The sequence below is a fragment of the Sapajus apella genome, unplaced genomic scaffold (genome assembly GCF_009761245.1).
Source record: "Sapajus apella isolate SASKATOON/1434 unplaced genomic scaffold, GSC_monkey_1.0 scaffold2, whole genome shotgun sequence".
Taxonomy (NCBI): Eukaryota; Metazoa; Chordata; class Mammalia; order Primates; family Cebidae; genus Sapajus; species Sapajus apella.
The window spans coordinates 29018853-29163031 of record NW_022436942.1 but is presented as its reverse complement, the minus strand read 5'-3'; the positions used below and the strand labels follow the sequence as shown (position 1 = coordinate 29163031).

The 144179-nt window shown below is 37.8% G+C and overlaps 3 protein-coding genes across 11 annotated transcripts in view; 1 reads left to right on the top strand and 2 right to left on the bottom strand.

The window, feature by feature from the left end:
* The window catches only part of MYRFL (myelin regulatory factor like), a 126179-nt gene extending 100432 nt beyond the window's left edge, over window positions 1-25747 (bottom strand). The window contains exon 1 of one of the 6 annotated variants that reach the window (XR_004274151.1): window positions 24772-25747. Coding sequence is in view for 5 of the 6 variants with exons in the window: in XM_032295543.1 (XP_032151434.1) it covers window positions 24772-24817 (46 nt within the window). In the remaining variant the exon portion in view is untranslated. The remainder of the gene's footprint in view (window positions 1-24771) is intronic. The other 5 variants (XM_032295543.1, XM_032295528.1, XM_032295508.1 and 2 more) reach the window with 5 other exon arrangements.
* LOC116562978 (60S ribosomal protein L29-like) lies at window positions 12564-13207 on the top strand. Its single transcript, XM_032295559.1, has one exon. It carries the CDS (start codon window positions 12597-12599, stop codon window positions 13071-13073), a length of 477 nt encoding a protein of 158 aa, XP_032151450.1. The 5' UTR covers window positions 12564-12596; the 3' UTR covers window positions 13074-13207.
* Window positions 25748-33284: 7537 nt separating the features above from the next.
* On the bottom strand, window positions 33285-99163 carry RAB3IP (RAB3A interacting protein). 4 transcript variants are annotated; one of them, XM_032295482.1, is made up of 11 exons: window positions 98813-99163; window positions 76404-76679; window positions 75400-75658; window positions 57400-57495; window positions 46469-46546; window positions 45651-45854; window positions 42556-42684; window positions 41189-41301; window positions 37097-37196; window positions 36942-37011; window positions 33285-33970 (listed from the first exon to the last, which is right to left on the bottom strand). In XM_032295482.1, the coding sequence occupies exons 2-11, from the start codon at window positions 76652-76654 to the stop codon at window positions 33888-33890; spliced, it is 1383 nt and encodes a 460-aa protein (XP_032151373.1). In that variant the 5' UTR covers window positions 76655-76679; window positions 98813-99163; the 3' UTR covers window positions 33285-33887. The 4 variants fall into 4 exon arrangements, with proteins under 4 accessions (XP_032151373.1, XP_032151368.1, XP_032151381.1 ...); XM_032295477.1 differs by lacking the exon at window positions 98813-99163 and adding an exon at window positions 97941-98462; XM_032295490.1 differs by lacking the exons at window positions 57400-57495; window positions 98813-99163 and adding an exon at window positions 97941-98464.
* Between the last annotated feature and the right edge of the window lie 45016 nt (window positions 99164-144179).

Below are 144179 nucleotides of genomic sequence, written 5' to 3'. Positions count from 1 at the left end.
TATCTCAGAATGTATCTTTACTACCTAAACCTGTACCATTTGGTAAAAAAAAAATGCTTTTCAGTGATTTTTTAAAATCCCCTGTCTTTAATCTTGGAAGAATCCTTTAGAACTGATACCTTTAACAGTAAAGAATTACTTTCTTCAGAATTACAATTCTGTAATTCCTTTATTTTTCTTCAAGTTCTTTTTATTCTGTTAAATTCAAGTAAAATTAATATTTTATATTAAATTTAATGTTTTATGAAAATAGTGCATATAAGATCATTTCTTATAAAACTATTTCTTATGGTTAAATTCAAATTATACATCTATCTACTTACCTATTGTATTAGCCCATTTTCCTGCTACAGATAAAGATATACCCAAGACTGGGCAATTTACAAAAGAAAGAGATTATTAGACTCACAATTCCACATGGCTCACAATCATGGCAGAAGGTAAAAAGCACATCTCACATGGTGGTAAACAAGAGAAGAAAGCTTGTGCAGGGAAACTCCCATTTTTAAAACTGTGAGATCTTGTGAGACTCATTCACCATCACAAGAACAGCACAGGAAAGTCCTGCTTCCATGATTCAATAATCTCCCACAAGGTCCCTCCATAACATGTGGGAATTATGGGAGCTACAAGATGAGATTTGGGTGAGGACACAGAGCCAAACCACATCACCCATCCATCCATCCACATATCCATTGTAGATGATGAAATAACATCCCATAACTTTTAACACTGGTTAGATTATAGGATTGAGAGCAACTGATCACTGTTTTCAGGTCCTAATTTTAAACTTTGAAAAAATATTTTATACAATTTTGGATAAAACTATTTTCTAAAACAATTAAAAAATCAAATTGCCAAAATCAACTCAAAAATAAAGAGGATGTCTGAAATGACAAATAGCCCTGGAATGGTGAAAATTTTCACCCATAACTTTCACCCTACCCCTGCATAAACAAGAAGTTCCAATAACATCATGGCTCATGCTTCTAAAACTTCAACAACATAACTTCCACCATTTTCACAATTCTAAAACAGAGAAAGAATAAAAGCATCCAAAGTATTTTCATGACATTAGCACCAAATGAATGCCAAAATCTGACAGAGATGAAATACATAAAGAAAACCATAGACTAATATTATTTGTGAAGAGTATATTCAAATCCTAATTAAAATGTTGTCAAATGAAATTCAACATTAAAAGAAAAATTTATCATTAAGAAACACAAAGATGACTCAACACTAGAATTCATATATCAAAGGTAAAATAATATTTGACCTTCTTAATGCTAAAAGGCATTAAAAATTCAACATCGATTCCAATGAACACATCTTTAAAATTATATATATCCATATGCACATATATATTGTACGTACGACAGAAAACTAATGTCAAACAAGAGCCACTGGGCACAGTGGCTCATGCCTGTAATCCCAGCACTTTGGGAGGCTGAGGTGGGCAGATCACTTGAGCCCAGGAGTTTGAAATCAGCCTGGCAAACATGGTGAAACCCTGTCTATACTAAAAATACAAATATTAGCTGGGTGTGGTGGTGGGCGCCTATGGTCCCAGCTACTTGGGAGGCTGAGGCATGAGAATCGCTTGAACCTAGGAGGTGGAGGTTGCAGTGAGCTGCGATCACAGCACTGCACTCCATCCAGCCTTGGCAACAGAGCAAGATTCTGTCTCAGTTATCAAAAACAAAAACAAATAAGAGCTGGTGTCATGTTTAATGATTTCAAAAATTAAAAATACTGTATATTCATTATGGTAAAAATAAAATAAGTATTTTAGTTACCATGTTATTACACAATACATTGCTAAATGCACTAGCATCCCATTTAATCAAGAAAAGGAAGAGAGATATGAATGTCAGAAAGGTGGTAATAGTTTGCAAATGACATATATTTTAAATGTATAAATCAACATCAATTAAAACTTCAAAATAATAGGCAACTTCAATAAAAAGACCATCACAAAAGTAATGTATAAAAAATAGATTTCTATATTAAAACAACAGCTACTGAGAAAATATAATGTAGAAAAGTCCATTTATAATAGGAATACAATTTTTAGGAATAAAATTAAATCAGAAGAAACTCTAAAACTCTAATATAATTAAGAGAAGATTAATAAATTCAGAGTATATTTTGTTTGCATAAAAAAGGCAATAGTATAAAGATGTAAATACTCCTCAATTAAGTTATAAATTTAATATATCTATAATCAAAAATTTCTTAAGGAAACAAACTGATTCTAAAGTTTATCTCAAAGAATGCTAATGTGAAAATATTCAGGAGAATAAAAAGTCTGTGAGTAAGAAAAGGATATTCACCAACAAGATGTACAAAAGTAATATAAATATTGTGTTCCAACAATAAGCAGACCAAACTTTTGAACATAATAAAGTCTAGAAATAAATCTAAAGATATTTATGAGAATTTAGTTTGTGATAAATGTATCATTTTATGTTATGAGAAGAAAGCTAAATTCTATACTAGAATCTCACTTCTACACCAAATTCCTAGATGTATAGAAGATTTAGACAAGTCGTAATATTACTAGAAGAAAAAAGGCACATATGTCTTTATGTTTCAGAAGAAGAAGACTCTTAAACCATGATGGGAACACCAAAAAATATACAGAAAAAAAAGGTCTATAAATTTGACTACATAAATATGGAATTTTTGAGACTACATAAAAAGCAAGGTTGAAAGCAAATGATGTTTCTAAGGTTTTGGACTAATAATTCCCAAATCAAAACTTAATGATTGTCTGTATTTTACCAAAAAAGTTTCATGAGGGCAAAAATCATAGTTGTCTTATTTGTCACTGTAACTTCATAGTGCTAAAGCTTTTTTTTTTTCCCCCCCTTTTTTAAAGAGAGAGAGAGGTCATTTGAAGAGTGAGGTAAGTATTTTCTAGGGCTTCAGAGCCAGCTAATGAGGAAGTACATGTGTCTGGATAACAAATGCATAGAAAAGCCAGAGAGATGGAATCCAAAATGTTCATGGTAATTATCTTCAGTGATAGTGCTTGGTTTTGTTTTCTCTTCTTTATAATTCTGTTTTATTTTTTAAATGTATTACTTTTGTAATCATGAAGTTATATAAGAAGTTCATCTCAGAGTAAAAATAATCTTTTTCTTTGAAAAAAAAACGGTGTTTGTTGAATGGATGGATGAATGAATAAATGAATGAATATCTTCACTAGCAAGAGCTGGATTGATGATCCTTAGTAAAGAGGTGTCAAAACTAGAGCATATGCTCTCTGTTCTGTATGCCCTCCTTCACCCCATCCTTTCTGCAGTTTCTGAGCAGAAGAATACATTAGCACCCAACAACAAAAGGGCCTTGAAATGTGAGTTTCCTTTAGAGCCCTCTGACTAAATCTTTGTCTTACCGCAGCAGAGTGGCACAAGAACCTCCCACCCCACCAGACAATTACCAAAGAATGGTAGCTCCTCATTGCCACTATTGGCAGTCAATAGCCAATATCTAAAAGCCAACATCTAAGGGTTAAACTAAGGCAAGGAGTTTATTTGTGCTAAATGCAGAGGAGAACCCGTTTTGGGGGAGTCAATCGCTCTCTAAGCTGCCACAGAAAAACAACGCACAAATCCCATCATTTACAAGGGTGTCAAGAGCACCGTCTGATGCAGGTATTATCTTCGGCAACTCCCAGTCTCTATTCTGTGAGGTACACTTTGCTTCATGCTTTGCTTTGCTGGAGGATTATAATATTCACATCTGTAGAATCTGAAATAGCTAGGGTTTTCTTTTCCCAGCAGTGGAAATTCACACTGTTGGGAAAAGTGAAAATCTGAAATAGGTGATAGATAATTTAATGAGGTCTTAATAACTTTTGTGGGTGGGTTTTTTCCAGGTACAATTTAAATACCTCACAGTTCAGCTTTCTATCCCCCACACCAGTACTCCTCAAGTTTTATGTTAGCTTCATAAAGAGAATTTGGAGGCTTTTCTTCTTTCTCTACATTCTAGAATTGTGAAGATAGTGCAGGAGAGACATCACCAACCCAATTTGTTGACATGAGCGAAGAGGAAAATGAGTGGAATATATCCCACATGCCTCCAGGATTCACAGGAGAGATTCCTAGAAATTTAAATGGAAAGAAATGACCTCATAGTGGAGTTGAGTCTTGAGCTGGAATTTGAAGAAAGGCTAGGATGGGCAAGACATATTGATTCTTTCATTGATTCACCCACAATTTACTAAGTACCTACCACGTGCCAAGCATTGCCCAAGGGTCTGGGGACATAGCTGTGAAAAAGAAGAAGACAACCCTGTAGAGGGCTTGCATTCTAACAGAGGGCAAGAAGGCGATATTGTGGGTAGGGTAGAACACACATGACATATAAGAAATAACAAATAAGATATTTTCAGAGAGTGAGGAAAACAAAACAGGCTGGCGTAATAGACTGTGATGGAGGGAGCGCTTTTCTATGTGGATACCTCTCTCAGAAGGGAGCCAGCCATGCAGAGATCAAGGACAGAGTGTGCCAGGTGGAGAAAATGGCATGGCAAGAAACAGATCATCTAATGGGTTAGGGCACAGGAGCATGAGAGTAGGGCAGGAAGGCAGAGCAATAGGAAGCCTTTGGAGAGTGACATCATATGCTTTATGTTTTTAAGGGTCATTCTGGTTGCTTGTGGGAAGATTATAAGGGGAGAAGAAGAGAAGGGAGATCAATTTGAATACTTCTGCAGTTACCTAGGGACACTCAGAGTTTGAATTTCTCACACTGGGCCAAGCAAAAGAACAAGCCCTTTGCTTATGTGATCTTATTTAATCTTCCTAACAGCCCTAGGAGGTGGCCATCAATATTACCCCCAGTTTACAGAAAAGGCCAAGTGATTACACAGGTTAACCAGCTTGCCCAGAGTCACACAGCTTGAAAGCGACACACAGGGAAGCCAACCGAGGCTTCTGAGCATGCTCTCACCACTGCCCGTGCTCTGCTGCCTCCCCAGCAACGCCAGCCAACTGCCGGGAGGACTGACTTGCTTCTACTGCTTCACTGGGCTTTGCAAGCCAACGGCTAAGAGAAGCAGATGGAGGGAGGAACCTGTTTCGTTTTCCACTGAAGCCCCTGCTGGTGTCCCATCTGCTTTATATAGCACCCTCCCTTCCCCACCCCCCACACAATTCCCCAGGTAGAAATAGGAGGTGGCCCATAGATTCTAAGACCTGACTCTTGTGTCACTTGCTTTATATCACCCACCCACCCCCACCTGGTCCCCCAGGTAGAAATAGGAGATGGGCCACAGCTCTAGGACCTGCCTAATGTGGCCTGCCCAAACACCTTAATGAATAAGGAGAGATGATCCCTGCAGTGGCTGGCTTCCTCTTAGACTCCAAGGGAGTGTTTTTCAAATCCAAAGGAAATTACTCAACAGAGTAAATCCACAGTGTCAGATAAAATTGTTTTCAGGAGGTTTTACACACATAGAACAACTCTCAAATGGCTCCTAAAATAAATCTCATGCTTTTAAACATAATCACTTTGCTCTAAATGTTTTAAACATTTGTTTATAACACCCAAGCCTGCCAAGAGGGCTTCCTTAGGCATCTGATCCCCTGTCAGGGAGGCTCAATTTGAAATCAGATTCCACTCTTTACTTCTGTGGCTAGGAAGGGCTGCCACAGTCTTGTTCACAAAGGAAGAAGCTGCCCACGCCTCCTGGGTGTGTCAGAGAAGCTGTCCCCTTATTGCTTTTGTAAAGCAAAGCCATTCCCACCTAATTCTCTGCCTCCCTTTCCAGGCATAGCAAGAGCTACAGGACAGTAACACGTCCTGCTGCCCTTGGCCTTAGGCAGACAATAAAAAGACACTTGGGTATGAAGATCAGTCCATCAGGGAGTACTACAAACAAACCCAAGTCGCATCCACCAGGACCTACTAAAAAATCTATATACGCCTTTGCGGCTTCTCCAAGGTTGTGAGCAGGGAAGGCACAGCAAAGACCTTGCTTTCGGGAATCCCTGCCTTCTCTGCTTACCACCTGCCAATACTATATAAAGATCTTTTCTTATTTCTATCCAACAGCTTTCTTCATTACTTTCCCCAACCCTGGTGTGGCCTTCTTCTTTATTTATTCTTTCGCACTTGGTGCCACATAATAACACCCAGAGTATTCAGACAACTGGCAACATGACAAAATTTGTCCCAACAACTCTAGTTATTTAAAAGATTTAAAAAATAATAATGAGGGTCTCCCAAATGGTTACTTTCTGGATTTAAACATAAAGATAGTTTCCCTCTGACGTGCCAGTGTTCAGGAGTGGAAATATCAATAGATATTTCAAAGAAGGAGAGGAGAGGAAGAAAAGGAGATGGAGGAGAGGAAGAGAAATAAAATACTCCCCTTCTCCATTTGCTAAGAATACTTTTGTCTTGAAAATCCATTAAATGTAGTACTGGATCTAAAATCTAATGCTGGTGTGTAGAGACACAACCACTCTGGAGTTAGAGAAGGATGGCATTTTCTTAGAGATATTACCAATTATTAATTGACTAATTGCTTTATTCATTTACTTACACATTTACTTAGTGTTCACTCTGTGTCCTGAAATAAAATCAGAAACAAGCTCACAGTCCGGTGAGAGGGACAAGAAAACCAGCTATAGCAATGCAAGTTGTTAAGTAATGATGAACGTGTGCTTGGATACTATGGAAGCCTTTCAACTAGGCTGGCCTGGGGTAAGCCAAGGACTTCCTGTCAGTGACACTTGAGAGGGCTTTTTAAGGTTAAGTAGGGATTCACTAGGTAAAAGATGATAAACCTGGGAACAAAAAAGGATGTGCAAATAAATTCAAATAATCAACAGCAGGACTATGTGGAAATGTGCCTATAGTCTGACCACGGCCAGGAGGCAGGCAAAGAACATGGCAGAGACTGAGGGTCACACCCCTCCTGGACCCCACTGCCAGCTGTCCATGCTTTTATTTCAGCCACCAAAGCAATTATGTGTTGTGTATCTGTTTCTTTCCGCACAACTTTAAGCCTTTCTAGGGCAAAAATTATTTTTTATTATATAAATCCTAAGCATCCAGAACAGGACTTAGAACATGATAGCTATTCAATAACTGTTGACCTTGTTAGATGAGTGAATAACGCTTTGAATACATGTAATTATGAATGGTGGAAAGTTGTATTACGGTAAGAACTTTATCTTGAAAGTGATAGAGTCATTGAAAAACTTTAGGCAGGGGAGTGATGTGATTAGGTTTGTAATTCTGAAAGATCATTTAATCTGCAGTTGGGAGATGGGACTGAAGCTGGGCAAGACTAGTACAAAGAGACTAGTCAAGGACATTGCCGACATTAAACTTCCTACATTGCATTTCTTTTTTTTTTTCCCACATTGTATTTCTTAACACAGTGGACATGTTATATGGGCCAAGCACAGAGCTAAGGGTTAGGGACCCAAACACAAAGGAGCAATAGTAGTTAAGGATTATGGTTCTATAGTCAGACTAGGGCTTACAAACTTGCTGAGATTTAGCTGTGCAAGCTGGGACAAGTTAGCTAGCCTCTCAGTGTCTCACTTCCCTTATTTACAAAATGAGGCTAATACGAACATCTACCTCATAGAGTTGTTGTGGGAATTAAAGGAGGTAATACATGCAAAGTGCTTAGCATAGGTCCCAGCTCAATAAATGCTACCCTTTGTCATTATCATCATTTTCTGTGCTCAAGAAGTTGATAGACCAGTAAGAAAAACTGACATAAAAACATATCATAGTGAAAATGTGACAACAGAGATGCACACAGGGCATTGTGGGCACTTTAATGACTCAACAGGAGCAAAAAGGTGCCAGGAAAAGCTTCTAGGAGCAGGGGCCAATGAGGCTGCCACTATCAACAGAAACAGATCCTAGGGCCTTGAATACCATGAAAGTCTGACCTGGTGGGGTGTGGTCAGGAAAGTGGAACACTGTGCAGCAATGTGCAGGAGCCAGGTTGTACATGCTTGTGCACATCTCTTCCAACTTCGTATTTAACGTCATAGTAAGTAGCTTGAAATCAGCTACAGTGAGAGCATTTACACCATGGAAATTAGCAAATGCTACAAATCAGGGCTGCTTCCCGACTCTCCCTTCCCCAAACCTAGAGAGTTGGTTATTAAACATTTACCACATCACTGTATGTGAGTAGCATTTGGGAGGACAAGTCATTGAATTTTGTGACTGACTGTACAAAATCGAGGTGATCCCCCAGTCCCTGTCTTGATGGTCATGCTGGTGACTTGAAATAGGAAATACAAGAGAATTGGATGAGGAGCCAGGGAAGGAGCATGAGGAGTTTACCTGCATGGGGCCATGTGCTCTTTCATACTCTTGGAGATAGAAGTGAACAGCAGGGCACTGCCCCCAAGAAAAACTCCACCTAACAACCTGGAATCCTGAGAATCTCCCAGTTTCCTTGTACAGATAGACAGTCTTACATTGACCCAGGAAGAATCTAATCAGTTATTTCAAACAGAAATAATGTGACCTATTGTTGGAAATAATAACTGAATTAGAAGACTGTCTCTGGCTGGACTTTAACATGACATGAATCACCTGGAATTTATGTGCCTGATAATTGAGAGATAAAATAAAAATTAACCTTAATTCAACTTGAGTAAATAAATAGTTCAAGCACACTGTGTAACAGGATGGCAACCCCCACATGGGTTTTCTAAAACTGTCACACATGCAAAAATCTGGCAAGGATTGCTAAAATCTTGACTGCTGAACGCTGAGAACAGCAGAAAACATCCAGGAGCCTATGTGTGTCTAGCAAGAACTAGCCATGCAAATGGACTTCATTGCCTTTCCTGTTCAGCTGCCTGACTGGCAGAGTAGGACACTTTCAATGGAAATGTATATCTTTGCTTCAACTAGAACTTACTCATTCATTCAACATTCACCGCGTACGTAGTGAAGAGTGGTGTGCTAGGTGCCGAGGATACATCGGTGAACAGCACTAAGGCAGGAGAGGGGAGCACAGACAGGTCAACACACAGGAACACTGCAGTGTGATGTCAGACCCAAGCAGACATTTAGGAGGCGCTTTTGATACAACTGGGGAGTAGAGAGGAGAGGTCAAAAATGGCTGTGTTTGTAGATAAGATAGAGAAATGTAGAGGGAATTATGTTAGAATCAAGTGAATTTGTACCTGGGAGAATAACTGTCCCTCAGCAAGCTCACCTGGAGAAAATCCTAAAATTCAGCATAAAATTGCCTGCTTTCATCCTTCTCAACAGTGTTATTTGTAATTTGGATGAATATAGAGAAGGCAAACTGGACACACATTCAGACAGTCTGAAGAAAGTGGGCAGGGTACAATATAGCAAAAAGCGTCAGACTCTAATCTTGACTGACTGCATTCGTGGCTGACTTTGACCACATGAGATTTAGCAGGTTAAGCATACAGGTCTGCATTGGTGTTCTAATTGTGTAAATGTAATATGGGGAAATTTGGCTTATGAATAAACAGATGACAAACACGTGGGTCTTCTAGTTTTGTTACAAGTTTTAAAAAGACAAGGAAACTAATGTAGAGTTATAGTAATAAAAGTACTGAGTACAGAACTAGAACAGTGTGATTCCTTTCCTCTGTGCACAGGTCAGATCTTGAGGATGTGGAACCCAGGTTTTAAAAGAAATGCTAACAAATAGTAGGAGATCCAGAGGAGTTCCAGGAAGGAGCAAAAGAAATACAAGGTAAGCCATTTGAGAGACAATCAATGGAGAAGACTGACAACACTTGGTAAGTTTAGCGAACATTTATTATGTACCAATGCTATGCTAAGAATTTTACATTTACTTTCTCATTTAATCCTCACAACAATTTTATTCTATGAGATAGGTACTATGATCATCCCCATTTATCAGAGAAGCTGTCTTAGCTTACATATTGCTCAAGTTGCAATAACACAATTGTCACTGCAGGGGCTCAGGTGTTTTCTACTATAACATAATGTCCATGTTCCTGAACAACCTTGCTTTCTGCAGAGTTTTTTTTTTTAAAAATGGTAGAAGAATGTAGGGTTGAAGAAAAACACTAAAACTTAATAAAAACAATGACATGTCTAATAAAAATTTAAGACATGTTAAATTATTAAGTGCTTCAGCAAATAGCAATTAGCATTTACCCTAGAAATATTAGAACCAGTTGTAAATAAGAGTTGCAGTGCTGAATTATGAAGACGAGGGAAAAAGACAGAGGAAAACTGAGATGATGATAACTGGCTTAAATCAATTACAATCTATCTGATGGAGCTGGGTCAGAACTTGTTCTTTCTGGGTTCAAGCACTCTCCTCCTCTATCTGAACAGATTTGGCTTCCATTTGCAGGAAAGAAGGTGGGTATGCCTGCTGATGGTGTCAGCCATATGCAACTTTAAAATGTTATGGATCCACGTTCCTTTAGCATTACTGTTACTAAAATGCCACATGAATCCATCCTTCATTGCTTTTTCACAAACTTAGGAATCACTCAGGGTAAAAAATAAATGATTGCTGGTTGGCTCAATGTCTTTAGAGAGCTGCCCTTGTGGCTTTGCACAGCTTCTCAGTGAATAATCTAAACATTTTAATGGGATTCAAAGTAAGAAGGGAAAGTGACTAGTTCATTGCATCACGTAACCTCTATCATGGTGAAAGTAGTTCAGAGTCTTTAATAGTACATTATCAGGTTTACACTTCTCCTTTTAAATTAGTGATTTGAAATATAAATTAAGCATGATCCTCTGGCCTTTCTGGGAGCCTGGGAATCAATTTTTCCAGTAGTTTGAGAGCCTTACAGCTAAGCCTCCTTCCAGTCCTATGATGTGAGGATTAAACATCCATTTTTCCTTCAACAATACACATTAATGTTAATATATGCAAGAATAAATAAAACAACAACAAAAAGAAATAAAACACAACTGACTGCATGATAAGCAATATTATCTTTAGCCATAGAAGATAAATTTGGGAAAGAGAAGCTGACAATTTCTTTTAAATGACAGGAACATCTCTCACAGAAATGAGTAATCTCATTGATTTTACAACCAAGGTTTGGAAGAATTATTGTTCTGGCTTGGCCTATTAGGAAGTCTAATTTTGCCCATGGCCAAAAAAAAAAAAAAAAAAGGAGGAGGAAGATGAAGAAGAAAAACAGAAGGGAGAAAAGGAGGAGGCAGGAGAAGGAGGGAAAAAGCCTTTCAAAAGGAAGGACAGCTAAGGAGGAAACACCACCCACAGGCTCTACAGGTGAGTTGGCTCACCTGAAATGTACAGTGTTAAATATTAAATCAGTGTCCCCTGGCTGACACTACATGGCACAAGTTCAGAAAGATGTGACAAGAAAACTGCTCACCTATAGTTTTCAGGGTGCCTGTCCTGCCTCAGCAATGCCTTTCTGTCCTCCCAAGTCAGGCAGAGAGGGAAAGGACAGTCCAGTAGAGCACTGTCTGAGGACCTAGGCTTCAGCCAATTGCAGGATAAAGAAGGAAATCCAGAAGACTTGGAATCCTGGAAAAAGGATTCGAGTTTTTTATTTATTGACTCAACACATACATTTGAGTGACTGATATATACCAGTCCCTAGGCGCTGAGGCTACAGGAACAAAGAAAGCATAGTTCCCTCCTTCCAGGTGTGCATAGGAGACAGACACAGAAAAAAGGCATTCATTACACACTTTGAAAGGTGAAGTGCAAAGTCCTGTGGAAACACACTGGGAGCCCCTGAGGGAATGACGCCAAAGCCAGAACCTTGAGTGAACAGCAGTTAACCAAGTAAACAAAGCAGGAAAGTGTGCTCCAGAAGGAGGGAGCCCCATGTGACCCAGAGGTAAGAAGAACATGAGACTTGGAAAACTGCAAGTCAGGCAGATCTGGGTTAAATTCTACTCTTACTTAACTTCTCTGGGCCTACTTCCTCATCTGGATAAAGGAGATGGGTTTTACGACCTAAGAGAGTTGCTTGCAGATGAAACATGATAACATATGAATCCACTACTGGTGCATGGCATACAGTATGCACATCCCTTTCCATTTCCTCCCCTGGTCCCTGCCTCCACTCCCCCAGAGACAGGGCTCAGAGCAATAAACTGATGGTTGAACTCATGAGAAATCAGTTACATCCAAGCAGGGGGTTAGGCAAAGTCTGAAAAGATAGAAACTTTGACGCTGTCCTGGAGAGGGAGTGGGGTTGGGGAGCCAGTGGACAGTTTGTGAGCTATGATACAATGGCTAGGGGTGAGTGAGTGAGGGATAGAAAGGAGGTGATTCCCAAATGCTATATTTACTTAAGTATTTTTTCTGACATCTCACTCTAGAATATGGAAGCTAATGGGCCAATACATGTCTTTCCCTGCTCTTCCCTCTGGGTAGGCGGAGTGGTGTGCAGATGAAAAGGGCACTGGATCTGGAATGAGAAGACAAGGGTCTTGCCTGAAACTTATCAATCTGATTTTAGGCACATCTGTCAATTTGTTAAGGCTCAATTTTTTTTGTGTGTGTGACAGAACAACGAGTTGAAGGCAATGCAAGAGTCTGTAAAACGTCAAACTCGGGGAACCGCGGCTTAGGTGAAGACATGGCCAAGTCCAAGAACCACACAACACACAACCAGTCCCGAAAATGGCACAGAAATGGTATCAAGAAACCCCGATCACAAAGATACGAATCTCTTAAGGGGGTGGACCCCAAGTTCCTGAGGAACATGCGCTTTGCCAAGAAGCACAACAAGAAGGGCCTAAAGAAGATGCAGGCCAACAATGCCAAGGCCATGAGTGCACGTGCCAAGGCCATCAAGGCTCTCGTAAAGCCCAAGGAGGTTAAGCCCAAGATCCCAAAGGGGGGTGTCAGCCGCAAGCTTGATCGACTTGCTTACATTGCCCACCCCAAGCTTGGGAAGCGTGCTCGTGCACGCATTGCCAAGGGGCTCAGGCTCTGTCGGCCAAAAGTCAAGGCCAAGTCCAAGGATCAAAACAAGGCCCAGGCTGCAGCTCCAGCTTCAGTTCCAGCTCAGGCTCCCAAAGGTGCCCAGGCCCCTACAAAGGCTTCAGAGTAGATATCTCTGTCTGCCAACGTGAGGACAGAAGGACTGGTGCGACCCCCCGGGGCTGCCATCTGCATGGGGCTGGGGTCCTCCTGTGCTATTTGTACAAATAAACATGAGGGAGGAAAAAAAAAAAAAAAAAAAAACGTCAAACTCTATAAACAAGCATAACACAAATGGCAGAGTGAGAAGGCAACTTTGAAGTTGGGTTAAGAATGAATTGGCAACATAAACACATGTTCACTTTGGTGGCCGTCTATAGATTTTTGCTTTTTCTAACATTTTCACAAAAATCCAGCAAAGGGGAGGACAGGTCTCGAGCACTGTTTCACAGACCTGACCTCCTCACAATCATTAAGTTATTTCAGATTCTCACACAGAAACTTGCCTCTCTCAGGGAAAGGAAGCAAATTTTTGTTTGTCTTATACCTTACAAAGATAAAAAGAGCTTCTTAAGGAACATTTGAGATGGATGGATAATAGATTTTAAAGTGTCCCTCTTCTGATTGACTGGAATTAGTCTACTTACAGCTAGATCCTACTCTCACATTCACACAGAAAAATCGTTCCAATGAATATTTACTCTTAGCAGAAGAGCCATGACTAGCTGCTATCTTGTGGAATTATAATAATTTGTAAGTGTCATTTCTGCCTCTTCCTGCACATAGGACTGATATGGGAGTGCTGGGTAGAAGAGAGTGTAGTCCCTAGCTAGAGCTCCACCCCCATGGACCTAGGTGAAAACAGGCATTTTTGTTGCATTTCCCAAGACCACCCTGGCCTGCCATGCCCCCATCCTGTGCCTATAAAAACCCAAGACCCTAGCAAGGCAGAGACAGAAGCATTTGGAGGTCAAGAGGAGCACATCAGTGGAGGGGCTGCTGGATGTCAAGAGAAACATACCTGCACCGGCATGCTGGCTGGCAGAAAGACAGAATTTGGCCTGGGCATTCGGAGGAGAACCCAGGCTATGCCACCAAGTGGCCCAACTCCAGGGGAAACCATCTCCCTTCTGGCTCCCCCATCTGCTGAGAGCTACTTCCACTCAGTAAAACCTTGCACTCATTCTCCAAGTCCAGGTTTGATCCTTCCGGTACGCCAAGGCAAGAGCCCGTGATACAGAAAGCCCTCTGTCCTTGCCACAAGGTGGAAGGTCTCATTGAGCCGGTTAACACAAGCCTATACACGGCAAAACTAAAAGATAACACTGTAACACACATCCACTGGGGCTTTAGGAGCTATAGGCACTCACTCTTAGACACAGCTGTGGGGTCGGAGCCCCGCAGCCTGCCTGTCTCTACATTCCCCTAGAGGTTTGAGCATCGGGGCACTGAAGAAGCAAGCCACTCCCCCTGTCACACGCCCTGTGAGGAGGAGCAAGGGAACGTTTTCCATTTCAGGACCTTTTATAAGACTTATCAATAGATTTGTTTCAAAGCAACAAGTTCCTAATTCAACAATGGAAGAAAAAAGAGGATCACTGTCTCCCCTCTTTGCATCTATAGAATCCACTACATATACAGAACACATACAGGAACAAGGGCAGTAAAATTCCAAAGATGTCTAGTCTGCTTTTGCACTGTTTTAAGACAGTTCAATTTAAAAAAAAAAAAAAAAAAAAAAAAGCTATGCAAATTAAAAATTGTTTCCCATGCATGCTTTTATGAGCGGTCAAATATGAGTTGTGCTGGAATTGTTTATAGGATATTAAATAGTAATATATCCTTCTGGATTATAAGAACTTTCAAACCTTTACTTCTGGATTTTCATGAACAAAAACAAAAACAGCAGAAGCAGTTAAAAACTTTGATCCCTTTTAAGGAAGTAGAGAATTTAGTTCAGTTCTGGGCCAGCTTCCCCAAACCCTGCCAAGGCATGGCTGAACGACATATTTGAGCTCAGTAATTCACAAGGTCAGCAGATAACATTTTTCTGTATGAATTTTATGCCACCCCAGCCTTTCCTGAAAGACAGTTGATAGATAAACAAACCAGTTCCTTCAAAGTGAGAGCATCACAGAACATAGGTAACCTGAAAAAAGTTATCTCTTTAAAATGAATTTGCAGTTTCTCAACTTCAGAACTACTTACAGATTTACTATAAAATTAGAACAAAATGCTTTAGACTCTTTAAGAACAGGACAATAACAACAATGCATTTCTTTCAGCTTTGAATCCATCCACAAACAAAGCCAACTAAACCTTGGAAATATGATATTGTTTCACTGTTTTGTATTTTCTGAAAAATGTTGATTTCAAGACCAACATGGAAAAGCCAAACCTTTTGCAATAAAAGGAAATACTCAGTACTTTGTCCTTTGTTGCTTGGCAACTAAGGGCTATAAATGGATTTTATGATTATAAATTCTCTGGAATTAATGTGAACATGTAAAACTTGTAATAGCTCCCTGGAGACAGGAGTGTTTCTTTGAAAAATAAATGTATGAATCTATGTATGTAGCTCTACTCGTTCTTCTTGTTTCACAATAAATAAAGCAAGCAATTTGGTTCCTTCACACTTGCAAATGTAATAAAATCCACTACCATTTATTCTATAATTTCAACATTTTATCGTTAACCCTCGCAGCCCTAAGAGGTAGGTGGTGTTATCCCCATTTGACAGATGGAGAACACTGAAACTTTAAAAGGTCACACAACTAAGATGCAAAGAAACCAGGATTCAAAGCCATGTCTGCCTGAAGCAAGGCATATGCCATTAGCCTGCATACCACAGAGATTGCTAGGAAGCTTATTTGTCAGCTCTTAATAGTTGAGCTATTGATAGCTTTAACCCTATGAGAATGACACTAATTCTCAGTATCAAGTCACATGATGCTCTCTTCAGAACACATTACTTCTTATTGCCATATATGACATTTGTTTCTTATATTGTTAATACCAGGGTATCAACTATTGGGGTCCCATCCTGCTGGACTTTTTGTCCTGAGTCAGGTTACTCAAAATTACAAGATTAAGAGTTAATATTTATACTGCACTTCTGAGCCTCTGTATATTTTTGTTATGCACAGAGCAGTACTAGAGAAAAGATAGTTACAGTGTTCTGATAACTTCGTATTTTTATTAGTGAACTTACATTTTAAGTTTCTGGAGCTGCCTGCTCTATGAACATAAGCCATTACCTTTTTACCACTAACACCTCATCTTATTGTGCTAGAGCTGGGATTTGCAAAGGAATAATGGCAGATGGCAGGAAAGTGCCACCAGCTCACAGTCCAGAATAATTTTACATGCAAATTGTCTAAAAAAAAGAGAAAGCAAGCCCTGGTTATTTTAACAGGAGACATGAGTTCTACAACTATCTCTATAGATGTTCCCTGTGACCTGTTTAGAAGACAATGTGCACAGCGTCTAGGGACACAAGCCTTCAGAGCCAGACAGACTTCTGACCAGATCTAAGCACTTCACATATGTTAACAGCTGTGTTACCTTGGGCAAGGTACATAACTTCTCTGAATCTGTTTCCTCATCTCTAAAATACTGACATTACCATTCATTGTGTTGTGCAAATTAAGAATACACCTAAAATTTTATGTCTACCATAAAGTTAAGCATTCATCAAATAGCAGTGGTTTTCCTTCATTATATGGTAGTGGTTTTCTTATTGATCACAGGCTGTTCTCTTCAACCCATTGATTGGCATCCTTCCCCACTGCACAGAAACCTCTCTTCAAAGTCACACACAACCGTCTTTTCCCCAGATTCTATGGGCAATTGCCTGATATGTCAGAAACATTTAAAATGTTTGACCATGTTCTTGAAATACCTTTTTTCCTAGATTAACAACCACATGCTCCTGGTTTCCCTCCTACCTTGCCGAACATTCCTTTGCTAGTTACCCTCACTTGGATCCCAAAATGTTATCTGGAACCCTTTTCTCTATCTGTACTCTTCCTGGTGATCTCAGTCTCATGGTTTAAACACTACTTACACGCTGATGACTCCCAAACTGACATCAGCAGCCCCAACCCTTCCTTGGGTTTCAAATTCAATAATCCCACTGCCTCCTCGTTGCCTCCACTTGGTGGTCTAAAAGATATCTCAAATGTAAAATGTCCCCAATGAATTCTTAATTACACACACGCACACGCACACGCACACACACCCCTACCTGTTCTTCCTCTTCTAAGTACATTGTATTACCATCCATGAATTGTTGGTAATAACACCAACACCTAGGCAACATCCTTCACAGATTCCTCTGTCTTCCTCACCCCCTACATCTCACAGGCCATCTGCCCCTGCCTGTTCTCCTGCTTAAAACTCTCCACGCTGAGAATAAAAACTCTAATCTTTTACCACCCTCCCCATTGTCACTCATACACTTCAAGCACTTCCACCTCACTGTTCCTTCCTGCCCCTCTCCCAACCACTTCAAGCTCAGGGACTGCCCAGGTGCTCTTTTTACTTAAAATGTTGTTCTCCCAGACAGATGCATGACTTGCTTATGGTCATCTTCAGGCCTCAGCTTGAATGTTACTTCCTCAGAAACCAGTCCTGACTGTCTTGGTTCAAGCAACTCTCTCTTCATCAGAAGCTCTGCACCACCGTCTGGTTTTATTTTCTTCATAATTAATGACATTTTGAAATCATCGTTTTATTTATCTATTGCCTTCTTCCTTTGTCAAGAGTAGAAGCCACTATAAGGCAAGGACTCTGCTTATTCATCACAGAGTCCCTGGCCCTTAGGAAAGCAGCAGGTTCATGAGAGATACTCAAATATTTGTTGATTGTGTCAAAGCTGATTATACAAATTGGGTCATTCTTGTCATACCCAGTAAAAGACAGTCATGAGGTCAGGGGGAAAAAGCACTCAGGGCATATAACATTGCTCCAAAAATGTAATTCTCTACAAGTCTGGATGCTGAAACTGCTTGCTATATAACCTTAGACCAGTTTTATATCTAATCGTTGCTGAAACAACCTGCTGCAACTCTTAAGACTAGTTTTACCTACCACTGTCACTCACCAACCAAAGCTTGCCAGCTTCCTAAACTTTAATAGTACCAATGAAGTTTCTCAAATAACAATACATAACATTGCTCCTCCCTATAAAACCTCCAGCCTCCTCTTTGTTCTTTAGATATACCAAAGACCACCTAGTCTGCCTGTATGCTCCAAATTGCAATTCTTTCTTCCCAAATAAAACATTAAATTTAGAGATTCATCTCTACATTTTTATTTTGACTTTCACAACTGACAGAATAAACAATGTAAGGAATAAATGACCTTGCAGCCACTTACTACCTGGATAACCTTCAAGCAAGTTATTTAACCTCTGTCAGCCTCATGTTTCTCATACAAGAATGGAAATCCCCCAGGGCTGCCTTGAGGCTAAATGGAGAAAATAAGAATTAAGGAACAATAAGAATAATAACTAAAAATTATTGTCTCTCTGTACCAGGCATAGTGCTTCACAACCACATTTTGAGATTAATAGGATTATCCCCATTTACAAGCAAGGAAACTACGGCCTGCAGAGCCTTATAGACCCATCCACAGTCCCAGAAGATGTCAACGGCAGAGCTAGGATTCACGCCCAGGATGACTGACTCAGAACCCATGTTCCTAAGGATGATTCTGCACTCAGAACATACTAAGTGCTTGACAACAGTTATTATGATTATTAATTAGGTTGTAGACCAGGGTTGGTGCACTTCTTCTGTAAAGAACCAGATAGTATTTTAGGTTTTACAGGCCATATGGTCTCTGCTGGAACCATTCACCTCTTCCATCACAGCATCAAAGCAGCTACAGACAATGTGTTAATGAATGTGTTCCAACAAAACTTTATTTGCAAAAATAGGCTGCAGGCCAGATTTGGCCTGTGGTTCATAATTTACTGACCCATGTTGTAGATAAATAACTAATGATAAGAGATGCTTACTGTACATTTACTAAAAAGCACAAATTACATAAACCCATTTTTGTTTTAAAAATCACATAAGATAGACACCAAACTGAACATAGTTAGCACTAAATAGTAAAATTACTAGTGATAATTCTTCTTCTTTTAAGTTTTCTTTATTTTCCACAATTGTCCATGTATTGAATGTTTAGCTTCCAAGACATGGTGGAGTCTTCCAGAAACCCAGTTCTAACTCCAAAGTTGAAAGATGACAGTATAAATAACACAAAAGAAGGTGGGTGGCTCCTCCACGCAGAAGGGTTTGTTTGGGTGACTCTGTTCCAGGGCTCCACAAAGATGGCGATAAATCTGACAGGTCTCAAAGGTGGCGTGTATGCAGGTGACCAAAGTCAGCTCTGATCTCCTTACGGTACACTTCAAATTCTAATTAAATCACCTTCATTTCAGAGATCCCAGAATGAAAGAAGAAACGTATTTCTTAGAAACCTTCAGCTAATCCTAAATTCCTTGCATGATCTGGCTAGTTCTTCCTTGGCATGCTCTTGTTCCCAGTCTCCTGGGAAATCCATGCTGTTTCCACACAGAATCAGAGGCTACCTGCACAGATGTACAAGGAACTCCTTCATCTCTGAAATTATCCCACAGGTTCAACATAATACCTACAATTCCACCATTAGAGATTAACCAGACCTGCTCCTGGAGGAGGTATCCTTTCTGCTGCTTTTGAACAAGGCAACCTCAATGTTCTATGAAAGCACTTTGAATACAAGACTCTAAAGAGGTGTAAGGTGGTGTTAGATCATTTGCCATTTGCTCCTTCTGTGCAAGCTTAGGTTTTATTGGGACAGAAGGAAGAAGGCATAGGAAACTGGTTGTCTGAGAGAGTGGGAAAGCGGTGGCCCCAAAGACACAGAACTGAGAGACTAGCCTGAGGCCAGAGACACTCTTTACCACAAGACAGACTTGCCTGGTGCCAGCACTGTGCAGCTTCTGTCCTCTACACCATTCGGCTTTCAGAGCTTCTGATTCTTCTGTCAGAAATTCAGAAGCCAAAGTTCTTTTCACATTTTGGAGAAATAATATACAGGGACCACGTAAGACATTTATCATTTTATCTCTGGTAATAATGGAATCTGAGGCATTCTATCAACTGGCAACACTTTGTCTCAACTACCTCTGTTTGTTCTACTCGCTGGACCATTCTGCTACTGGGCGAGTTTTCCCTCTTCATACAGTTGAACTTGCTAGGTGTCCCAACCCTAGCTGGAATTCAGTATCTGCTTGTTGAATGGATTAGTCTTTTGCATTGTTCTTTCATTCATTCATTCATTCATTCTGTAAATATCAGTAAGTGCCTACTACATGCCAATATCATATAGGCACTTTTTCCAAGCAACAGCTCTCCTCTACACAGTAATTCTGCTTAACCTCCATGAAGTCTTTCTAGATTAATCCCATATGGGTTGAGTACTTCACTTGCTGCTTGTCTGCTCCAAAGCCTTCAGCATTTCCCCCATTTTCCTGAACATGGGGCACTTCCATGATATTCCTATACAGTTCATGGGCAGAAGATGTTTCTGCCTTCCCTGCATCCCCACTGCCCTCTTTTGATAATAGCTCCCTGGAGAATTTAAATTTTAAGCAGAGAGACAGGTAGAAAACGTTCAAAGCATTTTTGATGGCAGCTTCCGGAACAGACTGCTCTTCCTCGTAGATTTCAGGAGCTGCCTGGTGGTTACTGTCCCTCCACACGTAGCTACTCACACAGCAGCTACTCACACAAGCCTCAAAAAGTGAGCTGGAGTTTCTGCCAGTTTTCTTCTTGAGCCTTTACTTGTGATCTACTCTTAGTATGTAGTTTTTCCCAAGGCATACTTTTTCCTGCTCTGCTCAATCTGAGCAGGAATCTCCTCTTTGCTTTCAATGCTAAGCCAACAAACCATTTGAGCACCTACTTCAGGATGAAGAGTATAAATAAATAACTTCTCAAAAATTTCTTCTTTAGAGATTAAATATAATGAACAATACTGTTTTCAAATCATTTTTAATAAACTATTTTAAGAGCTTGGAAACAAATAATGAGACCTCTGATATCACGATAGTACAAATTAAGAGTCTAAGATTATAGCTATCAAAGATAAACGAAGTAAAATGAGGCATGGGATTTACTGTAGTTCATTTTTTAATTCCTTTTTATCTAGAAGGTTGTTGTAAGAATAAAATGATATGATATAAAGTAAATAGCACCATGCTTGGCACATGGTAAATGCTCAACAGATGTTGTTAATCTGGTTCAAACTTGAGGTGAAATTGACAATGTTTTCACATTAACTACCTTAAAACTTTGCAAACGTTAAAAGATATAGATTTCTAAAGATAAAACCATGACTCTCATAGAACTATAATATGAAGGCATGTCAGAGATTGTATTTAACTACTTAATTAATGAAGGGACCAGGAAGATGTTACAATTGTCTCAAAGGAGAATTCAAACATCAGATACCCACATAACACGGTATAGAATGAATTTATAAATAAATGCAAAAATGGCTTTTACTGAAACTATTGATCCCTCCAAGAACGTTTCATTTGTATTTCTCTATATAAAAATCTTTGCATCTATATCAGTTACCTGCAATTCACAGAGTTTAAAAATAGCTTTACTACACTGAAAGATGCAAACACCATAGAATCCCATAGCCCAGAATGATGTGATTTAGGCATAGTTTTCTATGGAAGACATCAATAATCCTTTTAATCCACGCCAAAATCTTTTACAATTTTTCTTGACACATCGATCTTAAGCAGAAGTGTTTTGCTGAATTAAACCTATACTCCTTTAAAACAAACTCTTCCCTGATTATAACATTATACATTCAAATTATAAAGCCCTTAGATAGTAAAATATAAAGAAAATAAAAATCTTCATAATCCTATCACTCCAAGGTAACTACTATTAATGCTTAAAGTATATCCATCTGTTTTTTTCTAAGTATTTGTGTGTGCACAAATGGAAATATGTCAACTGTTTCCAACTCAGTTTTAATAAACTTTGTTATAGAAAGTTATCTACATACTATCTAATTGTGTTTTTATATTCCACATTATAATTCACTCTTTTCCTTAAGATCAAAAACATTTTCCCTTGTCATCATTTTTAATAGCTACAAAATATTTCATTATATGTTAGAACCATAACAAATCCACTACTATTAGAAATTTAGGTTGTAACTAGTGTTTAGTTATTATAAATAAAGCTATGTACCCATTTTCTGACAACCTTTTTCTTGCAGTGGTATCGTTTCACTGAAAAAGCCAAACATTTCACATGGCATCTGAGTTACCAGATGTTGCGATCCTTAGAGTGCCTGATGTGCCTCTTCTGCTTTAGCTAACAGGACTACAGTGGCAGACAAGGATTTGAATTAGAATTGGAATTACCAGCTACTCAGAACAACCACCCTTGTCATTTTCATGAGACACCATAAAGACTTAGTCATGTTTGGAAGTTTAAAATAAGAACTAAGATCATCATGAGCTTTGACAGTCAAGGCCATTTAATTCAAGCTGATTTAATTCAAGATAATTTTTAACACAATAATGTTTATAAGGAAAAATACATTATCTACGGCTTAGTTTCTTAGAATGAAGAGCCTGAGGAAATGGAGAAAAATAGCTTTCAGGTGGGTAACAAATTGTCAAATATTTTCCTTGAATTTTTTTTTATAGGAGATGGTATTGGATTAGAAACAGTAATGTATCAATAGGAGCATGACATGAAACAGCTGGCTCCTCTCATTAAAATATCAGATTCAAGGAGAGGGTGTAGCTCAGAGGTAAGGCACCAGACCGCTGACCAAGAATATCAGCTTCAGTTCAGCTGTCTTCATTTTAAAAATTTGAAAAGGGTCCAGAGAAAGGAAATTATTAAAATGTAAAACAAGGGATCCAAAGTGCTACACGCTGCCATTTAAAGGAAGTGGTTGTTGAACTTGACTCAGAGTAGGTGCTCAATATTTGCTGAATAGTAGAGGTAATAAAAAATTGACATTTAGCTGTGTGATTTTCAGGGGGATGGCAATCACTTAAGCTAGTGCCTTCATTTTAATTCATAATGTCTACCACTGTTTTCCAACTATTCAAAGATAATGTAAAAAAAAAACACTGACCATTTTATTCTCCTGCAATAAAGAATGGACTTTTTCCCATCAAAAAGGCTTCAAATGGAGCCACAGAGTTTGGTTTGGACTAAGAAAAATACTATTAAAATAATGATCAGATAATTGCAACAAGCTGCAGAGGGGACTTTTAGAAACAATATCCATAGAGATCTCCGAAAATAGTACAAACAAGGATAGTATAGGGATCCCATAGAAATAAAATATTTTTCAAAAAACAGAAGGTGGACCAGATTCAATGTTCAGGTATTCTGCAGCTCTAGAGGCAAACTGAGTAGATTTTTGCATGTATACAATAAATTGCTGATTTCTCTAAAATAGACACAATGGTAAATTGAAGCTTGCTACCTACTGCTCACACAAAAGTTGCATATGATGTAAAATCAGGCAATAACAATCTAGCAACATTAGTGTGCCTACCATGTGCCAAGTATGAACCAGGTAGGCAATACCAACTTGGCCACTGTCAGAAAGAGAACACTCAATGGGATGGATGGCAGGACTGAGATAACATGATAATTCTCTTGGTCTTATGTACCTTCTCACCACTTCTGGCAAAATCCAAGCCACAGGAACTACCCCATGGTGTTGATTCCTCCCAGTAGTGATGGAGAATCTCACTATTTCTTTGGCAGGCCCTGTCACTCTTCAGTGTTCAGCATTGTTTGCTATTCAGTCCATTCCATTCAACCTTTAAATATATATTATTTGTCAGGCACTTTACAAAGCACAATACCAAAAGCACTTTTCTCAATGTGCTGCTGACTGATTCCTAGATTCTGTAAATAATAAGCAGGTCTGCCCTCACTTCTTCTCATACTCCCTCAGGCAAAATATCTTAATGTGTAAAAATAATGGCCACGTTTCCCTTCACATGGAATCTGAGCATGGCTGACAGAGAACTGAAGCCACAGTGATGTGGGGTCTCCAAATGGCACACCTAAAAGGTGCCACAAGAGGAAAAGTCTTAACTAACATTTTCAACAGACCCATCCTTTGACTATTATCTCAATTAAATATGAGAAGCTGCATTGTCGTTTTAAGTGTTTAGAAGGAAAAAAACCCATGTAACATATCTCACAGTACGCCTGTTCCTTGAAGAAAAAGATACTCAACTTCAAAAACAAATCGGTATTCAGTTACACATTTTTTAAGTATTGTGAAGAACAGAAAGATGGGAATAGGGTGGTTTGGACAGAGGCGTTCCTTGCTGTTTTAGGCTGCCTTGTATTTAATTATACTAAGAGAAAAAAAATGTTTTAAGTAAAATCTTTCATTTTTCTTGTGCTATACTCAATCATTTTAGAGATAAGACACATCTGTAGTTTTTTTAAACATAGGGTAAGGGAAAAAATAAAATCTAGCCCAGGACAGGGACAAGTAATAATAACATAAATATGCTTACTCCTTGATTCTAACAGCCAAACTGTAAGATGGAAATCCTGTTTTCTTTAAAATCTCTATCCATATCATTGATTTTTTGCTACCAAGGTAGCAAGTAACCCCCACTTTCGATATTAGGAGAGTTACCTAAGTATGATAGCATTTCTTTCAAAACAAAGTTTAAGTGAACACGGAAAAGATGAAACAGGGACAGTGAGCATTTCTCAGAAGCAGCAACTTCATGTTGGAAATTGTCCTCTTACCTTCAAAGAACTGCTGCAGGGCCTCATTTTCACCCACCACATCCATGGTGCTGTGGTCCTAGTACTACTTCCTCATAAAACAATGGTTATCAGACCTCAGGAAGTAAGTGTTGTCCTTTTGATTCAAAGCCTATGAATGCTCTTGAAAAATCTTCATTTTCTTTTTATTGGAGTGAAGCATATCTTCGGCTATCAATTTGTTCCCAGAAAGATGGCTGAGTTTTCAAACGTGATTATAAAACTGGAAGAATATGCAACCATGCATTTTTTAAAAATTCATAAAGGAAAGTGGTAGCAAATTCATCTATCTTAATATAGAGAGCTGTTTCTACTCTGCCTTTCGTCTTTAAGGACCTTTGTCCTTAGTGACACATGTAATTACATAAATAGGCAATAAATACATAGTCTTATCTCTTATTTGTCCTTTTACACCAGTGTATCTCCCCCTTTATCAACTAGATCCATTTAGCTACCACCAAGAAAAGATACTTATTTTTTTCACTTAGAAAAAAGGAATAAATCAATATAATCACTTTCATAGATACCTACAATCACAAGTAATTTTAAAAGGCTTTTGATAATGAAAAGTTAGAATTTGTTAAATATTTCCAAATTTACAGCAAAAACTTAAATACCTTAATGCAAACCTGGTTTATTTCCTCTACAGCTTATTTGCTTCCAAAGCATAAACCATAAAGTATGAGAAGTCCCTCTAACAAGCAACAAAAACTTCATTACGAATTTAATAACTCTCACAGCTGAGTCACTAGTAGCTGGACTCACTCCTAAATATAAAACCATACTCAAATAAATGTTTTATTTTCACTGCTTAGCTATAATTCATTTAATCATAGCCTAAGAAAATACAATTAGGAAATTAAATTATCCTTTCAGCCCCTCCATTTTCTCTCTTTCCCAACTATTTGGAAAAAAAAATAGTATCATAAAATATTCATATACTCTTCACCTACACTTACCAATTACTGACGCTCTCTACATATTATATACATATAAAATATATTTTTATATAAAAAATATATTCATTAAAAATATTTTATCTTTATATATAAAAAATATATATTATATATAACATATTTTTATAAAAATATATATATTATATATAACATATATATTTTTTATAAAAATATATAAAACTTTCCTTTATAAAATATATATTTTATATAATATATAGAGTATATTTACATATATGTGTATATATATATCATATCTATATATGACTTGTCTTTTTGGATCTGAGGCTCAGTGTGACCTTCAAAAGAAGCTCCTAAACATTTTTTCTAAGCTAAACTTAGTTTGCTCATTTTCAAGTAACAGTAAATGTGTGTGAAATTTTAAAATACATGTTTGAAATTATGTCACCTACTAATTCTAATAATGAAACAATAGACAAATTTGGAAAATATTATCATCTCATATATAATTTCTTCCAGTCTCCAAAATATTTTTTATGGCTTTTTGATTTCTGATTAAGGATCCAATGGATGCCCACGCACTGTCTTTGGTTATGTCTTTTTAAATTACAGAACAGTCCTCTTGTCATTTTGGTTGGTTTGTGCTCTTCATGATTTTGAGTGTTTTTTTATAGTCCAGGCTCAATGCCGTGTAGATACCCCATTTTCCGGATTTGTCTGTTATTTCATTAGAATTAGTAGGGGACATAATTCCAAACAGATATTTTAAAATTTCACACATATATATGTTACTTAAAAATGATTAAACTAAGTTTAGCTTAGAAAAGGTTTAGGAGCTTCTTTTGAAGTCACACTGAGCCTCAGGTCTATAATGACAAGTCATCAAGTTGTTTAAAGAAATGAATTTTCAACCATTGTGTGAAGCTGTCTGCTGGGTGCAGGAAATAAAAAGATGAATAAATAATAGTCCCTGCCCTCCATAAACTCAAGTCTAGGGCATGAGAAAAACACAAGTGACTGTAACTCAGGGCAGACTGATGCTGGGAAAAATGTCTCAAGAAAACAGAGGAAGGAGAGTAATTTAATCTGGGAGGAACTGGAAAGGCACCACAAAGAGCTAGGATGTAAATACACTTAAACAGTGGGTAGGGTGTTTTTTTCTATTTTAAAAATTAACAAATAATAACTGCTCATATTCATGGGGTACACAGTGATATTTCCATACATATAACGTGTAGTGATCAGAGTAATTAGCATATCCATCACCTCAAACTTTTATCATTTCTTTATGTTGGAAACATTCAACATCCTCCTTCCAGCTATTTGAAACTATGCATTACTGTTAACTACAGTCAACCTATGGTGGTACAGGATATACTAAACAATGTTTCTTACAACATGAGCAAAGCCTTGGAAGGCAAATAGCACAGATACAGAGATTGTGTGCATAGTGCAGTGAGAGAGGAAATTGGAAAATAGGCTGAAGAAAGATGGTGGTAGTTTATTTCCAATTTTTATGGACACATAATAGTTGTACATACTTACAGGGTACATATATTTTGATACAAACATACAATGGTAATAATCAAATCAGGGTAATTGGGGTATCTATCACTTCAAACCTTTATCACTTGTGTTGGGAACATTTCAAATCCACTCCTTTAGTTATTGTGAAATATACAATAAATTACTGTTAACTGTATTTGACCTGTTGTGCTACCAAACACTAGATCATATTCCTTTTATATAAGTGCATTTTTGCACCCACCTCCCAACCCCCATTACCTTTCCCAGCCTCTGCTATCCACCATTGTATTTACTACTTATGGTGGTAGATTCTGAATGTAATTTGATTATATGCATCATATTCATTCTAAATGTATCTATTGATAGTTTCTAACTGGATGGGTGTGGGGCATGATACAATCCCATCTAACTCAAAGAGATTTCTGTGTCAGAATGTGTTGGCTGAGGCAATAACCAAAGTTTAAGCGGTTAAAAAACTACTGCAAAATCCAGGTAGGCTGTAGTCAAGCTTGAAGTAAGGTGACATAGAACAAAGCACTGGTTACTGACTGGGTATAGGCAGCAAGGATGAAGTCAAATGATTTTTTTTAAGGATTTATATGCCTTTAAGTAAAATATGAATTAAGATGCCTAAGACATGTAGCCTCCGGTTAACTCTAGACTCCCAGGGAAGCTCCCAGCCAAGTTTCCTGGAGGCCACTGGAAATAAGACATCACACTATAATCCACTGCCAAGTGACGATTCTGGATCCTGTCCACCAGTTCACCAACAGACTTCACGTTCTCACCAGCACAGTGATGTGGCAGGAAGCACCACGGAGAAATAAATTAGATTTCATTTAATGGCCCGAGAAGCTACGGTTAGATTTGGGGTTCCAAACTGAAACACCTCCAAGGCCCAGCAGATAAGTGAGTAAAGTGGGTCTTTTAGCCTTGGTGTCAGGGAGACACTCCAGGATGGTGGGCCATAGAGCAAACCAGGAGTGCATGCCCTGTGCAAGGGTGTAGCCACCCAACAGGTGGAGTCACTCAACTTCACCCAAGTGTTGTCATTCAAGAATGTGGGCTCAGTGTTGTCAAAACAGCAAATTTTAAAAGAGCAGCTTTAAATGCAAATTTTAGATTTCATCATTTTTAAATGTTGGCAATTGTTTAAAAACAAGATGGACAAACAGAAAAATAAACCAAAACACTGTCAAGGACAAATAGCACATCGTGTGAAAACGTAACGGAGCCCACAAAATACCACCTTTGTGCCAAGGTCTGCAGAAAGTGAAGAGAATTGAGAAGGAAGTTGTTGGGGGGGACTAGAAAATCTCTATTACAGAGTCCAGAGCACTCTGCTGAGAGCACAATCCAGCTGGTGGAAATGGGATTTAAGTGGAAATTCCTCTGTGAATAACAAATAAGACACATATTTCCCTGATTACAGTCTTGATGTCTCTTACATTTTCCAACTCTCTTGACACCCCCATTTTGCACAGATTCAGTGAAAAGTTGTCCTCTTGAATAGTAATCTAACCTAGTTGTGGTTTGGGTTTGCTTTGGTATTGACATTTCCTAGAGAGCTCCAACAGATAAACAGGTAAAAGCTGAGCTACTTCAGTTAAATCTGGGAATGTGGTGATGAGAGCCTTGTCTCCCTCTTGAGACTGTCCCTGAGAACTGTAGTTCTAGAATCTAATCCTCATGACTCAGACGTTCCTCGGGAAGTAAACTGTGTGTGAACTTGTTCTCCCTTGAGGGAGAACAAGAGTGGATGCAAGGATAGCAGACATTAGTGCAGGAGCTCGAGTGAAAGATAATTGCTTGGACAGAGTGGTAGAAGTGGATATGGAGGGAAGTGGACAGATTTAAGATGTTTGGGAGACAGCTGATGGAATTTGCTGATAACTGGGTTGGGAGTGACAATGACAAATAAAGGAACCCAGAATAAGCCCCAGAATTTTAAGCAACTGAGAGTTCAGCTATGGCAGATTTGTAAGCACAAAAGTTAAACACAAATACAAATTCATACTGCATTGGACTCTTTTTAAGCAGTGTCTTATTTTAAAAAAACAAACATTTTATCTAGGAAAAAATGCAACAATGAAAACCTTTGAAAACAAAAGCCTATGAATAAAAGCAGACCCATTTTAGACTGGATGCACAGAACAAAAACACATAGGATTCTTGTGGTGGTGATGGGAGTAAGTAACAGGTTGCAAGTTTTTTAAGGATTAAGATCCAACGTTTAGAAACCAAATCTTGTTCTTCCAATGTGGATCCTTAGTCAAAGGCTGTGAATTGTCTTCAAGCCAAGAGAAATCATGAAGAACACTTGATTCAGTCTTTATTGGAGGCCAGAAAGGAGTGGCGACCTACTTGACCTTCCCTGTTTTCAGGAGCCAAACCTGGACCAGATTGCAGGTCTGAGTGACTCTCAACCCAAAACTGTCTCCATTAAGCCAGGCTCTCACCCCAGCTCTAAACCAATTTCTAAAAACTTGTCCAAGAGTCTTCCTCTTCAGAATTGGTAATCTTGGCAATTAAATTCTGTGTAGAAACACTCTCCTGAACATAATCAGCACTCTGGTTCTTCCTTTTCTGTTGCTTTGCTCTAACAGTTCCTCCTTTCGTCTTTGCACGCTGCTTCTTCTCTGTCATAGTAACTCAGAGCTCAGTGCTGTAATTCATCTCCAAAATGTCCCTAAAGCTCCCATGGCTAACTACTCCCAAAATTATCTCCTGGACTGACCTTATTAAATTTAGACTTGCATACCCAATACCTACTTAACATCTCTACTTTGATGCTCAGTGGGCACCTCACACTTGATGTATTGCCCAACGCTGAAATTCTGTTTTGCACGTACCCAAATTTTCCCCCACCATATATTTCCCCATCTCAACAAACTGCAATAGCTCAAGCCAAAAGCCTAAGATTCTTTCCTTTCCTCTCTCTGAAATGCAATTCATCAACAATCTTGTCAGCTTTTATTTTTTATTTTTGGAATGAAGGCACATATAATTGGGCTAATAATGCTTGGTTCATAATACACTACCGATGTTCTATGCACAATTCTTATTCATTTGTTGGCGCACTTAGTTTTTAAAAATTTTTAGAGGGGGGCATGCTCTATGTTGCCCAGGCTGGAATATAGTAGCTATTCACAGGTGAAATCATAGCACACTAGAACCTTGAACTCCTGGCCTCAAGGGATCTTTCCACCTGAAACTCCCAAATAGCTGGGACTACAGGCATGCACCACTACACCCAGCTCATGTACTTACTTTTAATGACAAATGAACCACCCCAAAACCCACCAGCTAACCCAGCAACTAAAACATTACCAGTGACTTACTCATAGATTTACTCCTCCTCTACCTCTCTCACACCCAGAGGTAACCACTATCTTGAATTTTATTACTACTTTTTAAGTTCTGTCACGTCAGTGCCTAAATAGCTGTTCAGTTTTAGCTGTTTTTGACTTTTATGTCAGTTTTCTCAGAATTGCTTTTTCATTCTGTATCATTGTGCTGCATGTAGCTGGTATTCATTCATTTTGCTGCCACGTAACAATCATTCTGTGAACACACTACACCCTCTGACATGTAAACATTTTAATTTATTCCAGAACATTCTTTCATGTGTGTTCTGGGGAACTTTGTGCATTTTTCAAGTACATACTGAAAAGTGAAACTGGTGATTCATGGGTATACAATTTTGTTTTTTTGAGTCAGGATCTCACTGTCACTCAAGATAGAGTGTAGTGACACAATCATGATTCACTGCTGCCTCAACCTCCTGGGCTTAAGCAATCCTTCCACCTCAGCTTCCCGACTAGCTGGGACCACAGGCATGTGCTACCACACCCAGCTAATTTTTTAAATATTTTGTACAGATAAGGTCTTCCTATGTTGCCCAAGCTGGTCTTGAACTTGTGGGCTTAAGTGATCCTCCTACCTCAGTCACCCAAAGAAGAGGCATGAGCCACCAGGCCTGCCCAACTTGTCTAGTGAACGGTTTTTCACAGTGGATATACCAATTGATACCCCTATCAGCAATATGTGAGTGATATTATTGACTAAAACCCTCTCCAAAACGTGACTTTGTTGTGTTTCTTCATTTTCACCAATCAAATGAATTTGAACATGTCACTGTCATCTTCATTTACATTTTCCTGATTAAGAGATAAAAACCTCTTAATATGTTTATTGGCCCATAATGCACTTCTAATTGTGCGGAAAAACTGGTTCAGTCTTTTGCCCATTTCTGTGACATTGTCCTTTTTTGTTGGTTTGTAGAATTTCTGTATACATTCTTGATACTATTACCAGCTATGTTTAGTATCTTCTCTCAGTTTGTAGTTTGGCTTTATTTTTTAATTTTTATTTTTTGGAGACGGGGCCTCCCTATGTTGCCCAGGTTGGACTTGAACCCATGAGCTCAAGCAATCTTCCCACCTCAGCCTTCCAAGTTTTGATGGACAGAATTTTTTTTCCTTTTTTTTTTTTTTTTTGTGGAGACAGTCTATTTTGCCCAGGCTCACCTCAAACTCCTGGGCTCAAGCAGTCCTTCTGCCTCCACCTCCCAAAGTGGTGGGATTACAGACATGACACCATGCCTAACCATTGATGCACAATTCCTAAGTTAATAATTTATAATAAAGCATAACTTATTTTATTTTATGGTTATCTCTTATAGTTTCTTTCTGCTTCCAGTCTAAGAAGTTCTTCCTAAAGGGAATAGGATCAGGAAGATAATCACTTATATTCTCTAAATATATTTCAATTACATTTTAACCTATAATTCCAATATATTTTCTACATCATCATCCGGTCTCAATTTTAAAGAGCATGCTTCTAATGTATCAGGTTGAAAAGTATTCTTCCCTTTATAGATTACTGAGTTATTATTAAAAGGTATACCGATTTTCTTTAGTCTTTTTATTTATCCTTTTTAAGTCATCAACAAACTTTTCACGAGTATTTGATTACCTTTCTTTCAAATCTCTTACAGCATCTCCTGGATTTGTTTCTCTTTTTATTTAGGTACTTTCTCCAAAAGTGGTTTTAGTTTGTTTGGAAAATCTTCTGAAGCCTTGATAGCACATGTTTTTATTAATGCCCTCACATTAGAATAACTATTTTCAGAACATAAAATTCTAGGTTCAAAGTTTTTTTCATGTTCAATTTCACATTCTTGAGCTGGGCATGGTAATGATGGTTTTTACTATAACATACTCCAATGTCCTTTTGTCTGTGGGCTCCCATCCAGCTAGGTGGCTGAAGTCACCTACAGGTAAGATTAACCAAATCTCTTAACAGGACTTCAGAAAACCAGCTCTTTCATACACTGCTGCTGTGAATACAAATTGGTTAACTTTTCTGAATGGCAATCTAATGATACAGATCAAACACTTAAAAATACATATATATCTTGACTCAACACTTTTATCTTCAGGCATCTACATGAAAGAACTCAACAATGTCCAAGTATACAGATAAGGCTACTCATCACAGCATTATAATATAAAAAATAAACTAAAACAACCTCATCTCCAAACACAATTAAATTATGCTAAAATTCTATAAACAGGAATTAGGACGTATAGGTTTACCCACAGGGAAAAAGTATTTAATGTTTAGATTTAAAAAGCAAAAAAGCCTACATTTTGTTTCAAAAATATGCATATGTAAGTAGAAAATACCTGAAAGCTGAAAGGCTACTCTCCAAAAATATTAATAACAGCTTTCTCTAAACAGAGACTGAAGTGATTTTTCACTTTTTCTTTTTGCTTTTCTGTACTTACTATATTTCTACCACAAACCCCTTTGCTACAATTTCTCCAGTTGAGTCAGTTTTACAATTTGGAACACAGCGATCAAGTGGTTCTATAATCAGTGTATACTTTGCATGTACCATTCTTTCAACCCACACCCCTCTAAACCCTTTTGACACACATCAAACTCATTTACATCTATGTTCCTCCAATATCATTATAATGGTCAACATATATAAAACATGAATACACTACATCAAGACGCTCAAGAATACATCTCTGGGATAAAATCTGACTGCCTTCTATTATATTTCAATCAATCACCAAAATAAAGGGATTCCTTCAATTACAGAGAGAATAATTAGAACAGCAACTTTCAAACTTTGTAGCAGCAGCAGTATTTCTTCAAATAAATTCTTTTCTGAAGCCCAATATATAAAACAGACAAAAATAAAGCCATTCTAGAGGTGGGGCCCTTGGAAAGTGAGTAATGTCCACTCAGCCTTCTTCCTTGCCTCTCACAAGGAGGGAAACTGCTGTGTAGTTTGAAAATTACTATTTAATACATTCTGCTACTAAATGCCATGTCAGAGCTAGAAGAGAAAACATACACACACTCAATCTAACATTTATTTATTTCTGGGTTTTTTTTTTTTTTGCAACTATAAATTACATTCCACTAGTACACCTGTAATTCTTCATAGTGTGTTCAACTGAAGAATAAGCTAACACAGCATAGGTCAGTTTAAAAGAAATCATAGTATTTCTTAGAGCAATTTGCAAAAGGGGAAAAAGTCTTAGGCCCACTCTCTGGAAATAAATATCAAGTAACCATAAAAATATTCAGCCATTTTTCAGTTATTCAAGGAGTTCACGCATGGTCCCACGCAGGGCATCAGAGCTCCTCTTTGAAATAACCCAGCTTTGCCAATGACATCTCTTTTCTCAACTGCATAACTTCCCAAAACATCTGATCAACTATACAAACAGAAAAGAGAGATATTTAAATCATAAAATACCATCTTCATTATTTTTAATGTTTTGCTGAAAGCTTGTTAGCTGAAATGTCAATTGTGCATTTCCTAAAGATGTACCTACATTTTTTCAATAATTCACATAAACTTTTCCAGACTTGTGACCATCCCAGTTTTATCAATAAATAAAGCAAAAGTCACCAGTTTTGTCACAATTATTTGTTAAATACATTAGAGGCTATCACTTTAGCTCAAGAAAAGGTAGCCATTTCAGTGTCCTGAATAAATGTCAATGCTGTTACCTTAAGTTAGTATATTCAGTGCTCAATTATTTGAGTTATTCTGTAACTTATGATTCTTCTTGCTCTACTTTGCTATATTGTGGCCATTTTACTCTTCATTAACACTAACAGAGGGTGAAGAGGAACAAAAGCAAAAACAAGACAATCCAGAAAACTCAGTAGCATTGTTTGTGAGTAATAAAAAGGCTTCGGATAAGGCTCAAATTAGAAATAAAAATGCATGGGGAAGATGAACTATAAATTCAATTATCTGTACTTTTTTAAGTTCCCACTCTAAGTGGAAAAACATTGGTTCCTTATTTCAGACAATAAAAGGTCTGTTTACATGATCAGATTATATTCATTTAGATTAATGGTTCTCAATCATGGAAGATTCCAGTACTACCACTGCCACCACTCCTCCGCCAGGTCGATTTGGCAATGTATAGATAACACTTTTCACTGTCCTATGTGGGGGATGCTATAGGTATCTAATGAGTAAAAGCTAGGGATGCTATTAAACATCCTACAAATGTACAAGACAGTCTCCACACAACACAGAATTACCCAGCTCTAAATATCACCAGTACCAAGTTGAGAAACTCGGCTTTAGATTTAGCTGCCCTAAATCCTTTGTTAGTACAAGGCACATATAGTAAACAGATTTTAAGACTTGTTTACAAGTAAACAAGACTTGTTTAATACTTGTTTACAATAAACACACATAGTAAATGATATGTACTAAATATCATGAAGTGGAAGAATGACAGAAACCAGAGAAGATACTGCTTTTATCATCATCACCCTCACCATTCATTACTCGTAACACTTTCTTCCTATTTTCATAAAGTAAATTATCTTTCATCTTTCCTACAAACTTCTTAAACAAACAAAAATATTCTTGAAAACTATACTTAACATAAATTTTCTGTTCTCTAGCTTAAATGATATTAGCCACTAACAGGTATTCAAAAAGATTTCAGTTTTATTAAAGTCAAAAAAAGTATTATACAGTTTAAAGACTGCTTTTATGTTACCAAGCCTTTTGAAATTCAACACTAATTAGGTTATTAGGCTAACAGGTTTTATCCCTATTGTTTTAGGCATCAAAATCTAACTATATGGGATTCTAAAGAAATATAACATTTTTCAACATACCAGACCTTGAGAAAGGCTAAACTAAGTTTTTACCAGCATGACTAATTTCTCCATAGATTTAAGATTCACTGGTTTACATGACTAAAAGACGGTAGGCTTCAACTAGCGTTTAAGCAAGATAATAAAATTCAGTGCCTAAAAAATATACAGAGGGAAATTTCGCAAAACTTCAAATGCAAACTGGCATAGACTTGTCCCTAGCCCACTACCTGCTATTTTTATTTTTATACAATCATTTGTACTCAAGAGATACTCCTTTGGAGCTGTCCGGTCATATTAGCTTTTATGCCTGATATTTAAGATATGTAGCTATAAAACCATATAAAACTGTATTACAAAATATTAACACACTTGCATGAGGTTGGTTCTCCTGGATATATCACCTGCACGTTTCTGCTGATTTAGAATATGATAATCTTTATTCCATTAAGAATTATCCTCATGACCGCTTTATTAATTCACACGTGAAAGTAGAAAATACAGGGTTGGTTCCAGGTCTTTGCTATTGTAAACAGTGATGAAAGACCTGGAACCAACCCAAATGCCCATCGACGATAGACTGGATAGGGAAAATGTGGCACATATACACCATGGAATATTATGCAGCCATAAAAAACGATGAGTTTGGGTCCTTTGTGGGGACATGGATGAACCTGGAAACCATCATTCTCAGCAAACTGACAGAGGAGCAGAAGATCAAACACCGCATGTTCTCACTCATAGGCGGGTGTTGAACGATGAGAGCACATGGACACAGGGAGGGGAGCACTACACACTGGGGTCAGTTGGGGGGAAATAGGGGAGGGAGGGTGGGGGGTGGGAAGCTGGGGAGAGATAGCAAGGGGAGAAATGCCAGATGTAGGTGATGGGGAGGAAGGCAGCAAATCACACTGCCACGTGTGTTCCTATGCAACAATTTTGCATGTTCTTCACATGTACCCCAAAACCTAAAATGCAATAAAATAAATAAATGGGAAAAAAAAAAAAAGAAACCTAAATAGAACTCTGTCTACTATGGAGACATCATCCTCCTCATACCAGCAATGATTATACCATCCTAGGGCTACTGCAATGTTCCTCTAATAAATCCTCAGTAATAAAACATCTTTTCTTAAAATAAAAAAAAAATAAAAAAAAAATACAGGGAAAACTTAATTGTTAGCTCCATCTTGGTTTCCATCAATTAAAATAAATCAGACCACTCTGTGGGCTTGCTCATTTTCATCTCTTAAAGAGTTGATTCAATGAGCTTGGAACTCTCTTCACATTTACCATCTGGTTTATCATATACCTCTGATGAGTTAAAACTAATCCTGCTTAAAATTCAAAATTAAGAGTAAAATGAGGCAAATAAAATAATTAAACTACAATATTGGTTTAAAGACATTTGTTCCCAAATTCTCCACAAATTTTATTAGAACTATAGAAGGAATTCAATATAAATGCACCAGCAATAAAGTTGATACATGCATTACTACTATGTCCTATACTTTTGAACTTTTATGTAAAGATTCATAATTAATCAAGAACACTCACCATCCTGCTGTTTCACGAGTCCCTGCTGAATGTATCGAATGTATGTAAAAAAGTTACATACAGAAGTGATCTAGGCCAAATGGAAAAATGTCGTGAATGGTCAAATGTATCATGTTAAAGCAAGCTTTATTAAAATTCATGGTTAAGTCACTTACCCTGTATCTGCAAAATGGAGAAATATAATAATAGTTGCTTGAGTCCCCTAATTTAATTCTGTGTTTACAGGACTTACTCTGGCCAGTAAGAGCACATTTTCTGTAAAATAATGATAAATTTCAGTTTTTTGAAATTAAAAGCATTTGCCCCTACCTTCTGTATAAGTTGCCTACTCATTCGGTTAGGTAACAAATATTTAAGAACCTGCTATGTACCAGGCACAGTTCTAGATGCTGGGCTACCGTGATGAAAAAGACAAAGTCTCTGCCCTTGTGAGACTTACATTCTATTAATAGTATAAGTTTAATGCCATAACATTAACCATAATTCTAGAAACAGAAACTAGGTGTTTTCCATATATGTCCCATCTTGGAACAAATTTACAAACGAGTCATCAGCTGCAGGACAGCTCTCAGCTTTCCATCAGGATTTCAACTTCTCAGTTGAAAATATCCTCATGATGACTGTTCAAGTCTCAAAGCATGTTGATAGCTTGCAGGGTAATAGTTTCCAGGTGGGGTATTTGTTTATTTGGCTGGTTGGTCGCTATACATGCATTTAATGTGGGACCTAGGGAGAAGTACAAAGGAATAAGCTGCCTTATAAAAATACTGAATCTTAACAATCGTATATCAAGTTCACTAAATTTCACACCACCCTTTCTATTTGCATATGACAAAAAGCTAAAATTTTGTATCAGGGCTTCCTGACTGGGATTAGGCTATCAGCCTCTTGAGGGCAGGGACTTTGATTCATCTTTAAATGCTGGCACCAAGCATGTGCCAAGCACACAGCACACATTCAATGACTGCTGCATAAGTAATGACCCATCTTGGTTCTGTGAGGTAAAGCTGGCATGTCTATCAGGCTGGACTTGCGGCAGCTCAGCTGTCGCTATCCTAAGCTAGAAACCTGGCTTAATGCAACTATCACTCTCCATCAATGCAAAATTAGCATAGCTCTAAGTAAAGTGAGTAGCCAATAGCATTTTATGTTGACAGTACAAATTATATAGTAAATACATTAAATAACAATATGTTTCAGCGATCCTTAAAACAAATATAATACAAATATGCCTCTATATTAAGAACACACACAACAATGTGTATTTGAAATAGGATAATTTTTGAGGTGGCAATTAAAATCACAAACCAATTCCTACCTTTCTTCAAAAAGCTATTTCTTTATTGTTTTTTTATTAGCAATTCCTTTAATGATCTGTAACAATATTTAAAAGCACTAACTACTAGCTTGAAGAGGATAGAAGATCTAGAAACTTAAAGCACAAAGTGTTGGAAATCTGTGGAACTTCCAAAAGTATAATTTACAAAAGAGGAAAATGTGCCATCAAGCTGCTAAAAATCAATTTATACACTATTCTTCTGGAAACAGATATATACCTGCTGGTCTACTACTTAGTTTAATTTTGAAATGGATCTGGTAAGGTGGCTTTAAGTATCAACTTTTAAAATAATAAGTGTTTCTTTTTTTTTAACTTGTAAGTTCAAGAGTACATGTGCAGGATGTGCAGGTTTATTACATAGGTAAACATATGCTATAGGGGTTGTTATATACATTATTTCATCACCCAGGTATTAAGCCTAGTATCCATTATTCTTCCTGTTCCTCTTCTTCTTCCCATCCTCCACTCTTCCATAGGCTGCAGTGTGTGTTGTTCCCTTCTATGTGTCCATGTGTTCTCATCATTTAGCTTCCACTTATAAGTGAGAACAGGCAGTATTTGGTTCTCTGTTCCTACATTAGTTTGCTAAGGATAATGGCCTCTAGCTCCAGCCACGTCCCTGCAAAGGACATGATCTCATTCTTTTTTATGGCTGCATAGCATTCTATGGTGTATAGTGTTTCTTAAAAGATCTCATTTCTAAGCAATTTTGTAAACTGGACACACTAATATATTTGTAGTTAAGCCAGGATTCAATGCTAATAGACCTCTGACCTCCAACTCCAATTTTTTTTTCCAAATATGCTACACTACATTAATATATCTCTGTAACTCTAGACCCAAGATTTCAAATCCTTGTTTGGCCATTTTCATGTAAGAATGTCAACATGTCTACATCTAGACCTGTAATCTCCTTCCACAAACCAAAGCCTTTCCTGTAAATTTCCACAATCACTTCAAATCAGTCTTCCAGTCAGACATCTCTCTTTTCTCCTTTACCCATCCCCCCACCCCAATCTAACTTTTCTTTCTTAAAATCTCTCACATCTACCCCTTCCTCTCCATACACTCACCATCCTTTGAACATGCTTTGATTTCTTGTTTCTAGGCCTTCAGTTGTATGTACTGCTCTTTATCCAAATTCCCCTTATGCTTCAAACACCTAAACCAAATCTCTCTCCCTTCAAGAAGAGTACCTAATCATAGATGGAATGATCTTGCCTTCTTCAGAACCCTCAGTGCTGTGCCACTGATTTAGTCAATATCTTCACACTCTAGCTCACAAGAGCCATGGCCAGAGCCATACTTCACATTTCATAAAAGAAGACACTATCTTCCTTCAGTTTTTTTCCATGATATGCATCACAAATGCCTTGGTTTCTGGCCCCATTCCCACAAGCACAGTATCCTTAAACTTTGTAAACTGCTCTCTAAATCTAAACTAAAGATACTATAAAACCACTTTAATTTGATATCCCCATTTGTTACCATTTGATATGTGCACATGTATGATATGTGTGATATATAATGCAAGCACAAATTTTAAATTCTACATTAAAACTGTCATATGCTATATTTAAAATGAGGCATAACACAGACTTTAAAAGTACAAAAACTGCTATGATTAAATTTAATTCTCCATATTTGAGGTGGAAGGATCAGAAAAAAAAATACTCTTGTGTTTGTAGAATTTAAGAGTGTAATCCTTTCCCTACAATTCAGAGGCTACTGTGGTACAGGTGCGGCACTAGGGGAGTGAGGTGGACATGTGGCTTACAGAGCAAATCAAATATATGACTAGGAACCCTCCAACAAACGGTCACCTCAGTAACAACATTCTGTAATCTTGCTGAGAATGTAACGAGCATTAACAGGAAACAGAAAGGCATACACAATTCCCACAACAGCTTTAACACAGACCTATTGGTTCATCTCAACCAGTCTTTTCCTCTTCTCACTTCGAAATAACCCTGACAGCAGTCAGTTATGCTTTCTACGAGTGCTCTCAGGCTTTCCAGTCCCCTATATTGATCTGGTTCTTAGCACTTAATAAGCATCTTTCCCAAAAGCTTTCAAAGTCATTTTCTAAACAGAAGACAAGACACAATTATGCTGTGGTTTTAGGCAAAAACTTTCACCTTTGCCAGATGTGTTAATCACTGTTGGTTTCCGTTATTCCTCCTCATAGGACTGGATGGGAAAAAAGTCTGTCCTCTATGACATGTGGGAGTCTTATCTCTGAAGGTTTATAATTCTCAAGTAAGACTCACATATGAAAAATAAAACTGATTGTTTATTAAAGTGAGAATCCTTTATAAACACAATATGAAAGGAGAGCACTCGGCAAGTCTTTTTGGTACACTGTGTTCATGATTGACATGATTTAGTCTAATTCAGTATCTTCCCAAACTATTTTTGATGGTCACCTTCAGACAGAAGTATTTTATACAGAAACCCAGGATACATGGCTATATATATATATATACATGTAATAAACAAAAATTCTGCTTATGACCCATGAAACTGATTTCACAATGCACTAATAGGTCACAATATGAGGTTAACACACACACACAACCACTCAGGTTTCTAGCTCTAGTTCTATCATATATGTATATTATCGTATTGGGTTGGTGCCAAAGTAATCATGCTTGGTGCCATTACTTTCAATGGCAAAAACCATGATTACTTTTGCACCAATCTATAATTAAAAGGGCTCTCCTTTGATGCTAAATCTGAAATACTATATTCCACACTGTCTCAGGAATTCGTCTTTGGGCTACACAGACTCTAAAGAGAAATCTGAGGGAAATATAACTACATTTAAAACCAGAAAAACTAAATAACTGCAACCCAAAACATTTTAAAAACTCAGTCACTTTCACAAGTCATGCATGGAAAAACCTACTTTGGTCCACCACATTCAACTGCAGAAGCTTTCACAAACCGGATAGGTTGTAATCCCACTGGTTCAATGCTTAGAGTATTGTTTTCCACAGCCTCCAGAACAGCCGAAGCCAACTTAAAAAAATATATATTAGATATTACACTGGCAGAAAAACATCAAAATTGTATTCTACAGTAAACTAATTTTATAAATTCTTCTTCTCCCAAATTCCACTAGCTTGGCTTTAGCAAATGAAAAAGAAAAAAAAAAAATCACACAATTTTGGTTTATTTTATAATCCAAACACTGTTATGAAAGGCAATTCACTTATGGTAAAATAACTTTCCTCATTATCTGGATGAGGATTAAAGGCATTAATTCCAGTCTCTGTTCACTTCTTACCCACAATTAATATCTACTGTTAATGCCACTTCAAAATTGATATCCTAAAGCTTTATTCTGCTAAATGTATACAATATTTTTAAACACTGGTCATTTATAACACACTAATATATATTAATTAGCTATATATTTTCTGAATTTGTATTTATGTGCACAAGAGTGAGTCTACAAAAAATTAGCTGAATTATCAAACATTAAATGCCCAGATGAAGATGGCAGGAATTGATAACAGATTTGAAACAGGCAAACTTCTGTAGTCTGTCAAGGTTACTAATACTGAATGGCCTACCTGAAACCAGATACAGAGCCACAATGAACAACACATATTCATATCAAAAGTCACATATCAAAAATGTTCATCTTAACTTCTGATAAGTAACATTACAATTAAATCCTTGAAAGGCTTAACATAAGACTCTTAGGATTAAATTTCTTATACTTTAATTGACAGGATATTTGTAAACAAACCTTTCACATGTAAGAACAAATTAAAATTATAGCTTAAAATTTTTATACTGCCTTATTTTTCTAAGTTTTTTGTATCTACTTAATCTATTTCATTTTATCCTTTTAACAATCCTGTGGCACTGGCAAAGACATTATTTTTCCTGTTTTAAAGTTAAAAAAATAGGATTTTTAATCATGTACAGATAGACACAACAGATGCCTTTAACAGAGTGTGTAGAGAACTTTCCTTACACTGAACCTTAGATAGCAAATCAAGAAATAAGCCCTATCCCCTATATCTAGTTAATACCTGACTCCAATGCAGTACATGTGAGCGTGAATGAGCCTCTGCTTATATAAGGATGTTCAGTAACTGAATGCCAAGAAATTATCATGATTCTAATATGGAATGGCAAAAATAGTAAAACATGACATTTTATAATAACTTATTTATGTAAGAGATATTAACATGTAACATGAGTTAGTTTAAAAAAGATAGAAACAACTATAATGTATTCCTAACATGAAAAAAAAGTTACCTCGCTTTTTGAGAATGTTAAACATGGAAAGATATCTTCCTGGTAGATTTTGTCTAAAAAAGGACACGTCCTGTCCATTGTGGGCTCATCCTTCCACAATCGGAACTCATTATACAAGGATAAGTCAGCCTATCAAACAAACCAAAGGAAAACACAAAACACTTTTTAAAAAGTACAAACATAACCACTTTACAAAACCAAAACTAATTTAAACATCACTGAAAAAATGCTCTTCATTTAAAATAATAAATTGAACCACTCTTGATTAGTTATAATACCTGGTAGCAGTTTTCCTTTTAAAAAATGACTCCCAAATAGTCAATTAGCCTTTTTCCATTATCATCCACTACCATGTTCAATAATGCTAACATTATCCTCACCCTGAGCCCCTTCTCCCATCCCCACAAAAAAAAGCTGGAGTTTCTCTTAAGACACAAGTGGCACTCTATTCAGAATATAACAAATGATGACAAGTCTTTTCTAAAAATAATAAAAAAGTAATCTGGAACCTAATTAATTGAAGTGTCTGAATAAACTGAGACTGGCTGAACTGTGAAACCTAGTTTGGGATCAAAAATGACACCAATTGTTCTACTATAACTTGAAGGCATTCCCAAAAGAACTGTCAAAACGTTTATTGCAGAAGCAATAGGATTAAAAAAGAACACATAAAGCCTCCTAAACTGACTACCTTAAAATATAACATTTATTTAGATATTTTTGACATATTTTTGGCAGCCAGCAACTACCATCTTAGGCATCAGTAATAATCCACTGCTGGCACCTGCCTTCCTATTTACTCTTCCAGCTGTCCCTTTCTTTTCCACCTCTGTAATAAATTTTCCGAGTATTCTTCCTTACAGATTCTCAGATTCCCTAAGTCCAGCTCGATACCATCTGCTGGAATACAAAGTTCCACTGACATCAGCCACCCAAACTAGAGCAGTCTCCTTCATCCTATAGCTCTAAGCCACTCTTGTCCAGAAGCACTGGACACACCATAAATGATGCACTCACTACAGCTACAGCCTGCCTTTAGTATAGCTTAATCAGATGTGCAAGTAGTCTACAAGAATCTAACAAAGAGCTGAGGGTAACCAAGCTTTCCTACAGACTTCCTTTTAGGGTGTATAAGGGCAATTTCCATGAGAATTTTTTTTAGCCCAATTCATAAATTCCTTGAATCAAAGCTAAAAGCAAAAAAATAAATAATATTAGCATATAAGCAATACTTACATTTTCAAATGCATTTTCTTTCTAAAGTTACTGAGAAAATGGACATAAACCCCAAAGCAGGTAAATGGTACTCTAAGGAAAGATTCTAGTTCAAAGGCAGTAATTTAAACCATTTATTAAGAGCTGACTTTGTGCCAGAAACTACTGTAAGCACTTTACAAACATTTAATCCTCACAACTGTGCAAGACAGATATTATGATCCCCATCTGTAACTTGCCCAAGATTGCATAGCAAGAAAGAAGTAAAGTCCAAATTCAAATCTAAGTGGCTTGATCCCAAAGCCTTGCACTTGGCATCTACGTCTGCAAGTGTGCATGTGTATTTTAAATGTTACAGAAGACAAACTGCTGCTTCTGTCATGACTGAGTGCCCCACCGTATTTTCTACAAAAACATAGACATGCATCATTTTCTTCCAGATTGTTACATATTTTTGTAAGACTTACACAGGTCAAATTTATGTAACTCCTTTGTCTAGTAAGACTTTTTGACAAGCTTTTTATGAAACATCAGAATATAACTCATACCTGGAAAGCAAAGGTTATTATTTTGAAGTTATATGCTGCCTACACACATTTTAAAAGATTTCAAAAACTTAAAAATGAACCTTTACAATGTTCCATGAGAAGACATTCTAATTTTGTTAGTGTAAATGGGGGGAAGTACATAATTACTTATACATACTGAGTGAGAAACAGCAAAAATACAAGTTGTACCAGGCAATTAAAAAGGCTATCTAAATTCCAAAGAATTCAAATTAAAGTCAGGACAAAAAAAGTTCCTTAAATAGTTCACAGAAACCAATGTAAATTTCAGATTAGGTTACATTCAGATTTAACCAAGTACTGAACTTCTCTCTTACCAGCAGGTTTTTTATTAATAATTCGTCAAAATGCAATTCAATTAAAACAGGTTAACAACATTGGTTATTCCCGGTTTCCATACAAAAATTTAACAAGCAAACACATTTCTTCAAGATTAATGATGGACTTGAAACAACAATGTAAAAGATGGCTTCTAAGAAGAAATGGGAGAGCTTCATAAATTATTGATAAATCCTCTTAGAAATGCATTCTCATAGTATGCAATGATTAAAAACAATTTTTATTCTAAACAGCTCTAAATATTTATATATTATTTCAGTTATCTTTATAACACATCTTTTAAAATAATAACACTACCATTATTTCTTTTAAAAATTTTTAGTTATTATGGATACATAATAACAGTAGCCTTACATAGTTCTAAGTGTCTGAATAATTGAGACTGGTTGAACTGTGAAACCTAATTTGGGATCAGAAATAACACTAATTGTTCTACTCTAACTTGAAATTTCACTTAGCAAAATGTCCTCAGCATTACAGAGTTGTAAGGCTACCATTATTTCTATTTTTTGTTGCTTAATTATCTGAATTAACTCTAGGACTCCCTTACTGATATAAAATTCCTTCTTCTCTCTGAATTTAAATAAAAATGCACTGATCTTTAAGAAAAATCATCTTATTTTCACATATTTCTTATGTTCATATTTTGTAAGAGCACTCTAGCAATAAATTTTGACTAGTTAGATCACGAAAGCTACCCACTATTCTCTAGACAACACATAACAGTTTCCTCCCTTAATCAAATATCGAGATTAAGAAACTTACCAAGTTTCCAGCAGGTACTCCAAGGTCAGTCAGGTAGAGAATGGAACTGAAGAATCCCTGAAAGCAGCCAGCTCTAGATAAAGCCTCCCCCATCTTAATACTGCATATTTTGTACTAAAAATTTTGCTGGCCAAAATGATAACTGACACCTCAGTGATGAGAATTAACAAGTATCAACAGAGTCAGAGGGGACAGTCCTTGACGAGTTACCTCTTTGCAGTCTTTTACAATTGGCTGTATCACACTGAGGTCCTGATGACTGCCACTCATAGCACTGCTTGTGCTTTTATTTCTTGTATGCCCCTTTTTAAAAGGTGTCTTTCCACCTGGCAGAGGCTCCTGCGTAGGTGAGGTTGGAGAACTGGACAATACAAGTGTCTTCAATGCAGCTACTTCAGCTTGAAGTACATCAATCTTGAAAAAAATCAACATAGTCACATATATTAAATATGTTTTATAACAGATGCAGCTAAATATTAGCAATCTGGTCAAAACACTTTCAGAGATGAAAAGTAACTTTAATTTCTATTTCCTGTGGAGTGATAAAGAGAAAGTAAAATCAAGTTTTTTGATGTTTCCATATGATTTGGATTCATCTATTAATTCACAATGTCAAATGAATTTGTAAAAATTATCAAAATATCTAACATTTATGTGAATTTTCAAAATATAATAGCTTATGATTAGCTGTAGAAGTTCACTCCTAAAATAGTAAAATCTAGTAACATTTAGGTGACTTTTCTCAGTGAATTTTAAAGCAAGTATTAACTTTAAAATGTGATTCTATAATCCTTTGGATAATTCATCTGATTTACAAGGCTTTAATCATTTGGTTATCACATAAATGGACACCAAATGTTCACTATTAATTATATCTACATAGTAGCTATTTTCTTCTATTATTCTGCAGTTTCCAAATTGAAAACAAGCACTACTTTATGATCAGAACAAAAGCCAACAGATGTTAAGGTAGCTTTAAAATAGTTATCACTAACTATTTTATACTATTAAGAGCAGCAAAAACTTACTTTTCCTTGTGCTTCTTTTAGCTGTTTTTCTGCTGTTGCCTGCTTGATATTTGCTTCTCTCACCATTTTATGAGCTTCCTGAAAAAGTTAACATCTCAAATTTTGGAAACAAAGTAGCATTTGTTTTCAAAAAGCTTTTGCCAAGTGTTTATGATTGAAGCAAGAATATACTACCAAAGGTTACCCTGAAAATAAGTATTCAATGTCAACTATGGAAGCAGCAGTTGAAAACAGAGAGATAAACGATGAGACATCAGGAATAGGTGCCTTCTTTTAGGACCTATTACCACTGAGGCAGCCAAGTTGAGATCAATCATCCTGATTAATGCTTGTGTAAAGACTGTGAATGTGATGAAGGCAAACAATGACCAACATGTCAAAGCGAACTCCTTTGCAGTCACATTTTTATAATGTCATCAATATATATGTTCTTATTAGTCACAGCAAAGACATACAGAAGGGATAAGTAAAAACATTAACACACCAATAATGTTGCAGTTTACAGTAATGACAGCTAAGAAGCCTTAGGGCTTCCAATAAAAACATTCACAAAATTATACTGACAATTTTGTGCAGAGCAACCTAAAAAGGCAAATCAGAGTTTACCCTTTAATAGAGTTTTAATATTCTAGTTCCACAAGTATGGAACTCTAGGTATTCAATTCCCCTTTATTCATATAATGTTTATTCATGAAACATTTAATCATGTCACCTCCTTGTGAGGTACTGCTCCAGATATTGATTACATACTGGGAAAAAAACAAAGTCCCTGCTCTTAAGGAGCTTACATTCTGATTATATGCATTAATAAAATAAAATATCAGGATAATAATTACAAGTTTTATTCTAAATGCAATATGACGCCTTACAGTTTTTTTGAGGAAGGAAGAGAAATTATCTTTTTATTTTTAAAAGATTATACTCCCGTATAGAATAATCCCTATAAGGGATTAAGAATGGACTGGAAGCCTACATATGGCGCTTGAGCTAGTGCCCTGGGACTTAAGAACTTATGTTTTAGAACTTTAATTTACAGTTTATCAGAGGAAAGAAGGAAATGAGCTTCAAAGATATTTAATAATAGTTTGACAATGGCACCCTCATTAGGTCTGTCAAAATGCACAGTTGTAGAATAGAAGGGTGGAAGTTCTTTACATCAGAGTTTGACTGTTTCCCATTTGCTCATTTGCTTTTACAGTACTGTAATGATTGCAGTTTATGTGTGCCCATGAATGTGAATTTGCAGCTTACATTAAAAAGGATAATCTTTATTATCAATGATTTATAACAAAATGATATTAACCATGAAGATATTCCATGCAGTATTATTCTGGCTACCTTGGCGAAGTCCTTAAGAGCTGTCAAATTTAGAGTTAAATATTCTCCTTTTAAAAATAACAAATGTTTCAGATTTGCTATATTTCTTCTGGCATAAGAGGCTGTCAACAGAAAAGTGTTTGGCGATATTTTAAAAATACTAAACAAGTAATCTGACTCTTCAAGATAAGCAATATTTTAGCTACAAATGCAAAGGTAATTCATACTATGGAGAGAACAGTTATCAAGTTTTTGGAAACGGACCTTGTTTTCATTAATAGTGAATTATGCAATTTGGACCAAACCTCTAACAAAGAACAGTTAGAAAAGCTAGATAAGTTTTTTGTTTGTTTTTAAAATGCGCTTGAAGGTACTTGAGAACAAAATAGCAAAGTAAACTTAGAAGTGATATGAAATTTTAGGTGACTTTTCCACTAGAGACATAAGGATTACAGTGAAAAGGTATAACATACACGTAACTGGAGCCCCAAAAGGAAAGATGAGCACTAAACTGGGACAGGATCGGTATCTAAAAAGATAACATGCAGAATTTGTACAGAATTTTTAAAAAATTGACAAAAAATCAAAAGGTAGATTCAAAAAAAGTTTGAAACTTTTTCCATCACACTGTCCTTCCAAAGCTGAAAATAATATAAGTATCACCTATACCAGGAGTCAGCAAACTTTTTCTGTAAAGAGCCAAACAGTATGTATACATATACAATCTGAGTTGCAACTCCTCAGCTCTGCTGTTGCAATGTGAAAGCAGCCATAGATAATACACAAATTAATGTGGCTGTTTTAATAAATATTTATTAACACTGAAATATACATAACATTTTCTTTTTTCTTTTAGCTTATCCAGCACCTCTCAGTTACCTTTTTTTGGAGGGGAGGTGGTGAGCACACAAGATCTACCTTTTTACCAAATTTGTAACATACAAAATAGTCATTATGCTGTATACTGGGTCTTCAGAATTTATCTATCCTGCATAACTGATACCTTGTACCACTGACCAAAATCTCCCAATTCACCCACTTCCCGACCCTGACAACCACCAATCTCCTCTGTGCTTCTATGAGCTCGGCTATTTTAGATTTCATATATAAGTGAGATAATGTAGCATTTGTCTTTCTGTGTCTTGCTTATTTCACTTAGCAAAATGTCCTCCAGGTTCACTCATGTTGTTGCAAGAGGCAGAATTTCCATTTTCTTTTAAGACTGAGTAGTATTCACATACACACACACACCCCACATTTTTTATCCATTCATCAATAAACATTTAAATTATTTCCATAACTTTGCTACTATGAATAATGCTCGAATGAACACGGAAGAACATATAACTCATCAAGATAGGGATTTTCTTTTGGATATATATACCTGGAAGTGGAATTGATGGATCATACAGTAGCTTTAATTTTTTGAGGAGAAACTTCCATACTGTTTTCCATAATGGCTGTACCAATTTGCATCCCCACCAATAGTGCCAATAGTGTACAAGGGTTCCTTTTCTCCACAGACTTGCCAACATTTGCTATCTTTTGTCTTTTAATAACAGCCATTCTAACAAGTGCAAGGTGCTATCTCATTGGGGTGTGATTGGCATTTACCTGATGATTAGTGACGTTGGGTACTTCATCATATACCAGTTAGCCATTTGTAGGTCTTCTTAGGAGAAATGTCTATTTAGGTCCCTAGTCCATCTTTTAATTGGGTTGTTTTTTTGCTACTGCATTCCTTATATATTTTAGATATTAACTCCTTATCAAATACATGGTTTGCAAATAACTTCTCTCATTCAGTATGCTGCTTTTTCGTTTTGTTGACTGTTTTTTGCTGGGCAGATGCTTTTTAATTTGATGCACTCCCACTTCTCCACTCTGCTTTTGTTGCCTCTGCTTTTGGTGTTCCATTCAAAAAATCACTGTCCAGACCAATGTCAAGAAGATTTTTCCCTGTTTCTTCCGAGTTTTACAGTTTCAGGCCTTACATATAAGTCTTTAATCCAATTTGAATTCATTATTCTTTATGGTGTGAGATCAGGGTCTAATTTCATTCATTTGCATGTGGATATCCAATTTTCTCAGCAGCATTTATTGAAAACACTATCTACACCCCAGTGGGTGTCCTTGGCATCTTTGTTGAGGATCAGCTAACTATAAATGTGTTATTTCTGGGCTCTCTATTCTCTTCTATTGCTCCACTTGTCTGTTTTTGTATCATTGTCATACTGTTTTGATTTCTGTAACTTTGTCATGTATTTTGAAATTGGGAAGTGTGATGCATCCAGCTTTATTTTTCTTGCTCGAGATTAGTCTGGGCATGGTGGCTCATGCCTGTTATACCAGCACTTTGGGAGGCTGGATCACTCTGGCCTCCAGGCCAACATGGTGAAACGCTGTTTGTACTAAAAATACAAAAATTAGCTTGGTGTGGTGGTGCGCACCTGTAATCCCAGCTACTCAGGAGGCTGAGGCAGGAGAATCACTAGAACCTGGGAGACAGATGTTGCAGTGAGCTGAGATCACGCCACTGCGCTCCAGCCTAGGCAACAGAGCGAGACTCCATCTCAGAAGAAAAAAAAAAGATTACTTTGGCTATTAACGTCTTTTGTGGTTCCATATGAATTTTCTACTTCAGTAAAAAAATGCCATTGGATTTTGATAGGGATTGCACTATATTTGTACATCACTTGGGTAGAACAGACATTTTAACAGTATTAATTCTTCCAACCAAAGAACACAAAGCTCTTTCCACCTGTGTCTTCATGAACTATATTATGATTTTCATTATACAAGTATTTTTGCCTCTTCAGTTAAGTTTATTCTTGAGTATTTTATTCTTTTTGACACTGAAATAATGAGATTTGTTTTCTAAAATTCCTTTTCAGATAACTGGTTGCCTGTGTAAAGAAACACCATTAATTTTCATATCCTGCAACCCTATCAAATTCATTTATTAGTTCTAACTTTTTTTGTTGTTGAATTTTATCTTTAGAATTTTCTACATTTGTGATCATGTCATATGCACACAGATATTGTTTTATTTCTTCCTTCCAATTTGGTTGCCTTTTTTTTTTCGTGTCTGATTGTGCTAACATTCCAATATCGTGCTATACAGAAATGGTGAAGAGAGGGCATCCTTGTCTTATAACAGATCTTAGAGGAAAAGCTTTCAATTTCCCCCATTGATTATGACGTTGGCTATGGACTTTTCATATATGGCCTTTATTGTCTTTTAAGTTCCTACATCTATTTTGTTGAGAGTTTTTACCATAAATGCATGCGGAATTTTGTCAAATCCTTTTTCTGCTTCTTTCAAGATGATAAGGTATATCATATCATTCTATTGCTGTGGTTTATCACACTGATTGATTTTCCTATGTTGATATATCCCTGCATCCCAGGGACAAATATCATTTGGTCATAATGTATAGCCCCTTTAATATGTTATTGAATTTGATTTTCTAATATTTTATTGAGGGATTCTACATCTATGTTCATTGGGAATATTGGCCTATAGATTTTTCCTTGTGGTACATTTACTGGCTTTGGTATCAGAGTGATATTGGCCTCATAAAATGAGATTTGAAGTGTTTCCTCTTCAAATTTTTAAGTGTAAAAAGAATTGGCACTGATTCTTCTTTGAATGTTTGGTAGAATTTACCTGTGAAACCATCTAGTCTTAGGCTTTTTTGTTTCTACTTCTTGATTCCATTTTCTGGAATTTGATTCCAGAAAATGGTCTAGGAATTTATTCCTTCTAGATTATCCAATTGATTGGCATGTGGTTCATAAAAGTCACTTATAATCCTTTTTATTTCTAAAGCATCCATTGTAATATCTCCTCTTTCATTTCCAATTTGAGTCCTCTCTTTTCTTGGTTTGCCTACTAAGCATTTTTATTTTTTCAAAAAACAAACTTCTGGTTTTCTTAATATTTTCTGTTATTTTCCTATTCTCTATTCATTTCTACTCTTTGTTATTCCCTTCTCTCTGCTAAGTTTGAATTTAGTTTGCTCTCCTTTTGATTCCTTGAGGTATAAAGTTAGATTGTTTGAGATTGTTCTGCTTTTTTAATGCAGCCATTTATCCCTCTTACTACTGCTTTTTCTGTATCTCATAAGTTTTGTTAAATCGTGCTTTCAGTTTCATCTGTCTCAAGAAATTTTTCAAGTTACCTTTTCATTTTTTATTTGATCCAAAGGTTGTTCAAAAAAATAATTATTTAATTTCCATATATTTGAGTTTTCCTGTTTTCTATTATTAATTCCTAATTGGATTCCACTGTGAATGGAAAAAAAGATTCTGAGAATAATTCTGATTCTCTCAAATTTAAGGCCTGCTTTGTGACCTAACATGAACTATAATGGAGAATGTTTCATGTGCACCTGAGAAGAATGCGTATTCATTTGCTGTTGTGTTAAAAGTTCTATACATATCTGTTACGTCCATTTGGTCTATATTGCTATGCAGTTCTGTTTCCTTATTAATTTTCTGCCTGAATAATCTATTCATTAGAGAGACTGGAAGTACCTACTGAAGTCACCTACTATTAATGTCTTGCTGTATCTCCCTTCAGACTTTTCAGTTTGTTTTATACATTTAGGTGCTTTGATGTTGGGTACATACATACAGTCATGCACCATGTAACATGTCAGTGAACAATGGACTGCATATATTACAGTGGTTCTATAAAATTATAATACCATATTTATTTTTACTTTAGCTTTTCTATGTTTAGATACATAAATATTTACCATCATGTCACAACTACCTACAGTATTAAGTACAGTAACATGTTGTACAGGTTTGTAGCCCAGAAGCAATAAGCAATACCATATAGCCAAGGTGTATAGTAGGCTATGCAATCTAGCTTTTACCACATCTAGGTTTAAGTACACGCTATGATATTTGCATAATGATGAAATCTCATGATGACAAAATTACCAAACAATATATTTTTCAGAATATATTCCCACCGTAAGTGATGCAAGACTGTCTTTACAACTTTTATACTTTTCTGTTGAACTCTTTTGTCATCATATAATGACCTTTTTCTCCTGTGACTATTTTGACTTATAGTATATTCTGGCTGATATAAGTATAGCTACCCCTGCTGTCTTCTATCATTTACATGGAAATATTTCTCCACTCCTTCACTTTCAGTCTGTATGTATCCTTGAATCCAAAGTGTCTCTCTCGCAGACAACATACAGTTGGCTTTTTAAAACAACAAGGAAGAAACAGGATCTCACTCTATTGCCCAGGATGAAGTGTACTGGTGCAATCATAGCTCACTGCAAGCTCAAACACCCTCTCGTCTCAGTCTCCTAAGTAGCTAGGACTACAAGTATGCACCACCATGCCCAGCTAATTTTTATTTTTAATTTTTTTAGACACAGGGCCTCACTATTTGCCCAGGCTGGTCTCAAACTCCTGGATGCTCCTGACATCAAGCAATCTTCGTTCCTTGGTCTCCCAAAGTACTAAGATTAAAAGTATAAGTCACCATGCCAAGTCAGTTGGCTTTTTAAAAATCCATTCAGCCACCCTATTTCTTTTAAGTCCATTTACATTCAAATAATTAATGAAAAGTAAGGACTGTTCTTACCATTTTGTTAATTTATTTCTTGTGGCTTGATGATCTTTTGTGGTAGTGTAGTTTCTTTTCATCTTTTGTATATCTACTCTAACTTTTTTGTGGTATGGGTTCACATTAAACATTTTAAAGTTGTAGGAGTCTCTTTTAAGCTGAGAACAACTTAATTTCAATCACATGCAGATACTCTACACTTTGATTCCCCACACACACTTTTATGTAATGTCAGATTTTACTTCTGTGTTGTATCTCCATTAACAAATTTCTGTGATTATAGTTATTCTTCTACATTTGTTCTCCAATTTATATAATATTAAATTTTTCGTATAATTTTCATGTCACAAAATCTTTTTTTTTCCCCCCACAACCATTTAAAACTGTAAAAATCACTATTAGTTCACAGGCTGTGCAAAAGTAAAGATAAGCTAATTTTACCCTGCAGGCTGTAGATCCTTACATCTATATATACATTCTTACAAACTTTGAAAACAAATTTTTTTCCTATCTGGTTAGCAGTGATTCAGATGAAGGTTTTCTCTTTCTCAAAAATACTGTTTAAACGTAACATCATCTGATTAATTTGTAGAAATAATTTTTTAGTATTAGAGAAGACAGAAATTTGCTAGAGGATTTTTCTTGAAAAACCTTCACATAACTGGTAATGGGACTGAAAATTTAAGTATAACAATTTAAAATAGGGAAAGATGTCCTTCTTCTATTAGAACAATAGATGTGTGAGTTATAAACAGCATTATATTTACTTTTGAATGGAACTCAGACCAGACCTTCATCTGGATTATAAACTGTTGAAACAAGATTTTCTAAAATAAAGTAACATATTCAATCACAACCCTGTCACTTAGCATACATAAAATGTGTACGTATAACTAATGTTTTAATGAGAATAAGGTATTTTTGTACCAGAATACAAATTTAAAGCATTGTCTTATCTTTTAAAACTTGTATTTATATGTTAACACATTAGTATGTCCATTACCAAGTATGTATAATTTATAAATACGTATATATGTTCATATAGAACACCGCCTACATGCGCCTACCACATAGGGATCTCTCAATAAATATTAGGTACCTTCATCATAATGGAGGTACATGCTCAAATTTTTCTTGTACTGATCAAGTAGAGGATCAGAAAGTTTGGTATCTATTGATTTAGCTAACAAATGATGGCGGCTTAGAAGGTGATTTGCTCTTTGTCCTAGAGGTAGCATCAAAAGACTTAACTGATCATTTGAGCATGAAATGAAGAAATAAGAGGCCTCAGTGACGACTTCTTCTCTGTGGTTTGAGACAAATAGAAATGCCACTTACGATTTTCACAGTAGGTAAAGCAAGAATCATGAATATGATTACCTGCAATGCTCATTAGCCTCTCTATGCCTCACTTTTCTTCTCAGATAAAATGATAATAATCTGCCCTCTATGCATCATAGTATTTATTGCTGGGAGAGAACTAGACTTATCATAAACACTTACTAAACCAACTTATAAAACATCAACATCTTAAGACTTTATTCTCCATGTGAGATGTAGACTGCTTTGTAAAGTATTCTTTCAACTGATTTAATTTTATATTATCTGAAAATTGGAGGTGTTAGAAGAAAAACATAACTTTTGAGGTCTGTTAAGTATTTGATACTTTTAAAACTCAACATTATTACATACAAAGTGTAATTATAAAGATTAGGATAAAAAACTCCTAATTCGAATATACATGTCAGGCTTACCAAAAGTGTGCATATTCAGTTTACTCAGAATAATCTTCAATTATTAAAAAGTTATGCACACATACACACACACATATAAGGTGCAAAAAAGAAGTATCTTTTCATAAGACAATAGTAAACAGATCAAAGCACAATTAAGACCAAAGAAAAACTTTTGGCACCTTTTTCACAATTCATAATTGGTTCAAATACAATTTTCTTCATTACCAAAATCATCTTTAATCAATGTACTCTGTTTTCCAGAAAGTAGTCAGTGTCAACACTGATCCAATGGCCACCGCTGGGTTAGAAAAGGTTAGAGACTCCAAACTGTATTTTTTTAGATATGCATTTTCACTAACTGCACAAACTACATTTCTGGTCCTTCACATCCTGCTACTAACAAGTAGAAGTTTCCCTTTGTTTTTTCTCCTTCTATTTCATGTAACTGAACATACATACGTGTACAGATGGGTAAAACTAAGCAGGGCTAAAATTAAATGCAAGTAGTCAGGAAATCAAAATTAACATAAATAGCTTAATATATTTGCTTTCTTACCTAGTATCCATATATCACTACAAAATTTTCTTCCAGTCAGACAATATTGGAAGAAAAATCTTATGTTTCTGTATAACCCTCTATATACAGAAACATAACAAGTCACAAAAATTCTATCTCTTTAACTTTCCATTCTTCCTATCCTTAAATTCATTTTCCTCTCATATCTGATGACTAGCTAGCTAAGGAAATAAACAAATTAGTTTTAAAATGTTCATGAAAGAAAATGACCCCAAAAGGACAGAAAAGAAGGCAAAGAGGTATGAAGCAGAGAAGGCACGAAAGGTCCTACATGTCGAAAGACATTCAGTGCAATGTTACTTGTAATGATAAAAGTTGTGGAACAGGCATCTGGTAGATTATGACTATCGTTACAATTAGTGATAGTGTAGTAACATTGAAAATGTTATTTAAAAAAACCACAAATATTAAATTATAACTATGTAAGAATATATACATACCTGAGACTGAAATAGATTATGAATAAATAATAAAAGGTGATGGAATTTCAGGTTTATTATAATAAAAGTTTTAAGAATAAATCTTTAAGAAAAAAATATATATATATTGTTAAGTGATAATGGCACTAGCCATTCTAGTAACACATCAATGTTTCGTTAAGGAACTTCTAAAGACTCGGGTCTTAACCCAAAGGAGGCACTTTATGGCAACAGTCCTTATCATGGAAGTATTACCCTCACCTCACCCCTCAGAGATACTTGTAAGCTGTCAAAATGATTAGGGAGTATTACTAGCACTTTTTGAGCAAAGCCTTTTGTGATATTTAATTGCATATGTCAACTTGACTGAATCACAAGGTGCTCAAATTATGTACTCAAATATTACTCTGAATGTTTCTAGGTAAGAACAACATTTACATTGGTAGATTGAATAAAGTAGACTGCCCTCTAGAATATGGGTGACCCTCATCCAATCAGTTGATGGCCTGAATAGAACAAAAAAGAGTGACCCTCCCCCAAGGAAGAGTTGTTTTTTCTGCTTTCAGGGTCAAACTGAAACTTTTGCTCTTCCGAATTCTCACACTTTCAAAGTCAGACTGGAAGTGCACCATCAGCCCTCCTGGCCTCCAGTTTGCTGACTCCTAACTGGAGCTCCCTGAGATTTGCTAGCCTCCATAACAGCAAGAACCAACTCCCTATAATAATGAGTGCCTCTGTCTCTCTCTCTCCTTCTCTGTATCTGTCTACATATGTATATGTATAGGCTCTGTTTTACACCAAGGACACTAAACATCCTACAATGTCAGTGGCATCCCTATGGAGAAATACTGCTCCAGTTAGGTAGAAATTTTAGTCCTGGTGGCAGGCTGGATATAAAAAGCATGCCTTTTTACAAGAAGATGTGCCTTCTAATATTTCTCCAATCATCCCATATAAGATGACTATCTCAAAGAGTTTGCCCTCTTAGCTGTACAGTCTTACATAGTTAATCTAAGGTAGCCTGTAAATATTTCGTAAAATAAAAATCAATACTAAAATTTACCTTCTTTCTTTGCACACATACATTTTTTAACAATCGGATACTGGTAGCCCATAGTTGTTTTGTAAACTCTACATTGCTTAAAGATTTTCTCTTTTGCTTAGAAGACTTATAAATATGTATGAAGCCAAGCAAATCTTTTTCAAGATTCCCTCAAAAAAACAATTTTGTCAATATATAAAAGTCAAGATGTTGCTGTTGGCCAAGATGTAAATAGACCAACCTCAAATAGACTAGCTGTGAGTTCTTCCAATTCCTGTCCAAGTTGATCCCGCACTTTTGAAAGCCTCTCACATTCTTCATCTTTTAACTTCAGTTCCTAAGAGAAATTGACAATTTTATTTTGGATCTCCATAGTTTGAAGTTAGGTTCAGCAGACTATATAATCTTTACTAATAAAATTATTAAATATGGATACTGTCGCTTCCTACAATGTTCACATTGAAAATATTTATCTAGCACCTGCTATGTGAAAGACAATCAGGCAAGTCCAAAATTACAGAAAATCCCAACTAACATATTAAATTTTCACATTTCTTTCATAAAATATCCAAAAATTAAAAATATATATGACAGTTGAAAATAAACAATAAAATAACTTAATTCTTGTTTTAAAATGTTCATGAAAGAAAATGACCCCAAAAATATGTATTTTGCTATATTTATTTCCATCAAGCAAGAAATTTAATTATGCATATTAATTTCAATAAAAATTCACTTGTTTTCATGTTTAATTTAAAAGCTATTTATTTATAGGTAACTTCATATACCATACTGCAATTAATCTAAAATATCTATTAGGAGACTATCCCCATTAAACAATATAACCAAATATAAATGATGCATATTTGCATTTAAAATCAAGAAAAATGTTAACAAAAATCACAGTCTATATTTATATTCAACTCCTCACCAGGTCACATATAGATGCTTTAAAATTCCTTTATTCAGGTATTAAAAATAGGCAATTATGTAGGATGAAAAGTAGCCTTAAACTAACCTTTCAAAAATAGGTAGGAAAAAAAAAATCTAAGCCCCTTACATATTAGTCACAATTAAATTAATAAAACAACGAGTTAGTGGTGTTATAATTGTAGTGGCAGTATAATCTTTTAATCCCCCAAAGATAACTCCTAAAAACCAGATGTACCAAGAAGGATATGAGACGATCTCAATGAAACTAGGTAAAAGAAAATCCATAATTCTCAGAATATTAAGAGAATGTGGATAAACTACTCACAACACATGATCAGTAGCTACACAAAAGCAGCAAGAAATTAAAGCTACAACAGAGGTACCCTACCAAGCAACAAAACCCAAAAATCACTAATAAATATTCCACAAGCACAGGACTCCATCCTTGGAGAAAACTGGGAGAGCAAATCTAAGAATAAATGGAAAGAAAGGAAGAGGTTTTCACAGGCTCCAAGTTGCAGGTGAGTGTAAAAACCTGTATAGCCAGTCCTATAGGCAGCAAAGAGTGCTATGAAGCTCTAAACCCTCAAGCATCTTAGGAGTATGTAACAAAGAGCCCTCACCAAAAGGACACAGTCTCACCCTAATGAGAAAAAACTCTGAAATCTCAAACAAAACTGCAGGGCAATGAAAACGGGGAGAAAGAAGGATCAGGTATAAAGAGGGAAGGGACTAGTGAAGTTCCAAAGGAAACAGTTCAGAGAAAATACCATAAAGAGAAAATAAGTATCTTATGATGGGATACTAAACATGTAAAGCTCTTAGAAACAACGTGCTATAACAGAAAAACCCTTTTGACCAAGGCTTACCTAAGAGACAAAAGTGGCTACACACACACTCCATTAACAGAGAAGACAGACTTTGAAATGTAAACTGACAGAGCTATCCTGATTTATTCTTTCACAGGAACCTCTTCCTAATAGTTCAGGCAATCCACGTCATTTAATCACAGGAAACAAAAATATGTAAAGTTATCACAATAATAAAGTTAAATACAAAGACAAATCACCTACAAGGGAAAGAAAATAAGATTGGTACTAAATTTCAACAGCAACATTTATGTTAGAAAACAATGAAGTGACATTTTTAAGATACTCAAAGGAAAAAATGTGAGCTGAGTATTTTTTTTTTGAGACGGAGTCCCACTCTGCTACCCAGGCTAGAGTACAGTGACGCGATCTTGGCTCACTGCAAATTCCGCCACCTGGGTTCAAGCAAGTCTCCTGCCTCAGTTTCCTGAGTAGCTGGGACTACAGGCACACGCCACCATGTCTGGCTAATTTTTCGTATTTTTGCCACTTTGGGCAGGCTGGTCTCAAACTCCTGACCTCAGGAGATCCTCCCACCTCAGGCTCCCAAAGTGCTGAGATTACAGGCGTGAGTACAGGGATTATACCACACCCAGCCGATCTGAGTATTTTATATCCAGCCACGTGTCCTTCAAGTGTATAACCACAAAGTCATACCTTCAAGAACTTAGAAAATATCTCTCCTATGAGCTTGCCTGTGTGGACCAGAGAATTTTCAGATTGGAAAAAAAAAAAAAACTGGAGAAGCTGTAACATGATGATGGATTGGGGTAAGAAGAAAATACATCTAACTTTAGAGCTACAACTAAAAGATGGAAGTATCAAGAGAATGAGAAGACAAGACACAAATTGAGAAAAACTATTTGCAAATGACGTATGTGATAAACTACTGTTATCCAAAATATACAAATAACATTTAGAACTCAACAGTGAGAAAAAAACAACCCAATTAAAAACTGGGCAAATGACCACAACAGACAATTTACCAGAGAAGACAGGTACACAGATGACAAATAGTATGAAAAGATGATCAATATCGCATCTCACTAAGGAGCCACAAATTAAAACAATGAGATACCTACATAAATACTAGAATGGCCAAAACTCAGAACACAAATTAGTGGCGTTGTAAATGTGGTGGCAGTATAGTTTTTTAATCCCCCAAAGGGGGATTAAAACTGGTAATACCAAATGCTAGAGAGAATGTGAACCAAAAGGAACTTTAATTTATAGCTAGTGAAAATGCAAAATGGTAAAGCTACTTTGGAAGATAGTATGGCAATTTCTTACAAAGTTAGCCATACTCTTACCATGGAATCCAGCAATCACACTTCTTGGTATTTGCCTAAATTATTCAAAAACATGTCCACATAGAAACCTGCAAACATACATTTATAGCAGCTTTATTCATTCATAATTGCCGAAAATTAGAAGCAACCAAGATGGCCTTCACTACTTGAATGGTTAAAAACTGTGGTACATCCAGACAGTGGAATATTATTTTGTGCTAAATGAACTATCAAGCCATGAAAAGACATAAAAGATTAAGTGCACATTACTAAGTGAAAGAAGACAATCTGAAAAGGCTATACACTATATGATTCCAACTGTATGACAATTTGGAAAAGGCAAGACTACAGAGATGTTAAAAAGATCAGTGGTTGCCAGGGTTTATGGGGAGAAAGGGATGAGCAGGCAGAGCACAGAGGATTTTTAAGTCAGTGAAACTATTCTGTATGATAGTTTCACGGTACATTATGCATTTGCCAAAATCCACAGAATGTACAACACCAAGAGTGAACCCTAACGTAAACTATGAACTTTGGAAGACAATGTGTCAATGGAGGTTTATTAATTCTAAGAAATGTACCACTCTGGTAGGGGATGTTAATAGTAGGGGATGCTGTGCATGTGTGGGGACAGCAAGTATATGGGGACTCTACTTTCAATTTTGCTGTGAACCTAAAAGTGCTCTAAAAAAGCATCAATTTTTAAAAAATGGAAATGAAACTGACAAAATGTATAAATATGATACAAGCTCAAGGGATGTAAAAATAACACGTTATTAAAAAAAAAAAACAAAATAAAAAAAACTAAAAGAAAGATGAAACTAAGTGTACTAACTTAAGTATTATCCTGGAAAAAAAAAAGAGTTAAAACTTGAAGCTCTCAAATCAACTAGGATAAACCCAAGTACATTTATGAACATAATGACTGGCATTAAGATAATACTTATAACTAAAATTAAATTATAAAAGAAAAGGAAATAAACAATTATTTAGTATTGTTTATGGAAGGAAACAAAGGTAGTATATAAAGGAGTTTTAAGATATATAAATACATATGATTAAAAATAACAAAACAAAAATCTAACCTTCTAAAATACTAACTAAAAAAAAAAGAGAGAGAGATCTAGGAGGAATAAAGCACATTAGTGCCTAGGCAGGAAGTTTCATCTGCCCACTGATAGTGTTCTTAGCAGCAGACCTGAAAGTTACCCTGTAAATTGGCTCCAATCCCTCTGCAACCCAGCCATCGGCCCAGCTTATTACTGTCTGCACAAGGGCCCAGAGGAAGATTTACCCATATTCCACAATGCAGGAACGATTTGTCTGTCTGAGCCTCCTTGAAGGACCTGCTAGCCTTTGTCCCAAGCGGATCCTAAAGGATCCCACTCCCCGGCTCCAGCCCCTCTCACTGCAGTCACAGAAATGTCCTACCTGTGCAGGGAGCTTCTGGGGGAAGCTTGCCTGCCTGGGCCAACCATGGTGGGTTTGCCTGCCTCTGTCTCAAAGCAGTGAAGGAGCACAGACTGGGCTCCAGCTTCTCTCACTGCAGGTAGTAAATGGTCTCATCCATGTAGGAAACTGCTGCGAAACATGCATGTGGGCCACAGGGGCAAGCTCACCAGCCTCCATCCTACAGCAGAGTGTAAGGGGACCCAGTCTCAGCTCCAGTTCTTTTTGCTGCAGTTGGGGAACTGTCCTATCTGTTCAGGGAACCACTGGGAAACATGCATCTGTCTAAGCCAACGGGACAGGATCCCAGGTTTGGGTTCTTGGCCAACTTTTCACAGGGTACTCCTACCTTGGGTCATCATCAGGTATATCCTGGCTGGAATACCACGTCATCCTGGAAGCCCTCGTGAGACTAGTGGTAAACATGGGCTTAAGGCACCCTCTACTGCTGAAATGGCTGCAGCACTAACAGGCTTGACAACAGCCAGTCTACGCAAAGACTTGAATAAATAATTAATTTGTTAATAAGCAGACATCAATGTACATCCACAAACATTAAGAACAATCAGGGAATTATGACTTCACCAAAGAGACAAAATAAGGTGTCAGTAAATAAGGTGTTAATAACAGACCCTAAAAAGATGGAGATGTGTGATCTGTCATAATAAAAATCAAACCAGCTGTGCTAAGGAACTTAACAGTGAACTTCAAGAAAATACAGATAAACAATTCAGAAATTTATCAGAAAAAATTTAACAGAGACCTTGAAATAATAATAATAAATATTCGCTAGCTGGAAAATGTAGTGAATTCAGTGAAAAATGCAATAGAGAACTTCAACAACAGCACTGACCAAGCAGAAGAATGAGTGAGCTCAAAGGTAGGATAAGTGAAAAATATACAGGCAGAGAGGAAAAAAGAAAATAAAGAGGAATGAAGAAAGCTTGCAAGATCTATGGGATAGCATCGAAAGAGCAAATGTTCGAGCCAATGGGAGTTCAAGAGGAATAAAGACAAAGAGGTAGAAGGCACATCAAAAGAAATAATAACAGAAACTTTTCAAAACCTGGAGAAAGATAAAATCCAGGTAAAGGAAAGTCAAAGATCACTAATCATATTCAACTTAAATAAGACAATCCCAAGGCATATTATAATCAAGCTCTCAAAGATGAAAGACAAGGAGAAGACTCTGAAAGCAGCAAGAGAAAAGAAGTTAACATATAAAAGAATTCCACTGTGCCTGGCAACATAATTCTCCGCAGGAAACTTGCAGGTCAGGAAGAATTAGGAGAATATATTCAGAGAGCTGAAGGAAAAGGCAAACAAACAAAAACATCAAGAATACTGTACCCAGCAAAGCCATCTTTCAGAAATGAAGATTAAAAGTTTCCCAGAAAAACAAAAGCTGAAGGTATTCAATACCATCAGACCTGTCTTAAAAGAAATGCTAAAGGGAGTTTTTCAAACTGAAAGAAAAGAATGCTAACATGTAACAGAAACTTCAAAAAGTATAAAAATCACTGGCACAAGTAAGTACACAGACAAATTCAGAATACTCTAATATTGTAATAGTGGTATATAAAACACTCCTATCTTTAGTATTAAGACTAAAAGACAAAACTATTAAAAATAATAGCTATAATACTTTGTTAATAGATAGACAATATACAAAGATATAAATTGTAACATCAAAAATTCAAAATGTGGGAAAAGAATAAAGTGTACATTTTCTTTATTTTCTTTGAGATCAAAATTAAGTTGTTGGCAGTTTAAAATAACTGGTTATGTTTTTCATAAGCCTCATGGTAACCACAAGGCAAAATCCTACGATACACTAAAAGTATGCAAGGCATCAAAACATATTACTAGGGAAAATCACTTAACCACAAAGGAAGACAGTTAAAAGAGGAAGGAAGGATTTACAAAACAACTATAAAAGAAATACCAAAATTGCAGTAGTCTTTACTTATTAATAATTATCTTGAATGTAAATAGATTAAAATATCCAATAAGAGACAGAGTGAATTAATGAATTAAAAAACAAGACCCAACTCTACACTGCCTACAAGAGATTTAAATCCCCTGTAAGGACATACAGAGACTGAAAGAAAAGACATTCAATGCAAATAGAAAAACAAAAGAAAGCAGGGGTAGCTACATTACTTATATTAGATAAAATAGACTTTAAGCCAAAACCCGTAAAAAGAAACAAGAGTATTATGTAACGAAACGGGGGCCAATAAATAGGATATAAAAATTGGAGCACCCAAATACATAAATTAAATATTAACAGACCTAAAAGAATAGTCTGTCATATAATAACAGTAAGGGAATTCAGCACTCACTCCCAGAAACTGAAACAACTCAATGGCAAAAATACAAATAACATAATTTTAAAATGGGCAAAAGACCTGAATAAACATCTCTCAAAAGAAGATATACAAATGACCAACAGGTATATAAAAAAATGCTCAACATCATTAATAATTAAGGTAATGGGTATCATCAAAATGACAAAAAATAACAAACGCTGAGGAGGATGTGGAGAAAGGGAAACTTTTATACAGTGGTGGTAATATTAATTAGCACAGCCATTACAGACAACAGTATGGAGATTACCCAAAAAATTAAAAATTGAATTATAATGTCCAACAATTCAATTACTGGGAATAAAATCCACGGAAAATAAAATCAGTATATCAAAGAGACAGCTGCAGTCCCAAGTTTACTGCAGCACTATTCTCAATAGCTAAGACATGGAATCAACCTAAGTGTTCATTAGTGAATGAACATTTTTTTTTTTTTTGAGACAGGGTGTCACTCTGTCACCCTGACTGGAGTACAGTGACATGATCACAGTTCACTGCAGCCTCAACCACACAGACTCAAGCAATCTTCCCACCTCAAGTTTCCAAGGAGCTGGGACCACAGGCATGCACAACCATGTCTGGCTAATTTATTTTTTGCAGAAATGGAGTCTTGCTATGTTACCTAGGCTGGTCTCAAATGCCCATTGCTCAAGCAATCCTCCCACTTTGGCCTTCCAAAGTACTAGAATTACAAGCATGAGCCACCAGACCTGGCTGGAGTATTTTAAATGCGGTATATATACACAATGGAATACTATTCAGCCATAAACAAGAATTAAATCCTGTCATTTGTGACTACATGGATAAGCCTAGAGGACATTTTGTTAAGTGAAATAAGCCAAGTAGAGAAGGACAAATATTGCATGATCTCGCTCATATGTAGAATCTAAAAAATTTGACCTCATAGAAATAGAGCACAGAATAGTGGTTATCAAAAGCTGGGAGGAGTAGGGAGAAGTAGAATGGGGAGAGGTTTGTAAACAGATACAAAGTTACAGTATGGGAGAAATAAGTTCTGGTATTTTACTGCACAGCAGGGTGAATAGTTAATGATAATGCATTGTATACTGTGAAATAGCTAGAAGAGATTTTTAATGTCTTATCACAAAGAAACAATAAATATTTGAAGTGATGGCAATGCTGATTTCTCTGATTTGATCATTATACAATGTATGTGTGTATATATCTGTGTATGTAGATATATACATGTAGATAGATACATACACACACACACACACACACACACACACCACTGTGTCACATAAATATATACAATTACTATCTGTCAGTTAAAAATCACACTTTTTTTTTTAATGTAACTTGGGCATTATGGCTAGGTTAAAAAAAAATGGAAAGAGACAAAACTAATCACTGCAATATTTTAAGCATGAGGTATGGATTCAGAGTGGTACTGGAGAAAAAACATTTGAGAGATACAGTCAGCCCTCTGTGTACACAGGTTCTGCATCAACAGGGTCCACATCAGCATATTCACCAAACCACAGATCAAAATAAAGACAAAACAATAAAAACACAAATTTGTATAAAACAATATAGTATAACAACTATTTATACAGCATTTATATTGTATTAGGTATTGTAACGTAGAGACTGATTTAAGGCATACAGGAGAATGTGCATAGGTTATATGCAAACACTACGTAATTGAGGATCTATTGATTTTGATATTCCTGACAGGGTCAGGGGGGTGGGTTTGGGGGGCTGGAATAAAACCCCCCATGGATATCAAGGGATGAGTATATTTAGAACACAGAAGACTATGAGGACTCTATAATCAAGTGTATTTCATCAAATTCAAGACTTCATCATTTTTTAGTAAAATATTCTGGACATCAAAAATATACTATTGATGAATCTATATCTTCTTTTTTCCAGTTGGAATTTTTATTTTAAACTTATAGACTTTTACCATATGTAACTGTGCTTTTTTTGTGAACTTTGTTTTGATATCATATCACAGTGAGATCCTTTTGAAGATATTAACCCAGTAATTAAAATCACAAATATGGAACCCAGCTCACATAATTCAATTAAATTTATAATACAGCTATGACAAGTTCACACACAAGAAGGCAATGATAAATGTCACGATTAATGTCTAGCTGACTGAAATTTTAAGACCTATATTAATTTCAGGATGTCAGTTGAAAAAAATGCACAACTCAGAATGAATGAATGAAACATCACCTTAAAATACATGCTGCTTCTCCCCAACTAGTAAACTCCTTAAAGAGTCATATCTAGATTATTTCATCCCCCGACACAACCTAGTATAATGCTGTGAGTACTTTGGTTATTCAATAAATATTTGCTTTTGGTTTTCTGCTTCCCCAAGATGGTGATTAGAGGATTTGAGGATGCCTCAGCCACTTGGAAATCACAAGATAGGACATAAAGAGAAAACAGCAATCCACCAGAATCATAAAAGACACCCCAGATCCCAGGGAGGAGAATGCTGACAAATAGCCCCTATGATAGTGTCTGGCTGATAAAAGTGAGTGAAGCCCGAGTATGTGAGAGGCAGAGGACATCCCTCTGGGATTCATCTGTCCACTGGGGTCCCAAGCTATCCTGGCTGAAGGAGAGCACTTTATTTCTCCCAATCCCTGGACTTAACTTGGGGAGAGGCTTGGAGACACTATGAGGAAAGGACACTGGGGAAAGCTGCAGACATTTTCCCAAACCCAGGTCCAAGAGCAGAATACCATTTTTAATCTGGGCATGTATTAGTCTGTTTTCATGCTGCTGATAAAGACAAACCTGAGACTAGGCAATTTACAAAGACAAGAGGTTTAATGGACTTACAGTTCCACACTGCTGGTGGGGGTGGTTGGGGGAGAGTAGGCTCACAATCATGCCAGAAGGTAAAAGACACATCTCACATGGCGGCAGGCAAGAGAAAAGAGATTGTGAAGAGAAACTCTCTGTTATAAAACCATCAGATCGATTTTTATTTGAGAGGTGGCTGGCGAGATGGCCGAACAGGAACAGCTCCGGTCTGCAGCTCCCAGCGAGATCAACGCAGAAGGCGGGTGATTTCTGCATTTCCAACTAAGGTACCAAGCTCATCTCACTGGGACTGGTTAGAGAGTGGGTGCAGCCCACACAGGGTAAGCCAAAGCAGGGTGGGGCATCGCCTCACCCAGGAAGCGCAAGGGGTCAAGGAACTCCCTCCTCTACCCCAGGGAAGCCATAAAAGACTATGCCGTGAGGAAAAATGCACTATGGCCCAGACACTATGCTTTTTCCACGGTCTTTACAACCTCCAGACCAGGAGATTCCCTCCGGCGCCTACACCACCAGGGCCCAGGGTTTCAAGCACAAAACTGGGCAGCCCTTTGGGCAGACACTGAGATAGCTGCAGGAGTTTTTCTTCATACCCCAGTGGCACGTGGAATGCCAGTGAAACAGAACTATTCGCTCCCCTGGAAAAAATGCTGAAGCCAGGAACCCAAGTGGCCTAGCTCAGCAGATCCCAACCCTCATGGAGCCCAGCAAGGAAAGATCCACTGGCTTGAAATTCTCCCTGCCAGCACAGCAGTCTGAAGCTGACCTGGGATACTCAAGCTTGGTGGGGGGAGGGGCGTCTGCCATTACTGAGGCTTGAGTAGGGGTTTTCTCCTCAGTGTAAACAAAGTTGCCAGGAAGTCTGAACTGGGCAGAACCCACCACAGCTTGGCAAAGCCACTGTAGCCACACTGCCTCTTTAGATTCCTCCCCTCTGGGTAAGGCATCTCTAAAAGAAAGGCAGCAGCCCCAGTCAGGGGCTTATAGATCAAACTCCCATCTACCTGGGACAGAGCACCTGGGAGGAGCAGCAGCTGTGGGCACAGCTTCAACAGACTTAAATGTTCCTGCCTGCTGGCTCTGAAGAGAAGGATCTTTTCCTCTGACGGATCTCCCAGCACAGCACTGGATTTCTGCTAAGAACAGACTGCTTCCTCAAGTGGGTCCCTGACCCCCGTGCCTCCTGACTGGGAGACACCAACAAGCAGGGGTCAATAGACACCTCATACAGGAGAGCTCAGGCTGGCATCAGGTGGGTTCCCCTCTGGGACGAAGCTTCCAGAGGAAGCCAGCAACCTTTGCTGTTCTGCATGCAGGCTCCACTGGTGATACAGGCAAAGAGGGTCTGGAGTGGACCTCCAGAAAACTCCAGCAGACCTGCAGCGGAGGGGCCTGTTAGAAGGAAATCTAACAAACAAAAAGGAACAGCATCAACATCAACCAAAAGGATGGCCACACAGAAACTCCATCCGAAGCTAACTGATATCAAAGACCAAAGGTAGATAAATCCACAAAGATGAGGAAAAAACCAATGTAAAAACGCTGAAAATACCGAAAACCAGAATGCCTCTTCTCCTCCAAAGGATCAAAACTCTGCAACAGCAAGGGAACAAAACTGGATGGAGAATGAGTTTGACAAATTGACAGAAGTAGGCTTCAGAAGGTGGATAATAAAAAACTCCTCCAAGTTAAAGTAGCATGTTCTAACCCAACACGAAGAAGCTAAGATCTCGAAAAAAGGTTAGACGAATTGCTAACTAGAATAACCAGTTTAGAGAAGAACATAAATGACCTGATGGAGCTGAAAAACACAGCACGAGAACTTCGTGAAGCATACACAAGATTCAATAGCGAAATCCATCAAGCAGAAGAAAGGATATCAGAGACTGAAGATTAACTCAATGAAATAAACCGTGAAGACAAGATTAGAGAAAAAAGAATGAAAAGTAATGAACAAAGTCTACAACAAATATAGGACTATGTGAAGAGACCAAACCTACATTTGATTGGTGTACCTGAAAGTGACAGGGAGAATGGAACCAAGTTGGAAAACACTCTTCAGGATATTATCCAGAATTTCCCCAACCTAGCAAGACAGGCCAACATTCAAATTCAGGAAATACAGAGAACACCACAAAGATACTCCTCAAGAAGAGCAACCCCAAGACACAGAGTCGTCAGATTCACCAAGGTTGAAATGAAGGAAAAAATGTTAAGGGCAGCCACAGAGAAAGGTTGTGTAACCCACAGAGGAAAGCCCATCAAACTAACAGTGACTCTCTTAGCAAAAACCCACAAGCCAGAAGAGAGTGGGGGCCAATATTCAAAATTTTTAAAGAAAAGAATTTTCAACCCAGAATTTCATATCCAGCCAACCAAACCTTCATAAGTGAAGGAGAAATAAAATCCTTTACAGACAAGCAAATGGTGACAGGCTTTGTCACCACCAGGCCTGCCTTACAAGAGCTCCTGAAGGAAGCACTAAATATGGAAAGAAAAAACTGGTACCAGCCACTGCAAAAACATACTGAATTGTAAAGACCACTGACACTATGAAGAAACTGCATCAACTAATAAGCAAAATAATTAGCATCATAACAAAAGGATCAAATTCACATATAATATTAACCTTAAATGTAAACAGGCTAAATGCCCCAGTTAAAAGACACAGACTGGCAAATTGGATAAAGAGTCAAGACCCATTCGGTATGCTCAATTCAGGAGACCCATTTCATGTGCAAAGACGTAAACAGGCTCAAAATAAAGGGATAGAGGAATATTTGCCAAGCAAATGAAAAGAAAAAAAAAAAAAGAGCAGGGGTTGCAACCCTAGTCTCTGATGAAACAGACTTTAATCCAACAAAGATCTAAAAAGACAAAGAAGGGCATTATATAACGGTAAAAGGATCAATGCAACAGGAAGATCTAACTATCCTAAATATATATGCACCCAATACAGGAGCACCAAGATTCATAAAGCAAGTTCTTAGAGACCTACAAAGAGACTTAGACTCCCACACAATAATTGTGGGAGACTTTAACACCCCACTGTCAATATTACACAGATCAATGAGACAGAAAATTAACAAGGATATTCAGGACTTGAACTCAGCCCTGGACCAAGCAGACCTAATCGACATCTACAGAATTCTCCACCCTCAATTGACAGAATATACATTCTTCTCAGCACCACATTGCAGTTATCTAAAATTGATCACATAATTGGAAGTAAAACACTCCTCAGCAAATGCAAAGAATGGAAATCATAACAAAAAGTCTCTCAGACCACAATGCAATCAAATTAGAACACAGTATTAAGAAACTCACTCAAAACCACACAACTATATGGAAACTGAACAACCTGTTCCTGAATGACTACTGAGTAAATAACAAAATCAAGGCAGAAACAAATAAGTTCTTTGAAACCAATAAGAACAAAGACACAACATACAAGAAACTCTAGTACACAGCCAAAGCAGTAGAGGGAAATTTATAGCACTAAATGGCCACAAGAGAAAGCAGGAAAGATCTAAAATCAACAACCTAACATCACAATTAAAAGAACTAGAGAAGCAAGAGCAAACAATTCAAAAGCTAGCAGAAGACAAGAAATAACTAAGATCAGAGCAGAACTGAATGAAATAGAGATACGAAAGACCCTTCAAAAAATCAATGAATCCAGGAGCTGGTTTTTTGAAAAGATCAGCAAAACAGACAGACTGCCAGCCAGACTAATGAAGAAGAAAAGAGGCTGGGCACAGTGGCTCACACCTGCAATCTCAGCATTTTGGGAGGTTGAAGTGGGTGGAGCATGAGGTCAGGACTTTGAGACCACCCTGGCTAAGATGGTGAAACCCAGTCTCTACTAAAAATACACACACAAAAACATTAGCCAGGCACAGTGATGACCACCTGTAATCCTAGCTACTCGGGAGGCTGAGGCAGGAGAGCAAGACTCTATTTAAAAAAAAAAAAAAAGAAGGATCAAAAATGATAAACGGGATATCACCAGTGATCCCACAGAAATACAAACTACCATCAGAGAATACTATAAACAGCTCTACAGAAATAAACTTGAAAATCTAGAAGAAATGGATAAATTCCTAGACATATACACCCTCTCAAGACTAAATCAGGAAGAAGTCGAATCCCTGAATAGACCAGTAAGAAGTTCTGAAATTGAGGCAGTAATTAACTAGCCTACCAACCAAAAAAGGCCCAGGACCAGACAGATTCACAGCCGAATTCTACCAGGGGTACAAAGAGGAGCTGGTACCATTCCTTCTGAAACTACTGCAAACAACAGAAGAAGAGGGAATCCTCCCTAACTGATTTTATGAGACCTATGTCATCCTAATACCAAAACCTGACAGAGACACAACAAAAAATAAAAATTTCAGGCCAATATCCTTGATGGACACTGATGCAAAAATCCTCAATAAAATACTGGCAAACTGAATCCAACAGCACATCAAAAAGCTTATCCACCATGATCAAGGTGGCTTCATCCCTGGGATGCAAGGCTGGTTCAACATACGTAAATCAATAAATGTAATCCATCACATAAAATGAATCAATGACAACAAACACATGATTATCTCAATAGATGCAGAAAAGGCCTTTGATAAAATTCAACACCGCTTCATGCTAAAAACTCCCAATAAACTAGGTATTGATGGAACAAATCTCAAAATAACAAGAGCTATATATGACAAACTCACAGCCAATATCATACTGAATGGGCAAAAACTGGAAGCTTCCCTTTGAAAACCATCACAAGACAAGGATGCCCTCTCTGACCATTTCTATTCAACAGAGTACTGGAAGTTCTGACCAGGGCAATAAGGCAAGAGAAAGAAATAAAGGGCATTCAATTAGGAAGGCAGGAAGTCAAACTGTTTCTGTTTGCAGATGACATGACTGTATATTTAGAAAGCCCACGCTGATAAGTAACCTCAGCAAAGTCTCAGGATACAAAATCTACATGCAGAAAGCACAAGCATTCCCATACACCAGTAAGAGACAAACAGCCAACTCATGAGTGAACTCCCATTCACAGTTGCTACAAAGAGAATAAAATACCTAGGAATACAATGTATAAGGAATGTAAAGAACCTCTTCAAGGAGAACTATAAACCACTGCTCAAGGAAATAAGAGAGGACACCAACAAATGGAAAAACATTCTATGCTCATATCATGAAAATGACTATACTGCCCAAAGTAATTTATAGATTCAATGCTATCCCCATCAAGCTACCACTGATTTTCTTCACAGAATTAGAAAAAAAGCTACTTTAAATTTCATATGGAACCAAAACAGAGCTCACATAGCCAAGACAATGTGAGGTAAAAAAGAACAAAGCTGGGGGCATCACGCTACCTGACTTCAAACTATACTACAAGGCCACAGTAACCAAAACAGCATGGTACTGGTGCCAAAACAGATACATAGACCGATAGAACAGAACAGAGGCCTCAGAAATAACACCACACATCTACAACCATCTGATCTTTGACAAACCTGAAAAAAATAAGCAATAGGGAAAGGATTCCCTATTCGACAAATGGTGTTGGGAAAATCAGCTGGCCATATGCAGAAAGCTAAAACTGGATCCCTTCCTTACACCTTACATAGAAAAGACCTAAAACCATAAAAACCATAGAAGAATACCTAGGCAATATCATTCAAGACATAGGCATGGGCAAAGACTTCATGACTAAAACACCAAAAGCAATGGCAACAAAAGCCAAAATGACAAATGAGATCTAATTAAACTAAACAGCTTCTGCACAGCAAAAGAAACTATCATCAGAGAGAACAGGCAATGTACAGAATGTGATAAAATTTCTACCATCTATCCATCTGACAAAGAGCTAATATCCAGAATCTACAATTAAACAAGTTTACAAGAAAAAGACAACCCCATCAAAAAGTGGGCGAAGGATATGAACAGACACTTCTCAAAAGAAGACATATATGCAGCCAACAAATATATGAAAAAAGACTCATCATCAATGGTCATTAGACAAATGCAAATCAAACCCACATTGAGATACCATCTCATGCCAGTTAGAATGGCGATCATTAAAAAGTCAGGAAACAACAGATGCTAGAGAGGATGTGGAGAAATAAGAATGCTTTTACACTGTTGGTGGGAGTGTAAATTAGTTCAACTACTGTGGAAGACAGTGTGGTGATTCCTCAAGAACGTAGAACCAGAAATACCATTTCATGCAGCAATCCCATTACTGAGTATATACCCAAAGGATTATAAATCATTCTACTATAAAGACACATGCACACATATGTTTACCACAGCATTGTTCACAATAGCAAAGACTTGGAACCAACTCAAATGCCCATCAATGATAGACTAGATAAAGAAAATGTGGCACATATACACCATGGAATACTATGCAGCCATAAAAAAGAGTGAGTTAATGTCCTTTGCAGGGGCATGAAGCTGGATACGATCATTCTCAGCAAACTAACAGGAACTGAAAACCAAACACCACATGTTCTCATTCATAAATGGTGAAAAGTTGAACGATGAAAACACATGGACACAAGAAGGGGAACATCACACCAGGACCTGTCGGGGGGAGGGGGTAAGGGGCTAGGAGTGGGATAGCATTAGGAGAAATACCTAATGTAGAAGATGGGTTGACAGGTGCAGCAAACCACCATGGCATGTATATACCTATGTAACAAACCTGCACGTTCTGCATGTGTATCTCAGAACTTAAAATTTTTAAAAAATCAGATCTTGTGAGATTTATTCACTACAAGAATAGCATGGGAAAGACCTGCCCCATGATTCAATTAAGATGGCAGATTTAAATCAAACTATATCATTATCCATTAAATGTAAATGTAAATGGTCTAAACACCAATTAAAAGACAGAGATAATTACAAAGGATAAAAAAACAAGACCTAACTATACACTGTCTACAAGAAACTCACATTAAATAGGAAGACACAGTTAACCTAGTAAGTAAAAAGGATAGAAAATGGCCTCTTTTAAGATAGTAAGACTAAAGAAAATGGCTGTTGACATAGTTTTGATTCACAAGTTGTCACAATTCAGGAAATATTTTTATATTCATGAGTCCTTTTCAAGCCTTGAGATCTAAGTAAATATTAATACTACCTTATACTCTTCATAATAAAAGTCACCATATGTGTTCACACACCATCATTTCAATTATCTCAGTAGTATTTCTAAACACAGCAAATTAAAGATTTCAAAAGAAATTCGCAAGTGAGCTAAGAGATTAGCAATCTGTTCTGATCAATAAATAACCATAATGTTCTTAAAGATATACACACTCAAAATCTTACCTCTACATAATGTGTGATTTTACTAAAATACCATCTATTAAGACAACAAAGGCTGAGCCAGATGACAGAAACAAAATGTAACCACATCTCATCACATCCCTTTCCTTTGCAAAGGAACTGAGGATCAAAAAAATGAACATATTACACTCATGAGAGACAAGTATACTAGGGAAAGAGTGGGAATATATGGTTGTGAAATGTCACACTATGCTGGAAATTACACCTGTAGAATGTGTGCCCTATCTTCTCAATTTTCTAAATGTGAACTGGTATTTCACCTAGGTTGTCAAGTTTATATATGCAGTGTTTCACATCCTTCCATTATACTTTTCATCTCTGTGACACCCTGCATTTCACTCCTGCTACTGATAATCTGTCTTCTTATCAGTCTAGCTAAAGGTCTGTCAATTTTATTAATATTCTTAAAGAACCAACATTTTCTTTCCTTTTCTCTATCTTTTCTGTTACCAATTTCATTGATTTTTGCTCTTATCTTTATTGTTTCCTTCCTTCTACTTGCTCTGGTTTTATTTTGCTATTCTTTTTATAGGTTTTTAAAGTGGAAGCTCAGATTGTCCATTTGAGACTTTTCCTGTTTTCTAATGTATGTATTTCATTCAATAAATTTCCCTTTGAAATTTAACCGCAGACTCAGAAAAAGAATAAGATATGACCCCAAGTTTGGAAATAAATAGCAGAAACTTTAAAGACAAACCACATGGGAAACAGAACAATTTACCAAGAAAAGAAAATTCTACAAGGTAAGATACAGAAAATATTCAAACTCAGCTGAAACTCCTCAAAACAAAATGACTTAGACTGAATGACTTCAAGTAAATAACCATCTACTCAGCCACATGATAAGGAGGGAAAACCCCAAATGTGGAATATAACCCACTAAATCTGCATTACAGACAATGCAAAACAGGGAAGCAGGCAATGCAGCTGGGGCACGAAGAGTTAACAGAACCACATTTTTCCAGTTAGTAGTCTTAGATGAACTTCTTTACTACCCAACCAATTTCACGAATTCCTACATACTACCTAACAGGAGCTGAGAATGGGCATATGTGAAGGATAAGAGTACAACTGTCATGATTTCATTTCTGCAGGTTGCCTCACCCCATGGAGAAATACTAATTTTTAGCATAATATATGGAAGAATAAAATATCTTCTTACCCTCTGAGCTTTTGCAAGTTCTTCTTTTAGTCGTTCATAGCCCTTTTCTCTAACTTCCAAAACAGATGGGCTTCGTAAACGAGACAAACTATCAGTACTCAACCCAAAAATATCATCGCTGCCATCGCAAACCTCTGTTATAGTAGCACCCTGTAAAAACTCTCTCTCTGCATTATAGTTGTCCTTTCTTGTAGATAATTTAGTTAACCCAACTGTGACTCCAGAGGTAGAACAAGGTGCTGGGTCTGTAACATGAAAGCTGTAAAGGAGAGAAACCTTTTTCAGAAAATACCAGCATAGGCGCAAATAGAACTGTCTTACGCATACAGCTCTAGACTGTACTATCTAATTTGGCAGTCTCTATATTTAAATAAATAGTATGTCCTCAGTCATATCAGCCACATTTCAAGTGTTCAACAGCTACATGTGGTTAATGCCTATCATTCATATTAGATAGCACAGAAATAGAACATTTTCATCAACAAAGAAAGTTCTACAGGACAGTGCTATTCAAGAACAGGGGTCAACAAACTACAGCCTGCAGGCTAAACCAAGCCTTTCACCTGTTTTTATAAGGCATCAATGAGCCAAGTATACTTTTTACAATTTCAAATAGTTGAGAAGAAATCTTTAAAAGAATATTTTGCAACACATGAAAATTAAATGACATTCAAAATTCTGCATCCATATATAAAGTTTTATTGGAGCACAGCCACTTCATTCATTTACATACTGCCTATGGCTGCTTTCAAATTCTAAAGGCAGAGTTGAATAGCTGCAACAGAGACTGTATGGCTTGCAAAGCCTAAAATATTTACTATCTGGTCCTTCACATAAAAAGTTTGTCAACCTCTATTCTAGAACATTATCATGTATTTCTTTACATAGGCACACTTATGTTATTTAAAATTTTCTAAAAATAGTAAAACTAAAAATATGGTAACTCAGCAAACTGTCCATTTAAAAAATAATAAACCAAAATAAGTGATTTAATTATTTCCTACCTGATACTAGATATTTCCGCACAATTTAAACGTCTGGGGGATGAATACACGGGTTGTGTAGGAAGTTCAGAAACATCTAACGCATTTGCCTGGATAGGTACAGAGCATAAAGCTGAAGGGTGTGGCCGGTAGATGACACTTGGTGAGGTAGTCTGCTCTTGAGTTCCTGATTCATACACACCAAGAAGATCCGGAGAAGTAGGTGAAGCAAGGTTTACTTCATGGAAGCCTTCCAAGGGATCATTAGCCATAGCAAAAGCCTCATCATAAGATAACCTATGTTAAAACAAAAAGCAGATACTTATTTTTAGATAACATTTAAAACTAAATTAAAATGTATAAATTATAAAATGTGTTTAATAGCTGGTCATAAATTATAAGCTTACAATAAAAGAGACTTTTTTTAAAAAACCACAATCACATGGTGGTACATGCCTGTAGTACCAGCTACTCGGGAAGATGAGGTGGGAGTATTGCTTGAGCCCAAATGGAGGCTGCAGTGAGCCATGATCACAATCCTGCACTCCGGCTGGATAACAGAGCAAGACCTTGTCCCCCCAAAAAAAACAAAAACAAAAACAAAATACCATAATCACTTAACATTTACTAAATGATCTCAGAGTACAACTACTATAAAAGGCAAATAATCTGATTTAGAAGAAACCTGAAAGTGATAAGTAATGCTATTAATGTGAGAAAAATCAATTAATATGAGGAATAAAATTTGCTTAATTAAAAAATTTTAAAATCATTAAATGTTCATAAATTCTCTCATTGAGTATACTATTTATGAAAATATAATAAACAAAATCTAACAGTATTATGCTGTAAAACTCTTATTTTAACAGAGAACACTGTATTTATCATGTACAATATGTTTGAAGGTACATACACACTGTGAAATTGGCTAACACTAGTTAATTAAGAAATACATTATTTACATCATTATTTCATGATGAGAACACTCAACATCCACTCTGCAATTTTCAAGAATTTACAATAAATCGTCATGAACTATAGTCATCCTGCTGTGCCACAGATCTCCTGAATTTATATTTAACTTTATTATTATACATGACCTTGGTTACAGTAAGTAGAAAGGCAGTAAAGACACACATATACTCTCTCATACCTGTCACCTAGATTATGAGACTTAACATTTTCGAGCCATTTGAGAATGTTTCAGACATGATGCCCACTTAATATCTCAGTGTATACATATACACAGTGTGTGTGTGTGTGTGTGTGTGTGTATGTGTGTGTGTGTATCTGTGTATGTGTGTGTATCTAAGTACAAGGACATTCTCCTATCTAACTACAAAATCATCATCAAAATCTGGAAGTTAACATTGATCAAAATTAGTAACTAATCAATAGGCCCCATTCAAATTTCACTAATTGGTCCAATAATATCATTTATATGTACAGGATCCAATCCTGGATCATGTGTTTCATTTCTATAAGCTTTAAATTTCTCCTCTGATGGTCTTAGAATGGGGATAACCCTAGTCTCTCCCTTGTCCTGGTTGCTGTGAGGATTAAAGGAGACAATCCATGTAAAGTATTTTGTAAAATACTATGTACCTGGTACAGAGTCTGGCCTCAATAAACATGAATTATTATAGCACAGTCATTAACAATACCACATGCTTCAGCTTCTCCATAAGCAAAACAACAGTTCATGTAACTATTTCAACTACATCACAAAGTTTACATGGAAACAAACAAGTGTACCACTCAAGTTTTTCCTTTCAAGAATTCAAAGCCAAATGACATATAAATTATTCATTGATTTTCCACTGTCTGCTGAATATAGACCAAACTTATTAGCCTAAAAAGTAAGGTCTTCTAGGATCTGAATCCAATCTCTCTTTCCAATTTTTTCCTTCCTATGACAGTACTTTGACAGTTGTGAATGATACCTTCCTGGAACTTAAAAAATGCCAAACAGGCCGGGCTTGGTGGCTCACACCTGTAATCCCAGCACTTTGGGAGGCCAAGGCAGGAGGATTACTTGAGGTCAGAAGTTCAAAACCAGCCTGGCCAACACGGTGAAACCCCAACTCTACTAAAAATACAAAAACTAGCTAGTCATGGTGGCACACACCTGTAGTCCCAGCTACTTGGGAGGCTGAGGCAGGAGAATCACTTGAACCCAGGAGGCAGAGGTTGCAGTGAGCCCAGATCATGCCACTGCAATTCAGCCTGGGTGACAGACTGAGATTCTGTCTAAAAAAAAAAAAAAAAAGGCAAACAAAACCACTAATACAGTACATCATTTCTTCCATAAAATACAGAAGTATTCATTTGTTAAACTAGCTGAAAAATTTAACTCTCAAATCCTTAATAAAAAGTGCTAAAAATAATGTAAGTACTGTAATCCCAGCACTTTGGGAGGCCGAGGTAGGTGGATCATGAGGTCAAGAGATCAAGACCATCCTGGCTAACACAGTAAAACCCGGTTTCTACTAAAAATACAAAAAATTAGCCGGGTGTGGTGGTGCATGCCTGTAGTCCCAGCTACTCAGGAGGCTGAGGCAGGCAGGAGAATCACTTGAACCCAGGAGGTTGAGGTTGCAGTGAGTCAAGATCACGCCACTGCAATCCAGCCTGGGTGACAGAGCAAGACTCAGTCGCAATAATAATAATAATAATAATAATACAAGTAGATAACAAAAAGATTTCAGTAAAGTTGGAAGAAAGCTGACTCAGTATCATTTCAAAATTACAAATTAGTATGTGTCACAGACTTTCCAGCATATAGACAACCCAAAGTGCAACAATTCAATCAACAAATGACAAATTTCAAATCCAATGAACTGTTTATTAATAGTAAATGGTTTATGCCTCAAAATGAAATTAGTCCATTTTTTTCCACATAAAATATTCACTATGCCAAATGAAAGATGAGATTAATAAGGAATGTAAGGTGTTCAATATTCCCCTACATTATTATTTTTTCACCCAAAGGAATTTTCATTTATTCATAATCCATATAACCACATACACCAAGAAAACAGCTATATTCAAAGCGCATAATTCATTTTCACTTGAATATGGTTCAAGCAAGTACACTAAACAATTCATTAGCATAAAAACCCCCTGCATTACATTTACACTAAACTTTGACATTTTAATCAGTAACTATGATTCTTTCTTCTATCCCATATACTTTGAATTCACCTCTCTATATCCTGAAGGTTCACTGAATCATAAAATGTAAAAGCACTTGCATTCTGGAAAAACAAAATAGTATAAATCCTATGGAGGAAAATTTAGCAATAACTGTAAATGATATTAAACCTGTGACCCAAATGCCACTCCTGGGTCTTTATCCTAAAGATAAACTGGCAAAATCACAAGCAGCACTCTTTGTAACTGCAAAAGACTGACTTAATGAGCGAGGGTACATCCTCATAATGAAGCACTGCAGAGATGTAAAATACATATCCATATATCACTATGAAGTGACCTTTAAGATATACCAAAAATTAGCAGGGCATGGTGGTGCACACCTGTAACACCAGTAAGTTAAAAAACAGGGTAACTGTGTATAGTATACTACCTTTTATCTTAAAAAGAATAAAAATATGACTTTATATGCGTGTGTATGTGTGTGTGTGTGTGTGTGTGTGTGTGTGTGTGTGTGTGTTTTAATGGAAGGGCTGGGTTCAGTGGATCACACTTGTAATCCCAAAACCTTGACCCACAGAGGCAGGAGGATAGCTTGTGGCCAAGTTAAAGACCAGCCTGGGCAACACAGTGAGACCTTGTCTCTACAAAAAGTTTTAAAATTAGCTGGGTGTGATTGTGCAGTCCTATAGTCCTAGCCACTTGGGAGGCTAAGATGACAGGATGGCTTGAGTCGAGGAATTTGAGGTTACAGTGAGCTTTGATCATACCACTGCACTCCAACCTGGGTGACAGGGCAAGACCCTGTCTCAAAAAAAGAAAAAGCAAGCAAAAGAAGAAGAGATAATAGAATGAAAAGACATGAAAGTTAGACTTTCTTCTGAAAATACCTTGCTTTACAGATTTGATTTTGAGCTTAGAACCATGTAAACAATAAAACAAAGTTAAAGTTTAAAAAATAATCCTTAAACATAAAGCAAGTAAATTTGTGTACTGAGATGGTTGCTTAACTACACAGAAAAGAACTACTTCAAGTGATTTTCAAACATAACAATATATATATCGCTAATGGAATGTATTCTAAAACTAAAAGGAAGTGAAAAAAAGTCATCAACTATTTTCAATGTTAATAATAGTAGCAATATTAATGCCATTATTCTAAAATTTTGTTATAAGATGAAGCAAATAAGTTATGCTAATATCATCTGGAACTAAGATTTTCAGCAAATTAGAAAAACCAAAAAAAAATATAAAATCAAAGAATTAAATCCGGGAAGCCTAAATTTGACTCAGAAACACTAGGAAAAAAATTCTAACTTTATCCAATGAAAAGGCATAGCAACACTGACCAATTCAGGAGCAATGAGCACCCACATACTCAGAGTAATACCACATCCTCCAAAAAAGAACACAGGCTCCTGGGCAAAATGGCTGATTCTAGCCTGGGACAGAAATGTACAAAAGGACCCTGGAACATCTTGTTATACCAGAAAGCAAGTACACTATCAAAAACTACTGGACTGATATCAAAAGGACTCCCACTAATCAAAGATGGGACAATCTGAACATCAAAAAGGATAACATCTGCAAAGAAATGAAAGGTAAAAATTTTTAAATCCATGAGGTCATAATGACACTAAAAATAAAGCAAACTACCTCACTGGCGTTCTTTGATCAATGCTATGAAACCAATTTATTACTTTCAAAATAGGTAAATAAAATGAAGAATGAAGTATTTATCTTGCTTTCCTGTACATCAAGGAACTGAACAGATCATGAAAAAAAGTTCATTTTAAAAGTTCCACTTAATAAATATAACTTTGAAATCTTAATGAAATAACGGATTTAGAGCAGTAATTATTTAAATAACTATTAAAACCACAAGGTAAAAGGTTTTGTTTGAGGAACTTTAATGAATCAGAATGACAGCACCTGAACTCACTGATCACATCTTGTCACAAAAAGGGAGACAATCACACATTATCTATTTATGTAGTAAATAAGAAATGAACATCACTGACATTAATGAAGCATGTGGCCCCTCTAGGAAAAAAAAAAAAAAAAAAGAAAAAGATCCCAAACCAAACAAGCCTCTTGATTCATCAGTTTATAGTAAAAAAAGAGGAAAAAAAAAAATATAAAAAAAAAACAGAGAAAAAAAAAAAAAAAAAAAAAAAAAAAAAACCAGCAGAATCTAGACTTTGGAAACTCTCCCAAACAAACCTCCTGGTGTTTCCAATAAACTGTAAAAAATTTAAAAAAAAAAAAAAAAAAAGGAAGTAGAGAGAATTTATAGACTTAAGAGAAATAATTAAACATAAGAATCCTTGTTTGGATTCTTCTTTGAATAAACCAACTGTAAAACCAAATTATATTATTAGGAATTACAGTTAATTTTAGGGGTAATAACGGCATAATGGTTATATTTTTTAAATCCTTACCTTTTAAAGATATACATTATAGTATTTACAGATGAAATAAGATTACTTGGATTTGCTTCAAAATAACCCAGGGAGAGAGGAAGGGAACGGGAGCCAAGGAGCTGAGTCATTCAACTACCAGCCCCAATCTCACAGGAAATTAAGGTGGCTTCTCCCATAATAGCTAGTATTTGTTGAGCACTTACTGAATTTTAAGTATAGTTCCAGTGCACCTACAGCTGAGGAAACTGCAGCTTAGTCAGAATGAATGCCTGCAGTTATTAGACCCTATCGTCCAAGCTCTTCACCACCACCACACACTTGCTACTATTAAGTAAAACTGCTTTGTTATTCCATTGTTCCACTGTTCTAGTGAAAATATTTCTCTTAGTTTTGAATTAAAATCCCTCATGCCTGCAACATTAACCCTATTTTTCCTGCATAAACACAGTATTTCAGCCCTTCTTTCAAAAAGTATTTACTAATGACCTAATCTGTGTGAGGCTCTGGGGAAAGAAGATGAACAATCTACTCTGCCTTCAAACAGCCTAATAGAGTAGGAGACTGACAAATAGAGGCAATGATACATGATAAATGCCATGGAAGAGTCAAACAAGCTCAGAGACCACATGGGAAGGACAAATAAATCAGAGGCAAAGAATTCCTGAAAAAATAAAAACAAAGAAAAAACTTAAATAACAAGCAGGAAATGTGAAACACAAGACCTTTATAAGGGCTTTCCAGACATGTCCAATGTGTGAAAGCAAAACATTTATAGAAAATGCAGATACTCCATTAGCTGGAGCACAAGCTATGAACATAAAGGATAAGCCTCCAAGAGAGGAATCCTGCTTCTATCAAATGACTGAGACAATCTGAGCCTAGGCTCTCTCATCTGGAAATCTGTGCCTTTATTTTGCTACCTAACAGGATGAAAATTAAAAGAGGTAATACTATATTACAGCAGTCCCCAACCTTTTTGGCATCAGGGACCAGTTTCATGGAAGACAATTTTTCCACAGACAGGGAAGAGGATTCTGGGATGAAATTGTTCCACTTCAGATCATCAGGCTTTAGATTCTCCTAAGAAGCACACAACCTAGATCCCTCACAGGTGCAGTTCACAATAGGGTTCGCACTCCTATGAGAATCTAATGCCACTGCTGATCCAACAGGAGGCGGAGGTCAGGTGGGAATTCTCACTGGTCGGCCACTTACCTTCTTCTGCTTACCTCCTGCTGTGCCGCCCAGTTCCTAACAGGCCACAGACCACTACTTGTCCACAGCCCAGGGAATGGGAACCCCTGCTATACAGCACTTAGAACGAAGCCTCTAAGCAATGCTTCTAACTTACAATTTATTTAAATACATTTAAATACTGTTTAAATTCAAGTCACTTCAGAAAAAAGGATTAATTTGAGATTAAATTTAATCCCTATTTCAAGCATGTGAAATTTCCACAAAATGTAATTTAGCTGGTAATGAGTGGCCAAACTCACTGGTCTGAAAACCTTTTGCCCTTTAAACATATAGAAGCTTTGGAGAGATCCAAGATGTCAGTAAAGGAACAGCTCTGGAGCACAGTTCCCAGGGAAAGAAAGGCAGAGGGTGAGTTACCACCACATTTCCAAATGAGGTACCAGATGCATCTCAATGGGACTGTTTGCACAGTGCGTGTAGCCCAAGAGGGGCAAGCAAGGCAGAGTAGGGCACTGTGTCACCCGGAAAGTACAATTGCGGAGGACCCTCCTCCCTAGCCAACAGAGGCCATCCGGGGCTTTTCCATCCACTCCAGCACTCCAGTTCAGATACCATGCCTCTCCCACAGTTTTTGCCACCCACAGATCAGGAGATTCCCGGGCTGAAAAGTGCCACCAGTTTCCAACATGGCTGTCTCAGCCTGCGCCGTGGGTTTCTGCACAAAAACTCACACAAATCTTGGTGACTGTTTCAACTGGCGCCTGCAATGCCTGGGAGACAGAGCTGCCCATTTAGCTGAAAAGAAGGGGGCTGAAAGCAGGGGGCCAGATGATCTGGCTCAGTGGGTCCCACCCCCACAAAGACCAGCAATCTGAAATGCTCTGGATTCAGAGTTTCAGGCAAGTGCAGCTGGACCCAGGACAGTCCAGCTCTGTGGGACAAAGGGCGTCCACCATTACTGAGGCAGTCCATCACTACAGAGGCAGTCTGTCACCACCAATGCAGTTCTAACTGTACCTCTGTAAACAAAACCGCAAGGAAGTTTACAAAGCATCTGGGAAGAGTCCACAGCAGGTCAGCAATGCCTCTGCTGGCAGACTGTGACTAGACAACCTCCTTGCTGAGCAGGGCATCTCTGAAAAAAGGCGGCAGCATGTCAGGAACTTATAAATAAAGCCCCTCCTTCCCAGGACAGAGCACCTGGGAAAAGAGGCGATTATGAGTTCCGCTGCAGCAGACTTAAAACGTATTTGCCCAGCAGCTCTGAATGGAACAATGGAGCTCCCAGCATAGCACTTCAGCTCTGATAAGGGACAGACTATCTCCTCAAGCAGCTCCCCAACCCCCAAAGATCCAAAGTGGTACCTCATAAAGGAGAGCTCTGACTGACATCTGGTGAGTACCCTTCTGGGACGAAGACAACAGAAGAAGAAACTGACAGGAACCCTTACTGTTCTGTAGCCCCCACAGGTGATTCCCAGGCAAGCAGGGTCTAGAGTGGACCTCCAGCAGTCCTGTAGCAGACGGGTGTGACTATTAGAAGAAAGCTAAAAAACAGAAAGAAATAGCTTCAACATCAAAAAGAGGACGTCCACTCAGAGATCCCATCCGAAAGTTACCAACTACAAGGACCACAGGTAGATAAATCCACTAAGATGGGAAAAAACCAGTGCAAAAAGGATGAAAACACCAAAAACCAGAATGCCTCTCCTCCTCCAAGGGATCACAACTCCTCACCAGCAAGGGAACAAAGCTGGATTGAGAATGAGTCTCATGAATTGACAGAAGCAGGCTTCAAAAGGTGGGTAATAACAAACTCTGAGCTAAAAGACCATGTTCTAACCCAATGCAAAGAAACTAAGAACCTTGAAAAAAGGTTAGACAAAATACTAACTAGAATAACCAACTTAGAGAAGAACATGAACGTCTTAATGGCACTGAAAAACACAACATGACAACTTTGTGAAGCACACACAAGTTTCAGTAGCTGAATCGACCAAGCAGAAGAAAGGATATCAGAGACTGAAGATCAACTCAATGTAATAAAATGAGAAGGCAAGATTAGAGAAAAAAGAGTGAAGAGAAATGAACAAAGCCTCCAAGAAATATGGGATTATGTGAAAAGACCTAATTGACATTTGATAGATGGACCTGAATGTGATCTGAATGTGGCAGAGAGAATAAATCCAAGCTGGAAAACACTCTTCAGGATATTATCCTGGAGAACTTCCCCAGCCTAGCAAGGCAGGCCAACATTCAAGTCCAGGACAGAAAACACCACAAAGATATTCTCAAGAAGAGCAACCCCAAGTCACATAATCATCAGATTCACCAGGGTTGAAATGAAGGAAAAATGCTAAGGGCAGCCAGAAAGAAAGGTGGGGTTGTGATATTGTGCTGGCCTGGAGCCAGGATCTGAGCAACGCTATTTTTATAAAATGCAAAACTGTTTTTAAATAAGTTGCAATGGCTGCCCCATTCTCCTCACAATAACTACTGTTCTTGGCCGCTGTAAATAGAACTGCTAGTTTGTTCTGCAAAACTATGTAAAGCTGCTTACCTTTTCTTATCAGTAACTGCTAAAATCTGTGACTTCTATCACCACCCAGACAATGTGTAAACAAATGTATATCTTGACTTCTGTAAACCACTGAAGTAACAAACAGAATGACAAAAGTCCCCTAGACCAAGGAATGTCCGGAGACCCCTGCCCTTGTCTCCGCCCAGGAGGTGAATCACAGAATCCCCTAGCCCTTGGAATGTCCGAAACCATTTCATCCCCATCCCCGCTCTTCACCCCCACTCCCAAGGTGGTTTTTCAGGTATAAAAAGTCTTGGCACCCTCCTTTTGACGCCACAGGTTGGAGAGACGTGAGTCCTCTGTGGTCGCCGGCATAATAAATGACCCTGCAATCTGGCATACTTTTGTCTTGGTGCTAACTTTCTACGCTCGGTCAAATACAACAGGGTTACCCACAAAGGGAAGCCCATCAGACTCACAGTGGATCTCTTGGCAGAAACCCTGCAAGCCAGAAGAGTGGGGACCAATTTTCAACATCTTTAAAGAAAAGAACTTTCAACCTAGAATCTCATATCCAGACAAACTAAACTTCATAAGTGAAGGAGAAATAAAATCCTTTATGGAAAAGCAACTGCTGAGAGATTTTGTCACCACCAGGCCTGCCTTACAACAGCTCCTGAAAGTAGCACTAAGCATGGAAAGGAACAACCAGTACCAGCCACTTCAAAAATGTACCAAATGGTAAAGACCAATGACACAATGAAGAAACTACATCAACTAATGGGCAAAACAACCAAGTAGCATCAAAATGGCAAGATCAAATTCACACATAATAACATTAGTCTTAAATGTAAATGGGCTAAATGCCCTAGTCAAAAGACATAGAGTGGCAAATCGGATAAAAAGTCAAGACCCGGGCCGGGCGCGGTGGCTCAAGCCTGTAATCCCAGCACTTTGGGAGGCCGAGTCGGGTGGATCACGAGGTCAAGAGATCGAGACCATCCTGGTCAACATGGTGAAACCCCGTCTCTACTAAAAATACAAAAAAATTAGCTGGGCATGGTGGTGCGTGCCTGTAATCCCAGCTACTCAGGAGGCTGAGGCAGGAGAATTGCCTGAACCCAGGAGGTGGAGGTTGCGGTGAGCTGAGATCGCGCCATTGCACTCCAGCCTGGGTAACAAGAGCGAGACTCCGTCTCAAAAACAAAAAAAACAAACAAAAAAAAAAAGTCAAGACCCATCGGTGTACTGTATTCAGGAAACCCGTATCATGTGCAAAACAAACATAAACTCAAAATAAAGGGATGAAGATTTACCAAGCAAATGGATAGCAAAAAGAACCTAGTCTCCGACAAAATGGACTTTAAACCAACAAAGATCAAAAGAGACAAAGAAGGGCATTACATAATGGTAAAAGGATCAATACAACAAGAACAAATGATCCTAAATATATACACACCCAATACAGGAGCACCCAGATACATAAAGCAAGTTCTTAACAACCTATGAAGAGACTTAGACTCCCACCCAATAATAGTGGGAGACTTTAACACTACACTGTCAGTATTAGACAGATCAACAAGACAGAAAATTAACAAGGGTATCCAGGACTTGAACTCAGATGTGGACCAAGCAAACCTAATAGACATCTACAGAACTCTCCATCCCAAAGCCACGAAATATACATTCTTCTCAGCACCACATCACACCCACTCTAAAATTGGCCACATAATTGGAACTAAATCATGCCTCAGCAAAAGTAAAAGAACAGAAATAATAACAGTCTCTCAGACCACAATGCAATCAAATTAAAACTCAGGATTAAGAAGCTAACTCAGAACTGTACAACTTCAAGGAAACTGAACTGGCTCCTGAATGTCGACTGGATAAACAATGAAGTGAAGGCAGAAATAAAGATGTTCTTCTAAACCAACGAGAATGAAGACACAACAAACCAGAATCTCTGGGACACATTTAAAGCAGTGTCTAGAGAGAAATTTATAGGAATAAATGCATGAGAAGCGAGCAAAGATCTAAAATCGACACCCTATCATCAAAATTGAAAGAGCTAAAGGAGAAAGATTAAAAAAACTCAAAAGCTAGCAGAAGACAAGAAATAACTAAGATCAGAGCAGAACTTAATGACACAGAGACACAAAAAAACCCTATAAAAAAATCAATAAATCCAGGAGCTGGTTTTTTGAAAAGATCAACAAAATAGACCACTAGCCAGATTAATAAAAGAGAGAAGAATCAAATAGATGCAATAAAAAACAATAAAGGAGATATCACCAATGAGTCCACAGAAATACAAACTACCATCAGAGATTACTACAAACAACTCTATGCACATAAACCAGTAAATCTGGAGGAAATGGATAAATTCCTGGACACTTGCACTCTCCCAAGACTAAACAAGGAAGAATTTGAAACCCTAAATAGACCAATAACAAGGGCTGAAGTTGAAGCAGCAATTAATAGCCTACTAACCAAAAAAAGTCTAGGTCCAGACGGGTTCACAGCAGAATTCTACCAGGCGTACAAAGAGGAGCTGTTACCACTCCTTCTGAAACTATTCCAAACAATACAAAAAGAGGGAATCCTTCCCAAATTATTCTGTGAGACCAGTATCATCCTGATATCAAAACCCAGCAGAGACTCAACATAAAAAAGAAAACTTCAGGCCAATATCCATGATGAACACAGATACAAAAATCTTCAATAAAATACTGGCAAACCGATTGCAATAGCACATCAAAAAGCTTATCCATCACAATCAAGTAGGCTTCATCCTGGGGACGCAAGCCTGGTTCAACATACACAAGCCTATAAACGTAATCCACCATATAAAAAGAACCAAAGACAAAAACCACATGATTATCTCAATAGATACAGAGAAGGCCTTTGACAAAATTCAACAGCCCTTTATGCTAAAAACTCTCAATTAACTGGGTATTGATGGAATGTATCTCAAAATAATAGAAGCTATTTACAACAAACCCACAGCCAATATCATACTAAACAGGCAAAAAATAGAAGTATTCCCTTTGAAATACGGCACTAGTCAAGGATGCCCTTTCTCACAACTCCTAATCAATATAGCATTGGAAGTTCTAACCAGAGCAATCCGGCAAGAAAAAGAAATAAAGAGTATTCAATTAGGAAAGGAGGAAATCAAATTGTCTCTATTTGCAGATGACATGATTGTATATTTAGAAGATCCCATCATCTCAGCCCTAATCTCCTGAAACTGATAAGCAACTTCAGCAAAGTCTCAGGATGCAAAATAAATGTGCAAAAATCACAAGCATTCCTATACACCAATAAAAGACTAACAGAGAGCCAAATCAAGAGCAAACTTCCATTCACAATTGCTACAAGGAGAATAAAATACCTAGAAATACAACTAACAAAGACGTGAAGGACCTCTTCAAGGAGAACTACAAACCACTGTTCAAGGAAATAAGAGAGGACACAAACAGAAAAACATTCCATGCTCATGGTAAGAAAGAATCAATATTGTGAAAAGTAATTTATAGATTCAATGCTATCCCCATCAAGCTACTTATGACCTTCTTCACAGGACTGGAACAAAACACCTTAAACTTCATATGGAACCAAAAGAAAGCCCGCATAGCCAAGTCAATTCTAAGCAAAAAGAACAAAGCTGGAGCATCACACTACCTGACTGCAAACTATACTACAAGGCTACAGTAATCAAAACAGCATGGTACTGGTACCAAAACAGAGATATAGACCAATGGAACAGAACAGAGGCCTCAGAGGCAACGCCACACATCTACAACCATCTCATCTTTAACAAACCTGACAAAAACAAGCAATGGGGAAAGGATTCCCTGTTTAATAAATGGTGTTGTAACTGACTTGCTATGTGCAGAAAGCAGAAACTGGCCCCCTTTCTGACACCTTACAATAAAATTAACTCCTCATGGATTAAAGACTTAAACATAAGACCTAACACCATAAAAACTCTAGAAGAAACCCTAGGCAAAAACATTCAGGACACAGGAATAGGCAAGGACTTCATGACTAAAACACCAAAAGCATTGGCAACAAAAGCCAAAACAGAAAAATGGGATGTAATTAAACTCCAGAGCTTCTGCACAGCAAAAGAAACAATCATTAGAGTGAACAGGAAACCAACAGAATGGGAAAAATTTTTGCAATCTACCCATCTGGCAAAGGACTAATATCCATAATCTACAAAGAACTAAAACATATTTACAAGAAATAAACAAACCAACCCATTTAAAAATCGGCAAAGGATATGAACAGACACTTTTCAACAGAAGACATATATGAGGCCAACAAACATGAAAAAATGCTCATCATCACTGGTCATTAGAGAAATGCAAATCAAAACCACACTGAGATAGATACCATCTCATGCCAGTTAGAATGGCAATCATTAAAAAATCTGGAGACCACAGATGCTGGAGAGGATGTGGAGAAATAGGAACACTTTTAACACTGCTGGTGGGAATGTAAATTAGTTCAGCCATTGTGGAAGACAGTCTGGCGATTCCTCAAGGATGTAGAAATAGAAATTCCATTTGACCCAGCAATCCCATTACGAAGTATATACCCAAAGGATTATAAATTGTTCCATGATAAAGACACATGCACATGTATGTTCACTGGGGCACTGTTCACAACAGCAAAGACCTGGAACCAACCCAAATGCCCACCAACGATAGACTGGACAAGGAAAATGTGGCACATATACAACAGGGAATACTATGCAGCCATAAAAAATGATGAGTTTGGGTCCTTTGTAGGGACATGGATGAACCTGGAAACCATCATTCTCAGCAAACTGACAGAAGAGCAGAAGATCAAACACCGCATGTTCTCACTCATAGGTGGGTGTTGAACAATGAGAACACGTGGACACAGGGAGGGGAGCACTACACACTGGGGTCAGTTGGGGGGAAATAGGGGAGGGACGGTGGGGGGTGAGGAGCTGGGGAGAGATAGCAAGGGGAGAAATGCCAGATGTAGGTGATGGGGAGGAAGGCAGCAAATCATACTGCCACGTGTGTACCTATGCAACAATCTTGCATGTTCTTCACATGTACCCCAAAACCTAAAATGCAATAAAACAAATAAACGGGAAAAAAGAAAGAAAAAAAAAATAACTGTCTGGGCTGGGCGCGGTGGCTCAAGCCTGTAATCCCAGCACTTTGGGAGGCCGAGGTGGGCAGATCATGAGGTCAAGAGATCGAGACCATCCTGGCCAACATGGTGAAACCCCGTCTCTACCAAAAATACAAAAACTAGCTGGGTGCGGTGGCGTGCACCTGTAGTCCCAGTTACTCGGGAGGCTGAGGCAGAAGAATTGCTTGAACCTGAGAGGCGGAGGTTGCAGTGAGCCGAGATTGTGCCACTGCACTCCAGCCTAGCGCCTGGCAACAGAGTGAGACTCTGTCTCAAAAAAAAAATAGTAATAACTGTCTGATCTAATGCCAAGGTCATGCACTGGGACTGAGGGGATGGAGGCATATATACAGATGGAAAACATTCAAAACGGTTTCATTTATATGTATCCACAAATACACAGTTATTCCAGTTAATCTTCAGAGCATTCATTTGAAATGGTTCTTATCCCTATTTTACAGATATAAAAAACTAAGGCTCAGAGAGATTAATTTTGTCAAATAGCCAAAAAGTAACAGAGCTAGTATTCAAATCCTGGTGTGTCTGACTCCAACACCTAACTCCACTACATCTAAAATACACTTAGAAGGTGAAATGGATAGGGAGTAGGGAGATGGGAATAAAGGTTAAATCACAGAAAGGATCTCTAAGAAGTGAACAATCCTGGGTGCAGCAAACTACCATGGCACGTGTGTACCTATGCAACAAACCTGCATGTTCTGTCCATGTATCCCAGAACTTAAAAGTATTTTTTTTTAAAAGGGCGGGAGTGAACAATACAAACAGAATCATGTTTAATATCTGAACCTTTCTTTTACTTTCACAGGGACAAAACTGAAGTTTCTCAAAAGCACTGCTATTGAAATGAGCATTTGCTACTGCTTTGTGTTCTTTCTATTCTTTTCCCTCATATTATTTTTGTTATTATTTCCATTTTGCTACTATGCCAGAATTTAAGAATACTTATTCAGCTCCCTACAGGACTTGGGGGGGGGGGGGTGGCGGGAAAGCATACAAATCAAAATAAACGGAAACTTGAATTTACTATAGTACCCATATTCCCGTGTATTTTTTTAAGTGTAGATATTTTATAACCAAGGAATTAACGTTAATTTTTTTAAGTTTGTAATAATAAAATCAAGAAATGTAGATTAAAATGAAAAATAAATAAAAAACAAAGTTTGTAATAGTACTGCAGTTAACTGCTCTTATCTTTGGGAAATACATACTGAAACATCTACAGGTAGAACTATATAGGACCTGCAATTTGTTTCAAAATAATATAGAAGTGAGAGAAGTGGATGGATAGGGACCTATCATTGCTGATGGTTACTGGGCTACATGATGGAAACTTTCAGGTTCATTATACTATTGTGTCTACTTATCTTATTTGAAACTTTCCATAATTATAATGGTCTCAAAAATAAAAGTTCAAGATTTGTTCAAATAGTGTATAATAAAGGAGGAAAAAACAAAACAAGTATATAAAGTCATTTTTTCATTAACTTTTGTAATAATTTTAAAGTTGGCTTCCCAAACTAGCATTTTAGTTATGACAAAAAAAAAAAAAAAATCACAATTGTCTTTTAAGAAGCATTCTGTATTTATAAATGAAAATGTAATTGATAGCCCAAGGGCAAAATTAGTCAAATGGTCGATCAGGCTATACAACTTTTCCATTTTTATTAAACTAGACCACAATTAAATCTCCACTAATTCCACAATACCTTTTTTTTTTTTTTTTTTTTGAGATGCAGTCTCGCTCTGTCATCCCGGCTAGAGTGCAGTGGCACAATCTTGGCTCACTGCAACCTCTGTCTCCAGAGTAGCCCACCACCACACCCAGCTAATTTTTTGTATTTGGAGTAGAGATGGACAGAGTTTCACCATGTTGACCAGTCTTGTCATGAACTCCTGACCTCAAGTAATCTGTCTGCCTGGACCTCCAAAAGTGCTGGGACTACAGGTGTGAGCCACCGCACCAGTCTAATTCCATAATACTTCAGTGTACAATCTGACAATTGTAGATATGTTAGTTATTGCAGAGTGTTATGTTGAGGGTTTTCAGAAAATGCTCTAAACATATGAACTAATATTACGTTGTATTTAATTACAAATACATATTTGTAATTATCCTAACATTCTTCAACTGACCATCACCAAACAGCACGGTACCTATGAGGCCCAATGTTAAAGCTGTAAAATAAATAATTTTCATTCTTTTTTATATTTAATAAATATTTGTAATTAAATATTACAAATATGTAATTAAAAACAATTATGTTGTATTTAATTACAAATATTTATAATTATTTGTAATTAAATATTTAATATTTGTAATTAAATATTTAACTACAAATAATTACAAATAAATATTTGTAATTAAATATTTATTTAAAATTTAACAGAATTTAATATTTAACAGAAATATTGAAAAATCATTTTCCACAGGAACATAAAGCTGAAAACCATCATTCTCAGCAAACTAACACAGGAACAGAAAACCAAACACCACATGTTCTTACTCATAAGTGGGAGCTGAACAAGGAGAACATACGGACACAGGGAAAGGAACATCACTCACCCGGGCCTGTTGAGTTATGAGGGGGAAGGGAAGAGATAGCATTAGGAGAAATATCTAATGTAGATGACGGGCTGATGGGTACAGCAAACCACCATGGCACATGTATACCTATGTAACAAACCTGTACATTCTGTACAATGTATCCCAGAACTTTAAGTATAATAAAAAATCATTTTTGAAATTTCTTTTTCTCAAAAGTGGAAGCCTCATTTTGTATATCCTCTTAAGAATATATGACAAGTAAACATTCAATAGGCACTGAAGTATGCACTGATTGAATAAACAAACAAGTCTTTACAGAAGGAATGAATGGCAAAGCAGTGAAGAGTGGAGACAGTCAGGCTACATTTTTGCTGAAAAAGATAGAAATGAAACAGTAAGCACATTGCAAGAGTATCAAAACTGGAGAAACAAGTTTGAGAAAACCTGAGCATTTGAACAGACTAACTTCAGAAAACTTTCCTTCTAGTCCTTCACTGACAAGCTGTGTGAACTGGTACAAGTCATTTAATATCTCTAAGCTTCAGTTTTGACATCTACAATGGTAGTGATATCATCTCCCCTGCCTACATTTGAGAAAATCAAATGGCATATCAATGTAAAAATGTTGTATACATTGTAAAGTACAACACAAATGTATGATTTTGTAAAGATCTAAGAAAGAAGAAAAAAGTAATGGGGGAAAATAGCAAAAGCATACTGAGGGGTTTGTCTTACAAATCAGAAGGGATCTTTATCTTAGATAAAGGGAAAAGAAGGGGAAAACTAGTCTTTCTGAGGCCTATAGTTCAAATATTATTATTTTCCCCACAGGGAATTGATACAAATTTGCTTGTTATTTCAATCTTATTTTGGTTTTTCTTTTATACTTTATCCTTACCTGACAACCAGGTGCCCCCAAACAAATATTCAATACTATTATCTGGGCATATCAAATTACAATTCACTTATTTAAGCGGTTCTAAGCTATCATCTGTATGCTCCTTTGTGCTTATAGAGCAGTCTCACATTTTTGAATAGAATTTCTTTATACTAAACTGTCAATTCATATACTTATTTGTGCATGTAACCATACCCCTCAGGGGAATTTCATCAACTGCCACTATGCTTATACGTACAATCCTATTGTTAACTACAAGCATTAATCTCTCATGAACTTGAACTAATTTCATAATTTTCATTCTTTTTCCTCTAAGTAATATCAGTTTATGGTTATAGTTACCTAATTTTGTGTTGTCTATATTCTAAGATAAATCAGGTTACTTTTTCCACTTTTCTCTAACCATGACTATATACAATGTAAGCTTATAAAACTATCTCGTTTAGTTGTAAATTGGAAAAAAAAAAAAAACCACAAGGGAAAATAGAAACAAGTTAATGCTCCCAGTTGTAGAAGTATCCCCTTCTTCCTTCCTTTGTCCCTTCATTTCTCACTCAATGTTCACTTCAATTTCTACCGCTAGATCAGCTTCAATACATACTAACATTCTTCAGCTGACCCAAAATCACCAAACACAGCACAGAACCTTCAAGCCCAATGTTAAAGCTATAAAATGATGTAAATCCTATTCTCAAAGCACTTGTAGAAGAGAGGAAGAAACCACCTTGTCAATTAACATGCTTCTACAGCCCTAGAAATAGTTACAAATACAACACAAATATCAAAGCTCATCAATACCAAAAAGAGGTATATACTAAGTATTATAAAAGCATAAAATTTTAAAACAGAATACTACCTGGTACAACTAAGGATAGTAGTACAAAAAAGGAGAGACTAGCTAGAAAGCAGTTTTCAAAGGCTCAGATTTTTTTTTAGGATATCATATGCATAGTAACCAATTTACTATATTTTGTTGAACTACATCTTAATCAGAATCATACTGGACAAAAGCTTAGTTTGAAAAAGTGTACTCCTTCAGAATATCCTCAACACTTTCCCTCATTACCTCAATGCACAAATCTCTCTACCCACTACCCATCTGTCCTTCCTCTCCACTACTCAACTATCCTAGCACTTTGTCTTAGTTGACATTCATTAAAATATACAAACCGCCTTCTAAATTTTGAAGAACTTATCAAAGATAGGGAATGATTATAAGGCCCTACCTTCCATATTTCTTATAAATAGTTTCCTTTAACCCCTACTGTGACTTGCAGAGTAGATGCTCAATGAATATTTGATTTAAAAAAATCTCTGGTGACACAATGAGAATTTCATGTTACATTAATATTACATATCTCATAAAAGCTAAATTAAAAACAGTTCTTCAGCATTACAAGCTACACATAAACAAGTGACAATGTAGTGATTATGAGCAAACGATTCTTCCGCATTACCACTTAAGCCATGAAGAAATGACAGAGTGTAGTGGTTAAGAGCACAGACATGGAAGACAAACTGACATCTAATCTAGACCTGTCACTTAATTAACTATGTGACCTTGGGCAAACATAAGGTCTCAGCATCTCAATTTTCTCGACTATAAAATAAGGATGAAGTATTATCTCCTAGCTCACTGTGAGAGTAAATGAGTTAGTATAATGCTTAGACCAGGACTTGGCATGATAAGCACTAGACTTAAAAGTAACTGTAGTAGCAATGCTGCTATCAGTCATTAGAAAGCTTGGGTATTTTTAAACCAAAAATACAAATGGTAACACTTGTGATCTGTGTGCCTCCTTATAGTTACAAAGCTCTTTAAAAGAAAGTACACACCAGGAATGTAAGAAACAAGAGCACCAAGTTCCACTTTGGGCAGTCAGATGCAGCTTTTAATGCTGGCTTTGTCACTGGCCAGCTCTATGACCACTGACAACTAAGTAACTACAGACAAATTATTGCAACTTTCTTTTTTTGACTGAGTCTCACTCTGTCACCCAGGCTGGAGTACAGTGGCACTATCTGGGCTCACTGCAACCTCCGCCTCACAGGTTCAAGCGATTCTCCTGCCTCAGCCTCCTGAGTAGCTGGGATTACAGGTACACACCACCATGATGGGCTAATTTTCATATTTTTAGTAGAGACAAGACTCGTGATCCACCGCCTCGGCCTCCCAAAACGTTGGGATTACCGGCGTTAGCCACCCGTCCAGCCAAATTATTGCAACTTTCTAAGCCTCCATTTCCTGATTTGTAAAATTTGATAAACCACCTATATCCCAGGAATGTCCAGAGGACTAAAGAATCAAGGTACCGAAAACAAGCACACACAGTGCCTTGCACACAGTCAAGCTCATATTTGTTCCTTCCCGGCTTCCCCTCATCTCTAATGGAGTATCTTATTAAATCCTCATCTCACCATTAGGAAGTTCACATTAGTTGAAACATAAACAGCAGAATATTAGCAGTTTCAACCTAATAGTATTTCCATTGACAAATGGAGAAAATAAGCTCAAAGAGGTTAAATGATTTACTCAAGGTTTTATGCATAGTAAGTGATGGAGCTGAACTTTAAATAATTTTTCATTCACCCAGCTCACTAATTTGTTCACCGAGTCCTGCTGAGGAGAATAAAGTATACTAACTACCATAATGCATACAAAACTACTGTAATCTACAAGGTTTTTTTCCTACCATGTTTAAAAAATGAGGGGGTGAAAGATTTCTAAGAACCTTTCAATTTTAAAAATTATTTGTAGAGGATGTGTGTGTGTTGGGGGAAGATGAGAGTTTAAGGAAAATAAAAGATAAAGAATATTAAAGGAAGCATATGGTTAACTACACTAATTCAAAAAGTACAATAGGATCTATTCAGAAATCCCACAAAGCAGCTAAACATCAAATCGCCATCCTGGTAAAAGGTTACACGTATTCAATACCACAGATAAGCTGTTTGCCAAACACACAAGGAAGAGTTATATTAAACACCTTGGTTCACAACACTACTGTAATGAAAAAAAAAAGCAAAGACTTTTCCTCTAATCATTAAAAAAAATAGACTACTTAATTGCCTGTTTATTTCTATAAATTCCACAAGGGCTTTAGGATTAGATCACATAAACTGTAACTGGAATACAATGTCTGTCCAAACACGGTAAGTCCTATAGAAATGCACAGCACTAGTAAATAAATAACAAATGGTAACAGAACAAGGCCCCATAAAACTGGTGAAATATTTAACAGTATCAAATATTTACTCTGATTGGTCTATAACCCTATTCTGCCTCTTTTCTCCTTGATTTGTCATTCACCATTAAAAAAAAAAAAAAAACCGTCATTAACAACAAAATGAGAAAAAGGATAATGAACAAGATACTGGGTCTTTCAGTTGATTTACAATGGATCAGTTTTTTTGTAATCCTCTTACGAGCCCCTCCAATTATGCAATCATTCCACTGCAAAAGATTACAAGGCTGTTAACCCGACACTGAAAGGGAAAGGTGGGGCGGGGGTAGGAGGAAAGTGTATAACAGGTAGCCTCCGAACAGGCAACATTTCCACGAAACTAAATTGCCTCTCGGGAATCAGTACTAACTCAGCGCTCCTGTCTTTCAAGACCTTACCCCTTAGCCATTGCAGAGATCTCTTTTTTAATCCCATAACAACCCGCAACTCTTCACTTGCTGAGGCTTCTACCCAGCATCATCATCACTTCTGGAGCCAGGAAGCTCGCGCTTCCCTGGACGGTCGGGGCTAGTAGTCAATGCTGGGATGGCAGAGCCGGTGCAATCTCACCCGTGCAGCTCGTCTCAACTCCCCGGAACACGAGTCGGGCTGCACGGAGATCCTCGGGCGCGACTCCGGGCACCTGCCCGTAATTTCCCACCAGGTTTCACCGAAACCTCCCGAGGGTGACCTCTACGCCTCGGCACGGTGCCTCGCGCGTCGTTTCCTAAGACTGGGGTACGAAACCACCACAGGTCCACAGCTACTGCCTAGTCCACAGTCCTGCCGCACGGTGTCCGGTGTCGTGAGTGGCTTCCGACTTGCTCGGGAACTCTCTTCACCCACTTCGCAACCCCGGCCCTCCCCTCTCGGCCGCGCCCGCCCGCCCTCCCGCCGCCAGGTAATTCGGCCGGCTCTGGCTCCCCGCCTCAGGCGCGCGGGACCGCGCAGTTAATGAGTAACGCGTCCGTGCCCGGGGGAGGAGCCGCCGAACGACGCCCACTAGCAGCCCAGAGGATGGCCGGCTGACCCGGGGCGCCGAGGCCCCCACACGCCCCCCGCAAGGGCCCGGAGCCCCAGTGCCCAGGCGGACGGCGCGCTTGCGGGGCCGGGGCATCCCGCCGAACCCCCGCTGCCCGCGCCCTCCAAGGAGCCGGCACCTGCACCTGCCGCGGCCCCCTCCCGGCCGACTCGCAGGAGGCGGGCGCGCGGGCGCCGAGGGGGGCGGTGCTCCACGCCCCGGGCCTCTCCCTCCCGCGGCCCCACTCACCTGACTAACCCACCGCGGCCGCGGCCAGCGCTCAGGGGCGCTCGCAGAGCCGCAGAGAGCGCGCCCCGAAGCAGCGAGAGGCAGAGGAGGGCGGCGAGCCCCTCTCGCTACACTCCGTGGCGGCGGGCTCAAGGCGCCGGCAGCTGCTGAGGGAACACCGGACTGCGCCTGCGCCGGAAGCGGAGCGGGGCCGGGCCCGGAGCGGCGGATCCTCACGGAGGGAGGGCGGGGATGGGGGTGTGGCCGGCAGGGGCGGGGCGAACCCGGCTTGAGGCCTAGGGGCGGACGCGTTTCCGCGCCCCCTGGCGCCAGGCGGGGCTCGTCGCAGGTGTCATGGCCCTGGCCCCAGGTTCCTCTGTGGGCGGTTTCCCTGGGAACCGGCGGGGTCGGGAGAGGCGGCCTCAGGTTGACTTCAAGCATGTTGCGCTCCCCAGGAAGGAGAAGCTGCACCTTCGCCGTGAATTGAGGACTCCTAGAACCAACCTGATACTCCATGGCCATATACACCTTACGACGTGTGTGTGGCGGGGGATAGGAGGGGAGGAATCCTGTAGAACCCATATCCCACCATTCCAGCAACTGCCAGAGCGTTCGAGAATGTCTTGTCTGTACCTGCCTTATCTCATCTTTTCTGTCAACTGTTTTATCAAACTTCCACCCCACTTTAGTTCTTCCAGGAAGGAAAAACACAGAAAGAGCCAAGCTCCCAAAAATCAGAAAATAGGCAGTCATCGTATGAGTTTATGTTTAGCAAAAGAGAAATGTGCAATTTATGTGATACACATATTGAATAGGAGTATTATTCTGGGTATTAATCTCCTCTACTAGAGGCAGTAAAGAAAAGTAGACTATGTGTATGGCTGTTGGAGTCAGAATTATTGGGTTTGAGTCTGCCACCTGCTAGCTGAGTGATCTTGGGCAAGTGAATCTCTCTATAGCCCCAATTTTCTCATCTGTTAATGAGTATATGAGAACCTGCCTCACTGAGTCATTGAGAGTTTAAATGGCTTAATTCATGTAAACACTTTGTGTACTTCGTGACACAGAGTGCCTAATGAATATTAGCTGTTATTATACCATTATAACTATTACCATGCATCTATAATCCAGAAACCTTGAAAGTCAGTTTTTCTTATTTTATACCCCATCATCAATATATCACCAAGTCTTATTTATCCTAATTTCTAAATAATTCTTAAATCTATCTTATCTGATACTCATTGCCACTAGAAATGACCCTTCTCATTAATGGACTCCTAACTATTCTCCCTTACACCACATAGCTGGTCATTCATTCATCAAACATTTTACTGCACTCCATCTGTGTGCCTCCTGTTAGACATAGGGACAGAGAAACCATTACAAAGTCCCCACCATTCAAGGACTCAAACCTACATGGGGAGACAAGTATGTCAATAATAGCTACGTGAAATGAATAAATTAAATATATAGCAAACCACTGAGGCCCCCCAGTCTTGCCATACTTATATACATCTCTGTATTTTCATATGCTGTTTCTTTTTATGTCTTGATCTTCCACCTTTTCCTTGGCTTCCTAATTATTTGTTATCCATTATTTAGCCTAGACAACAGTTCCACTGTGAACCTTTCCCTGTTCTTGGCCACTCAGCTCTATCCCACCCACTCCAGTATGGGCTAAGTGCCCCTACCAGGGCTTCCATAACACCTTATTGCTTTGTAACACTTATCACATAGAGTTATAATTGTAGCTATATTTCTCCATTTTCCTAGACTGTGAGCTTCTTGAGAACAGGCACGAGGTCTGACATGCAGTAGGACTGAATAAATGCAGAATGAATGAATGGCATGCATGTAGAGTGCAGTCTTGAGTATGTGAATGTTTAGAGGACAAGTCCTATGATATATTCTACATAAGACCTAAGACAACATGATCTACAGGAAATAGCAGTAACCGTGTGCCCAAGTCCTGTTTGGTCCATTTACAAATCACCTACCATCCATGAGGCTTTTTGGAATATACTGAAGGATGTTTCCTCTTGAATACTTAACGTGCTAGCACTATTTGAGATGAGTGATAGAGATTGTTACCTATAATAATACTTCAGTGTTCTTGCAGAACAGAGACCAAGATACATTACAGAATGTTAGACATTCATAATCTCAGCCTATAAAATATGTAAAGTGCTGTGGGCATCTTAAGTTTCATAGCTTACCCATATATAAAAAGGACAGCTATTTCACAAAATTTCAAAGTGTGAAAGATTATTTGGATGGACGTGGTGGCTCATGCCTGTAATCCCAACACTTTGGGAGGCCGAGGTGGGTGGATCACTTGAGGTCAGGAGTTTGAGGCCAGCCTGGCCAACATAGTGAATCCCCGTCTCTACCAAAAAAAAAAAAAAAAAAAAAAAAAAATACAAAAATTAGCTGTGCGTGATGGTGCACACCTGTAGTCCCAGCTACCTGGAAAGCCAAAGTAGGAGAATCACTTGAATCCAGGAGGCAGGGGTTGCAGTGAACCGAGATCATGCCACCGCACAATAGCCTGGGTGACAGAGTGAGACTCTGTCTCATAAGAACAAAACAAAACAAAAAACCAGGTGCAGTGACTCATGCCTGTAATCATGGAGGTGGGCAGATCTCTTGAGGTCAGAAGTTCAAGACTAGCCTGGGCAACATGGTGAAACCCCCTCTCTACTAAAAATAGAACAATTAGCCAGGTGTGGTGGCAGGCATCTATAATCCCAGCTGCTCAGGAGGCTGAGGCAGGAGAATCACTTGAACCTGGGAGGTGGAGGTTGCAGTGAGCTGCTCACACCATTGTACTCCAGCCTGAGCAATAAAAGCGAGACTCCATCTCAAAAAAAAAAAAAAAGAAAGAAAGTGAAAGATTTTATAGTGTGCTCAAGGTTGCTCTTTCTCTTTATTTTTTCTTTTTATTTTCTAAAAATGTAAATTATACAATTAATGTCAAATATAACATATAAAATAATATATTTTTTTAAATCTTAAGACTTTTTCATTTATACCTTGGGCCAGAAACAAAGGAGATGAGTGCAAAGATACAGAAATTTTAAATTTCAAAACCCATTCTAAGGTTATTACCCTTAGTTATAACTTTTATTATTTACCTACGTTTTGTTTTTAAAGTTAAGAAAATGTGTGTTTTCATGGTATTTTCCAGTTGCAAACTGACTTCATGTTAATGATTACATGAGTCCCGTACAAAAAACAATTTGATGCAGGTGGAAAGGTAATTATTCTTCGTGTTTGTGGATGGGACGCTTAGGCCACCAGAGTGAGAACCCTACCTCTGTTGTTTGGAATGCAGGTTAATATCTTACAACCGAATGAAGTGAAAACTCTAAAAAGCATGTTGGACTTTTGTGTCTAGTGGTATGGCAGACTAGAGACTCTGGCTGATTCTTCCACCAAAAGCAACTTAAAGTGCTCATAAAATATGTAAAATGTCCTATCAAACCTATCAAAGAGCTGGCAAGAATATAAGAAACCAGGAAGGGCAAAAACTAGGTATAAGTGAGAACTCAGTAAATAATCACAATGCAAAAATGAAATGAAAACGAGACAATTATAGAGAAAATGTACCAAAAGTAATCTATCACTTCCTTGTCTAGCAACATAGATGCTGAGTGCCAATGCTTGCGTTCTTATAAAAACTGGCTTTTGCAACTTCTGGACAAAAGTGGAGCAATCTCGAAAGTGTTATCATGATATTAAATATGAACAACCCTGTATTTCAGGCCCCTTTTCTGACGTTAGAATAAGCGACTGAGAAAAATTGAGAGAAAGGGTTTAACAGAGAGCTTAGACTCTAAAAAATATGATCCCTCCTTCAAAAGAATCACTTTAACAAGCTACATATATATAAGAAAACATTTTGAGAATTGACTTTGGATCCAGTTTATCACACACACAAATTGCCATCCATCAAAGAAATATTTATTTGTTGTTTCTCTGTACCAACTATGTAAATAATTTTTAGTAAGAAGGAAGAGAGGTGAGATGAGACACAATGGGAGGGCTTCCTGGTCTCCCATTAGTATTTTAATTCCAGCTACCAATCTATTACTGAAGCTTCCTTCATCTCTTCCCATAGGTTCTATAAGAAAGCCTTCTGTCCTTAAAATAATTCCCCCTTTTTGCTTTATATAACTTTCAACAATTCTTGTTACTGCCACCAGAAAATTACCCTAAACAATATGTTTTCATACAGGGATTGATTTCTGTAGCAGTTAAAAAACTCGAAGTAACAGTAGCCTAAAGAAAGTAAACTGTGTTACTCTCACATCAGTACAGATGACTCTAATCAGCAGAGCAACAGGCTTCTTTCATTGTGGCTTTCCCATCCTAAATGCAGCTTCTACCTTGTGATCCATCGTGGCTGCTCAAGCTCCAGCCATTACATCCTTTTTCCAGTGAGCAAAAAGGAGGTAGGGGCAGAAAGGAACACATGCCTTTATTCTAGACCACTTTCAAAAGTTGTATATATCACTACACTATTCTCTCTTGGTCAAGTGTAGTCTTTATTGGGTAACCAGTGCCCAGCTAAAAATCAATGGTTCTAACACTAATGAAGAAGGGGAGAACAGATATTGAAGAGAACTAGCAGTCTCTAGCTCATCATCTGAGATGAGACTTGGGATGAGAGAAATGGCAATGGGGTAGGACGTACAAATAGAGCAAAGGCAGAGTTAGGAAAACATGCTGTGTTCAGAGATGGTAAGCAATGCAGATTAGTTGGTCATGGAACAAGTGCAGTAGATAGATAAGCCTGGAAGGATACACAGGAGCCAGATTGTGGAAAGATCATAAGTGCCAGGCTGAAGAATACAGAATTTGATAGAAGAGGGTTTCTGAAAGATTTTTTGAGCTGGATAGTAAAATGATAAAAACAATGCTTTAGGAAGACTTGCGTTGGCAATGCCTAGAATATATTTGAGGAGAGAATGACTATAGGCAAGGAAATAGATAGGAAGCTACAATGAGATAGTTGCCTATACTTCATCAAAGCTGAGAAATGGAAACATTTCAAAGGATGTTGTCCAATGCAACAAGTGATTAGATGTCTCACTTGCGCTCTCTCTCTCTGTTACACACACATACACACACACACACACACACACACACACACACACACACACACACAGCTTACTTGGCATCTGTTATGTCTTTTTGAGATCAGCACATTGATGTTACTTGGAGAAGCATCTTTCTACCATATTCAGTCCACATGATTCCAGTGGAACGGAATTCCCCCAGTTCTAGGGGTGAATATGTGACCCAGGCATGACCAGTCAGAGAATATGCCTAGTCTCTGTGATGGATTCAGTGATAAGCAAATGACTCAAGCAGGGCCAATAAGAGTCAGTTCTGGGACTTTTGAGAAGTTGGGAAAAATGAATCTCTCTATGTAGATTGCTGAGATCAAATGTAAGCTGCTGGCAACAATCTTGCCCCCATTGGAAAACATGCCTAAAAATGGAACTAACATGGAGAAGGCAGATCTGAGAGAGAAGAAAACCAAGTGTGAGTCCTAATGACATCATTTTACTTCCTGGATCAACCTGTGGCTGAAGCCAGTACCCTGGACTATTTAATAACATGAACTAGTAATTTTCTCTTTGCTTATGACAGATTATGATGGGTTTTCTGCCACTAGCAACTGGATATACAGAAATAAAGGTGAGAAAGGAATCAATGAGAATTTCAAGTTTTAAAGTTAGTATCATCTACCTTTGCCATAGGTAGTATTAACCAGACTTGGCTCTGATCAATTTTATCTGTTCCAAAAAATCAAATCTACATTCAAAGAGAGGGTGTTTGGGGCTCGGTGTGGTGGTTCACACCTGTAATCCCAGCACTTTGGGAAGTTGAGGTGGTCAGATCACCTGAGGTCAGGGGTTCAAGACCAGCCTGGCCAACATGGGGAAACCCTGTCTCCACTAAAAATATAAAAATTAGCTGGACGTGGTGGTGGGTGCCTGTAATCCCAGCTACTCAGGAGGCTGAGGCAGGAGAATTGCTTGAACCTGGGAGGTGAAGTTTGCAGTGAGCCAAGATTGGGCCACTGCACTCCAGCCTGAGCAACAGAATGAGACTCTGTCTCAAAAAAAATCAAGAAACAAAGGATGTTCAATATAATCGGGAATATTCACAGTAATGCCATGAAAACTCTGAAAAAGAATTAGAGTCATAGATTATTGGAGTTGGAAGTGATCTTTAAGGCATCTCCCCTCACTATCTATTTTCACAAATGAGAAAGCTGAGACCCCAGAAGAGGAAGTGATTTATCCAAGGTCACACAGCTAAAATATGCCAAAGCTGCGTCTTGAACCCCAGTCTTTGGAATACTAGTCTATATATTTCCATTATATCATCCTAACACTTCAAAACAGGAATCTACAAAAATGTTGTCAAGTATCTGAAATACATATAACACAAATACAGACAACTTCCTATGAAGCAACTATTTTGAAAGGATAATATTTATTTTGAAAGCATGGAAGTGGCAGCAGTGTTCACCACATTCTTATGAGGATAGATGGTCTTCTGTACATTGTTGCTGTGACTCATGCCATTGTACATTAAGTGAAACCAACCATGCTGTGTTAACCACTAATAACTGGACCTGGATAGATACCTGAGCCAAAATCAACACTGTGTGGCTAGATTGAAGATGAGAAAGGTCAAACTTGTGAAGCGGCATGAAGCTCTCCCCAATAGGGATTCTCCATTCTGCTGATGGAAATCAACCCAGTCAGTCCCCCTCCCTTTGAAAATATAAATGCTAAGTATACACACAGAGGGCAGTCATTCAAGTTCAACTGGCAACCCAAATCAAGATAAACTATTCTTCATTAGGCCTACTACATCCTCATTATAGGAACACTGGGGTCCACATATCTCGTAATACCTAATCTCTATATTTTTGCAATAATTATGCATGAGTTCCTTTACTTACTGAGTGTCCTTTACCTGTCAGATACTTTTCAGATACTCGGAAAATGACAGAGAATAAGATAATATCTCTGCTGCTTTTTAATGGCTCTTACATTCTAATGGAAGAGACAGTCAATACAGGCATAAATATATAACATCATGTCAAGTAATAATATGTGCTGTGAAGAAAAATAAAGCAGGACTCATTACTTCATGAGAACTTTATCACATAGCCAAACACGGGAAGTCAGAAAATGTGGTCTCTTTGTCAGCAGACATCTGCCCAGGAAGAAAGAACTAGCAGTCTGCTGCCAAAAAATAAAAATAAAAATAAATAAAATAATAATACGGGTAGAAATAGGGAAGACATTACACTTTGATGTATCTAGCACATCCACAAATTAATGAACAATTCATCTTTTGTTTAAATTAACCTTAAGGTAGTATCTGCCTGGTTATTCACATAAACACATAGATAACTTGTATTTCTTGCGCTACTTTGGGGGAGTCTTGTCTCTCAGTGTTTGCCTAATTTTGATGCTGTCATTTATCAGTGATTTATTGTGTATCATTAGTGGGCTAATATTCAATTAAACAGATGACAGAATATTTCTGAGATAGAACAAAATGTTTCTTTATTCTCCAAAAAAAAAAAAATTGCTGCTTCAGTCCCCCCTCTATTGCTGCATATTTTATCTCAGCCAGTGTTTTTTATTTTTAAAAGTGACAGATAAAATTGTATGTATTTACTGTGTACCCTCAGCAAGCCTTATTTATAAAAACAATATCTACTCCATTTCCTATACCAAGCGTCCTCACATAAATATCCATGCCCTTGTAAGTCAGTCAATTAATTATTGAGTGGTACTATGTACAACGTGCAATTGGTGAACCACTAGCATCAGAATCACCTGAAATGCTTATTTAAACAGGCTTTATGAATCAGAAGCTTTAAGAATTGGGCCTATCTGACATTTTTCAAAAAACATTGGAAGTAATTTTCATGACACTTAACTTTAGGAATCAACAGTAAAGAATGCATAGTACAAAGTAAAGCAGAAAATTCTCCCAACTACAATCTAGTTGAGTTAACATAATATATACATAAAACAGTGATTTTAAAAATGTATCCAGAGAGTAAAGAGAGCATCCTCTACTCCTCCACCTCTCAGAAGTTACTCAGTAGTAACAAGGATAATGACAATACTACAAAATTTATTTTCATTGAAAACAGTAGATACTTGAAACCCTGAACTACAATATATGTGAAACAGAGTGAAAGGCAGAAATACTTTGATAAAAGATGTAAATGCCTATAGACTGCAAAAGACATCATCAATGTCAACAAAGCACATTTAACAAAGTAACTTACCTTAGAGACAAAACCAACAATTTTCATTTGAAATAAGTAAATCAAGTATGTGGATGGGCAGCAGTGCCTTCCCTCAACCTGGTTTATTATAAAAAAGAAGGCGGTAAGGCACCATTGAAAGAAGAATCATTCAGACATACCATATATGCAGAAAGCATTGTATTGGTGAGTCCAAACGGAAAAAAAAAAAAAAGAGACTGCGATGTGAGCAGCCCTGTGATTGCCAATTTCTCTTAGTTAAAAGTAGAAGCTAAAGGAACTCATCTACACAACCTTTGTGTCATGAGCAGAATTCCTATTAGGCTGAAACATGGTCCAGGCCTCTCAGCACAAACCTTCTGCAATTAGCATGTCTTGGAAAACCTCTCCTCCAAACATGAGCAATCAATCAAAAAGTAATCAATTATCCAGGAACGGTGATGCAGGCCTGTAGTACCAGCTACTTGGGAGGCTGAGGCAGGGGATCTCTTGAGCCCAGGAGTTCGAGGCTAGCTAGGGCAACATAGCAAGACTCTATCTCTAAAAAACTTTTTTTTTTTTTTTAATTTTTAAGGTGCGTATATAAAAACCACACACATTTTACAAAAAATATACGCAAACAAAAAGATACATATTTAATGCATTTGCAATATTGCTTATCCAGGGGAGGATAGGAATAGGAATAAAAAGGAAACCATAAATAAATAAAACTAGTCTTGCATGAATCAATTCTGAAATGTGGCATGAACTAATAAGTATGACTAACTCAAATTTCTTAAGTCCCTTCAGCAGAACCACAAAAGGAACTTAAATATGAATTGAAAAGGGAGAGGAAAAAACAACTGTTTCAAAAATGAAGACAAAATTAACACAAACTTGGAATAAACACTTGTTAAGGGGGAAAAAAGCAAAATAAAAATGTTTAAAGAATCACAAGCAAATTAAACGAAATGAAAATGAAAAAAAATGTTTTAAAAAGATTAGAGAGAAAATTATGTAAATGGAAAGAGACAAAAGAAATCCAATATGTGCATAATCTAACAAAAGAATCTGGAAGTTGGAACAGGAAAAAAAAGCAGATAAATATTTTGAGACACTTTCTAGAAATAAAGGACCTAAATCTATAGACTGAAAGAGCATGCCATATCCCAAAGAAAAAAATGGCAATAATAATCAAACCAAGACCTAGTCTTGTATAGCTACTAGATTTCAAAGATAATGAGAGAATCCTTGGGGCATCCATAGCTACATAATCAAGACATCTATAAGGGGAAAAAATTAAAATATAATTCTAAGGATTTTATATCCAAGGATTTCATACCAGAGAAACTTGTTCAAATAAAAATGTAATGAACAAACTCTTTTGAACCTGCCAGCAATATGATTTTCATATTACCCTTTTTTAAAGGATATTCCAAGAGAATGAATTTCAGCTACCAAAGCAATAAATTCAGAAATATGGACAGTGGGAGGAGACTGACAGCAATCATTAAATCCATTTATCTGTGGAAGTAAGTCTAAAACAATGTTGAGAATTATGGTCATAGAACAGAGATTAACTGTTGTAAGTCTTGGCAATATCACATGAAATAAACAACAAAAGCTGAAAGAGAAAAGAAATAAGGTAAACATTACAAAAACAATATAATTAGAGGTAAAGAGGCAAGGAATAGGAAATATACTGTTCAATGCTTTTAATAATTATAAAAAATAATTTCAAAGTTATTAAGATGACCACCGGAACAAAAATGCAAACTTTCAAGTTCAGAAAACCTGCATACACAAAGAATATATGTAGTGACAAATACGTAAATGAGCACTGCAAACAAAGCCTAACAACAACAGCAGAGATAGGTAAAGTAAAATCAAACATGACATGACTTTCTTTTCAATAAGCACTGAAATTTTTCAATTAATTTTTTCAGCTGGGACATCAGGGCAAATCTCAGCCTTGTGCTATATACATAAGATACAGTGAAAACAAAATAATTTAAAAAGGTGGAAATAAAAAGATAGGCAAAGGCATACCAAGCAAATTAAAGCCAAGATCAAGATTTTATCTCAAAGTTAAATTCAGGAAAAAAGCATTAAATGAGACAAAGATAGGCACTTTATAAAACATGAGATGAAAAATCAAGATTTCACACTTACAAATTTAAATACCAGTGTACCAAATAACATAGAATTGAACTTTATAAAGTAAAACTACATTAAATAAAAAGAAAAATCCACAGAAAACATGAATGGTTAATTTATCTCATCCAGAACAGATCAAGGGGTCAAAAATTAAGTAAGGATATAGAAGACCTAAATAACATAATTAGCAAGATAGACTGCATATGTACATTTATATATTTATAAGTTTATATAAATATGTGAGCAAGAATAATACATTTTCTTTTCATGTATCATAAACTAGTTACAAACATTGACTAAGTATCTAAAGTTGCTTCAGATGGACCTAAAAATTTTGTCTCTAATAGACAAGGGAAATGCTCCTTTGTTCTCAGCTCCCTTTATTATTTTTTATTTTTTAAAATACAGCTCTTTTTTGAAAATTTAAATAAGTACAAATGAAGAAAAAGAGTGAAATAAGATCATACACACTCATTTCCACTTTTAACAATTATCAGTTAAGTACCAAATCTGTTTCTATACCTCCAACAACTTCTTGCCATCCTGTATTATTTTATATTTAGTTTTTAAATTAACTTTATTAAGGTATAATTTACATATCATAAAATTCACTCATTATAAGTATATGAATCAATAATTGTCAGTAAATGTATAGAGTTGTGTAACCACACTACATTCCAGTTTAAGAACATTGCCATTATCCTCGAAAGATTCTTCATGTTGCAATAAGATTCTCCATTTACAATAATTTCACTTGTAGCCCCAGTTCTAGGCAACCACTGGTCTACTTGCTGTCTATATATTTGCCTCCTGAGTTTAAGTGATCTTCCTGCCTCAGCCTCCCAAGTAGTTGGGACTACACATACCTGGCTAATTTTTTTATTTTTTGGTAGAGATGAGGTTTGCCATGTTACTGAGACTGATAATTAAAAATTTCTTTTTGTATTTGGAGATGGAGTCTCACTATGTTGCCCAGGCTGGTCGGTCTCAAACTCCAGGCTTTAAGTGATCCTTCTGCCTTGGCCTCCTCTGCATTGGACAGGCATGAGCCACTGTCCCTGGCCTTCATTTTACTGCAGACTAAGATGTAACATTATTATTATTATTATTTGAGATGGAGTCTTACTCTGTCGCACAGGCTGGAGCACAGTGGCGCGATCTCAGCTCACTGTAACCTCTGCCTCCTGGGTTCAAGCAATTCTTGTACCTCAGTCTCCCATGTAGCTGGGACTACAGGCGTGCACCACGACACCTGGCTAACTTTATTTTGGTAGAGACGAGGTTTCACCATGTTGTCCAGAGTGGTCTCGAACTCCTGAGCTCAGGCAATCTGCACACCTTGGCCTCCCAAAGTGCAAGGATTACAAGCATGAGCTGCTGCTCCTGATCTAAGATGCAATGTTTTTCATATTTTAATGTCTCTGAATTAGGATGTATCTTATAAATTTTTATGGCTAAAAACATCATGTCTTTAACCAAAACTGTTTTCTTTTTTCTTGGTAGTACACTGGGTTTTATAATCAACAGTATCTTGGATTTGATGAAATACAATAACTTTTAAGAAAGTAGTTTCTGAACAGATTTTAATTTGTTACACTTGATACCTGCCCAAGAAAATATGTATTCTGTTTCATCAGGATATTTTGGACATACTAAAGTAGAAAAAAATTTTAGGCCAGGTACCGTGGCTCATGCCTGTAATCCCAGCACTTTGCGACGCCAAGGCAGAAGGTTTGCTGGAGGCTAGGAGTACAAGACCAGCCTGACAACATGACAAGATGCCATCTCTAAAAATAAAGTAAAAAGAAAAAGGCAGCATGGACCTGTGAGGTCTGTGGGTGCCTGCATTCCCCAGATCTCCCCGTGTCTCCCAGCTAGCCTCCACGTCCCCCAGCTCCCCCCAGAGTCAGCTCTGCAGTGGTGGTCTGCTCTGCTTGCCCCCTGCAATTCAGGTTCCAGACAGAAGGCTGACTGTTCTCTGCTCTTTGTTGTGGCCGCCACAGGCCCCAGTTACTGCAGCGACCACCAGAGCAGCCTTGTCTCTCTGGATGAGCCCTGGGCTACCCCTCACCCACACTTGAGGTGCTACACAGGGTTGTGGCAGCACTGCATCAAAGTATGGGAGCAGATTCTAATTCTTATGGTTTTCCATGGGAATGGGTGATAGGGGCAGCTATTTTTGGATTTTTTGCTGTTCCCTTTTTTTTGTGGAGAGGTTTTAGATCTGTTAGGAGTCAGCTTTATGTGGGAAGACAGAAAAAGTTTGCTGAAACGCTGTCTAGACTAATTGAGGGAAAATGTCAACTACTTGAAAAACTGAGCGTTGTTCAAAAACAGCATGAAGGCCAAGAAGATTTTATAGAGAGGTTTGGATGCTGCCCAGACCTGCTGCCTATCAGTTGTGGTCTATGCTTATTTATGTTCCCTGGAAAACTGACAGAAAGCCGCCCAGGCACAAAAATACCAGCTTGTACAAGATTACCTGAAAGCTTGTGCATCCAAAGTGACCATTAGGGAAGGCACCTTTGGGAGTGGCCTGCATGCAGAAATGCACGCTGCAGCTTGCTGTTGGTGCAGTCAGGCTAACCAGTCTAGAAGGGAATGTTTTGCCCTAAGGGTGGAAATCCAGTTCCAGTCTACCGTCTCCCCTCCTGTCCTTCCACCCTAGGTCCCTCCTACCCCGGGTTTCTGTTTATATTAGTCCCTCTAATAGGACTATTTCTCGGCCGGGCACAGTGGCTCACGCCTGTAATCCTTGCATTTTGGGAGGCTGAGGTGAGCAGATCACAAGTTCAGGAGATCAAGACCATCCTGTCTAAGATGGTGAAACCCTGTCTGCACTAAAAATACAAAAATTATCCGGGCATGGTGACGAGCACCTGTAATCCCAACTACTCAGGGGGCTGAGGAAGGAGAATCACTTGAACCCTGAAGGCTGAGTTTGCGGTGAGCCGAGGTCATGCCATTGCACTCCAGCCTGGGCAACAAAGAGACTCTGTCTCAAAAAAAAAAAAAAAAAAGAAGAAGATGTCCCTTCTGTCCCTTACCTGGCCATCTTATCCCAAGGGTGAGAACTGGGGGCCTTCCTCCCGCTGTATCCTGTCTGAAGAGCTCCTTTGTTGAGCCTGCAAAATGGCTTTAAAACCATGGTACTTCATTGTACAAATCCAGCTTCTTTTTACAAACTGCAAGATCTGGCAGTATTGGCTCCCGACGGTTGCATGACAATAATTAGCTAGATCTAGTAGCAGCTGTCCCTGTTAGATGGCATGTCAGCATTACATTTCTCCAAAGTCTTCACTACTCCCTACTGTGTTCTGGCTTTGTGCACCCTTGGGGTAGACCGCACCTTTTCTAAATGTTTTTATTCTAATTACACTGCTATCATGATTACTTAGTTGCATGTCTGTCTCCCCTATTCAACTCCAGGGTGAGCTGTGTGTCTTGTTCATCTTTCTTGGTACAGTTCCTCGCTCACAGTAGGCAAAGCAGAATAAGCATCTGAATGAATGAAGGAGGTCCTTGGTAATAAGGAACGTGTCTGAGACTGTCTCAAGTGATCAGTTACCTCCACTGCTCTTATGATATTAGCTGATTAAGGACACAACGAAGGTCTTATTGTGCCTAAAGGTGTTTTAGCCACTGCTGGATCAAAATAAACCAGCAGCACATCTGGGTGAAGTCAATAAGGAGAATGGAAAAAATGAAGAGAAACTCACGTTGGCGTGGATACCAAGAGTAGCCATTTGTAATACCATTAGGAAAGTTCATTTTGTTTTTACACTTGTCTCCTTTCTTTATGTTGGGATTTCTTGAAGCATAGGTATGTGCAAGATATTGAAAACATCATCATCAGGGGTTAAGCTTCCTGCCTTAGCCTCCCAAGTAGTTGGGACTACAGATGTGCACGACCACATCTGGCTAATTTTTGTATTTTTTGGTAGTGATGCTCCTTGCATCATTCATTGGGTGTGTTTTTGATTTGAGCTTTCTAAGAAAGCTTTTCCTGGTCTGAGAATAGAAGTTATCATGGTTGTACATTCTTCATACCTATGCTCCTAACCATCACCAGTTTGGGCAAAGACAAAACAGCATATTCAGTCTGAGTTTGTTTTAACGCAGTCAGAAGTGTAGGTTGTTAAAGAGATGTTTTGAGGTCAAGAACTTTAGGGAATTAAAGAGCTCTCACAGGCCCAACTTATTCAACATTCAGGGGCCCAAGAGATTGTGCTTTCTTGTTGTTCTGATGAAACATCTGAATGTACTGAACCTGAAACCACAGGGGAAAGGAAAGGCTTTTGTTTCAGAAAGTAAAAATCTCAGGCATAAACCAGGCATATGAGTGAGCTCAGGTCAACTTCCCTGAGCTTAATGGAATTACAGATTTTGAGGAGTTGCTGTACTATTTTGGTAGATGTAAGTTCCAAATTTTAGAACACATATTCTGATGAACATGAATCATACTTTAAGTTTTGCAGCTGCTTTTGGTGTGCAAACCCCAAGATGTGTTTGAATTACCAAGTGTCTCCCCTATCTGTGCAGCTTGATTGCAAGAGGAATTTAATTTCACAGACCTGAAAGGGAAACATGCTATCAAAAAAGACAACATTTAATTAGAATTTGAGTAGTGGTATTTGAATCACAAAGTTATCCTAAATTTTGTTCTTCCATGAAATTACCAAAATCCGGACTGATGGCACCCATACCACCAGGAACAAAAATTTGGAGTAGAAATTCAGTTATACACTGCTTGAATACAGTCTAGACAGTTCAAGAATTGTTTAGTAACATATATAACTGTATTATCATTGACATAATCAAAATTAATTAACAAGTTTCGGTTACAGGTAAATATATTTCAGGACCAAAAATACTCTGAAATCATCCCTGTATGAAATGATTCTTGCCAGATAAGCAGACACATTTGGGCACAAGAAATGCCACCAATGCCAAATCAAGGCCCAGATGATTCAGATAAACTAACTTTGAGGTAAAGAGTTGGAAACAGTGTTAGAAATATCTGAATATTGCTTAGCCTGATATTTTACAAGAAGTAAATGAACAATATATACTCTTAATTGGTCTGTCTCTTGGGGTCCTGAAATTTCCAGCATATTGCAATTATGAGGCTTTTTTCTTTTGTTTGAGATGGAGTCTCACTGTGTCGCCCAGGCTGGAGTGCAGTAGCACAATCTCAACTCACTGCAATCTCTCCCTCCCAGGTTCAATCAATCTCGTGCCTCAGCCTCCCGAGTAACTGGGATTACAGGCGCCCACCACCATGCCCAGCTAATTTTTTGTATTTTTGGTAGAGACAAGGTTTCATCATGTTGGACTATGCTGGTCATGAATTGATGACCTCAAGTGATCTGCCCGCCTCAGCCTCCCAAAGTGCTGGGAATACAGGCGTGAGCCACCCCAACCCAATTATTAGGCTTTGAGTAACACCTAGCCAAGAAATATGAGTCATACCTAGTTTTGATAGGCTACATGTGCATTTTTATTAAATTTTCAAACAATTTTGAAACACTCTTTTTATATTATTTTAAACATCTATAATTTTGAATAGCATTAGGAGAGAGTTCAGGCCACATGCTTATAGATTTCTTATTATTCCTAAAATGTGGACGTTACTATTCTAGTGAGCTAGAGAAGACTTCTGGTGTGAACGTGAGTGGGTATATTTGTATTTTTTCTTTTCTATCTTTGAAAATCATTCCAGAGATAAAAGGATAAAAACAGAAACCCCACCCTTCAAAATCTGTAAGCCCACTTTTTTTCTTTTGCCGAGTAGGACATAAATATACTGCCCAGGTTCTAAAACATATATAAGAGTTGACAAAATCAGCTGAGATTTAGCAGAAATTGCATAGGAAAAAGTAGAGAGGAAAAATGCAGAGCCTAATCTCAGCTACAATAAGGCTCATCTAGACCCTGCTAGCAAAAGTATAACTCCTGAAGGTAAGTGACACAGCCTGAGTTACAGAAGCTTTATTCTTGTTTACAAAAGCAGGTGTGGGAACAGAGGAAAACCATGCTGGCAACAAAAGTTCCCTGTACCCAGACAGTGCAAGTGAGACTACACTAAGAATCACACAGAAGCCATATTCACAAGAAGCAGTCTGTTCATGTGTCAGCAGAGAAGTGAGTCTGTACTTAGTCAAAAAAAGCTTCTTCCTAACCTTGCTCCCATCCATACTAGAACCCTTGCAAATAATTGGTTGACTCAATGATGATAGATAGGAAAGGAAGTAGCACACCACCAATACAATGAAATAACAAAATTTTAGAAAAAGGAGCAAATCTAAAGAGGAAGAATGCTTTACAAGTGAAATGGTAGCTATGGCAGATGAAATTTTTGAAAATATCTTTCCCTAAATTAGAGAAAAGAATGAGACCATAACCTCAATAAAAAGAAAATTATACAACATAAATAAAGGAATCTGAGGAAGATTTAAAGATGGAAGCTGATAAAATGCAATGGAAGAACTCAGAAAAGAAGTGGTAGAAAAAACAAAACTATCACAGAAATAAAGATAAAATTAGAAGGGAAATGAGAAAGAAAAGAAACATAAGGGAAGATGATAAGAAATATGAAGAAAAGAAATGAAAAAAAAAAAAAAAAAACAAGCAAAATGAAATGAGTAAAAGCCAGAAAGTATTAGTCACAAAATAATATATACAGAAAACAGGGAAAGGAGGTTTTTAAAAAACTTGTAAGTAGTGCCCCCAAGGAAAAGATACAAAATAATGGAACAAACAAATATTTAAAGATATGGTTGAAGAATACTTTTCTCTATTAAAAAAAAGTATACCTCTTTATTGAAAGGAGGTAGCATATGCCAGGGACATTTTACCTGAAATAATTACTGACTACAATGAAAAAGAAAAAATCCTTTGGAGAGGTTACAGATAATCAGTCAAATCCTTCGTAGAGGTTACATACAATCAAATCACTTATAAAGGGAAGTGCCAGACTGTCCTTAAATCTCCACACAACAACATTCACTCCAAGAAGACATTGATCAATGTGTACAAGATATTCAAGTAGAGAAAATGGACACAAAGTCTTTGTGTCTAGCCAAACTGTCTTTCAAGTATAAAAACTACAGACAGTTTAAAATATGCAAAAACTCAGGTAGCATTGTTTCTATTAGCACTTCTTAAGAAAACTACTAAAGATGAACTTTAGGTAACAAAAGATAATTGGCACAAGTACAGCAAAAGGACTGCTCGTGAACATTGAATCATTAACGAATGCCCTCGTGCCCTCTGGAATTCACCCATCACCAGCTGAATGTCCTATGTCCTTAGCCTCTTCTCTGAACATTTTTCATTCACCTTCTTGCTCTAGAAAACCAGGTCTCTCGGCCGGGCGTGGTGGCTCACGCCTGTAATCCCAGCACTTTGGGAGGCTGAGGCGGGTAGATCACGAGGTCAAGAGACCGAGACCATCCTGGTCAACACGGTGAAACCCCGTCTCTACTAAAACTACAAAAAATTAGCTGGGCATGGTGGCGTGTGCCTGTAATCCCAGCGACTCAGGAGGCTGAGGCAGGAGAATTGCCTGAACCCAGGAGGCGGAGGTTGCGGTGAGCCGAGATCGCGCCACTGCACTCCAGCCTGGGTAACAAGAGTGAAACTCCGTCTCAAAAAAAAAAAAAAAAGAAAACCAGGTCTCTCCTGAGGATATACTTCCCCTGAAGCCATCTTACAAAGTGGCTGCTTCTTTTCTTCCACTGTCCGTATATATCTGGGCCTACATCTGGGGAAGGCCACGTCTTTGCTCCTCATTGCCACTTTCAGACTTTTCTCACTTGCCTCCCTAAAATTATATCAAGTTAAATTGCATGTTATCAAATTAACTCACCCAAAAATGTTCATTTTTGCTGTCATTTATTGATACCTGGGTCAGTCTCTTTCATTTCTCAATGCTATTAGCCCCAATCTGATCATCTCTCTCTTTAGTCTTAATTCTTAATGATTTCAATAACTATTGTAGGGGATCCTTCCAACACCATAGCTTGTCAGTTTTCTGAACGTCTTTGCTCAAATAACCTTGTTCTCCACCATATCTTAGTCACTCACCCTTATTGTTATGCTCTAGATTGTGTCATTATCAATAACTTAATAATCTTGGTTTCATCATTCTATACCCTGACATCTCACTTTGTTTCTTTCCAGTTTACTCTGTTTGACAGCCCGTGATGGTTAATACTGTCAACTTGATTGGTTTGAAGGACACAAAATATTGATCCTGGGTGGGTCTGTGAGGGTGTTGCCAAAGGAGACTAACATTTGAGTCAGTGGGCTGGGAAAGGCAGACCCACGCTTAATCTAGGTGGGTACCATCTAATCAGCTGCCAGTGAGGCCAGAATATAAGCAGGCAGAAAAATGTGAAGAGAGAGACTGGCCTAGCCTCCCAGCCTACATCTTTCTCCCATGCTGGATGCTTCCTGCCCTTAAACATCCAACTTCAGGTTCTTCAGTTTTGGAACTTGGACTGGCTCTCCTTGCTTGTCAGCCTGCAGATGGCCTGTCGTGGGACCTTGTAATTGTGTGAGTTAATACTCACTATACTCCCCTTTATCTATATATAAATATAAATATATTTCATTAGTTCTATTCCTCTAGAGAACCCTGACTAATACACACCACAACAATCCTTTGAGCCCTAATCAAGGGGAAAAACTGACATATATACAAAGTTATTTATTGTAGTATTGTTCCTGATAGAATATTATAAACAACCAAATGTATATCTTTAAAGTCTAGGTTAAAAAATTTATTTAAGGGCTGGGTGTGGTGGCTCACACCTGTAATCCCAGCACTTTGGGAGGCCAAGGTGAGTGGATCACTTGAGGTCAGGAGTTCAAGACCAGCCTGGCCAATGTGGTGAAACCTTGTCTCTATTAAAAATACAAAAATCAACCAGGCACAATAGTGGACACCTATAATCTGAGCTGCTTGGGAGGCTGAGGCAGGAGAATTGCTTGAACCCAGGAGACGGAGGTTACAGTGAGCCAAGATCACACCATTGCACTCCAGCCTGGGCAACAAAGTGAGACTCCATCTCAAAAAAAAAAAAAAAAAAAAAAAAAATGTATTTAAGGAAGGGAGCAGTTACTTGAGCCAGGAAACAGAGAAGTATATGGAGAGGGCTGCCTGACAGGAGCTGTCACCTTCAGCCAGGAGGTACAGCCAGCCTATAGTGGTGACACAGCAAGGGAGGAACCTTGGAAATAAATACCCAACCTCCCTCTTATCACTAGTGCTCTCTTGTTTTCTGCCATTGACTCAGAAACTGAATTATAGTTATTAAATTACCTTTTTTAGGTCACTTTGAAAAGATGAGGCATCAAACAGCCACTACTATTAAGCAGGGTACAAGTATCACATTAGTGTCATCTGAGAATTCATATCAACCCTTAACTAAGGAAGTAGCTCCCAACCTGTGGATCTCTGGGTTCTTGAGGGCTCTTAAAGTAGTTATGGAGCTCATGGAACTATTGTCAACATTTCAAAAAGATGTCACTTAGCAATTGTACATCCATCCTGGATAAAACTGCACAAGCAAACTGAGATGTTATGTTTTCTAGCTCTGAGTTGATGTATTATTAACTCAATGCTGATCAGAAGTGTGATAGGTTTTATACAACTTTAATTAATAAAGAAAGGTGCATCATTTTAAAAAGAAATGACTCCAAGTGTAGATTCATAGAATAGGGAAGTTCTAGGTCTTTCTAAATTTTAGACAGTCACTGAATCTAGGAGGTACTGTTTATAATTTATAAAATTATTTTACCACTAAAAATCACAAAACATATTCCATTATAAGGATACCAAAACTAAAAGATATATATTACTTTTTGTTTTCCTGGAAGTATTGACTATCTGATAAATAACAGTGTAACATGTTTACATTAAAAATAGTCAATAATATCATGTAAAATAGAAACATTGTTCTGATCCTAAATTCAGTGCTCTTTGGTTCACTCAACATTGCTAGTCAAGCACCTTTCAGGGCTGGATTACATATAATTTTGTCCTGTCTATTTGGTCTGATCAATTTTTAAACAGTTTCATACAGAGCTTGCCTTTTGTTTTATAGCAAAGTCTTATGTTATTAAACTTTTCTGAGAAATAAATCAAAACGGTACTAGAAGAAAGAATATTTTGTATTTTGTAATACAATTACTTCTCAAGGAGTTATTTGACTTAAGTAAGGGGGTTTATTAAAGTCAGGAAAATTTGCAGGTTTCAGAAATGCTATAGTTAAATATTTTAGGGTAATTGGGGGAAGGGCAACAGAGTTATCTTCAGAGGCTTAGTGGTGAATTGGAGAAAGAGAAGGAAGAGCTGCCTAGAAAACAGATAAAGCAGATGGAATTTCTGTTTCTTCCCATACGGGATCATTAAGTTCAAAACTGTCAAGATGTCAAAGCATTAACAAGATTAAACACAAAAGATAAAAGGTTTTCCTCCAAAACAAGCCAGAAAACTGAGGTGCTTTTGATAGAAGACATGTAAAATTTCCCATGTAGTAGTGGTTGTCTTATCAATGAACACTTGAAACCCCTTGTCAGGGAATGCAGCGTGATCTGTCTCCCCAAGGTCTCACCTTTTAGCCATTACCTGATTAATTTCATCTGCCTCCACCATAGGGCTCACAAAATCAGGCTGGGCAAAGTCTCATCCATAGAATTCTATTTCTCTATCCATTCAAGACACTTATTCCCTGACAAAATAACTCAAATGGAAAAGCTTTGGTAATATGCAAAAATAAAAAAGAATCTCCTCTCAGGGTTCAGAGTCTCCTGGGAGGGTAGCATACCTTATCAATGTCACAGACCTCCATTTGAAAAGCTAGGCGATCTCTGTCAGGGGCATAAGCTCAACTGCCAGAGCCAGGGCAAAGTGCAATGGGTCATCATTAACGCAGTCACAGTATCAGGTCAGTAAAGCTCCAGACAGGCATGGTGACTGATTTTAAATAAGATATTTCTTTTCAAATTATTCTTGTACTTTAAAGTTGTCTTCCCCAAAGACTCGTACAATAATGTAAATTTTTGGGGACAACCTGAATGTCCATCAATAGGGAAATGGCAAAATAAATTACAGCATATCCATTCTCTTGAGTCTTAGGCATTTGTTAAGAAGGGTAAGTTTGATCTCAAAATACTAACATGAAAAAAATGGAGCTTTTAACAAGCAAATGGAATAGGAATATACAATTCAATTTTGCAAAACAAATGTATTGGATGCAATCTTTGTGTGCCTCCTCAGATTTTCTCTACTGCCTTTTTTTTCTGAAAGTAATCTCCACACCCCTATTGCACCCCTACCACAACCACTGCCTTTACCGAGTTCCCAGGGCTGGCTGGCATTCAAATTGAAGCCCTGGGGCTGCATGGCCCTTAGTCCTGACATACTGAGCCCTATCAGCATTGAGTTGTTACTCTTTTTCTAAGTTTACGTGAAATGCCACACTATGGAGCGGCAAGGCGGCAGGGGAAGAGGCATGGGGATTGGCTTCCTGAGTGTCTGCCAAGGGCCGGAAATAGAAGAAATTGTCTTTTTAGGGGATGAAATTTGGCCCATGGGATATGAGAGGCAGGAAGGTATCAAGAAGAAAAAAAAAATCCCTTCCCTTTACTCCTGCAGTGGGCTACTCTGAAGTGTGGTTTCTTCTCGCAGCTTTTCCAGAGGGGTCCTGCAATGCTGAGTGGGCATGCCTGCAAAGCATCTGCTATGTCTTTGCCAATCCCCTTGTAAAATGGTGGTCTTAAGACTTCTCAGCAGAGAATAGCAGAGTCAACATGAGGATCCTTCTAACTTCTTAAAAGTGTTGTTGCCTCTGTACTTGCGGGGTTATTTCTCTCCAGATAGAATTTTAATTATTTTTATCACGTTTAATTATAATAACACTATGGGTTAAAATGCAGAGCTCCAGAGTGGGCTGGTGGAAAAGAACACCTGGGGCAGGTGTGTCTTTGGTATCTTAAATCGATTAGATTTTCTTTTCCACCTTCAGGTACAGCCAATGCTGTCAGAATCACTTTCAAGTAATAGATATATGACTGATTAGACTAAGTAATACAGCTGTGGGCCAGTGTTTGCAGGCAACTAGGGCACTTTCTGGTATAGCTGCAGTTCTTTCTCTTTGCATGCTGGCTGTCAGGAGCCAGCTGTCCCCACCCTGCCACTCTTCGTCCCCACTCCAGAGTCAGCATCCAGATTACCCGCATATCTGATATCGCTAGGGTGACCACGTAACTATTGTCTGGGAGAAAAAGGAGAGAAAAAAGAGGCGCTATTAAATAATTACACCAGGACAACAGGTGTAAACAAGGACCCTACATATCACCGCTGAATAAGGGGTGAAAACTTTAAAAATAAAATAAAATAACAATAATTAATTATAGGGCCAGGCACGGTGGCTCACGACCACCCTGGCCAACATGGTGAAACCCCATCTCTACTTAAAATACAAAAAAATTAGCTGGATGTGGTGGCGGACGCCTGTAATACCAGCTACTCAGGAGGCTGAGGCAGGAGAATTGCTTGAACCCAGGAGGCAGAGGTTGCAGTGAGCCGAGATCTCACCATTGCACTCCAGCCTGGGTGACAAAGCAAGACTCCATCTTGAGAAGAAAAAAAAAATGATTACAAAAGAAGTCCTGAAAAGTTGCACGTTACATAAAGGAAATTTCAAATACATAAGAAGGCTAGCTAATTCAGGAAATTCTTTTTTGTTCATTTGTTTTTTACCTTAAAAACTCTGCTCTCCCTGAATGCTTGGGGAGGCTGATTTGAGTGATATAATTAAGGAAGTTCTTAACAGTGAATTCTTGGAAACGTAAGAAAAAAGTTTCATTAAACACTTTACTATCTCTTATATAAGGCTATACAATTTAAATTTTCTATAAGTTTCTTAATACATACCAATATATATTGGCTGCTGCTACATGTGGTAGAATATTTAATTCTCACAGAAAGTCTGTGGAACAGTGTGCCTTGTTAAGGCATCATGCTAGAACAGATACTACTGTCCACCAACAAAATCTTTATTCAGATCATTTGCTTTGTTTTTTAATATTATAAAATAATACATGCTCATTACAAAAGAGTTAGAAAAATATAGAAAAGTAGAAAGTAAAATAAATCACCCTGAATCATCTCACCAATAACCATTATTAACATTCTGACATATTTTTTCAAATGTTTGCATTTATACTATTTTTGACTTAGTTGTGATCGTACTATATTTAAGTGTATTCTGCTTTTCACTTAAATTATATCACATGTATTTTGCCATGTCATTATGAATTATTTATAAGCCTAATTTAAAATCACCACACAGTAATCTATTATGTGGGAAACATCTTGTTTACCTAACTATTCCCAGTTTGTAGGGCATTTGGGTTGTTTCCAATTTCTTATAATAAATAATGCCACAATGAACACTTCATACTATAAGCTCATTTGGTAGTTCATTTTGTTTCTTGAAGCTAGATTTCAGAAACTGAAATTATCTTAAAGTAAATGAACATATTTAAGATTTTTGTTTCATACTTAAAATTGCCTTCCAACAGGTTTTTCTTCAGTTTACATACCCATCAAAAATAAATATGACTCTCACCAGCACCGAATATTTTCATATATGAAATATATGGTTTTTGTTTTGCGTTTCTTTGATTTCTACAGAGGCCTACCAGTTCCCTATATACTGACTAATCTAATTGTATTTTCTATCTTTTTGTTCATATTATTTGTACACCAGTTGTTAATAAAAGTACAAATTCTAAATATCTATAAAATACCTTAAAGAATTCTTCATGTTTTGACTAGATACAAATTATAAGATCTGGCTGGGCACGGTGGCTCACACCTGTAACCCCAGCACTTTGGGAGGCCGAGGCGGGTGGATCACCTGAGGTCAGGACCAGCATGGCCAACATGGTGAAACTCCGTCTCTACTGAAAATACAAAAATTAGCCAGGCGTGGTGGTGTGTGCCTGTAATCCCAGCTCCTCTGGAGGCTGAGGCAGAAGAATCGCTTGAACCTGGGAGGCAGAGGTTGCAGTAAACCAAGATCATGCCACCGCACTCCAGACTAGGCAACAGAGTGAGACTCCACCTCAATTAAAAAAAAATTATAAGATCTAATAAGAATTATTCCATGGATTAAGGAATGAGAAAAATATACAATTTTCCATATGGCGTTAATTTCCATCCTCACTGAGAATTGGTAGAACCCTGAACCTAGGAGGCATCTAAGGCAATGTTCTCAGTCCTGGTCAGTGTGGGTCATATTCTGTATTCATAGTCTAAGTTTCCTGATTACCTTCCTCTGTGTTTTCATGTTTAGCTGTTTCATGCCTCCTTTTGTAGAAGCTGAAGCAGATATTATTACCATCTTAGCAGATAAGAAAATAAGGGTTCAGAGAGGCATGCGACTTGCACAAGGTCGCACAGCTGGTAAAGAGTAGAAGCCTTTCTGATTTAAAAAACCTCTTGTTCATTCCACTGATATTCCACCTGAAGTCAGGTGTTTAAGAACATTCAGGAAAAGGAGGAAGAAAGGGACCTGAAAAATTTATTAAAATAGCAGCTGTGAAGTATTAGAGGTGACTTAGCCAGACTGTACTGAGCATTAGCAAGATAAAAAGCACTCATTTAATATGCTCCAGGTTTTACTTTTCAATTTCAAAAAAAAAAAAAAATCCTACTTATCCACAGCCTGGCTCTTTTAAGTGTTACCTTTCCTGAGAGGCAGTAAGCACAGTGGGCGAGTGTGGGCTCTGAAATCCATCTGCCTGAATTTTAATCCCAGCTTTGCCATTTGCTACCTGTTGTAACCTACATGATTCAAATGCTCAGTGCCCCCAGTTTCCATATAGAGATAGGGATAGTAATAATAGCACTTACCATACAGAGTTGTAGGGAAGAGTACATGAATTAATACACATAAAACACAAGAGTGTGCCTAGCCTGTGGAAATATGCGAGTAATGTTAGTTGTTGTTGCTGTCATTTTACCACTATACGTACGGATTCATTTAACCTCATGACAACCCTATGACCCTATGACAATCCTACTGTGATCCCCCTTTGACTAATGAGAAAACAGAACTTATACTAATTATAAAAACATAGCATAAGATGCTATTCAAACCTAAAAGAGAATCTCTGTCTGTGTGAACCAGATTTGAAAAACACAACACATCAATGAAATACCAAAAGCTAAGGGACATAAGTTACATTTTACATCAAAAACAAAATTAAGTAACATTAGATGCTAACATTAAACTTTTTATCAGCACTGAATGTGCAAGAAATATTGTAAAGATTTTTTAATGTTTTAATTTGTATCATGAAGAAACCTTAGAAAAAAACTGTCTAACCTAGAAGCGTAGCAAGATGCTGACACGTTACAACCATCCTACTTTGTCCTGTTTAAATACTGTGGAGTCTATTCTTGATAGATTCAGATGCTTGGTTTCAGATCCCTGTGACTCATATTTGTAAATAATTAATAATATATTAAAAACATGTCTTGTGCATCAACATATACTTTCATTTTGACTGTAAAGTGCACATCCCAAATGTTTTCTTTAAAAAAAAAAATCTACCTTTTTTTTAGAATAACCATGAATCAAAATTCTAAGGGAAATCAACATAACTAAAATATTTGTATGAGTACTGTCCTTAAGAAATAAGAAACTGGGAGAAGTAGTTACACTCACCTTCCTCCTCTCATTCCCAGACACAGGAAAAGACCTTAACTGAGGGAGGGTTTCCTGCTGTGTCCTTGGAACCCCAGGGCCTGGCGCAGAGAGACAAGTAAGCAGTAGCTGAAGATTGTTGCAAATGTCAAGACCAAGACCTAGAATTTACCAATGAATGACAATTTGAACGTGAGCAGGTTAGAGAAAGAGAAGATGGTGGTGTGCAAGGGAAGAAGAAAACTAAAGACATGGGAAAAAATGAGAGGAATGGATATAGGTAGAGGATCAAATAGCATCAAACTCACAGCAGACAGATTGGGTTTATCTATTTAAAAAGGAAATTGTTTCTAGCATAAAAAGATAAATGTTTAAGGTGATGACTGTCTCAACTATATTAATTTGATCTTTGACTCAAATGTATTAAATTACCACATATACCCTGAAACTATGCACATGTATTATGCATCAATAAGTAATTGTTTAAAAAAATAGAAATGCTAGAACTGAAAAGCTTAATAAAGACATTAAAAAAGAAAAGCTACTGAAGAGATCCCTGGGCTGTGACAAAAACAATTAAAATGGCTTATTTCTAAGGGCACTCAGCTAAGGAGTAAGTCTGAGCCAAAAGGTATAAAGTACAGTACACCAAATAATAATAATAGTAGCCACAACAATAAGTTTCTTAGCCTATTGCTTTGTGGTTATAATAACTACACACTCCACTGGACAGCAAGCAATCTACTTATCTACGTATGTAAATCTGGCCTGAAGTTTCTCCTATTTTTCATCTACTAGAGTGACTCAATTACTAGGGCGTCTGTATTTGCAAATCTGCAAAGTGAATGTTGTCATTAAACAGCCTTGCTACATTGCCAGATATGTCCTGAGTACTTCTTACAGTCTTTAGCTTCCTAGATTCACTTCAGCCATCCTATAAATTATTGTTTCAAGTTAGATTAAGACTCCCTGAGAAGTAAAATAAATATTGCGGCCGAGTGCAGTGGCTCACGCCTGTAATCCCAGCACTTTGGGAGGCTAAGGTGGGCGGACCACATGAGGTCAGGAGTTTGAGATCAGCCTGACCAACATGGAGAAACCCCATCTCTACTAAAAATACAAAATTAGCCAGGCGTGGTGGCGCATGCCTGTGATCCCACTACTCGGGAGGCTGAGGCAGGAGAATCGCTTGAACCCGGAGGCAGAGGTTGTGGTGAGCCGAGATCATGCCACTGCACTCCAGCCTGGGCAACAAGAGCAAAATTCCATCTCGAAAAATAAATAAAATGAATGAATGAATGATGAATGAATGAATGAATATTGCATGGAGAGAAGGAGAGAAGATTCAGATGGGTGGGGTTGAAGAATGAGCCATGTGAAGGGAGCAGGTTTGCTAATAAACCTCACAGAGGATGACCTGAGCGCACCAGGCAGTTTCAAACTTTTGTCTTAATAGTGCTCCTTATAGCCAACTATAATCTCTCCCTGCCTGACAGAGATTTGTCTATGTCTGTTCCTCCATCTAGACCTTGAATTCCTCGAAAGCAAAACCTAGTCTTCATCTGTGTATCCCCAGCTCCTGGCATCAGGACTGGAACAAAGCTATTACTCAGTATTGGAGGGTGAACCCACCAATTAAAAGAGGCAGAGGGACACACGAGTGTTTATAAATTAACATAAATTAATTTAAAGGTTATTTAAAATTCACATGTCTTGGAATGCATCCTAAAGTAGCAGTTCTTAATTTAGGGCTCATGGATCTTTAGCAAGTCCAAGGATGAATTTTAGGGGGCATATTTATGAATCACAAAGACAAACAAACTAACATCAAAGACAAAATGACTTATATGAAGACATGTGTTTTGGAAGGGAGGTGATCTACAGCGCTCATTAGATTATTGAAGGAACTTATGATCCAAAAATAATATAATTCATAACTTCAAACAGATATTTGCAGAGTATGAAAGGAAATATGCACAAGGATATTCATCATGGCATAAAGAGAGTGGAAAATTGGAAGTAATCCAAATGGATTTCAATAAAGGAATGATGAGCCCATAAATAAAACATAAGTGATATGCTGCATATGGATTACACATTGTTGAGGGAAAGGGCAGGTTACTGCACAGCATGTGTAGAATGGTCTTATTTATGGAAATAATATGCATGTGTATTTAAGCAGAGAATGTGTCTAGGCACAGAAAGACAGTCACCAAATGTTAATTGGTCGAATTTGGGATGTTTTTGTCCTTCCTTTTTATACTTTCTAATTTGTTTGAATTTTTAGTGAGCATGTTGTCATTTTAACAAAATAATAGTATTTTCAAGAACGGAGGGATTATTATAGAGAAATGTAAGGAAGGCAGAGTCATAATTGGCAAGTGAAAGAAACTCGAGGAGGGCAGATCCAAGTCAGCTAAATAGGAACAGCTCTGGAGGGCAGTTCACAGCAAGAACAACACAGAGGGTGAATGAACACCGCATTTCCAAACGAGTTATTACTGCCTACAGACCAGGAGATTCCCAGGCTGAAAAGTGCCAAGAGTTTCTAGGACGGCTGTTTCAGCCGACGCAGTGGGTCTCCACACAAAAACTCACACAAATCTGGGCAACTATTTCAACTGACACCTGGAATGCCAGAGAGACAGAGCTGCCCATTCAACTGAAAAAAAGGGGGCTGAAACAGGGAGCCAGGTGATCTGGCTCAGCGGGTCCCACCCTCCCACAGAGACCAGCAATCTGAAATACTCTGGACTGAGAGTTTTGCAGCAAGTGCAGCTGGACCCAGGACAGTCCAGCTCTGTTGGGGGAAGGGCATCCGCCATTACTGAGGCAGTTTGCCACTACCAAGGCAGCCTGCCATTACCAAGGCAGTCTACCATTACCAAGGCAGTCCACCGTTACTGAGGCAGACCACCATTACTGAGGCAGTTCTAACTATACCTCTGTAAACAAAAGCACAAGGAAGTTCACACAGCAGCTGGGCAGAGCCCATGGCAGTTCAGCAATGCCTCTGCTGGCAGACTGTGACTAGGCTACCTCTTTGCTGGGCATGGCAGCTCTGAAAAAAGGCAGCAGCATGTCAGGAACTTCTAAATAAAGCCCTGCCTTCCCAGGACAGAGCATCTAGGAAAAAAGACGGTTATGAGTTCTGCTGCAGCAGACTTAAATGTACCTGCCCAGCAACTCTGAACAGAACAACAGAGCTCACAGGTAGGCACTTAAGCTCCTATAAGGGATAGACTGTCTACTCATGCAGCTCCCTGACCCCATATATTCAAAGAGTCACCTCATAAAGGAGAGCTCAGGCTAACATCTGGCGGGTATCCTTCTGGGACAAAGATAACAGAAGAAGAAACTGACAGCAACCCCTACTGTTCTGCAGCTGCCGCAGGTGATCTCAGGCAAGCAGGGTCTGGAGTGGATTTCCAGCAGTCCTATAGCAGAGGGGCCTGACTGTTAGAAGGAAAACTAAGAAACAGAAAGAAATAACTTCATCATCAACAAAAAGGACATCCACTCAGAGACCCCATCCGAAAGTCACCAACTACAAAGACCACAGGTAGATAGATCCACAAAGATGGGAAGAAACCAGTGCAAAAAGGATGAAAACACCAAAAACCAGAATGCCTCTCCTCCTCCAAGGGATCACAACTCCTCACCAGCAAAGGAACAAAGCTGGATGGAAAATGAGCCTAATGAATTGACAGAAACAGTCTTCAGAAGGTGGGTAATAACAAACTTCTCTGAGCTAAAAGAACATGTTCTAACCCAACACAAAGAAACTAAGAACTTTGAAAAAAGGTTCCATGAAATGCTAATGAGAATAAACAGCTTAGAAAAGAATATAAATGACTTAATGGAGCTGAAAAACACAAGAACTTCATGAAGCACACGCAAGTTTCAATAGCCGAATCAACCAAGCAGAAGAAAGGATATCAGAGATTGAAGATCAACTCAATGTAATAAAATGAGAAGTCAAGATTAGAGAAAAAAGACTGAAGAGAAATGAACAAAGCCTCCAAGAAATATGGGATTATGTAAAAAGACCTAATCGATGTTTGATAGATGTACCTGAATGTGACAGAGAGAAGGAATCCAAGCTGGAAAACACTCTTCGGGATATTTTTTTAATTGCATTTTAGGTTTTGGGGTACATGTGAAGAACATGCAAGATTGTTGCATAGGTACACACATGGCAGTGTAATTTGCTGCCTCCCTCCCCATCACCTACATCTGGCATTTCTCCCCATGCTATCTCTCCCCAACTCCCCACACCCTGCTGTCCCTCCCATATTTCCCCCTGACAGGCCCCAGTGTGTGATGCTCCCCTCCCCATGTTCTCATTGTTCAACACCTGCCTATGAGTGAGAACATGCGGTGTTTGATTTTCTGTTCTTGTGTCAGTTTGCTGAGAATGATGGTTTCCAGGTTCATCCATGTCCCTACAAAGGACACGAACTCATCGTTTTTTATGGCTGCGTAGTATTCCGTGGTGTATATGTGCCACATTTTCCCTGTCCAGTCTATCATCAATGGGCATTTGGGTTGGTTCCAAATCTTTGCTATTGTAAATAGTGCGGCAATGAACATTCGTGTGCATGTGTCCTTATAGTAGAACGATTTATAAACCTTTGGATATATACCCAGCAATGGGATTGCTGGGTCAAATGGAATTTCTATTTCTAGGTCCTTGAGGAATCGCCACACTATCTTCCACAATCACTCTCCAGGAAAGCTTCCCCAACCTAGCAAGGCAGGCCAATATTCAAGTACAGGAAATACAGAGAACACCACAGAGATATTCCTCAAGAGGAGCAACCACAAGGCATATAATCATCAGATTTACCAGAGTTGAAATGAACAAAAAATGCTAAGGGCAGCCAGAGAGAAATTTCGGGTTACCCACAAAGGGAAGCCCATCAGACTCACAGCAGATCTCTTGGCAGAAACCCTACTAGCCAGAAGAGAGTGGGGGCCAATTTTCAACATCCTTAAAGAAAAGAACTTTCAACCTAGAATTTCATATCCAGCCAAACTAAGTTTCATAAGCAGAGGAAAAATAAAATCCTTTATGAACAAGCAATTGCTTAGAGATTTTGTCACCACCAGGCCTGCCTTACAAGAGCTCCTGAAAGAAGCACTGAACACAGAAAGGAACAGCCAGTACCAGCCACTCCAAAAATGTACCAAATGGTAAAAAGCATCGACGCAATGAAGAAACAATGTCAACTAATGGGCAAAACAGCCAGCTAGCATCAAAATGGCAGGATCAAATTCACACAAAACAATATTAACCTTAAATCTAAATGGGTAAATGCACCAATAAAAAGACACAGAGTGGAAAATTGGATAAAAAGTCAAAACCCATCGGTGTGCTATATCCGGGAAACCCATCTCACATGCAAGGACAACATATAGGCTAAAAGTAAAGGGTTGGAGGAAGATTTACCAAGTAAATGGAAGGCAAAAAGAAGCAGGAGTTGCAATTCTACTCTCTGATAAAATAGATGTTAAACCAACAAAGATCAAAAGACACAAAAAAAGGGCATTACCTAATGGTAAAAGGATCAATGCAACAAGAAGAGCTACGTATCCTAAATATATATGCAACCAATACAGGAGCACCCAGATACATAAAGCAAGTTCTTAACGACCTACAAAAAAACTTTACAATAATACTGGGAGAATTTAACACTCTACTCTCAATATTAGACAGATCAACGAGACAGAAAATTAACAAGTATATCCAGGACTTGAACTCAGATCTGGACCAAGCAAACCTAACAGACATCTTCAGAACTCTCCATCCCAAAGCCACAGAATATACATTCTTCTCAGCACCACATCATACCTACTCTAAAATTGACCACATAATTGGAAGTAAATCACTCCTCAGCAAATGCAAAAGAACTGAAATCATAACAGTCTCTCAGACCACAGTGCAATCAAATTAGAACTCAGGATTAAGAAACTAACTCAGAACTGCACAACTTCATGGAAACTGAACAACTGGCTCTTGAATATTGACTAGATAAACAATGAAGTGAAGGCAGAAATAAAGATGTTCTTCTAAACCAACGCGAACGAAGACACAACAAACCAGAATCTCTGGGACACATATAAAGCAGTGTCTAGAGGGAAATTAATAGCAATAACTACATGAGAATCGAGGATAGATCTAAAATGGACACCCTATCATAAAAATTGAAAGAGCTAAAGGAGCAAGATCAAAAAAGACAAGAAATAACTAAGATCAGAATAGAACTGAAGGAGATAGAGACACAAAAAACCCTTCAAAAAAATCAATAAATCCAGGAGCTGGTTTTTTAAAAATATCAACAAAATAGACCACTAGTCAGATTAATAAAACAGAAAAGAGAGAAGAATCAAATAGATGCAATAAAAAACAATAAAGGGGATATCACCACCGATTCCACAGAAATACAAACCACCATCAGAGATTACTACAAACAACTCTATGCACACAAACCAGTAAACCTGGAAGATATGGATAAATTCCTGGACACTTGTACCCTTCCAAGCCTAAACCAGGAAGAATTTGAAACCCTAAATAGACCAATAACAAGGGCCGAAGTTGAGGCAGCAATTAATAGTCTACCAACCAAAAAAAGCCCAGGTCCAGATGGGTTCACAGCCAAATTCTACCAGATATACAAAAGGGAGCTGTTACCACTCCTTCTGAAACTATTCCAAACAATCCAAAAAGAGGAATTCCTTCCCAAATCACTTTATCAGACCAACATCATCCTAATACCAAAACCCAGCAGAGACTCAACAAGAAAAGGAAACTTCAGGCCAATATCCATGATGAACACAGATGCAAAAATCTTCAATAAAATACTGGCAAACTGATTGCAACAGCACATCAAAAAGCTTATCCATCACAATCAAGTAGGCTTCATACCGAGGATGCAAGACTTGTTCAACATACGCAAGTCTATAAACGCAATCCATCACATAAACAGAACCAAAGACAAAAACCACATGATTATCTCAATAGACACAGAGAAGGCGTTTGACAAAATTCAACAGCCCTTTATGCTAAAAACTCTCAATAAACTATCGACGAATGAATCTCAAGATAATAGAAGCTATTTACGAAAAACCCACAGACAATATCATGCTGAATGGGGAAAAACTGGAAGCATTCCCTTTGAAATCTGGCACTAGACAAGGACGCCCTCTCTCACCACTCCTATTCAATATAGTATTGGAAGTTCTAGCCAGAGCAATCAGGCAAGAAAAAGAAATAAAGTGTATTCAATTAGGAAAGAAGGAAGTCAAATTGTCTCTATTTGCAGACGACATGATTGTATATTTAGAAGACCCTGTCATGTCAGCCCAAAATTTCCTGAAACTGATAAGCAACTTCAGCAAAGTCTCAGTATACAAAATCAATATACAGAAATCATAAGCATTCCTATACACCAATAACAGACTTAAAGACAGCCAAATCAAGAACGAACTGCCATTCACAATTGCTACAAAGAGGATAAAATACCTAGGAACCTAACAAAGGACGTAAAGGACCTCTTCAAGGAAAACTACAGACCACTGCTCAAGCAAATAAAAGAGGACACAAATAGATGGAAAAACATTCCACGCTTATGATTAGAAAGAATCAATATCATGAAAATGGTCATACTGCCCAAAGTAATTTATAGATTCAACACTACCTTCATCAAGCTGCTTATGACCCTCCTCACAGAACTGGAAAAAAACACCTTAAACTTCATATGGAACCAAAAGAGAGCCCACATAACCAAGTCAATTCTAAGCAAAAAGAACAAAGCTGGAGCCTCATGCTACCTGACTTCAAACTATACTACAAGGCTACAGTAATCAAAACAGCATGGTACTGGTACCAAAACAGAGATATAGACCAATGGAACACAACAGAGGTCTCGGAGGCAACTCCACACATCTACAACCACCTGATCTTTGATAAACGTGACAAAAACAAGCAATGGGGAAAGGATTCCTTGTTTAATAAATGGTGTTGGGAAAACTGGCTAGCCATGTGCAGAAAGCAGAAACTGGATCCCTTTCTGACACCTTACACTAAAATTAACTCCAGATGGAATAAAGACTTAAACATAAGGCCTAACACCATTAAAACCCTAGAAGAAAACCGAGGCAAAACCATTGAGGACATAGGCATAGGCAAGGACTTCATGACTAAAACACCAAAAGCATTGGCAACAAAAGCCAAAATAGACAAATGGGATCTAATTAAACTCCAGAGCAAAAAAAACAATGATTAGAGTGAACCAGCATCAACAGAATGGGAAAAAATTTTTGCAATCTACCTATCTGACAAAGCACTATTATCCAGAATCTACAAAGAACTAAAACAGATTTACAAGAAGAAAACAAACAAACCCATTCAAAAATGGTCAAAGGACATGAACAGACACTTTTCAAAAGAAGACATACATGAGGCCAACAAACATATGAAAAAATGCTCATCATCACTGGTCATTAGAGAAATGCAAATCAAAACCACATTGAGATACCATCTCATGTCATTTAGAATGGTGATCATTAAAAAATTTGGAGACAGCAGATGCTGGAGAGGATGTGGTGAAATAGGAATGCTTTTACACTGTTGGTGGGAGTGTAAATTAGTTCAACCATTGTGGAAGACAATGTGGCGATTCCTCAAGGACCTAGAAATAGAAATTTCATTTGACCCAGCAATCCCATTACTGGGTATATATCCAAAGGGTTATAAATCATTCTATTATAAAGACACATGCACATGTATGTTCATTGCAGCACTGTTTACAATAGCAAAGACTTGGAACCAACTCAAATGCCCATCGATGATAGACTGGACAGGGAAAATGTGGCACATATACACCATGGAATACTATGAAGCCATAAAAAACGATGAGTTCGTGTCCTTTGTAGGGACATGGATGAATCTGGAAACCATCATTCTCAGCAAACTGACACAAGAACAGAAAAACAAACACTGCATGTTCTCACTCACAGGTGGGTGTTGAACAATGACAACACATGGACACAGGGAAGGCAGCATCACCACTGGGGTCTGTTGAGGGGGAATAGGGGAGAGAGTGGGGGGTACGGAGGTTGGGGAGGGATAACATGGGGAGAAATACCAGATATAGGTGATGGGGGGATGGAGGCAGCAACCCACATTGCCATGTATGTATCTATGCAACAATCCTGCATGTTTTGCACATATACCCCAGAACCTAAAGTGCAATAAAATATACATATTAAAAAAAAAAGAAACTTGAAAATTCTTAACCTTAAGGTGAGCATCAAGACCACTGCTGCTCTCCAAATAGACAAGAATGGGACACGTCATATATAAGCCTGATGCCAGTGTGGCAATTGCTGTGTCCTAGTTTAAACATATTCAAAGGGAAGTAACAGCAGGTCTTGGAAACTCCTGGCTCCAACTAGTGCATTTTGAACTGATTTTTCTGTGAAGACAGAGCACTATACAAGAATAAAATCACGTGTATGAGAGGTAGAGATAATTACATATTATCACTCCTGGTTGTGCCAGCCAGCCTGGCATGTGGCACAACCAGTTCCTGGAAACTGCTCATCATCTGAATCAGATTAGAATCTTCCTTCCTCCTAAATGTACAAAGACCTACTTCCAACCTTATGTTTGAAATGTAGAACATTCGTTTGTGAGATACAAACTTTCTGAGAAAGACCATGTACCAATGCACATTTGCCATGAGTGAATGCTGCCCCTTTCAGTATTTCTTAATTGAAGTTGTCTGGTGTGCTGTAAGAGGAATCTGCCTCAAAAGCTATGCATTTTCAAAATGCTCCTTTGTCTGGTGTCTCAAAATGTTCACACCTTGGGGTAATACACTTTGGCCATATGTGTGTTAAATGGGATGCATGCTTTTCTTGTGTCAAGTGTGAGAAGGACAATTATGAAGGGGAAAACAGATTAATTTTAGAAGACAGTATATGTAACAAGCTGTGGGTCTGGAAAATAATTCACTTAAAATTATTCATGCCCTATACCTCCTATAAATTCCTAAGTAAACTCAGGTGTACGGATACCCCAGTTTGAAGACCATTGCTTTAGTCTGCCTCCATTCATTCATAGATATAGAAACTAAAGCCCAGGGCAGTCGCCATCCAAGACTAGAACCTGTCTTCCAACTTGCAGATTAATGGGTTTCAACTCTACCAAACTGCCTCTTATTGTGACCTTGAATAAGTTTCTTATTTGAGGCTTTTTTCATCTGCAAAATGAGAGAAGTAGGCTAGATCATCTTCAAGTTGGATACCTTACCTTCATTTCTCCAATCTACTCTCCAGTCTTCTCCACTCTGCTCTGGGCACTAGAAGTAGCTATGTTTAAACTGTATCAATGGGCTCCCTCGTCTGTGGCTTCTGATTGGGCGCAGTTAATGGAGGCTCTGGCAAGAGCTTGGAAGGCAGAAAAGAAATAAAATTGGATCTATTTTTTTTTTTTTTGAGACGACGTCTTGCTCTGTCGCCCTGGCTGGAGTGCAGTGGTATGATCTCAGCTCACTGAAATCTCTGCCTCCTGGGTTCAAGAGATTCTCCTGCCTCAGTCTCCTGAATAGCTGGGATTATAGGCATGCACCACCATGCCCGGCTAATTTTTATATTTTTAGTAGAGATGGGTTTTCACCATGTTGGTCAGGCTGGTCTCAAACTCCAGACCTCGTGATCCACCTGCCTCTTAAACTGCTGGGGTTATGAACCATTCATTTACCTGCTCCAGCTACTTGGTTACCTTGAGTTGCTCGTGTCCTGCCCCTGAAAGCCATGAATCCTGCCCAGTATTCTTTTCATTCAGCTAATCTCTCTGGGTTCCAGTAACTTCTCCCTCCCCTCTCTCATTCAGGCATAGGAGTGACAATATTTTCCCAGAAAATTCCATTCCACTGGATCTACCCTGAATCCTCCGCCCACCTACTGCCCCACCATTTCCCTGTTTGGACTGAATCTTGTCTCTAGGAAGGGAGAGAGCCAGAGGCAACTAAACACTCTCAATATCCTTCCTTAATCCCATTGAAGTATTCTGAAAGGAAAAATAAATGATATCACTCTAAATATATATTTAAAATCTGGGCCCAGTTAAAAATCAAAGCAAGTAAAATAAACAAAAAAATGTTGAATTGAAAAAGACTTCTTTATGTTTTCAAATTTTTATTTTGAAAAATTTTAGATGTAGAGAAAAGTTGCAGAGCGATACAGAGATTTCACATACCTATTGTCCAGCTTCCTCTAATATTAACATCCTGCTAACTGCCGTACAATGAGCAAAACCAGGAAGTTAGTATGGAGATAATTCTCTTAACTAATCTGCAGACCTTATCCAAATGTTACAGTTGTCCCGCTAATGTCCTCACTGGTCTAAGGTCTAACTGGTACGTCTCCTTGGTCTTCTCCAATCTGTGATGGTTCCTCAATCGGTCTTTTATTACCTTGACACTTTTGAAGAGTGCTAGGCAATTATTTTGTAGAATGTCTCTCAGTTCATGCTTGTCTGATGTTTTCTTATGGTTAGATTGAGGTTATGCATTTCGGGCAAGACTGTCACAGAAGTGATGTTATGCCCTTCTCAGTGCATCATGTTAAGAATCCCTGATGTCAATACTGCATTACTGGTGAAGTTAACTTTGGTCACTTGATTCTGTGGTAGTTAACAGGTTTCATCTCTATAAGGCTACTACTTTTTCCTAAAAGCATTTTATGGGGAGAAACTTTGAGATCATGCAAATACCCTGTTTCTTAACTTCTCTCACTACTATTAGTGTATATTGATTCCTGTCTTTGCCAATAGTGACTTTCTATTTCCATCATTCCTTCTATATTTATTAAAGAATAGCTGGCCCTTCACTTATTTATTTACTTATTCAATTACTTATATTTATATCAGTATGGACTCAGGAATATTCATTTTATTTTCTAGGTTATACTCTATTACTATGATTATCCATTTTTGGCACAGCTTGTTCCAAATTTCACTGGGACCTCCTTCAATATGGCTCCTGTGTCATTTTGACATACTCCATCACAGCTTTGACCCTTAGAACCAGGTAATGAATCACATAGTGATTCCTACTCTGTCCAAATAATTATAATCTACAGGATGTGAGAGGACCCCAATTAGAATACAAAGAGTAACAAGTGGATCTAACTGTATTACAAATGAATATCATAACTATAATTAAAGAGTTGGAGAAGAGCCAACTGTGTTTGGAAAACAATGTTTTGACTGTACAATATAAAGCTAAAGACATAAAGAACTGTACAAAACATATACTCTAGTTAGTAAATTTGTTTTCACAGACAGAGGTATGGGTTAGCAACTCTGAGACTACTTTATGTATATATTAGGATTGAGCAAATAAGTAAAGTGTTCTTTGGAGAAATAATCAATTCCAGGAAATATATAAGATGAGCCTGAATGTTTTGTGGTGCCAGAAACTAAGGAAGTACTAAAAAATGATGGAGAATGTCAAAATGACACAGGAGCCATATTGAAGGAGATCCCAGTGAAATCTGCCTGTATGGATTCACCTATCTGAGTAATTTTACATAGATGGAATCATAATAATATGTGACCTTTTTCTATTTGGTTTCTTTCATTTAACATAATGTTTCACAGTTCACTCACATTGTAGCATGTGTCAGTACTTCATTTCTTTTTACAGCTTAATAATATTCCATTCTATGGATATGCTACATTTTGTTTATCTTTCTATCAGTTGATGGACATTTGGGTTGTTTCCACCTTTTGGCTATTGTAAACAGTGCTGTTATGAACATTCTTATACGTGTCTTTGAATATCTGTCTTCAATACTTTGGGGTAGTTACCTAGGAGTAGAATTGCTGGGGTCATATGATAATTTTATTTAACGTTCTGAGGAGCCACTGAACCATTTTCCACAGTAGTTGTAACATTTTACATTTTTACCAGCAATGTACAGGATTCCAATTTCTCCACAATCTCGCTAAGACTTGTTATTTTCTGTTTTATTTGTTTACTTATAGCCATCCTAGTGGGTGGATGTGGTATCGCATTGTAATTTTGATTTGCATTTACCTAATGATTAATAATGTTGAGCGTCTTTTCACATGTTTATTGACAGAGGTTTTATTTTGTACTTTTTTCACCCTCAGTATATGCTGGAAATTACTCCATATCAATGCATAAAGATCTTTCTTATTTCTTTTTGCAGCTGCATAGTACTCCATTTTGTGGATGTACTATAGTGTATTCAACCACTCTCCTGTGTAGCGGCATTTAGATTTTTTCTAACATTTTGCAATTACAAACAATGCTGCTATTAATAACTTGGTGCAAATGCATTTTTTTATTGTTGGACGTGTGCTTTAGGTGGATTCCTGGAAAGCAAATGGCTGGGTCAAAAGGTAAGTTCATATGTAATTTTGTTAGATATTAATGAAGCTAGCAAGGAAAAACCCTGGCTCTCTTACTCTTAACGATAAATGCAAAAACAAACTCTTTCTACAAGGGCTTGCAGAAGGGAAGCCCAAGAGACAAAAACACCTGGTGTTTTGCTATGAGGGAATAGAGATACGTATACAACTTACCTTTTTCTTTGGTTTCTTATAACAAGATAATGCTATGCTAAGGAAAGTAGCCCTGTCAGCACTCAGACAGATCTTATGTTCCTAAAGGCAGGATTAAATATTCTGATAGAATGCCATGAGCTCTAGTAGAAGATGAGTCCTATGATTTTTGTGTTTTTAATTTAATCTAATCATGTACCTCTGAGAAAAAAAACAGGATGAGCAAGAACACAAGTCATCCCCAAATTACCAGGTATGAGAAGAGGAGGTATACTCAATTCTCAATTTACTTCCATTTTTCTCTCACAGAAATATTAAAACGTATCAGAATGTGCTCTGAAACACCACCTTAGCAGTGGATCTGAACATCCGTATCTCTTATATACTATTACAATGCTGTCGGAATGTAGTCAGTCAAATTCCACCAAAGAGTCTTTGTAATTTAATCTTCACCAAAACTCTCCTATACTAGAAGGGCATTCAAGGTCAAGAACCCTGGGGCATCTTGTGAGCCACAGGAATAATATTGCCACCATCTAGACCATCATCAAAGAACATTTACTGTGTTCATCCTTTCATTATTATTGCTTACTGCTATCTTAATGGGTGTTTAATGCATTTATCACTCACCATGTGAGTGCCCAATCCAATGCCTGTAACATAATGATATTATGGAGTAATCAGCAAGAGGTGGAAGGAATCAATTTATTTCTGCCTCTGTCCATTCAAATATTATATTGCAATTTAATGTGCAGTAGTCTAGTTTAAATCTCCTTGAGGTCAATAAAAAAAAGAAAAGAGATGGCAGGCCGTGTTTCCGACAGATTGGCTAAAAGAGGCCACTCACATCCCCACTCTTAGTTCCTGATTTAATTTGCTCAGGATACAGAAACTCAGAAGAGAGGTAACCACACAGAATGCAGATAAACATTCCACAATGCAGACAGAATGCAAAGACGGTACTCAGAGGTCCCTGAATAATGCCTGTGTTTAGCTTTCTGAAATGCTATAAAACCCGCACCTCCAGAGGAAAAATGCTGAGATTTAAAAAAAGTATTCAGTAAAAACCGCTTAAATTGCCGGGTGTGGTGGCTCACACCTGTAATCCCAGCACTTTAGGAGGACAAATTGGGTGGACCATCTAAGGTCAGGAGTTCAACACCAGCCTAGCCAACATGGTGAAACCCCCATCTCTACTAAAAATACAAAAATTATCCAGATGTGGTTGTGGGTGCCTGTAATCCCAGCTACTTGGGAGGCTGAGACAGGAGAATAGCTTGAACCTGGGAGGCGGAGGTTGCAGTGAGCAGAGATCGTGCCATTACACTCCATCCTGGACGACAAGAGAAAAACTCCATCTCAAAAAACAAAAGCAAAAACAAAACAAACAAACAAAAAAACCCACCATTTATATTAAAAAGATGGGCTAAACATCTGAATAAAAAATATATCCTCACTTATTCATTTCACAAACGTTTATTAAGTGCCTACTAATGGCAGAAAATTTGCTGGGCATCGGATATAAAGTAATTAACAAAATAGTCATGGAACTGGTCCTCATGACACTGGCATTCTCATATGAGGAATACTGGAAACCCCTCTAGGCTGTTTTTAAATTTTCATTCAATAAATATTTCTTGAAGTAGGCACTATTCAAGCCACTTTCACCAGTGAACAAAACAGACAGCTCCCTACCCTTGTGAAACTCCCATTCTAGTAGGGAGCAAAAGACAATAAACACAACGAATGTATTGATTACATAGTATATACAAAAAAGAATATACTTGTGGAGAAAGGCACGAGTGAAGCCAGGTAAGGGCATCAGGAGTGCTGTGGGAACGGAGGCGTGCAGGGCAGTATGAAGTTTTAGGTAGGGTCATCAGCTCATTGAGAAGATAATCTAAGCAAAGGCTTGAAAGAGGTGAGAGAGACAGTGCCTCGGGTACCTGGAGGAAGAATATTCCAGGCAGATAGATTCACCACTACTGAGGCTGGGGACATGCCCGTGTGTTCGAAGAAAGAAAGGAGAAAAATGCAACTAGAGATGAGTCCACAGGTGAAAGTAATAGGAAATGAGACCAGGGAGGAAATGAGAGCACGTCATGTAAGACCTTGGCTGCTATTGAAGGACCTAGGCTTTTCCTATGAGAAGAGCAGGGAGTGAATGAAGGGTTTTGAGCAGGAGTGACATGGCTTACCTGAATTTTCTTTTAATAAGATTATTCTGCCTTTGTGCCAGAACAGACTGCAGGGAGCAAATGCAAACACTGGGAGACCTGTGGGACTCTGCTGGAGTGACCCAGGAGAACCACAATGGGGGTTCTGAAGAGTAGGGGCAGTGGAGATCGCTCCCTGTCTGCGATAGTGAGATGACAGATTCTGAGTATATTTCAAAGTGGAGCCAATAAGATTTGCTGAAAGACTGGATTGCAGTATGAGAGAAAGAGAGGAGCTGAAGATGACTCCAAGGTTTTAGGTCTTCTGGAAGGAAGGAATGTTATCAGTGGAGATGGGAAAGGTTACAGATGGAGTATGTTTGTGGGAAAAGACCAGGAGTTCCATTTGGGGCATGTTGGGTTTGACATGTGTATGGGAATATCAAGGTAAGTCTGGAGCTGGGTGGAAGATCTGAGCTGGAGGTATGAATCTGGAAGTGGCATTAAATCTGATTTTTATTGCATATGATTAAATATTAAAATACAGATGTTATTTTTAAAAATATAAAATTATATGAAGTAAAACTTGAAGTTTTCTTCTTCCCAAACCTACTACTCTTCCCAGCAGTAACCACTATTAAGGAGCTATTATATGTTAAGAGCCTGAAGTGATGTCTGAAGAATGCTCAATATGCCATATTAGAAAACCAGAACCAATATGGGTTTTTCATTTCCACATCCATTTTACTACACGAGAAAAGATATCTTAAAATTACCCACATATTTATGCACAGCATTTTTCTATTTACCTACATCTTTCCTTTACCCACACAGTAATATATTTCTACCTTCTACAATCACAGTGGTAAAGTAATAGAATTTCACAACCGTTTGGAATAAACAATATTCTTGGATTTGTGTGCCTTTTCTTGCAATATTAAACTGATTTTTAATTGATTCTATGTTGAATTTTTTTTTCTTTAGCAATCTGGAATATATTTGAGATGAACAATATCATTCACTTAAAAAATGTCATCGATTATAGAGTACAGGATACACATTCAGCACCATAATAATTTTTTAGACTCTAAGCTTTCATCTCTAAAATAGAACAAAATTTCCATACCTTCCATTAGACACAGATGACCTTCAAAATTTGAACTAATGCATTTCTGTTTTGTTGAGTTAGCAATTACTCTATGCTAGGAAAGTAATGATGACTCCTCAAATATCCAGTCTCTTATGAGCTTAGAGCTTCAGCTGTAATAAAACTCAGTCTTTCTGGTCTGAAGAGCTCACTATATCTCCCCTGAATTCAAAGATAATAAATTAATTGAAGAGGTTTTCCACCCTCTTTGGTTTGATTTTTGGCAGAGTTCTACGTCCAATGACACGTACAGAAACCTCTGCACATCTGGAATGCCACATGATTTACCCCAAACAGTGCTTGTTATGCAGCTGTTCGATCCACTGTTGCAGCCAGTAAATAGCACACACACACACACACACACACACACACACACACACACAAACAAGAAAGAGTAGGATGAGCTCTCAAGAAGCTCACCATCCAACTTGGCCAGTAAAAATTTACCTGTAGGAAAAAATGATCACTATAATCAGTTCTGAAACTAAACAAACCAGTGTATTCTGCTGTGAAAAAAAAAATTGGACTGTTTTCTATGTTTTAGTCTGAATTTTTCTTGAACTTTTAGCACTGTTTACTATCTTTTTTCTAGAGAGATCCAGCACATAGCAACATAAGTTTCAGAAAGGAGTATTAACAGGAAAACCGACCACAGGCTCATCGTACTTAATTCAACAACTTTTATTTTTTATGCGCACATGGGCTCCCACTTGTGACTTGACTTTGCATCGATTTTTGCTGGTAGAATGTTTCTATTTGCAGGATAAAAGAAAACATATCAAAAGTTCACGGCACATCACGAACAGCATACCTGAACAAATTTGAGAATCATGTTCCGTAATGTTTATTCTTCATGAACAAACAGGCTCAAAGGACACAGGAAGAGTCCTATGAGACTTCTCTTTCCTCCTCCTCCTCCTCTTCCTGCTCTCACCTCCCCCTACTCTTCTTCTCCTCCCTGCAGTAGTAGCTATCCCTTGGGCTCTCTTCCATCATCCTTCCTCTGCATTCCAGCCACCCACCATCCCAGTTTATTCCAGAACAACCAAAATAACCTTCAAATTGATTCTCCTTCTGTAGTCCCTGCCTACTCCAATTCATCACACACTCTTCCCATAGACCCACCTTTCTGCAGCATAGATTTTTTTCAAACCCTTTTTCCATCAAAAGCATTTATTGATTCATTATTCCCCACTTAATAATCTCCCAAAGTCTTAGGTTCAGAGTCAAATCCTCCAAAATACAATGTCTGGTTTTTGGTTAATATCTGAATACACGTGTTGTCTACACATGACTATGTTCAACTAATCACTCAGAAGAAATTTGATAAGAGGTTTCTCATGTCAATGGAGTAACAAATCCATTTAAAACGAATGCAGGACTTTTTAAATAGCTGCTTCTCATGTAGGAGGTGGTATTGGCTACACAAACTTTTTATTGTTGTTATTATATCCTGTTTCCTTAAAGAACAAAGAGATTTATTTTGACATCTATGGGTGAATATCAGGATTCGAAGTGGAAATGATCACTTGTTCTTTTCTATGAATTGTCCTGTCATTGGAGGTTTAGCAAAGACAAATATGTTTCTTTGGGCTGCTGAAAATCAGAGTGGTCAAAAATCACATAACTTGATGTTTACTGTCATGGGAAAATATGGCTGGTATAGTTATTTCATAGAGCCCTGAAACTGCCTAAGGGTCTATCATATTGTTTGCTATTAATTATAGGGTTAAAATATTTTCCACAAAAGTCTAGCAAGATTAACTTTATCCCAAATGATACCACCCCTCTACTGCAGCAGGATAGAGTGACACTTTCTTTATTATATGTTGTTTTTCTTTCTATTTTTTAATAATATTATACTTTTAGAACCTGGAAAAAATATTTCTTTGAAGAAACTTTAAAATTCTCTTTAAAAAGTAATATGAACCATAAACTTTGCAAACTGGTGTTTGTTGGATATTTTGAAATAAGCTTTAGTGTCTTTTCTCCTCTAAGTGAGGCTATTTCTACAAGGCCTTTCAGTACCTGTTAGAAATAACCACCAGATTCAGAGCTCAACAATGGGAGTTTTTTCGTTCAATCTGATCCTTATTGACTAATTTGCATTTAGAATGCTATCTCCAACTATTAATTAGTCGTTCCTCAAAACAACCCAATGGGAGAGAGGAACATAATTATCCCTGTTTAAAAATGAAGCCAACCAACAGTGCATACAGTGCTCCACAGAGGCAGATCCCCTAGCTATGTAGTCATGGCTGCTGGGAATTATACCAGCTGTCAGGGCTATCACACATCCAACAGGAG

Bases quoted from the DNA above. Each gene is read 5' to 3' on its own strand.
- LOC116562978 (XM_032295559.1), top strand. From the start codon at position 12,597: ATGGCCAAGTCCAAGAACCACACAACACACAACCAGTCCCGAAAATGG.
- RAB3IP (XM_032295477.1), bottom strand. The intron at 75,659-76,403 runs GTAGGAAATAAT...TCTCCTTTACAG, and splicing joins GCGGAAATATCTAGTATCAG to CTTTCATGTTACAGACCCAG. The intron at 57,496-75,399 runs GTAAGAAGATAT...AATTTCTCTTAG, and splicing joins AACTTGCAAAAGCTCAGAGG to GAACTGAAGTTAAAAGATGA.